At 52.1% G+C, this 105,952-nt stretch overlaps 3 protein-coding genes across 4 annotated transcripts; all 3 read left to right on the top strand.

The window, feature by feature from the left end:
* Positions 1-24,749: 24,749 nt before the first annotated feature.
* Atp2a3 (ATPase sarcoplasmic/endoplasmic reticulum Ca2+ transporting 3) lies at positions 24,750-56,607 on the top strand. 2 transcript variants are annotated; one of them, XM_075991738.1, is made up of 22 exons: positions 24,750-25,038; positions 32,991-33,008; positions 33,263-33,345; positions 34,622-34,726; positions 34,882-35,020; positions 35,299-35,379; positions 35,471-35,556; positions 38,219-38,683; positions 40,163-40,251; positions 40,407-40,509; positions 41,088-41,219; positions 41,589-41,714; positions 43,228-43,446; positions 43,543-43,878; positions 44,876-45,096; positions 45,796-45,998; positions 46,573-46,658; positions 50,658-50,791; positions 51,544-51,661; positions 52,033-52,153; positions 52,526-52,595; positions 55,243-55,457. In XM_075991738.1, exons 1-22 carry the CDS (start codon positions 24,921-24,923, stop codon positions 55,304-55,306), a joined length of 3,117 nt encoding a protein of 1,038 aa, XP_075847853.1. In that variant the 5' UTR covers positions 24,750-24,920; the 3' UTR covers positions 55,307-55,457. The 2 variants fall into 2 exon arrangements, with proteins under 2 accessions (XP_075847853.1, XP_075847852.1); XM_075991737.1 differs by lacking the exon at positions 52,526-52,595 and having other exon boundaries at positions 52,033-52,150; positions 55,243-56,607.
* Positions 56,608-62,873: 6,266 nt separating this feature from the next.
* On the top strand, positions 62,874-77,161 carry P2rx1 (purinergic receptor P2X 1). The gene is made up of 12 exons (XM_075991736.1): positions 62,874-63,243; positions 71,318-71,465; positions 71,721-71,792; positions 72,189-72,258; positions 72,443-72,539; positions 72,824-72,904; positions 73,140-73,281; positions 75,095-75,222; positions 75,536-75,626; positions 75,990-76,055; positions 76,431-76,532; positions 76,679-77,161. Exons 1-12 carry the CDS (start codon positions 63,107-63,109, stop codon positions 76,742-76,744), a joined length of 1,200 nt encoding a protein of 399 aa, XP_075847851.1. The 5' UTR covers positions 62,874-63,106; the 3' UTR covers positions 76,745-77,161.
* A 4,343-nt stretch (positions 77,162-81,504) lies between these two features.
* Positions 81,505-105,204, top strand: Camkk1 (calcium/calmodulin dependent protein kinase kinase 1). Its single transcript, XM_075991735.1, has 16 exons — positions 81,505-81,637; positions 88,227-88,627; positions 89,371-89,418; positions 90,018-90,071; positions 90,430-90,481; positions 90,686-90,819; positions 91,225-91,261; positions 92,168-92,189; positions 93,771-93,859; positions 96,299-96,498; positions 98,687-98,740; positions 99,291-99,364; positions 99,636-99,723; positions 99,904-100,032; positions 100,462-100,565; positions 102,168-105,204. The coding sequence occupies exons 2-16, from the start codon at positions 88,268-88,270 to the stop codon at positions 102,238-102,240; spliced, it is 1,518 nt and encodes a 505-aa protein (XP_075847850.1). The 5' UTR covers positions 81,505-81,637; positions 88,227-88,267; the 3' UTR covers positions 102,241-105,204.
* The last annotated feature ends 748 nt before the right edge of the window (positions 105,205-105,952 follow it).

Genomic DNA, 105,952 nt, shown 5'->3' with positions numbered 1-105,952 from the left:
ATTCTACATGCCTACACAAACCAGTCATACAGATGACATCAAGTTCTGCCGCCAACTTGAACAATAATGAGGCCCCTCTAGACGTGAATGCTGTGGCCTCTGCGGGCCTGAAACTAGTGCTCCTGTCCAAACGAAGTTCTTCATATAATTTTACTTCTTCACACCTTTGAGCTGCTGAAATGGGTGATGTCTGCCTAACTCTTGAGGTATCCTCAGGGAACTGTGGTCCAGGGTGCAAAGTACTTGTTTTCTTTTTAATCTCTTAAACCATCTCTTCCTTGGGGGCAACTTTAACCATATGGCTTTTCTGACAACACTGCAAGGTTTTCAGGTTTCTCCACTCTGCTTTTTCTGTTCTTGATTCTTACTGTAAACCTGGCGAAAAGCAACCAGCAACAGCCTTAAGTACCAAGCTGTCATAAAATTTTCCCCATTTTGGTTGGGTGTGGTAGCACACAACTAATTCCAGTACTTGGGAGGCAGAAGCAGGTAGAGCTCTGTGAGTTTGAGGCCAGCCTGCTCTACATAGCAAATTCCAGGACAGCTAGGGCTAGAGAGAGAGACAGACAGACAGACAGACCCTGTCTTGGTCCAATTTTAGTCTACCACCTTTGAATTTAACTTCCTACAAAATCTGGGCAAAATGTAAGCAAGTTTTTGCCACAATGCAGCATTAACTTAGTTACTGTACTATTTCTGAGAAGGGAAACCACGACCAAAGCAACTCTTAAAAAGAGAGCATTCTTAAGCTTTATTTATTTATTTATTTATTTATGGTTTTTCAAGACAGGGTTTCTCTTTTAGTTCTGACTATCCTGGAGCTAAGTAGACCAGACTATCCTTGAACTCAGAGATCTACCTGCCTCTGCCTCTGCGTGCTGGTATTAAAAATGTGTGCCACCACACCCAGCTAAAAGAAAGCATTTATTGGGGCTTGCTTTCAGTTTTAGAGGGTTAGTCCATGATCATCATGGAGGAAACAAGACAGGCATGGCATTGTAGCTGAGAACTGTAGAGCTTGATCTACAGGTAAGAGAGAGGGAGAGAGAGAGAGGTTGGGGCTGGTGAAGGTTTTTGAAACCTCAAAGCCCCACCCCTACTTCTCCACCCCTGTGACATACTTCCTCCAACAAGGCCACACCTCCTAATCCTTCCCGAATAGTTCAACTGGAGAGCAAGCATTCAAACATTGAGCCTATGGGGGTCATTTTCATTCACTACAAACATGAATGGCCCCTAATGCCACGTGAGTCATGTTCTGGTCTGAAGCCTCCTGAACACTCTTTATTGTTCACGATTCTATCAGCATTCTGGACTTCTGAGCTCCCAATGGGATTGCCCACTAAACTTTGCTTGAGGCATCCTGGGCCTTAGCACCACATCTCCAAATTTTTCCAGATTCCCTCCACAAGTCCGGTCCAGTGGTTTCTAAAACCACGTGATGAGACAATCCTGGCAACTCCACCGCCTCGCAGGTAGTGATCAGACCTCTCATCACACGACAGGTACTTCAGAGAAAGAGCTCACAAGAGGAAAGGCTGGCCTGGGCTCGGTGTCAGTTTCCTACCTCTGGTTGGCTGGCTTCTGATTCGGAGCCTCATGGCAGTGGTTGAGTGGTGAAGCAGCTCACCTCACAGTGACCAGGAAGAAGAAAGAGACAGGACGGGGCCAGGGTGAGGTATAACATTCAAAGGCATGTGCCCAGTGAACTATTGTGATGGTTTGAATAAGATGTCCCCATAAATCTCATGCATTTGAATATTGGTTGCCAGGTGGTGGCTTTGGAAAGAATTAGGGGAGTGTAGCCTTGTTAGAGGCCGTGTGTCCTTGGGGCAGACTTCAAAGGGTTTCACAAGCCTCCCACTACCCCCACTGTGCACTTTGCCTCCTGCTTTTGGATCAAGATGTAAGCGCTCAGCTGTTGCTGCCTCCATACCCTTGGTCTCCCATCATGGGCACTAATCCTCTGAAACCATAAGCCCACTTAATTCTTTCTTTTGAAAGTTGCCTTGACCATGATGCAATAGAAAAGTAACTATGACACCTATGTCATGCAGGAAGGCTTCATAGTGCCACCAACTAAGCACCAGGCCTTTGGTACATGAGCTGTTGGGGGACATTTCATAGTGAAACCATAATGTTCCTCAACCATAATAGAATGAATTTGGAAGCCCACTGTCACTGTAACTCTGATGACATTTTAAAAATATTGTATTAATTATTTGATGATACCATGCAGTGTATTTTGATCATACTCCCCCTTCAGTCCTCTCCCCAATTCCTCCTAGGTCCACCCCACATCCTACCCTACACTTTAACTTTGTGTTCTCTCTCTTGTAATAACCCATCCAGTCCAATTTGTGCTTCCCATATATTCCTGGATATGGGGCCACTCACTAGAGTGTGGTCAACTTACCAGGGACCAAACCCTTAAAGAAAACTGACTCTCCATCACTGAGACACCGTTAACTGTCCATACTCTTCAGTGAGGGGTGAGGTCTCATGAACCCTTTCCCCCTCCGTACTTGAGCGATGACAGGCTTGGCCTTGTGCAGGCACCCACAGTTGCTACGAGTTTCTGAATGTAGTGTCACTCTGGCTCTTAAAATCTCTCTGCGTCTTCTACAGTGGCCCCTAAGCCTCGGCTGGGATATGAGACAGATGTCCCACATGCTAGTGAAATTTAAGAAATTCAAATACATAGATGTAAAACACTTCTTAAGAAAAATAGAAAATGGGAGAAGGAGAAGGTACTGTGGCTGGATATGGTGGCACCTACCTGTGTAGCCCCAGGAAGACAGCTCATGCTCAGGGGTTTGGAGAGAGTCTGAACAAGACAGACTCCATTCCTTTAAAAAACAAGCATTTTTATAGAATATTTTCAAATAACCAGAGGATAAGGAAAGAAGTTAAGAAGTGTCTTGAGGTGGATGAAAACAAGACACAGAATACCCAAACCTATGGAACATGCCTAGAGATTGTGCTTAGGAGGAAATCTAAAGTTTCATGTATGTATATTCAAAGACTCCTACCTTAAGACCATGATAAAAGGGAAGCAGAATACAAAGTAGCATGTAAATTCAAGAACAGAAAGCTGGGCACTGTGGATCAGTGCTTAGGGGCCGAGGTAGTTGGCTCATGAGTTTCAGACCAACATGGGCTACATAGATCCTGAGAGGGAGTGGGTAGAATGGTGATGAAGAAAGAACAGATAAAGAGGAAAAGGGGAGGGGGGGTTAAGGAAGGAGAAAAAGAAAAAGGAAAGAAGAAAATACAAAGAAACATCAAAGAAACTAAATGTTGGTTCTTTGATTCACTTTTCACTTTGTAACGTGGTCTTGTGTAGCCCAAGATAGCCTCCAACTTACTATGTACCTAGGGATGACCTTGGGCTCCTCGATTCCTGTCTGAATTCTAGGATTACAGATGTGTCACTATACCTGAGGTAGTGACCATCAAACTCATGGCTTCAGAGGGGGCACTTCTCACTTACTCTTCTGAGGCCAATGTTAGATTGATACCAACCAGAAGACCCCAGGGAAAACACTGCAGCCTACACCTCCATGCATGTGGTTACTAAAATCCTAGCAAACCAGGTCTCGATCGCTGAACTCTTCTACACTGAGACTAAGGTCTGAAATTTGCTGCAAGAATTCAAGGTAGGTTCAATATCCACATATCAGACGTCACCTCAACCAACCCTGATCTAACATATGCTATCAACATCATAAGAACAAAAACTTCAGCCCTTAGTCCTAGCACTCCGGAGGCAGAGGCAGGCGGATCTCAGTGTGTTTGAGGCTAGCCTGATCTACAGAGCGAGTACCAGGACAGACTCTAAAGCTATACAGAGAAACCCTGTCTCAAAACAAAACAAAAAAACCTTCCTGTTCCCCTCAAAAAAATGCAGACCAAGCTTTTGGTGAGACGCCACACTCGTGCTGAAGACAGTGACGAGTACCAGAGGGCAGATCTCCAACATGATACAGGGATCTAGGAAAACCCATGAACTCCTTGCTTACTGGTAGAAAATGGGTGTTTCCTTCCTAGGTCATCAGCAGCCACAGCAGATCTATACCCTACCACTTCTCCCAGCATTACACAGGAGAATGCAGCCAGGAGAACTGGGCAAACAATGTAGCCTGTGGCTCCCATTTTGGAAAAGAAAGGATCCATTTACAAACCAGGATCTTACATAGGGCAGATGCTAAAGAATCAATAACAACAAAAAACCTAGCAAACCACAAATGAGTTCATCCAAGTTGCAGTCTACACAGTTTCTATAAAAATCTCTCAGAAGTAAGTGTGTGGCACACCTTCGCTGGGAGGGGCAGCGGCGGGATTGAGAGGCCCGATGGCCTACTTACTGTAACTCCATCTCAAGACAGTAGCAACTCCCCCAAAACACTCAGGAGGAAATTACCAAAAAAAGCGTGTTGTGGAATATTTGTGCAACCAGGCAAAGATGTGTTGCATTTGTTGATGCTGCATTTGTTCAACTGTGTAAAGATCTGTTGCATTTGTTTCACCTTGCCTGCCTAGTCTAATAAAAAGCTGGATGGCCAGTAACTAGGCAGTAGAGGGATAGGCAGGGCTGGCGAGCAGAGAGAATAAGGAGGAATTTATGTTCTGGAGAGATTGGGGGTGGGGGTGGAGCGGAGAGAGAAAGAGAGGCAGACACCCACCAGACACAGAGGAAGCAGGGAAATAGGACATACAGAATAAAAAAAAAAAAAGGTAAAAGGCAAAACGTAGATGAAGAGAAACAGGCTAAATTAAGTTATAAGAGCTAGTGGACAAGCGTAAGATAAGGCCGAATTTCATAGCTAATAAGTCTCCATGTCATTATCTGGGAGCCGGTTGGCAGCCCAGAAAGAAAGCCTGCTACAGACGTGCAAACCTCAGAGTGTGAAAGCCAGACAAGACACCCAAAGAGACGGAAGATGGGAGAAGCGGATGGCGGGCGGCATGCAATGCCGGGGACTTCATCAGAATGTTCCGACTGTGCACTCGGATCTACTGGGGGGGGGGGGGAATGTGCTCACCCAAGGGCTTCTTGATCCCCTGAATTCACTGTTTACTATCTCAGTTCCTGTGCGGCAGGAATGCCCACGGCTTAGCTGCTTCCTGCAGCTCAAGGTCTCACATGGGCTACAGGCATCTCCAGATCTGACCAGAGCAAAAGGAGCCACTGGCTGCCATGCAGTCGGCCACAGTTTGTTTCCTCCTTGGCTGCTGAACTGAGGCCCTCAGGTCCTTCCTGTGCCAGCCAGACGTCTCCCCAAATCCGTTCACAGCCCAGGAGCTTGCCTGGCCCAGCGGGGCCATTCAAGAGAAAGAGTCATGGACTTGGTGGTTGTTTTGTTTTGAGACAGGGTCTCACTCAGTATGCAGGGCCTGGCTATCCTGGAACTCACTGTGAAGACCAGGCTAGCCTCAAACTCACTCATGCCCTGCCTCTGCCTCCCGAGTGCTGGGACTAAAGGTGCCTGCCAACACCACTCAGGCAAATACAAGCTTTGTTTTGTTTTGCTGTGCTGCAGTCTCTGTGACCCAGTTTCAGAAGGTCATCTCATCACCTGTGATTCGTTATTGTCTAAACAAGTCAGGCATCCCTTCCCCATCCCTCCCCCACTCAACGGGGAAGGGATTGCATTCAGCTTGAATTCTGGGAGAGAAGGATCATGGGCCACCCTGGAGGCTGCCCTTGATGACACACCTGCTACTCCCCTCCTCACAGACAGGGTGACAAGATGTACTGATGCGGGCATATGGCTTCATTTGCTCGCTCCACATACACACAGGTATCGGGCCACTCAACCAAATAATAGTTGAATATATAAATATATCTACATTAATGTTGTTATACTTTAATTTTAATTTATTGTTTATTTATTGATCTCCACGTGACATGGCACACATGGGGAGATCAGAGGACAACTTCTAGGAGCTGGTTCTTTCCTTCTACTTTAGTGTTCTCAGGAATTGAACCTGGGTCACCCAGTCTTGGCAGCAAGCACCTTTACCCACTGACCCATCTCACTCACTGGTCCTGCAATTATTTTTAAAATTAAATTACATATTTTACAGTGACAGGGAGTATACCCAGGGCCTCACACATACTGGGCAGCACTCTCCCACTGAGCTACACCCCATCCCTACAAATGCTGATTTCTGAGCACACAGTGAAAACCCCTGGTAGGTAAGAAAGTGCGGAGCGCTTTGTGACATGATGTTTGTTTTGAGATCTAATATCATGGGAATACGAACCCACTCCCACAGAATCACTGTAATCTTTCCATGAGGACGGATCCCTCACCAGCCTCTGGCACTATGACACTGAGGACCATGAGCAGCTCCTCGTGAGCACCCCCTTCCCGGGAGGGGAGTCACATTCAAACCACACCAGGCACGCAGCATCATGTCAGACACTGGCAGAACACGACACAGTTCATGAAGCGTTTAATGTGGCTCTTTTCTGAGTTCTCTGCGTCTCAGCACCATGGACAATTATTCCACGGATAAGTTCACACCAGCGGAAAGGTGGTGAAGGGTTGGCCCTCCCCTTAAGGCTCTGATCACCTGGCCGGTGCCATTCCAAAGAGGGGACAGGACACCCTGGCTCATTCCTGCTGCCCAGCTAGTGCCTGGCAAGTCCCATCTACTGTGCTTGACTCTGTCCTGTTTTCCACCCTTGCCAGTTTGGTAGGTGACTTTTTTTTTAATCTTCTTAGTTTTGTATTGTTTCTCAGCGTGTTTCTTTGATTATTTATGCAAATGAACATTTTTACCTGCTTATGGTTTGGGGTTTTTGGCAGGGAGGAGCATCAGCTTCTGGCTCTCTCCCATTGGCGGGTTGATTTTAATCTTCTTGATCTGTAAGGGCTCCCTACAGACTATGAAGAACAAGCTATTGTGTGTGTTACAAATCCTTTTCCACGCTGCCCTCTGTCTTCTATTCATGATTTTTTAAACCATTTGTTTCCATAGGAATTTCAGTTATAAAAATAACATTTGCTTGTGGTGAGGGATTCACAGAGCACAGAGAGATAAGAGAACACAACGGCCTTTCTTCTTACTGCCTTCATATTCTTTCCTCAAAATAGCTGCCTCAAGCCAGGCAAGATGGTACACACCTAGAATCCTAGACGGAAGCAGGAGGGTGGAGAGCTTGGGACCCATCTAGGCAAGCCACTGACTTTAGCGAGCACATTAGAAATCACAAGACAAGGAGGCTGTATCAAGCAAGCCTGACTCCCATGCTTCTTTCCTATCTGCCCCTCTGTGCAACCAATAGTTGAAGCAGCAAGAGCCCTTCACTTACCATCGCAGACTGTGATGGTGGAACTGTGAGCCAATCTGAACCTCTCTTCTTTATAACTTACCAGCCTTAGGTATTGTATTATAGCAATAGGAAGTGGACTAAGGCAATGTGCACCAAACACTTTGAAGTGAAAATCGATAAATTAATATCCACATTCTGACCTTGTGTAAGAATAAAAACAGGCAGGCGGGCGGTGGTGGCGCACGCCTTTAATCCCAGCACCCAGGAGGCAGAGGCAGGCGGATCTCTGTGAGTTCGAGACCAGCCTGGTCTACAGAGTGAGTTCCAGGACAGGCTCCAAAGCCAAAGCTACATAGAGAAACCCTGACTTGGAAAACAAAAACAAAACAAAACAAAACAAGAATAAAATAGACTTGTGAGTATAGAGAAAAATCTGAGGAATCAGGTAGTAAAATTTATCATCGGTTGTTCCTAGAAGTGAGCGAGATTTGAACATTTTACCCTTTTCGCTTATCTGTACTTAGAGCTTTTCTACAGTAAATGTGCGGTACTTGTAGCAATAAAAGGGTTTGTTTTTAATGTTCTATTGTGAGAGTTGCCTTTTGCAAGTTTTGTTTTTACATTTATCACAGGGTTTGGCTTTCTGCACGGCAGGCTGGAATCCGTGGCCGTTTCCTGCTGGTTGTTTTTTTCCAGGTTGCCTGAGAGGCTGAGGGTTTGGAACAAACAGGAGCTGCCCACTTCTCACAGGGCAGCCCCCTAGGTCTGAGTCACACACAGCCCTGGACTCCCAGCCTCACACGCCAGCCCTGCGCCCATGAACCTTTGGGCCTGTGCAGGTGAGAGGCCATTTCTGAGATCCTCAGGCCCGCAAGGGCCGAAGGCCACAGTGTCCCCGCATTCTGTCTTCTCAACAGTCAGCCTGTCTGATGTGGCGCGAGTTAAGATGCCCCATTTCTGCTCGTCAGGTGTTAGAACATCTCATTGGGTCTCTCATTTACCACCAAACAAGACCTAACTGAGAAGTGGAGCCAGGTCCCCTGGGAGGCCCACAGGTCTCCAGTAACCGTAGTCTGCTCTTCCTGTGAAGTCACAGCTCCCAGCTTCCTCCTACTGTAGTCCCTACCCAGGCCACCCAGTAAGCCAGCCCTGCCGATCCTTCCCTCTTCAAAGTCCCCCATGCAAGTCTGTCTCTGAGAAAAAAGCAAGCAGTAGAATTTACGTTTCCTGGAAGGGTTTAGCTTCTGCTTCCAGTGTTTCCCCTTACGGCGTAGGATGCACATAACTTCTGCCTTTTGTACCAGTGTGCTTCAATATCTAAAGAATGCTTTCTCAAGCCCTGTGTCATGGCACACACCTGTAATCCTAGCACTAGGGATGCTGAGGAAGGAGGCGCCAAGGTCCAAGGCCAGCCTGGCCTACCTAGCAAGAAATTGGAAATAATAATAATAAGATTTTTTAAAGCCTTTTCAGGGCTGGAGAGATGGCTCAGCGGTTAAGAGCATTGCCTGCTCTTCCAAAGGTCCTGAGTTCAATTCCCAGCAACCACATGGTGGCTCACAACCATCTATAATGAGGTCTGGTGCCCTCTTCTGGCCTGCAGGCATACACACAGACAGAATATTGTATACATAATAAGTAAATAAATAAATATTTTTTAAAAATTTAAAAAAAAAGCCTTTTCAAAGAATTAGAAACCAGACTCCTATCAAATAAATACATTGTAGATATTTTCTCCCATTCTGAGACTGTCCTTTACTCTCTTGATATTGTCTTTTTTTTTTTTTTAACCAACAATGACTTTGAACTTCAGCTCCTTCTGCCTCTATCTCCAGAACACTGGGATTAAAAGGCCCATGCCACCACGCTTGGTTTAAGTAGTGCTGGGTATCAAAATCAAGGCTACATGTACTCTGCCAACTGAGCTACATCCCCAACCCTCAATAAGGCCTTTTGAAAGACGGATTTTTTTCTTATCTTTAGAGAAATCCAGTTTATCTAGTCTTTCATTTATGGCGTGTGACTTCAGTGTCCTAAGAAACTATTGTCAAAGTCAAGGTCATAGAGGTGTACTTCCTTAGCTCTGGGAATGGAGAATATCCTGAGACTGAAGACACCAAAGCCAGAGGGGAAATAACTGTGGAGTGGCCAGGGGACTGAGCAGCAAGGGACCATCGTAGGCAAGCTGCCTTAGAGGTGTGCCCACTACTGTCAGATCCCCCAAGAACCCAGAGCCTGGGGTGAGGTAGAGACAAGAAGACCCTAGAGCCTAGGACCCCTCACATGCCCCTGAATGACCCCCAGGGTGACAGTGACTGGTTGACTGGTCCCAAATCACCCATCTGCGCCTCTGAGCTCCTGACAAATTGTCAGAAGAAAGGAACACCAGGATGCCCGTCGCACAGACTATATGCCGTGTTCTCACTACCATCTAGGCCAGGGAAATCTAGGGGCAGGCTCTGCAATGCTTGACAACTGTATCTGACTGTTAGGACATTGAGATTTCTTACTTCTGAGATTCGTGCATTTGTGAGAAACTGGTGTAGCTCTAGATTCACAGGGTGCTTTAAACCCCGACTTCGTTCCCACTGCAGGAGCGGAACTAAGGGCAAAGGCCACACTATTGCTTTGACCTGCGCATGGCCGTGCTGTGCTTGGCGTACAGCCGGTTGGGGCAGGAAACACTTGTTGCTGGGAGGCCCAGACCCTTTGTGTCTGGGCTGCCAGGGCAAGGGCTTCCAAGGGTACCTCTTTGGAAAGAATCAAGTCCATGAGGAAGATTTTTGGACCAACGTATAGGTCTCACTCATTCTACAGCCCCTGGATATCTTAGAAGGAAAGCCCATTTTCATGCATTTTTTTCAACTTGGAACCTCAGCGGCCCTTGCTCTCTGCTTCACCCCTTAGCAGCTCAAGTCCCAGGAGCTGTGAGAGCCCAAAGTGTGTTGCTAGCTTCTGACCCGAGCTAGAGAATCCCATCCACTGGTTGGCTGGGATATGGGCTTTGTACCTCCTTGAGGAAAGCTGGAACTGTGTTCTCAACAGCCACTTGTAGAAAAATCACACACAGAGAGCAAAGTAAACAGGGCCCCGGGGACACGGCTGTCAACAGCGGTAAGGCTGTCGAGGCCAATGTTGGGAAGCCAGCGCTGAGCTCGGTTTAACCTTTGAGAAAGAATCTGCCAACACTGAGCTAGAGGGCTGTGGGATAGCCCAAGGTCAGAAGTCCACCACATTCCCCAAGGTTATCCAGCAAAGTAGAGCCAGAGCCAAGGGCAGCACCCAGGCCTCCCAGCTCTCGGTCCTTTCGTGTCTCAGAAGCATTCTTTCTCTAAAAAAAAGTTTATTTTTATTTTATATGTGTATTTTGCCTGTGCATATGTCTGTGCACCACATGCATGCATTGGCCTTTGAAGGCCATAAGATGGTGTTGGATCACCTGGAATTATGTGCTTCTATGTGGGTGCTAGGAATTGAATCTGGGTCCTCTGAAAGAGCAGCCAGTGTTCTACCCACTGAGCTATCTCTCCAGGCCCCCTCCCCAGTATTTCTTTTTGAATTGTCCTTTTGAGGACAGTCATTACCCTTCCTCTTCTAGACTCTGGCCTTGGCTGATGCCCTGAGAAAGAAGCAAGCATCAGTGTCCAGATGAAACTGTGGTTGTTCTAGGAACTGCTTTGTGCTATTGAGTTTAAAGCCCCCAGAGACGCCAGGAAGATGTTTGAACCTAGAGAACACTGGCACATCATGAATGATGTGGGAATGAGAGCAAGAGAGGCATGAGCACACGGGAGGACTGAGCACATGGGAGGACTGAGCACATGGGAGGACTGAGCACACGGGAGGGATGAGTACACGGGAGGACTGAGCACACGGGAGGACTGAGCACACGGGAGGACTGAGCACACGGGAGGGATGAGCACACGGGAGGACTGAGCACCCTGGAGGGATGAGCACACGGGAGGGATGAGCACACGGGAGGACTGAGCACACGGGAGGACTGAGCACACGGGAGGACTGAGCACACGGGAGGACTGAGCACCCTGGAGGGATGAGCACACGGGAGGGATGATCACACGGGAGGCATGAGCACACGGGAGGGATGATCACACGGGAGGCATGAGCACACGGGAGGACTGAGCACACGGGAGGCATGAGCACATGGGAGGACTGAGCACACGGGAGGACTGAACACACGGGAGCACTGAGCACACGGAGGACTGAGCACACGGGAGGACTGAGCACACGGGAGGACTGAGCACACGGAGGACTGAGCACACGGGAGGACTGAGCACACAGAGGACTGAGCACACGGGAGGACTGAGCACACGGGAGGGATGATCACACGGGAGGGATGATCACACGGGAGGACTGAGCACACGGGAAGACTGAGCACACGGGAGGACTGAGCACACGGGAGGACTGAGCACACGGGAAGACTGAGCACACGGGAGGACTGAGCACCCGGGAGGACAGAGCACCCGGGAGGACTGAGCACACGGGAAGACTGAGCACACGGGAGGGATGCGCCCACAGGAAGGATCAGAACCAGGACGATTCAGTGAATGAGGCTTATGACATTACCAGTACGGTAGTCAAGGACAGCCTTGTATGAATGGATGGTGGCTCACACGGAGGATAAAAGCGTAGTGAGAATAGACAGGGGGACCCGGGAGGCTCGCTGCAGACTGATGATGCCTCTTTGCATGAGGTGTTAGCCATACTCCTTTGGAAGTGGCAGGAACCCGAGCCACCCGGGGGCTTGTGGATGACATCGGCTGGCTTTCAGGAAGCTCCTGCTTCCTGCTTCTAAGAATAAGGGTAAACAGCGTTGCTTAAAGGATCTGCAGGCTGCCCGGGACATAAGTACTCAGGCCCTGCACAGCCCCGCTGCTGTGACACTAAGTTGGGTCTCCTGGCTGTTAAAGCCACTTGTAGTTGTTGATGCTCCTTGGGGCCTTGGCTGGGCACTCAGGTACCTCCTCACCTCCTCTCTGGGCTGTCACAGCTGCCCAGAAAGAGCTTAACCCTTTTCTTGACCTGACATCCCCAGCCAGCAGTGGCAGCCACTTATGTTCCTGCAGGTCTACTACTCCTTAAACTTTGGCTGTCTATTGGGGCGCCCTGCCCGTGGTTTCAGAGAACAGCGCCCCCCTCCCCCCCCCCCCCGTACCAGCTGGAGCAGGAAAGGGCACAGTCCCATACCTGGACCAAATGCAACTTGGAGAGAGAGGAAAGGTTTATTTCCCTTACTCTCCCATGTGACAGCTTATCATCAAAGCCAGTGAGGGCAGGAACTCAGGGCAGAAACCTGGAGGCAGGAGCTGATGCAGAGGCCATGGAGGAGCGCTGCTTACTGGCTCCCTCCATGTTTCTCGCTCAGCCTGCTTTCTTAGATCACCAAGGACCACCAGTCCAGGAGTGTGCCCACTCATACTAGGCTGGGCTCTTTCCCACCAATCACTAATTAAGAAAATGCCCTACAGGCTTGCCTAAAGCCCCATCTAATGAGGCTCCCTCTTCTCAGATGACTCTAGCTTGTGTCAAGTTGACATAAAACCAGCCTGTATACCCTGCCTCAAACAAAGCAAAATGAAGCAACAACAAAGAATTAACACTCTAGTAAACACCTCACAGTGCTGTGGCCATGACTGGGCTGTCCAGGAAGGACCCACAGTGTCCACACTTAGTCTATGGCTAGCATAATACCGTGAATCCCTAGGGCTGATGTTTGAGGCAACATCACATGGATTTCACACACGCACACGCGCATGCACACACACACACATGCACACGCGTGCACACACACACTTTCACACCATCTTGCTTTATCTGGGCTGGGATGTAGTTCAGCAGTAGGATTTCACACACATACACACGCACACACACACATGCACGCACACACACACACCATCTTGCTTCATCTGGGCCGGGATGTGGTTCAGCAGTAGAGTATTTACATAGCGTCTGTGAGGCTCTGGATTAACCCTCAGCACTATAAAAAAAACAAATAAGAGAGAGAGAGAGAAGCGGGGAGGGCAAGCAGGCAAACACAGAATGCAGAACCAACCGAGGGAGATGCACAGACAGGTGTGCAGGGAGGGGCGAGGGTCCCATGGCGACTGCTCATGGGCTTGGTCCTCCAGGCTCAGCTCTAGGCTCTCCTCTCTCCAGTGATGCTCAGTATAAAGCCGGGCAGGCCCTGGCCCCTCAGGCTCTCTGGGCCTGTGAACTGCTATACTTTATCACCGGAAGTCACATGTCTGCTCTCACACAGAGGCCATGTGACGCACCCAGGTTCTAAAATGGCTCCTCCTCGGTCTTCTCCTTGCAGGGCCACCCTCTAGTGGACACCTCAGTGGGGCCACTCCTGCCTGTGGCTCCCCTCCAGCTGGGGTTATGTGCCCCTCTAAAATTCCAACTTACACACAAGACCACTGTGCTCCTTCCAGGGCTCCAGAGTTGGGGCATTAGGCAACAATCAGGATGGAAGCCCAGTGTTTGGGGGGCTGGAGCAGGAAGAGTGTGAATCTGAGGGCAGCGGGACTGGATGGTGAAATCTTGTGTTAAGAAATCAAATGAGGGCTGGAGAGATGGCTCAGAGGTTAAGAACATTGGCTACTCTTCCAGAGGTCCTGAGTTCAATTCCTAACATTCACATATGGCTCACAAGCATCTACAATGAGATCTGGTGCCCTCTTCTGACCTGTAGGCAGACATTTGGGCAGAACACTGTATACATAATAAATAAATAAATCTTTAAAAAAAAAGGTAGATGAAGAATTTTAAAAAAAGAAACCAAATGAAATGACAATAAAATCACAGTGGGCAAAATTATCCTTGAGACCATCTGAGAACCATGGTGATAGGTGCCACCCCTGTCATCTGGGCCAGCCTCTCGCCGTTCCTGCCATATCAGGTGTCCAGGTATCCCCAATGGCTCCTGTAGTGATGCCCCAACTCTCTCCCCTGAGGTCCTGAGAGACACTTGGTCCACAGCCCTATGACACTCAACGGCAGGGAAACCATGACCTTCACGCTTGTGTGTCCCGTCTGCCTCCTCGTCCTGGAGAGCACAGAGAGGAGTGTGGCGTCACAGCTGACAGTATCCGGCGTAGACTGTGGGCCAAGCATACAGTGCCGAGGAATAGACCCTGCGGATCCTGGTGACTCTGAGAACCAGCAGGCAGAATAAGAAGCCTGGAGGTCAGCCATTTCAGGAGGTCCCCACCTCATCGCCTCCTTCCTCAACCAATGTCAGTCTAAGTTTTACAGCCTCACACTGGATGCCTCATGGACACAAAACAGCTGCCGCCGCCCGCAAACATCATAGCTTGTCACAGGCAGGAAGCATCAAAATCAAAGTCTCTCATTCTCAGTATTTTATTAAAAAAAAATACAAAAAGCAACAAAACATCCCAGCAAATTTCCTATTATACTTCACTGGCTAGAGTTTGGTGACATGGTCAACCTGGGCTGCTGGGAACCTGGGAAAACCAGTGTTTGGCACAGAGGAAGGACACTTGGCTCAGACCATTCATGATTCATGCACTCCGTCTGGGTAGTTTTGCTACTGTTAGCAAAAGGTGTGCTTGTTATCAGCAGTGGGGAGATCCCTGCTGGGTGGCCAGCTAGCAATGCCCCTCGCTTCCTCAATTAAACACTCCACTGAGGTGGTGCCTGTTAATACCCCCATTTTACAGATGATAAAACTGAGATTCCGAGATGTCTAGGACCTTTCCTGAGGTAACACAGGCACACGGGTTCACCCCAGGTCTGTCTCCCATCAAGCATGTTCCTAACTCTCATTGGGGGGCATGCTGTCCAGGGATCCCCTCACGACTGTGACCCTTGTTTTCGTATTTGTATGTTGCCAGTGTCTTGCAATTGATAGAGATCTACCGAGCTGATTGAAGCAACCATTCGGTTTTGATACTTGCTGCCTTGCAATGTATTTTAGAGCGCGCAAACCTGCCGCCACCTTCAGTAACCCACCCTCCAGCTCCGTATTGTTTTCCCGCTGGTTCCTGCAGGTTCCTGAAGTCCTGGGCACAATTCCAACATAAATATCAGCAATGATGGAAATGTGGGGGAAGGAGAGGAGGGTGAACGGCCAGTCGAGGCCCAAGAGTGTCAGTTCCTCATTAGCTCTGGAGCCATGGAAAGTTCTTTGTTCCTGCTTGCTGGCTCCTTGCCTCCAGGATCTGGGTGGGTATTACCCTGCGCCAGCTTCCTGCTCAGATCACAGACAGTCTGGCGAACAGAGGCCAGAGCCAAGCTGGGTGCTTGAGAATAGACTTGGGGCCAGGTGGGTTCACAGCTCAGGAGCAACAGCCTGGTCCCCTCTGTGGGCATCCCCTCGGTCGGGGTGACAATGACAAGGAATTTCTGCCCTTCTCACTTCACATGGAGAAAACTGGGGTTGGGGGACACAAAGTGTCTGTTCAAGGCCACACTGTAGAGCTTCTGCGATGGCCTTTGCAGGTGGAGCACCTCCCTCTAGTCAAGGGTGACCGGTAGGATTCATGGCGACCTCAGAGAGAGTGCCAAGGACATTGCTGGGAGCCCAGTCTCAGTACTGTCCCAGGCTGTAACTCAGGGCTTTAGAGAAGGGTGTTTGGGGAAGATTGGGTTTACAGCCCAGCGCCACAGGGGCCAAGGCTCTGGTGAACATAGCCAGCCATTTCTCCATCCACAGCACTGCAGCCACGGGAGGCTTGTGAGCTCCCTGCTCTACTGTTCAGCAGGGTGTGGCCTTGCCTCCTCTGGCATAGGGAAGTTGTCCTTTGAAGGATGCAGTGAAGCACTTGGAATGACGGCACAGGCATGTGGTCGCAGCTCTTCTGAGGCAGGAGAATGGCAGGTTTCAGGCCAGCCTGGCTAAGGAGACCCCACCTCACAATAAGGAGTCGTTCTTTCCCGTCGAGAGCCCTCTTAGAGGCATCCCCACCCCACCTCCTGCAGCCACGATTGTGAATGATCAACCAGGAGAGCCTGTGCGAATTTGAATATGCAAATGAGGGATGTGGCTTCAGGAAATGTGAAGCAAATAGAACTCAACTTGCAAATTCTAGTATTTTCATGGAGTGCATTGTTAGAAGCCAGGGAACACAGCCCCACAGAAATTCCCTTCCACCCCCAGGGTCCAAGTGACACCCACGGTGGCTAACCACTCTGGGAGTCGCCTCTCAGTGGTAACAGATTCCCCTAGTCTCCAGAGCCAGGGCTAGGTTAGCCGTAAGTTGCAAGTTGTGGCATCAGGGAAAGTCCCCCAAAGAGGTAAAGGACATTCTGAGGTCACTCACTGAGCCATCTCTGGGTCAGGTCAGAGAGTCCTCCATGTACCTACTCTGAGGTGGCCAGAACCCAGGCATCAAGTGTCTTAGACACAGAGCTTGGCCCTGCCACCCTGAGGACCTGGCTGCCTTTGTCAACTTTGCCCACATCTCTGAGCTCCCAGGCTCTACCTGGGGACCTGGAAAGGACCCAGGGTACTGGGGGTAACCTGGCAGAAACAGAGCCTAGGCACTGGGCCACAATGACAGGATATCCCCAGGGAGCTGGGCTGGCTGCCCACACAGGGAACGCCGGGGCGGAGACCTGGCATAGCTGGACTAGAAGGCCCCAAAGGGCACAGGGGGGAAAGTCAGGACAGCTGGTCCCTCCAGGCAGTGAATGGCCCAGCATTGTCATGGAAAGAGTGACCACAGCTGTAAGAGTGAGGTGGAGGAAGTTGGGTGCCCACAAACAGAGATGTGAGTTTTTTCCACTGCTCCATTCTGAAAGCCAAAGGCGCCACTTTTTCCTGGGGGGCCACATGACTACAGTCCACTAGCATTCTTAGAATTAGACATGGGTCTATCCCACCTACGATCTGGCTATAGGTCTAGAGTGGAGGGGGCTTCCCCAGACTCTATAGCCAGGGCAATCCACACTGGCCTGGGGACTTGACCACCTGAACTCAGTTCTAGCCTGGAAGAACCCAAAGTAAGGACCACCCTAAGCCCCGACCCAGCCATGCATATAGGACCTGGCTTTTAAACTCCCCACAGTGGCCTCTTCTCTGTTCCGTGGGGATAAATCCCACTTTTAAAGCCATGGCTCAAGGACCACAAGCTTGGCTGGTCAACAATTTCCAAGGCAAATCAGTGTTCTTTGTTGACTCGGCCTCCTGCCTAGGCTGTGCAGGAGGCTGGCCCAATGTGCCCCCTTCCTCCCAGTCAGCCCACTCCTCTCATTGTCAGGGTGCTGGTTGTTGAAGCACACAACTGGCCAAGGGACTGACTTTGTGACAGACACTGTGGTAGGTAAAAGAGGGAAGCCCGAGAGCTGTGTGGACCTGGACCAATTCCAGCTCCGCTCTGGGCCTTAAACCCCTGACTACGTGGTATGGTTGTGACATAAGCTATATCCCCACAATAGGAACAGTGACAGACACGACACTCATTCATTCTTTCTCCCGTATTGATAGCTCATCGGCTTTTTCCGCCCCAAGAACTGGATTTAGCCAATATCACTGAGAGTCTAACAGAAGGTGGTTCGGAGCTGAGTAATGAGATGCCCTCTTTGCCCTTCAAATTTCTAACAGCATCATCGCCAACCCCTGGGTTCCATTTTAACCAGTGCCCAGTGCTTCTGTGTTTGCTGTGTTCCCACTGGCAGCCTCCAGTTGGTGTGTCCCTCCATGATGAGTCTGAACCATCTGAGGCGGTGGAAGTGCAGGGGCACAAGATAAGCCTGGCCAGTTGGCCTTCAACAGGGAGTTGATCTTACCGGAGAAGACCACAGGGGGTCATGGAAGGCTCTAAGCAAGGGAGAGGCTACACAACTGCTTTGGAAGAGGACTCTAGGCCAGCAGCAGACACAGGAAGAGGCGGGCCTTAGAAGTAGACCCTCCCTCTCATGACGTGCTACTCTTCCTGAGGTCCAGGGGTGCCTCTGGAGGGAGAGGACGACTTCCTGTCCTTGGTCTGGCTGGGGAGATAAGGGGGTGAGGACAGGAAGTTGTCTTAAGGAGTTAGCGCGGCCTGATGTCCCACTGCAGGGCCGGCCTAGATGCGAGGGGAAGAGGCACAAAATGCCAACAAGTCCATTTGGCACAAAATGCACAGGTGCCCTGGGCTGGCCTGGGGACCCTGAGTGCTTCTCTCTGTCCCCTGATGACAAGCCCCATTTCTGTGGCCCAGTAGGTGACATGTGCTCCTTCCAGAACAGGCATCATGAATGTCCACAGCGGACAGCCATTCTGTGCCTGCCTTCTGGAGACCTCCTGGCACCCTCTACGGGACAGCTCTGGTGGCCACTCTCAAGAGTGGCCACAGGTAGAGGATCTGGGGACAAACAACAGTCAGGGTGCTGGCAGGGGTCATGTGGGGCTGTGGGGGCCCCAGTGGCCCCAGGAACTCCCAGAAATGAGACAGCTGGAAGGGGAGCAGTGTATCTAGCAGAGGGACAGAATGAGCAAGAATCCAGAGGCCAGCCTCCTCCTGGGAGGAGAGAACCAGGCATGAATTCAGGGGCTCCCCCATGGAGGCAGGCAGTGGGCAGCTAGAAGAGGGGATAGGTGATGTGGGAGACTCCTTGGAAATCCATCTCAGAGACAGAAAAAGAGGGTATGAAGGTGGCTCCAGACCAAGGGGCCCATCCCAGGAGGACTGATGGGACATGCCAGGGGCTGGTACAGGGTCCCTAAGCCTGAACATTCAAACAATACACCCAGGATAGGGTAGAGTACCAGATGACTTAGGGATCTCCCACTCTGAAAGGCTGGAAGCAAAGGGCTTCCCACTGGTCCCCCAAAGGTGGCGATCCAAGCAGAGAACTGGGAGCCCAAGACAATAGACTCAGCTGGATGGTGGTGGTGCACACCTTTAATCCCAGCACTAGAGAAACAGAGGCAAGTGGATCTGTGAGTTTGAGGCTAGCCTGATCTACAGAGAGAGTTCCAGGATAGCCAGGGTGGTACAGAAAAACTCTGTCTCAAAAAAAAAAAAAGGCAATAGACTCAGAGACTCAGAACAGCACTTAGTAGGGGACTAAGGATCCCTGAGGTGTCTGCAGCCAGACATTTCTGAGCCCCCAAAAGAAGGTAAGGTTCTGAAGCCTACAAATCTGAGGGTATTTTGGTTTGGCTTGGTTTTATAAGACATAGCAGGAGGCTGGTCTTGAACCTAAGAACCTCCTGCCCCAGCTTCCTGAGTGAAGGGATTGAAGGAGTGTGTTACCCCACTTGGGTGGGAGGGGGCAGATCTAAGATCCTGGCTCATGGTACAAGTCCTCCTCAGTTGTTCTGATAACAGACATAGCCCTGTCTGCTATGGAAGCTCATCCCATCCCGGGCCATGGATCTGGGGCTATGGGGGGAAAGCAAGGCTAATGAATTCCTCTAAGGGAAATCTAGGGGGTTGGAGTGTGGTTCTAGTACCAGCCATAGGGCTTGTGTGGAAGCCCTTCCTTTCTCTCTGGGAAGCAGGGTTTCCATCTCTCTCCATGGGAGCTGTGCGCTAATGGCCACCACAGGTCCCTCTGCAATTCCCATCATAATTTGGGTTAATGAACCACAGTAGGTCTCTACTAAACACCCCCAGGTTCCCAATTCAACAGTTAGCCCTAATGCTACCTAAGGCCCAGCTTTCTACTTCCAAATAACAGAAACCCTGAGAGACCTGCTCCCCAGCTGGGATTTTATCGATTCCTTATCTCTGGCAGATGAAGGTGCTCTTAGAGCTCCATCGGAGACCCACCTCTTAGTAAATCAACTCTCTGCAGCACTGGGGATCAAAGCCAGGCCTGACATCTGCCGGACAAGTGCTCTACCGCTGAAGTACAGCTCAGCCTAGAAATACGCCATCTCCTCGCTGCCCTGGCCCCTCTTCTGCCTCCTCTTCTCCTGCCTTCCCTTCACCCTACTTTGCACGACTTAGCTGATCTCAAACTCGCAACCCTCTTGCCTCAGGTGTCCGGAGTGCTGGGTTTATGAGTCTGTCTGCACTGCCGTCCCCCACTGATGGTGACAAGATGGCTGCCGGCCATCAATAGCCTCTGTAGTAAAAATATTTTCCCCAGTATTTTTTTTAAAGATTTATTTATTATGTATACAATGTTCTACCTTCCTGTGTCCCTGCAGGCCAGAAGTTGGCACCAGATTTTAATACAGGTGGTTTTGAGCCACCATGTGGTTGCTGGGAACCGAACTCAGGACCTCTGGAAGAACAATCAGTGCTCTTAACCACTGAGCCATCTCTCCAGCCCCTACCCAGTATTTTAACAAAAAATCCAAGTCAATATATTTGGTTGGCTGGGTTCTAATCGGTGCTACTTCTGAGTCAATCCTGTGGCCAGGGAACTACAGGCTGTCTCATTTTCTAGGACATTCATACACTAGCCTCTGGATCTCAGAAACGGAATCATTTCTGGGGCAGAGAGTAGAATAGGAAAGGGAAGAATCCTAGAATGAAAACTGAGGAAGACAGAACGCTTATTATGGTCCATTTCCTGGACCATGGGAGTGGGTGATTACGTCCATGCTTGGGTAAGAACACTGTCTCTTTTCCTCCTCCCTCCTCCTTCTTTCTAAGCATGGACTACATTTCCCAGCTCCCCTTGCAGACAGGTGTCAAGGGCTATGTGACAAACTGCAGCCTACAGACTATGAGAGGAAATGACATTGGCACCAGGATTGGCTCATGAAAGCCTCCCATGACTGGAGCCATGTTCTTCCTCCCTCCCTGGCTCCTAGAAGCTAGTGTGCTGACCTTGCACCACAGTGAAAAAAGCAGAACCACAAACAGGAAAGACTTTGGGTCTCGGTGTCACCGCCCGGCCACGTGTTCAATAGGCCGCACAATCTACACAGTTAGAAGTAAACTTTTGTAGACAGCTGTAGCACGATTAATAAAAACTCAGAGACAGATATTGGGGTTCAACCTGAAGGTCAGAAAAGCAAAACAGCCAGCCACTGGCTCTTACCTCTCCCTCAGTCTGAAATGGCGATCCTGCCTCCAGGAGTCTCAGAATGAGACTGTGTCCGAGAGCTGTCTCCTCCCGTCTTAAAGGCGTGCCACCACAACCACCTGGTTTCTATGGCAAACTAGTGTGGCTACTGGGATTAAAGGTGTGTGTTATCATAACCTGGTCTGTAAGGCTGACCAGTGGGGCTGTTTTACTCTCTGACCTTCATGCAAGCTTTATTTATTAAAATACAAATGAAACACCACTACACACTAGCCTTGATGTAGTTACTTTGGGCTGACTTTTGTGGCAGTTGGTTTACCCATGAGCAAAGAGAGGCTCAGACGTGTGAAGCACCTTGCCTAAGGCCACACAGCCTAGAAAAAGCAGAGCTCAGAATTGAAGTTGAACTTATATCTAGTCACAAATAGCTCCTTGACTCAAAAAGCAAACCAGGGGCTGGAGAGATGGCTCAGAGGTTAAGAACACTGCCTGCTCCTCCAGAGGTTCTGAGTTTAATTCCTAGCAACCACATGGTGGCTCACAACCATCTATAATGAGATCTGGTGCCCTCTTCTGGCCTGCAGGCATACATGCAAGCAGAACACTATATACATAATACATAAATAAATCTTTAAAACAAACAAACAAACAAAAACAAACTAGAAAAGGACTATAAATCTCCAGAAATTTGTTCAAAAATAGGCATGTCTGGTCTGAACACTGGTCCCCTTCTGGTCTGGTCCCCTCCCAGTAGGACCTCTGGCCTGTTCACCCCGTTTGTACTGTTGGGCCTGGGCTTCTCTTCTTCTTGGTGTGTGTGTCTGTCTGTGTGTGTGTGTGTATGGGCATACAGGTGGCTTGAGTGTGTGTGGAGTATAAGGGTGGCTTAGGGGGTATACAGGTGGCTTGTGGGGGGTATACAGGTGGCTTGTGTGTGTGGACGGGGTGGTATACAGGTGGCTTGTGTGTGTGGACGGGGTGGTATACAGGTGGCTTGGGGGTATACAAGTGGCTTGTGTGTGTGGACAGGGTGGTATACAGGTGGCTTGTGTGTGTGGACAGGGTGGTATACAGGTGGCTGAAGATGCTTCCCAGGATCTCTCTTCAGTCCCGAATAGAGACATGTTCTTCGACACCTCCCCTGGTCTCCTCAGCCCTCTAACACCTACTTCAGTGACTCCTCTCTGTACCTCCTAGGCCTGACCTGACCCCTACCCAGCAAGCTGAAGCAGAAACTCGGGCTCATGTGACTCCACTTTCCCTTGCTCCATCTGTCAGTTCCCCACATTAGCTCCATGGAAGACTTTTCTAGAAGGCAAATCTGATCCTATCTCTCATTGCTTAAAGCCTTCAGGATCTATCCTCCAGATATCCATCTTCTGCTCCCATAATGCAGCTGTGCTGGAACTGGATCTCAACCCGCGACACACGGCTGATGTTTCTCACGTTTAATTCCAACAGCTTGTGACTGCTTGCAACACCCTCTTCATTTGTCCAAACCCTCCCCGGGAACACCTGCCTCCGCCTGACTGTCCTGGCCTCTCACGTGAGGCAGCCAGCCTGCTGGCAAATTGCCACTAGCTGCCCTGTGGGAGAGTTAGAAAACTCTGGGGCTAGCTAGGCCTGGAGCTGTGAGGCCATGACAGCTGCCCGGAAGTGGGGAGAACAGGACTGCCCTTTGGACAGCCTGCTAGTGACCATGTATGTCACTCTAGATTAGAAACACAGAAGCAGCAGACAGAGAGCTGGACTATGTAATGGCTCAGTGGGACTTAAGGGAACTTTGGAGACGTGCTCAGAAGTCCTGATGAGGACAGCTGAGCAGGTGGAGCACCCTGACAGGTGTATTCACCTGGGAGGTAGGAACCACAGTTTTGCTCAGCCCATGTGGTTAGAAGACAGGGTGGAGTGGCCTGGAGCAAGGGGTAGGGCTGCCAGAGCAAACAACCAGGCCTCCAGGCCCTGCCTTCTAGCAAACATCAACTCACAGCTGTGGATGGGGGCAGTGGGAGGGACTTGGGGTTAATGTCCATGAGGCTGGCGGAGGAGGTGTGTGCTTGGGAGGAATTAGGGACGTCTGCTGCTCGAACGCCTACAAGCTCCGTGTCTCAGAGGCAAGGTTTCTAGTGGGGAACTATCCCTGGCTGGCTCTGTCTGCAGCAAAGTCTGAACAAGTTTCCTAGCAACTTACAAATGGAGAGACTGTCTGTGTACTGTTCTGGTCAGAGGAGAAGGGATGGAGGAAGATACCTAGGGATGCTGGAGCTGAAACGTAAAATGTCAGAATAGTAGCTCAGGCTCCTATTACAAGTAGCACATACTTGTAATCCTAGCATTCTGGAAGCTGAGGCAGGAGGATTGCCAAGAATTTGAAGACAGCCTGTACTACATCGCAGACCCTGTCTCAAAAAAATCCAAAGTAAACAAATAAAATGTCAGCTGGAAGGAGATACAGCCATAAAAACAGCATTCCTTCATCTCTATGCCAGCTGAGACCCAGCTGATGTCACAAGGTCTGGACAACCCTTCAAAAGCCACTAAAAGGCTCAACCTGTCCCTGTCCTCACCATTCAATATCCTGAAGGCATAGAGGGTTGGAAGTAGAAGATGAGAAATCCTGGCTCTGGGTGCCCAGTTCAGGCAGGTCAGAGGCTTCAGGCTGCATGGGTGCCTTAGGGCTTAGGTGCCAAGTAGCACCATCCTGGCAGCCTTGGTGATCCAGAGACAGCGCTGAGTGCAAGAGCAGAAGGGCGGTGATGAGGTCACCCTGTTCTCTTGGCTCCCTGTCTTGGAAGGTGAGTGGTCTCTGCCTTCCCCACCTCCCTGGGCCTGCACCCGGTTGGCACTCCCTGGCAGTGCTGACAGGGAGATTTCCTCTGTCTCTGTCCCTCCCTCAGCCAAGGTCACTCCTGCTGGGCATCCTAAGCAGGGAACCCCTCTGCCTCGCTCCTGCTCCCGGGAGAATCTCTCTGGATCCCCCATTCACCGACGAGGGAATGCTTGAGTGGTAGGTAACATCCTGGTGCTCTTTACCTTTCTTCTCCACTGGACCACTCTTAGGGTCTTAGAGATGCGGGTGCATGAGCAATGAGCGCTCATCGCAGGACCTTTGGGAAAGAATAAAGCGCACACATTCAGCACCCGAGGAAAGCATCAGGTGGCTTCCTCTGCAGGAGACCCACGAGTGCACAGCGTCTGCTTCCCGCCAGACCCAGGGTTGCTGCGCTGAGGTGGAGCTTGGAAGGGAGGCCACCCTGCAGACAGCTGCAGTTTGCACAGCCCCGCTCCGCCCCTAGGGCATAGAGAGGCGGCGACGTGGCAGCTGCACGCACCCCAACTCTGCAGACCGGGTTCGAGGCTCCCGCAGTCCCAGTGCCGGGTTCGGTAGGACTGGCGGGGATTCCGTCCCCGCAGCCCGGAGGGGTGGGGCGGGGCGGCGGCGGCGGGGGCAGCCGGAAGGGGTGTGGGTGCGGGGGCGGGTCCCGCGCCGCCCCGCCCAGGGGACGGAGCCTGGGGCGCAGCATCCTGGCGCGGGCCGGGCCGCCTCAGTCACTGCCGTCGGGGAAGGTCCCAGCGCGGTCATGGCCTCGCGAAGTGCCCGCCCCGGCTCAAGCCCTCAGCACCCCGCTCAGTAGCCCCGAGGAAAGGTGGCCTGGACGTCGCGGACGGCTGGGCGGGCAGCATGGAGGAGGCGCACCTGCTCCCGGCTGCCGACGTGCTGCGCCGCTTCTCGGTGTCAGCCGAGGGTGGCTTGAGCCCGGAGCAGGTGACCGACGCGCGGGAGCGCTACGGCCCCAACGGTGAGCGCGAGTCTCTTCCCCCCGCGGTGGGGAGCGGTTGCCCCCCCCGCCCCATCCTTGCTCTCGGCAGGAAGCTGGGGCTCCGTAAACCTCCGCAGATGCTAGTGGGGCACCTGGCGGGGCCTCACGGCCTCCTTCGTGAGGAGCAGAGGATCCGGCTCCCCATTCCCCGTCATTATGCACCCCTGCAAGCCTTAGCCTATCCTATCTGAAGGCCTCGTTGAAAGCCCGCGCCCGCGCTGCTGTGCGATCCTTTGGCACTCTGCAGGTGCAGACTCTAAGACACTCTAGCCTGGGTCTCCAAGGCCCAGCCTTTCAGCTGGCTCCCATGTCTCCCCGGAAGGTTCAGTAAGACGCCCGAGAAGGTGCATCTTGTCAGCTGTCAGCTCTGGTGCTCTTACTCCCAGCCCCAGGTCTTCCTCTTTCTGCAACCCCAAGCGGATGTGGCTGGTGGGGGTTGATGTGGGTTTGAACTGCGGGGGCAAAGACCTGCCTTCCTGGAGGGACAAGTGGAGGTCTGGAGGAGCTCCCAGAGGAGTCTTTTCCCCAGCTGGTGGTCTGGAGTGGTAAATGCCCATCTCTGGGCATGGAGGGAGCCTATGCACCCTTGCAGTTTACTGTGAGAGGTATGGCTTCCTCACCTCACTCAAGGGAGCATGAGGTTCTCCTTCCTGCCAAAAGTCTTGCCAGTGCCAGTAGACTGCATCCAGATGTTGCCTACACATTGCTAGGAGCCTCTGGGGGTGGACATATAGTGGTTCCCTGCAGGACCTGTTACTCCTGGCTTAGATACACACCACCTATGGGGGGCGGGGAGGGGGAGAGAGAGAGAGAGAGAGAGAGAGAGAGAGAGAGAGAGAGAGAGAGAGAGAGAGAAACACTTGAGGGAACCATGGCCTGGCCTGGGTGTCCCTCTGCTCAGGGAAGGCTGGGAAATTAGGAAGAGCTGTCAGAAAGGGTGCTTTGGGGTTTGTATTGGTTTATGAAAACCACCTCTTATGTAAATATTATCTTTCTGGAGCAGAAATCCTTTTTCAAAAAAATTAGTTGCTATATTTAGTTGAGCTGTGGGAGGAACTAGGAGATAAATATTATTTAATATCCCCCATTAATGACTTGGCATTGAGGGTGTCCTTTGCTGAAGGAAGGCAGGGAAGCAGGGTCTTCCCCTGACGTGAAGGAGTGGAAGGAAACTCTGGGGTCTACAGTCTGTTTGATGCGACTGTGGTCCCCAGCTTAGGAATTTTGGTCTCATATGAAGTTGGAGACTCAGCCTTTAGTTCTGTCCCAGGTCACACAGACTTTGTCCCTTGAGGGCTCTGGCCTAGTTCGCTGTCTTTTCTGGCTCACGCCTTCGTCGGTCCAGCAGAGGAGATAGCTGGGAGTGAGGATGCCCCAGCCCCCTTCCACCAGGCAGTTTTGTCCTGCGATGGAGTCTCAGGGTGTCTGAGTCTGATGGTGGGAGAGGATGTTGGCTTGACATGGTACATAGGGCATGGTAGGAAAGGTTGGCGCGGGTGTTTCAGATGTCTGTTTTGATGGTGTTAATAGAAGCTCTATTTCATTGAGCAACTGCTTCATGCCAGGCCCCGTGCTCAGCTCTTTTCCTCAATTAACTCATTTCTACTCCTAAACGATGCTGAACTAAGAACCTGGTCGCCCCGTTTCACTGAGGAGGTGAATGAGACACTAGAAGCTCAAGTGACTCGCCAAGGTCACAGTCAGTGGTGGAGTTGGTCGTGGGGCCTCTCCAGGCCTCAGCTTTTCCTGACTCTATCAGACAGACCCACGTTCTGTCGCCTGGTGCTGGTGCCTCTGCTAGGTGTTGGGGTTGTCTGGGCAGCAGCCATTCCTGCTTCATTCCTCCGTCCTCCGGGTTCCTCCCATCACTGGCTTGCTCCTCAGGAAGCTGTCCAGGGCTCTGGAAGTTGTCAGGTGAGCAGAGGGGAACCAGCTGCCTCTCCCTGCCTCCTGCTCTCTGCCTGTGGGGGGAAGCTTGGGTGTTATCCAGTCTCTGCTTGGCCTGTGCATCCGAGTTCTGTTCTGTCCTAAGCAGGCCACTTGGATACTCTGCCCCTGCTTCTGCATTATGAGGGCACAGTAGGACCCAGGTCAGGGTTGCTTGTGCATGCTCAGTGAGGTCACTTACATAGAGTCATCCTGCCCTGTAACCAGGAGGTGGGGCTGGGTGATAGGACGGGCAGGGTTTTCAGGCAAAGGGGACACCCCAGGGACTAGTGTTCCCCTTACCCTAGTCAGCTATGCACCTGCAAAGTCGTTAGCAAGCGCTGGAAACCACAAGGAAGTCATTTGCTTAACTCCTCAAAGTTTGCAAATTCTGCCTGGGGTGGAGACATGGTGGGGCGCTGGAGAATCTCACCCTCCCTACTCCCCCCTCCCTTCCCTGATAGAAAACCTCAGGGCTGGGTAGAAACCTCACACAGCTACTGAACAGATCAGCCAGGAGGTCCAACAGACATGAAAACACCACCAGCCCCGGTAGCCCTGGAACTTGTGGTCTTTCTGCTGCAGCCTCCTGCGGGCTGGGATTATAGGCCTGTGCCGCCATGTTGAACTTGAGCGATGCTTTGTTTTTGTTTTAATTGTGCTCAGGATTGACCCAAGGCCTTCCACAGGCCAAGCTAGCTTTCTAACCACTGAGCTCCACCCCTGATTCTAAATCTATTTTTTAAATAAAAAGTTATACAATGTATCTTCAAAGAGTACAAAAAGTATACAGTAAAGTCTCCCCACTCCATTCCCAGTCTCCTTCCTGGATACACACCGGGTGTGTATGGAGGCCTAGGGCCCAGGGCTGTCTTTACAGGAGAAATAGCCTGAATGTGGCGGTCCTCTTGGCTAGAGCTCTTGGATACATCTCCTGAGCAGCCTCCTGGCCTCACAGGGTTTCATCATGACAGGCTGCAGTTTCCTCACCCCACTTCCCGTGGCTGCGTGGTTCGTGGCCCTCAGCATCCCACACAGCCTTACTAGGAGCCCCCCATCCCCACATTACGTCACCACCGTGAGTGGCGTTTCAGAACAAGCTCCTAGTGGAACTGGTGAGCAAAACAGGAGTGTTTGCATGTGTAGGGGCTATGCTTGAGCCCTTTTCCGTGGGGCTGACGCAGCCAACCTGCCCACTTCACTGCCGAGCCAGTGTTGTCAAAGCCCACATCTGACCAGGGCTCGTCTGATGGGAAGGTTCCTCTTATAGCTTTCCTTGCATTTTTTTCTGTTTTCAAGTTAGGCTCGGCACCTTTGGTTACTCAGAAGCCATCTGACATCTGTAGATCCCTAAACAGCATAGACCAAGCCCAGAGGCTAGACTGTGTTAGGCTCATCTGGACACAAACATCAATCCTGGAGAACCGTGGAAAGCCAAGGATGCTGGGTCAGGCAAAATCCCAGGAGGACTCAACAGTGCCTGGGCTGTGACCTTGTTTCCTGCCTTCAGCCCAGGCCCCAGTTGGCACTAAACACGGAAACCCCATATGCATGAGCCCCAGAAACCACGAGGACAGGGCAGGTATGGCCTCTGGCACACTCGCCCCTTTTGGCTTCCCGTGTCTTCAGCATGGTAGGAACAGGATCCCCACCCCATTTCCTAAGTGCCCCTCGGGATCTGAAACTGCCTCGGCTGAGTGCCGGGTTACCTGTTGCCATTAGGGGCTTTGCCTCGGTTGTAACATTTCCTGGTCCTTACTGAGGTCTGCCCAGCAACAGTGTCAGTCCTTCCCCAACTGGATCTCAGTGTACCCTGTGGCAAGACACACAGGTGTTGACAAGCCTTTCCCCATCCCGGGTAGGCTGGTGCGTCCCTCTGCAGCATGGAAGCCACTTCTCCCTGGTCCCCTGAGTGGTCCCCCTCGGAGCCCGGCCAGGCTAGCCACTCTAGGTGGACCCTGGAGACAGGGCAGAGCCAGGTGGGCTGGGCGGGCCCTGCCTAGCCAGAGCCTCTCCCTGACTCTCCAAGTGACAATTTAATTGCTCTGTAAATTTGCCTTGGAGGAAGACCTTGGTGAGTGCCCGCCTCTCCCAGCTGGAGCTGACATTTAGAAGCCGAAATTCCAGTTTTCAATGTTGAGAGAAGGAAGGAGTTGGAGGGGGAAATTAGAGGAGCAGGTGGTGCATGGAGCCCAAGGTGGGGGTGGGGCAGCCCAGCGGTGTGCTTGGCTCTGTACCCTCCACTCCATAGCTTCAGGGTATGGCCAACTGCATAAACAGTGACCCTAGGGGTGGGGGACTTATGCACAGTGTGATTCCAGGGATGGCTGCCCTCCTTTGATGCTCCCGTCTGGTGAGGTGAGGCCCGGGACTAATTCCTGGTCAAAGCGTGGTGAAGTGACAAGATTGGGATGAGAGGCCCCCTGGCTTCTTGGAGTCTTGATGAGGTGATGAGGAGGGAATATGGGGGAACATAGAAGGTGACGGCCTTCATGCTTGACTGTAGAGATGCCTGCACGTAAGATAGGGGGTAACTCTGGAAGGGCAGGCTGGGAAGATCAGGGAAAGCCTCAGAGGCTGACTTTTTCTGGGCTTTGCCGCTCTTGGGCAGAGGTGGGGCTCCACGCCCTGGGCCAGGCGCTGTTCCGGGTGCTGGAGATGCTGCATTGACCAAGTCCTGTTGTGGAGCTAATGGTCCATCTCTGTCGTGGTGCTGATGCCTGGAGACTGTGCTGTCCCTCTCAGAAGCTTTCTGCCAATCACTAGGCCTTCAGTCAGCACCAAGGGGCATCTCTATCACCACAGCAGATGGGGAAAACAGACCCGGCCCCAGGGACCCCCAGTGGCCCTGGCATAGCAAGAATTAGAGCAGGATGTAAACTCAGACCCTCAGGACCAGATTTATGTTCTGAGTCTCTGAGACTCAGGGGGTGCCATGCCTGGGCCAGGCCAGTGGGGATAGGATCCTACCAGGTTGTGCCTTTGCCCTGTGTAGCTGTCAACACTGTAGTGGACAGGAGCCAGGCACTTAGCAAATGGGATGTCTGTATCAAGATAGGCCTGGCACCAACCCAGTCCTTAGAATCATCTGGGGACAGGTAGGACAGTCCGCGTCTTATCTTTCCCCTCACTAGGGGCTCTTCCAGACCTGGCCTTCCTCTGTGACCCTGTGAGTTGCTCAGGTAAAAGAGAGAATCAGGTCCTTCAGGATTTTAGTAGAATCAGCATTTGAAGCAGACCAGACTTGAATGGGCAGGATGTAGTGGTCCCCAAAGCCCCACCTGTGAGCACAGCAGATCCTCTGGGACTGGTAATCTGGGCAGGTGGATCTGGGCTCACTACAAAGGAATGGGCATACAGGTAAATGTGCAGGACCCCAAGATCTTTCAGGTGGCCTTGACTGGGAAGTTAAGGGGCCAGGGGAAGGAAGGCAGAGCTATCTAGGGATTAGCACAGGAGGCCCAGAGCAGAAGTCGAGGGTCAGAGGGAATGGGTGCAGACCCTGGTTCTTCCCGGTTGTGTGGTCATGATGTTGTAACTCAGCGTATCTGGCTCAGGTGCTGTGAAATGGGAATACTGATTGTGTCTCCTCAAACGGAGCGAGAATCCCGGAGAACAGCATGCACACAAGGGTAGCAGAGCAGCTCTGTGTATGCATGGGTTAGCAGCGCTATAGTGGAGGGTCTCTTTCCCTGCCCTTGCCGTCCATGGTGGCAAACAGCTAGATGCCGCATGTGGCTGCTTATGCTTAAGTGAACGAGGTCAATAGAATTACAAATGTCATCCTCAGGCACACGAGCCACTTTCCCAGGGCTCAGTGTCCACATCTTGCTAGTGACTGCTATACCAGATGGGACAGGAACTCCGTCCATCGTCACAGAGCAGTCTGTGGGACAGTGACCTTCCAGGGAGCCTTGCACCAAAAACCTAGCCTGCCAACTGGGAGCTAACACACATCCTTTATTTGGAAACTCTCATGGGCTGAGAAATGCACCGTTACAGTGTGGCCTCAAGCTGGGAGAAGCAGCAGTATCTGGGGAAATGTGTTGGCGTTTAAGGAGTGGGTTACTGTGGGTCAGGGAGCCGGAGGGGGAGATCCAGGTAGATGAGTAGAAAAGGGGAACTAGAAAGACACCCTAGGGCAGGCAAGGCTGCAGCCTGAAGGCTAGAACTGGTATGTGTGCCTGTGACGTGTATGCTAGCCCAGGCCTAATCCTGTATCACCAAGGGCCATGGAGCCTGGGGTGCGGGTGGGGATGCTTGCCTCAGAGCCAAGAGCAGAGAAACAGCATGAGGGAGTCAGGTGAGTCTGACAGCCCTTCTCTTGGCCATGAGCAAGGTGAGAGACTCCTGGGTAGAGCACTTATATGGGCTGTGGGCTGGGCACCGCTTTGTTTGAGGCAGGGGCATAGCTAATATGACCTCTAAGGGACTCTGCTCCATTGGAGAACTGGCCCAGAAACGGGGCCCGGACCTCCCCCCACCTTTCCTGTTCGCTTCAGTTAAATAGATCAGAAGGGAAAGTCTGTTTGATTTTAATCTCAATGCAGGACACTGGAGATTACATTTTCCGTGGAAAATGTCAGCCATTGCCTAAAATAGGACTTTAGAGAAAATGCTAGAAATGTATTTTTAGGTTTATGTTTCCCTCTTGGAGCCCTGAGGGCCAGCGACTGCTTACTGCTGTCCGTGGTGCAGCTGACAGGTGCAGACCCTAAACCTTCCCAGCATACGGTCTGGGGAAAGAGTTCCCACAGGAAAAAAATAGCTGTGGACTAAGAACAGGTGGACAGATGTGAGGAACTGGGCCATGGTCAGGGATGGAAGTGGAGGGGGAGAGGTTCCGAATCTGTACTGTGAATGGGTTCTGGGTGCGAGGCTGCTGGCTTTTGAGCTACCTTTGAGGACAGAAGGAGGCGGAGTTCAGAAAGACTGGCCACATGGGGCCTTCATTCATCTTCTGCAGAGGAAGGGCTGTGCCAAAGAGGGGAGCCTACCAGAGCCCCAGCTCTGGGGTTCAGCTTCTCACAGACACTGATCAGTTGTGGAACTTTGTGGCAGCTGCTTCTTCACCGATCCACAGTCCTTACGGATGTGGAACTGGCCGGGCATGCCACATGCTTCTCTCAGAGGCTGCTGGGAAACTGAAAGATCCTGGCTACACAGGGCAGCCAGCCAGTAATTTTACAGCTGGTGTGAAATTAATTCAAGAATTGAAGGTGGTAAAGAAGTTTGGCAGGAGGGCTGGAAAGATGGTTCTGCAGGTAAAAGCACTGTCTGCTCTTGCAGAGGAGCCGGGTTCAGTTCCCAGCACACAACTGTCTGTAACTCTAGTTCCAAGGGATCTGATGCCCTCTTCTGGCCTCCCTGGGCACCAGGTATGGATGTGGTACACATACATAAGTGTAGGCAAAACATTCTTACACATAAAAAAATGAAAATAAAATAAAAATGAACTTTTTAAAGAAGTTTGGCAGGTAAACTGAGGCAGGTGCTACTGGTGGATAGAGAAAGTGTTCTTCACAGTGTTGTATGGGACTGGACACATGAGGGCCATCTTCCTTGTATGTGTCTGGAGTGAGGATCCAAGAGGGACCCCAAGAAGAACCTGAACATATGTTAATGTCTAGAAATGCTTGGGGTATCCAAGGAGGCTGGTGGGGTGGGACTCCCAGCTGGCCTTTTCCTGGGGAGGCTCCGGCCAGGGCTGGCAGCGGCCTCAATTTCACTTCTGTGAAAAAGGGGGCGGGTATGGAAGCTCCCCTTCCCCTCCGGTCTCATTAAGGTGAACCAGGTCACACTAGATTCCTTAACAGCGTGGGGTGGGGTAAAGAGTAGCTGTTGAGCTTGAAGATTGAGTCTGTGACCTCAGCGCTGGGAGGTCACCTGGGACACCATGGTGGACCCAGTGCACACTACAGGGGGCTTCCAGACTCCAGAAGGACCTACTAGTAACCAGTTTTCTCCTGTCTCTTCCTGTTCCCGTGGCTGCCTACAACCTGCAGAGCTCCCTACTGAGGAAGGTAAGCCATCCTGGGTTGGGGGAGGCTGCAGGCTGTAATATCCCCTGTGCCAGACACCTTCAGGCTGCCATACCCCATCCCAGACAGATACCTGGTTGAACGCTCAGATGAACCCTTTGGGACTTCGGGCTTTCCCTCTGATCAATAGGGAGAGGGTTCCTAAAAGTCCCTAGTTCTGAGTGGAGGGGGTAACGGTGGTGGGGTGGAGGAGGGGGTGACCAGGGACCTGGGCCTCACACGCTCTCCTGTTCCAGGAAAGTCCCTGTGGGAACTGGTGCTGGAGCAGTTTGAGGACCTGTTGGTGCGCATCCTGCTGCTGGCAGCCTTGGTCTCCTTTGTAAGTAAGCCCTCCCCGCCACCCTGTGAGCCAGGTCTTGCCAGTGCTCAGAGTCCTTGGCTGCTCTCCTCCCAGTCAGGGCCATCCCTCAGTCTTCAGCTGTCGCACACTGAACCTGAATTCCTCTAACCCATTTATGCCCTGGTTCAGGGGGCTTTCCAAACCCCTAACCTGCCTGGCCTCTCCCTGCCCTAGCCGGGATCAGCACTCTTGACATGTGAACCAGATGGTTCTGGATGGGGCGGGGTGTGATGTGTTGAACATTCTTGGCTTCCCTGTCAGGTGCCAGCAGCATCTCCCAGTAACAATCGAATGTGTCTTCAGACATTGCTAGGTGTCTGTTTAGGGGCCAAATTCCCTTCAGTTGAAGCCATTGATCCCTCCTTTGGGGCCTCAAACAGACTTTAGCTTCTGTCTTGCCTTTGCTTTCTTTGTACCTTCCTCCTTCTTGTTGTATGGACCCCTTCTGGACCACAGGTCCTGGGCTCAGGGCGGGAAGTGGGAGGGAGGCAATGACTGTCTTCCATGTCTGAGGAGCAGACACAAAGCTAATACAAGGCAGGCAGGTATGATTTCTGTTCCTGGGGAGGAGACTTATCTTGGTGACTCAGCGTGTAGAAAACCCCATGGTACTGGCTGGGACTGGCTTTTCCTGTCCAGTGGTGGTTGGCTTTCCTGGTCACTGTCCTTGTAAAAACTTGAAGTCTTACAAAAGAAAAGAAAACAAACAAACGAAAAGACCCATCCGTGCAGATGTCTAAAATGGCAAAGCCGAAGGGATACCTTGACCCTTCAAATAATGGATGGGAGAACTAAGGATTTAGGAGGGAGCTGGCGAGTCCTCAGTTGGGACAAGAGGTAGACAAAGGACTTGACCTGAGTCCCATTAAGGCTTGGTTAGACTCTGCAGTGGGAATGTGTCCCCTGACTGGCGGACCCTCAACATGGGCACTCACCATAACGAGGAAGGCTTGTTAGCTGTTTCTGCTCAGGATGTCTGGGCTGGCCGTAGAACTTCTGTTCCTCCTGAAGGACCACAGTGCAAAGCAGGGAAGGCAGAGAGAGGTCTCCAGCTGCCTCTGTCTCCTTGGAGGCTGGTTTAGGTGCGATGAGAGCTTTGGCCACACATCTGTAAGGTGGGCATCCTTCCTCCACCAAGGCCCTCTCTGTAAGCCCAGGATTCCCCAGGGGAGCAGACAGTATTCAGGGTATAAAAGGCAAGGAGCTCATCTCGGGGGTCCCAGCACAGCCAGGCTGATCAGTTCTGTCCCTGCAGGTCCTGGCTTGGTTCGAGGAGGGTGAAGAGACCACGACGGCCTTTGTGGAACCCCTAGTCATCATGCTGATCCTCGTGGCCAATGCGATCGTGGGCGTGTGGCAGGTGGGAGGTGTTGGAAGTGGGCTGGTCCCCGGGGTCTCCCACCCGCTAGGTGTGCTTTCTGCTGTCAGGTCCCTCCTAGGCCCAAAGGTTTTACTCTCAAGGGGAGGCCTCCTGGGGCAGCAGAGGGAGACCCCCTGCCCACGTATGTTCTGCAGGAACGCAATGCAGAGAGTGCCATTGAGGCCTTGAAGGAGTATGAGCCTGAGATGGGGAAGGTGATCCGCTCTGACCGCAAGGGTGTGCAGAGGATCCGAGCCCGGGACATCGTCCCTGGGGACATCGTGGAAGTGGCAGGTGGGTATGTCCAGGTCCTTCTCCTGTCACTATGTGACAGCAGGGAGCCTTGTTTCTTTCTTTGCTTCTGTCTTGCACTATGGAGGAGTGACTGTTAGAACCTCCCTAAACCCTGTTGGACATATCGAGAGATGGTGGCCAGAGTGGCTGGAATCTGCCTGAAGGATAATGGCTCGGGTCCCTGCCTCTGGTCTTAGCTGTGCCTCTGGGAGTCTTTCTGGCTTTGCTGGGGTGAGGACCCCAGACCCACTCTCACCCAGGCCAATCTCCCTGTGTAGTGGGAGACAAGGTGCCTGCTGACCTCCGCCTCATTGAGATCAAGTCCACCACACTTCGCGTGGACCAGTCCATCCTGACAGGTGAGGCCCAAGGGCTTGGAGAGAGTGGGGGTGGGTCGAGGTGATGGGCGTGTCTCCAGGTGCGGCTTCTCATGTCTCATCCCATAACCAGGGGAATCCGTGTCTGTGACCAAGCACACAGATGTCATCCCAGACCCCAGAGCCGTGAACCAGGACAAGAAGAACATGCTGTTTTCTGTAAGTTCTTGGGATACTCGGGGCTCAGCCTGGATAGGATACTAGTCCCATAGGAGCATAGGTGGGATGGTTCTGCTGATAAAGGTACTTCCCACCAAGTCTGAAGACCTGAGTTTGATCCCTAGTGCTCGCAGGCTGATAGGATAGAACTAATTCCCATAGGCCGTCCTCCAACCTCCGCATTCACATGGTGGCACACGTATGCTCACCACCACCACCACCACCACCACCACCATCACAACCTCCACCACCACCACCTCCACCACCACCACCTCCACCACCACCACCACCTCCACCACCTCCACCACCTCCACCACTTCCACCACCTCCACCACCTCCACCACCACCTCCACCACCACCACCACCACCTCCACCACCTCCACCACTTCCACCACCTCCACCACCACCTCCACCACCACCACCACCACCTCCACCACCTCCACCACCACCTCCACCATCACCACCATCACCACCATCACAACCTCCACCATCACCACCACCACCATCACCATCACCACCATCACCACCATCACAACCTCCACCATCACCTCCACCACCATCACCACCACCACCTCCACCACCATCACCACCACCACCTCCACCACCTCCACCTCCACCACCATCACTTCCACCACCATCACCACCACCTCCACCACCACCATCACCACCACCACCTCCACCACCTCCACCTCCACCACCATCACCACCTCCACCACCTCCACCACTTCCACCACCTCCACCACCACCTCCACCACCACCATCACCTCCACCATCACAAAAATGTAATAAAAATTTTTTTTGTCTGTCTTTTTGTTTTGTTTTGTTTTTTGAGACAGGATTTCCCTTTGTAACAGTTCTGGCTGTCCTGGAACTTGCTCTGTAGACTGGGTTGGCCTCAAACTTATGAGATCCATCTGCCTCTGCCTCCCAAGTGCTGGGATTAAAGGTGTGCGCCACCACTGCCTGACTGTCTGCCATTTTTTAAAAAATATTTATTATGTATACAATATTCTGTCTGCGTATATGTCTACAGGCCAGAAGAGAGCATCAGGCATCATTACAGATAATAGTGAGCCACCATGTGGTTGCTGGGAATTGAACTCAGGACATTTGGAAGAGCAGGCAAACCACTGAGCCATCTCTCCAGCCCCTGTTTGCCATTTTTTTTTTTTTTTGGTTTTTTCGAGACAGGGTTTCTCTGTGGATTTTGGAGCCTGTCCTGGAACTAGCTCTTGTAGACCAGGCTGGTCTCAAACTCACAGAGATCCGCCTGCCTCTGCCTCCCAAGTGCTGGGATTAAAGGTGTGCGTCACCACCGCCCGGCTGCCATTTTTTAAAATTTATTTTTATTTAGTTACTTGAGACAGGATCTTGCTATGTAGCTCTGGTTCGCCTGGAATTTCCTGTGTAGACTAACTCCAGAGAGTCACCTGCCTCTGCCTCCTGAGTGCTGGGATAAAAGGCATGGGCTACAACTCCTGGAACTTTTTTTTTCTTTTTCAAAGTCTTTTAGGGTGGATCTCTTGGTTACCAATAATACATGCAAATTTTTAGTAATCATAATAGTTTGTGTTTACTTTGGCCTGCTTGCTTAGCATTGGCCTAAGCCCTTTAAAAAATTTTTAGCCCACACAAAAAGCCATTGAAGTAAGGCTGTCTATGTCTTACTATCCATGTTAGGAAACAGGCTAGGAGAGGTTAAGTCAATTGCCCAAGGTCACAGTGAAGGAGTGGCAGAGTTGAGGTGTGAGTTCAGACGGCTGAGGATTTCTCTTTCCTGCTAGGGTGCTGTGCTTCCAGCTAGAGACAGGGCTTGCCTTAAGTCACTCAATGGAAGGAAAGGGTGACAAGTGCTGAGGTGAGCAGCAACTGAGCTAGACCGTGCCCCAGCAACCCAGTCAGAGGTGGCTGAAGAGCTTCCCTGGAAATGCACAGGAGTGGAGAAGACCGTGGGTCTCGGAGCTCCTGCAGAGAGCCCTGCCTGAGTGAGGGAGACATGGGGGGAGGATGGCTTGCTGTGGTCTCCGCCTTAGTTTACATGGGGGTGCAGCTAGTGGGGCAAAGCCACATTGCTCTGGGTGAAGGAGAGGCGGAGTTGCCACCAGCTCCTGTGTTCTTGCCATCTCCCCTCTACATCCATCTGAAGGGGCACCAGGCAATCAGCCTCTAACGTGACTGCATCTTGGGCCTCTGTGGGGACATGTTGCAGAACAGGACACTGGGGTACGAGTCCACCTGTCCTCTACATTGAAGTTGGGTCTTTTGCCCAGGGCCTTGGGAATGGGAGTGTCAAGTCTAAGGTTTGTGGATTCTTCGGTAAATATTTACAAACTACTTGCCTGGGGTCATTGTCAGCCACGCTCCTTCCTGTGTGGCCACAGTGGCTGTTTATGAGTCCTGTTTTGATGGGGTTTATGGGTTGGCCTTGAAACATGCAGCTGACATCAGGCCTGAAGCCTCTTCTGTGCCAGACACTACAATAAGCACAGGACATGTAGCCATCCTCCAAATCCGTGCCTTCATAGAACAACAATACAATAAATACCAAACTATGTAAGTCTGGAAACACTGGCCACACAGAAGAGCCTATTCTGGCTTGGACTCAGGGATTCCCGCCGCTGGCCGGAGGCTGAGCAGCACTTCCTTGTCCTTCTCTGACCAGGGCACCAATATTGCATCAGGCAAAGCCCTGGGTGTGGCTGTGGCCACAGGCCTGAACACAGAGCTGGGCAAGATTCGGAGCCAAATGGCAGCTGTGGAGCCTGAGAGGACACCGCTGCAGCGCAAGCTGGACGAATTTGGGAGGCAGCTGTCGCATGCCATCTCTGTGATCTGCGTGGCTGTGTGGGTCATCAACATCGGCCACTTTGCTGACCCAGCCCATGGTGGATCCTGGCTCCGTGGCGCAGTCTACTACTTCAAGATCGCCGTGGCCCTGGCTGTGGCCGCTATCCCCGAGGGCCTCCCAGCAGTCATCACTACATGCCTGGCACTGGGCACAAGGCGTATGGCACGTAAGAATGCCATCGTGCGCAGTCTGCCCTCTGTGGAGACCCTGGGCTGCACCTCGGTCATCTGCTCTGACAAGACAGGGACACTCACCACTAATCAGATGTCTGTCTGTAGGGTGAGTGGTAGCTGGGTTGGGCCCCACTGGTGTCAGGTGGCTGGGCAGCGGGGTTGGCTCCCTGACCTCCTTTTTGGTAAGGGATGGAGAGCCTGCGTGCTGTCTCCCAGTGTGCGGTGGGGAGCAGCAGACTGAGGGCTGCATCCGTGCTTGTCGAGACACATCCCTGGGGCCCAGTGTCACTGCAGTGCCCTGGGCAGGTCATTGCCAGTCTGTGGACCTTAGTGTCCTCATCTGAAATCTAGGCATGAGCCCTGCCAGGTAACTGCCTTGAGGGATCCAAGAGAGGGTCAAGTGCAGGCACCATGTCATTGGACCCAGTTCTGTCCTGCTCTTTCTTGGCTGTTCACCTGACGCCTGTCACCAGATATGCTGGCTCCAGTGACCTGGGAAGGACTAGGGCAGCAATTATTCATCCCGGGGCACCTGATCCCACATCCTGGGTCCACTGTCCACATGTTCCAGGGATTCTGGCTGGGATTCCAAGGGACAGAGACCCCTTCTGGCTCAGCAGAGAAGTCGCTGGGGAAATGGCGACAGCTGTGGGTTTCACACCTTCTCAGGCACCTGTCGTGCCCCTTCTGCCTCTGCTCCCACAGTGGTCTGCCTCGTAGGCCCTAGGAGCTGGCTTAGGACTCGCAAGACCCTTACAGCCCCGTGGAAGCACATCAAAGCCTGGTGCAGGCAACAGGCCTGGGCAAGCTCTGCATCCTGCATCTTCTGACTTGGTGGAATCCCTAGCGGGATTTTATCTGTCCAGTGTTCCTTGACTAAACTAAGGATTCGAGAAGCATGGTGTGGGGAAGTGGCAGTAGCTGAGCATGCTGGGTAATGGACTATGCTTGTGGGAAGCCCCAGAGCAGAGAGGACAAGAAGGAAGGGGTATTCGGAGTACCGTTGGGATGCTAGGCTGGCCCCTGGCTTGAGAATGGGCTGTAAGAAGTCTCTCTCGGCTGGCTGATGGGCTAGGAAATGGGCTGCCCTGGAGGAGGAGAGTTCAGGAAAGGGCTGGATGACCCAGCAGGCCCCAAGAGGCTCATTCTCTAGGGTCACCTATGGGTTGGAGGAAACTGCCTCAGAGCAAGGTATGGGTTTCTTCCTTGAAGTTAGAGAATTCGTCCCTTGCAGTTGGACCTTGGACCCACTTTCTCCCAAAGTTGCCATAAGAAACTGAGGTTTAGATGCTTGAAAGAAGTCAAAGGCCCAGATGTCCTGTCCTGTCATGTTCACAGTCATCTCAGGAACTGAAAAATTGGCCACAAAACCCCCAGGCATCCTGAGCAATGGCCAGTGAGAGCCAGATGCCACGGGGCAGAGCAGAGTCTTAGGGTGCCTAGCCTGGGCCTAGCCTGGGCTCACATCTTTGCTCTGTGGGGAAGGAAGGCCCTTCAATGACTCTTGTGGAGGGTGTCTCAAACAGCTGATGGCGGAGAGAAAGGAAGCCCTCCAAGCGTTCTGAGCCCACCCTTGTGTTTACAGATGTTTGTGGTAGCTGAAGCAGAGGCAGGCTCCTGTCGTTTGCATGAATTCACCATCTCGGGTACCACGTATACCCCAGAGGGCGAAGTGTGAGTGTGCGAGCGAGGGTGTGGTGGGGTCAAGTGGGTGGAGCTCCGTGGGACCCCAGAGGGGTCCATGGGATTGGTTTCCTGGGGAAGGGGTCAATGCGAGATACCTCTCAGGGGCACAGCCAGGCCCTGTGCTGACAACTTTCTCTCTGCAGGCGACAAGGGGAGCAGCCTGTGCGCTGTGGGCAGTTTGATGGACTTGTGGAGCTAGCAACCATCTGTGCCCTTTGCAATGATTCAGCACTGGACTACAATGAGGTGGGACTCCACTCCTGTCCATGACCCCACTAGGTTCTGTTTCTCGGGACAGATGCTTTTCCTTTGCCCAGAGTCTCACTGTTTGGGGTTGGTGTTCCTCAGTGCTTCTGAGGGTCACACTCCACGAGCATGGTCACATGAATGCCATTTGTGTGGCTGGAGCAGAGGAACTGAACACACAGAACGATACTCCAGCCTTCCAGGAACCCTTAGCCAGGCCAAGTCAGTTCCCATGCCAAGCCAAGGGCAATCAAGGAGCCACTGAAGGGTTCTGAGCAGGGAATTTGGGTGTGGCCACATTGCTTCTCCAAAAGATGCTGTCTGTGCACACCAGCACAGACAGATAATAACACAGGAGCCAGGGAGCCCTGTGTGGTGAAGAAGCAGGCTTGAGGCTCAGCAAGAAGAGCCTGGAAGCCCTGTGTGCTGAAGTACTCCATAAAATTCCAGCACTTAGGAGGCTGAGGCAGGAGGGTCAGTTGTGAATTGAGGCCCTCCTGAGCTCAGGGCAAGACCCTATCTCCAAATGAATAAAGACAGCAGAAGACCTTCACTCCCTGTGTGCTCTGACCCTCCAGGCCAAAGGTGTGTACGAGAAGGTAGGGGAGGCCACAGAGACAGCCCTGACTTGCCTCGTAGAGAAGATGAACGTGTTTGACACGGACCTGACAGCACTGTCTCGGGTGGAGCGTGCTGGAGCCTGCAACTCGGTGAGTAGAACGGTGCTTGGCCTTGGCCGCAGAGCCAGGAGTCCTAGAGTATCTGTGGATGTGACAATGTGACAGACAAAAGCATAGGCATGGGGTGGGGGCGGGGCTTTGAGGAATAATGGAGGACCTCAAAAACCTTCCAAAACAAGTCTGTGGAGCAGAGAAGGGGAAAGGCTAAATGTAGGTCCAGGCTTCCAGTTGGGAAATGAGCACATTTTGGGAGAAGAAGGTGGGAACCTTGAATGCCGGAGTCAGAGGAGTGTAGCTAGTCAGCCACAGGAACAAGAATCTTCTCCTGAGTGGCTAGTGAGAAGCAGGCAAGAGTTGCCAACTCTCTCCTTCATGCCCTGACCTGCCTGGACCCTGCAGGTCATCAAGCAACTCATGCGGAAGGAGTTCACCCTCGAGTTCTCCCGGGACCGGAAGTCCATGTCTGTGTACTGCACACCTACCCGTCCTGACTCCAAGGCCCAGGGCAGCAAAATGTTTGTGAAGGTGGGGCCCTGCCTGTGTGGCCTGGGGGAGGGAGAGCAAGGGGTAGGGGGCAGAGAATCTGGTCTCCAGTCTCTAAAACACCAGAGGGAGTATAGCTCAGGTGGTAGAGTGTTTGCCTAGTGTGCAAGAGGCAGTAAATTTGTTCTCTAGAATGACATAAACCAGGTATGGTTGCATATGCGTATAATCTCAGCACTTGAGAAGTAGAGATAGGAGGGTCTGCTGCATAAGTCTGAGTTCATGAGTCTGGACTATGTGAGACCCTATCTAAAAACAGAAAGAAAAACAAGGAAAGAGGGAGGGGGAGGAAGATAGAGAGGGAGGGAGGAACGGAGGGAGGGAGAGAAAGAAAGAGAGAGAGAGAGAGAGAGAGAGAGAGAGAGAGAGAGAGAGAGAGTGAGAGAGAGAGAAGAAAGAAAGGGAAGAGAAAAAACCAGATGAACAAAACCACAAATAAAAGCCCCACAGACTGCAGCTGTGGGGGGGCCCAGGGAACTGTGAGACCCATAGTCAAAGTGATGGCTCTGAGGTGGGGTTGGTCAACATGCAATAGGGAACTGAGAGCAGCATCCAGTGACTAAGGGACCAGGGCCCCTAGTTCTGGCCTGAGGGTTACTGTCTTGCCTCAGGACTCCGAGGTCATTAGTGCTCCTCCATGGTCGCAGGACTCCGGGGTCATCAGTGCTCCTCCATGGTCTCAGGCACCCATAGGAATGACAGAGTTGGGCTAGAAGCTCTCAGAAGCTCTTTTGCTTCTGATCACTGGGACGATTTGGTGGATGCTCCTATTTTTTTGGAAGCTGACACCCGGGAAGGGAAAGGAGCAGCTCCCATCTCAGTTCTACAGGTTGCTTTCAAACCAACAGAAGGATCCCATTCCTGGCTTCATCCTACAGTGCAGGTCCTAGTGCCTGTGAAATGACAGGGCTTCCATCCTGGGAACCCTGGCCACTTAGAGAAGGTAGCCCCTGGGTTTTAGGCTAAGGGAGAGGATGATGCCAGTCCTAGGCCCAGGGGAGACCCTGATGAATCTGAGGAGTCAGTTACCCTTCGCCCTGGACCAAAGCTACACTGCCAGGGTCACACTTGCCATACTCCGTGCCTGTCTTTCTACGCCCTGGTGGGACTCGGCATGCCTATTTGCTGCTATGGAGCGCTCGTAAAATGGGAATCCCAGTGATACCTGGCAGACGGGTAGGGGCACAGGTTCTCACGGGAGATGCAGACCCTAACCAGACCTTCAAATGTTGCAGCAAGCCTTCTCAGTTGTCGCCTGGTAGAGGCAGAGGCAGAGGCCACTCAGTGGGTGGCTGTGATCTCACCCGCCCATCCCTTTAAGTTTTCTCATAGTGAGGCCCAACAGGTTCCCCCTCTTACAGAGAATGGCTCTCCCCCTCTGTATGAGCCCTTGGTTGGCCTTTCTCCATAGTGGCTTGCCGTTTTCTCTGCTGAACAGCAAGGAGGGCCAGGGTCCTGGCTGATAGAGTTGACTCTTCTTCCCTTCCCTCTGCAGGGAGCTCCTGAGAGTGTAATTGAGCGCTGTACCTCAGTCCGAGTGGGGAGCCGAACAGCACCCCTGAACGCCACCTCCAGAGAACATATTCTGGCCAAGATCCGGGATTGGGGCTCAGGCTCTGACACATTGCGCTGCTTAGCCTTGGCTACGAGGGACACGCCCCCGAGGAAGGAGGACATGCAGTTGGGTGACTGCAGCCAGTTTGTACAGTACGAGGTGGGTGCTGAGAGCCAGGTTCTTCCTGTGGTGGCTGGGTACCAACCATGTCACGGATAGACTCAGGCTGTGCTTGCCTCTGCCCCCTCCCCACAGACAGACCTGACCTTCGTCGGCTGCGTGGGTATGTTAGACCCACCGAGACCAGAGGTGGCTGCCTGTATCACACGCTGCTCCCGGGCAGGCATTCGAGTCGTCATGATCACAGGAGACAACAAGGGCACAGCTGTGGCCATCTGCCGCCAACTTGGCATCTTTGAGGACACAGAGGATGTGTTGGGCAAGGCCTACACGGGTCGCGAATTTGATGACCTCAGCCCAGAAGAGCAGCGCCACGCTTGCCGCACCGCCCGCTGCTTTGCCCGAGTGGAGCCCGCACATAAGTCCCGCATCGTGGAGAACCTGCAGTCCTTTAATGAGATCACTGCCATGGTGAGGCTATGGGGTTGGGGGGCAGGGGGTCGGGCCTGGGAGCTTCTCAGATTGGTTACAGCTGTCCCCTAGCTCTTACCCTCACCTTTGGCTTTTCCGCTGACCTTGATCTCCAGCTTGTTTGGTTAATCACTTGCTTTACCATCAAGGTTTACCCTAGCCCCTTGTTTACATTAAGCTTAATCCTGACACGGATTTAAGACTTGACCTGGTTGGTACACAACTGATCAAAGACATTGATTGCTTGACACTGTTCAATGTTCAACTTTTTGCTGATTTCAATTTTAACCTGGTCTCTCATCCTGACCTTGCAACTCTAAACTTGACTATGATGTCACTGATCATGAGAACAAATAACCTTGAGTCTGACCTCTAGACAGCCTGAGTCCTGTCTAGATTCTGTTCTTCACCTTGACTCTAGTATGTATCTGACCCTTGACCTGGTCCACAACCATGACTTCATCTCTGAATTGATTTCAGCTCCTTTCCCCTAATCTCAGTTTGATGGTCTACTCTGTATCCAACTTGAATTTCATGCCTGTCTTCTGTGTTGGTCCACCTCATCCCTATCCCTGCCTCCTCCTCTTCTCTGGACTTAGGCTTGGTCTCGTCCAATTTCACCCTCGCCCGCATCCCATGTCTTCTCTAACCTCATCTTCTAACTAATTGGTAAGGTCATGCTTGGTTTCCTCTTCCTTCCTTGCTTTATTACACACACATGCTCACACACACACACATGTGCGCACACACACATGCATGCAAGTGCACACGCTCAAATGAAGATGGGGGGGCTGCTACAGGGGATAGAAACCAGAGCCCTCACTTTCTCTCTGAGTCACCTCCCCTGCCCGTTGCGATCTCCCTACTTCTGTCTTATGAGTGACTCGGACTACAGGCTGGTTCTTGACTCCACCATTTCTTCTGTCCATCTGTCTGAGTCCGTGGGGACATCCCCTAACAAGTTTATCATGTGTGTCCTACCTGGCCTGGCCCACAGACTGGCGACGGGGTAAATGACGCACCAGCCCTGAAGAAGGCAGAGATTGGCATCGCCATGGGCTCAGGCACTGCTGTGGCCAAGTCAGCAGCAGAGATGGTACTATCCGATGACAACTTTGCCTCCATCGTGGCCGCAGTGGAGGAGGGCCGCGCCATCTACAACAACATGAAGCAGTTCATCCGCTATCTCATCTCCTCTAATGTTGGCGAGGTGGTCTGGTGAGGCTCCATGCTCCCTCCTCCCAAACCCCTGTACGAAACAGCTCTATGTCCCCAAGAAGGCTACCCCCCCAACTGTGGTACACTCCAACATCCTCTACCATCCCTCCAGCCATGCGCTTCCTTCATCACTTCTCAACCTTGAGACCCATAAGAATGGAGAAGCAGCTTCGCCACAGGGCAACAGGGTGTTCACACGTATGCATGCCTTGATCTGTGTGTGTATGTATAGTGTGTTCAGGTGAGAGGTCTGTGCTTAGGAATGCACTGTGCTCTTAAGCGTCATTGGGTATAAACACAAACAGAATGTATACCAGAGTGTGCTCATGTTCACATTTCTGTTTGCATGGGAGAGATGCCTGTTGGATTCTAGGAGCTTGTGTGTACTCAATGCATGTGTATTCCGCACCTTTGTACTTTGGGGCTAGCACATGGGTGATTGCTTGTGTTTCCATGTTTATGTGATTGTGTGGCAGGTGGCAGGTGTTTATGCACGTCTGATGCTTGGCATGTGGTATGTGTGCACACACCAAATGTCCTTTGTTAGACACAGAGGGCAAATGTACCCAGTATGCTCTCGCCCTTGTGCTGCACAGGAAGATGTGGAGGGCCCCTCCTTCAGCCTGGGGTGAGAGGTAGAGCCAGCCCTTCTGGTGGTAGCTGGTCTGCTCGGGCTAGAGCCCGTGACTCTGGTTTTAGCATCTTTCTCACAGCAATTCTGGGCCTGCCTGAAGCCCTGATCCCTGTGCAACTGCTCTGGGTGAACCTGGTGACAGATGGCCTCCCAGCCACAGCACTTGGCTTCAACCCACCAGATCTGGACATCATGGAGAAGTTGCCTCGGAACCCCCGTGAGGCTCTCATCAGTGGCTGGCTTTTTTTCCGGTATTTGGCTATTGGAGGTGAGCTGGGTCCCAGACCGCAGGAGCATCCTAGGTTTGCAGACTGCAAATAGTGCAACTCAACCAGCTTCTGCTAACAGATTCTGTGGGCTTGTGTAACCGAGAAGACTAGGCACAGGGCATGGCTACTCTGTCACTCTGCCTGATTCAGATAGGACCTCTGACTAACCTGGAGCTTGCTTTTGGTGGGACGTGGGCTGGGTAGACTGACTGGACAGCAAGCTCCAGTGATCCTCCCAACTGTATCTTACAAACCCAATGTGCTGGGATTACAGGCACACACAGCCACATCCAGCCTTTACATGGGAGATAGGCATCCAAATTCAGATCTTCATGATTCTGTCCACTGAGTCATCTCCCCAGCCGAGGGAGATTTGGGGTTTATTTTTTATAAAAGTCCCAGGCCTGTTTATTAGTGCAAATTAGATCAGTGTGGCAGATGAGAGTGTTACTCCGGGCCACCGTTGGCACAGGGCAGATGGCTTATGGAGGAAGAGGAAAATTCAAGGAGTGGTTGGGAAGCGGGCATGGACGCAAAGAATGTCACTTGCTGATTGCAATGTCTCCTCCACAGTGTATGTAGGCCTGGCTACGGTGGCTGCCGCCACCTGGTGGTTCCTGTACGATGCTGAGGGACCGCAAGTCACCTTCTATCAGCTGGTGAGCCAGTAGAGACTAGGCGGGTGGGTTTATAGATTACGTGGTTGAGGGAGTTCTGGAGAGAGACTCAGCCTCCGTGACCAGCCTGCAGCTGTCCTTTCCCATCCTTGGGTGTGGATACTATCCTTCAGGGAAGTAGCTTGGTTGGACCTGGAAGCCCACAGGGTCAATACAGCCCCCAGCTTAAGGAAACCCCACACAGCACAGTGTGGAACAGCCTTAGCGTAGTTCAACTCTAGAAACAAGCCAGACACCCTTTCAGCTGCTGTCTGACCTTCTGGTCCTTTGCTTGAAGCAGACATCACAGAACAGTGGACAAGGGTAGTTGAAGAAGGTGAGGTCCTTCCTTGATGGATGCCACCTGCATTATTGCAGAGGAGGTAGCCCTAGGACCATGTTCTGGTACCCAGCAGCCCTCAAACTCAGAGACCATCTCTTCCCCTTCCCCACAATACAGAGCATAACCCATCCTCCTTCAAAGGCTAATATCTGTCCCCTCCTGTCCTCAGCCAGGGATCAGCTCCTGGCTGATCACCTCAGCACCTCTGGCTACCATGGTAGCTGTGGACTAGAGCGTGGAACCGTGCCTCCACCCAATCACTGCCTGCTTGCACCCTGTAGACCAGTGGTTCTCAACCTTCTTAATGCTGCAGCCCATTAATACCGTTCCTCAAGTTATGGTGACCCCTCCAGGCATAAAGTTGTTTTCGTTGCTACTTCATAACTGTAATTTTGCTACTGTTATGAGTCGTAATGTAAATCTCTGATACGTAGAAACTTTGAAAGAGTTGTTTGACCCAGGGATCACAACCCACAGGTTGAGAACCAACTGCTTTGAACCCAGGATTCCCAGATCTCCAGGGATTTCCTTCCTCTCTTCTGAGATTCCACCCCATGCATGCTGTGTACCTCTACAGTTTTCATAGGCCCCGTGCAAGCCGTAAGGCCCACACCAAGGCTGTCTCCTTCCACACTGGCCTCATCTCAGATACAGCGCCTGCCTGGTCGCTCAAGCTGACACCTAGGAGTCACATTAGACATCTTAAGCCTAGCACCTATCAGTCCCCAGTCAGCCTGATGTGATGTGTTCTTCTCAACTGTCCTTAGGTCATTCCTTTTCTCACTCAGCCACTTGGTCAGAAAATACCCACAAACATTCACTGTGGCCTGGGCACAAATTACTGAGGCTATAGGAATGCTGGTCAGGGGGTCTCTACAAAGAGCTGGCAGTCTGGGGGAGGGGCCGTGGGAATGGGGAATCCTATTCAGGGTGGGAAGTGCTTCCGTGGGAGGTTTAGGCGGGACTTTAGGCTAGAGATGCTGGCGTCTCTCTCCTTCTCTGTATCTCTGTCTCTGGTATTTCTGTGTTTGTGTGGGCACATATGCATGTGTGTGGAGAGGCCACGCTGGCGTCTCTCTCCCTCTCTGGGTCTCTGTCTGGTATTTCTGTGTTTGTGTGGGCACACTGCACATGTGTGCAGAGGCCAGAAGTTGACATTGGGTGTCTTCCTTGATTACTCTCAACCTCATTTTTTTGAGACAAGGTCTCTCACTGAACCTGGAGCTCATAGATCCATAGATTCTACTAAGCTAGCTGGCCCCTGAACTCCAGGGGTCTGCCTGCCTCTGTTATCTTTCCAGCCTCAAGTTGTCAGATTTTAGGGGAGGGATCCTTGAGGAAGCTTCCAAAAGAGAACACTCTGATTCAAGACTTTTTAAAAAGTTTTTGTTGGTTTTTAATTTTTTGGGGGGTGGGAAAGGCTTGGTTTGTCAAGACAGGGTTTCTCTATGTAGCCCTGGCTGTCCTAAAACTTGCTCTATAGACCAGGTCAGCCTCGAACTCCCAGAGATCAGCCTGCCTCTGCCTCCCAAATGCTGGGATTAAAGACAAGTGCCACTATCGCCCTGCACTGGTTGTTTCTTGTTTTATATCTAGGTGTGTTCTGCTTGCTTGTATGTCTGTATTCCACATGTGTCCCTGGTGCCTGCAAAGGCCAGAAGAGGGAGTCAGATTCCTGGAATTGTAGTTACAGTTGTAACCTATCATGTGGATGCTCAGAGTTGAACCTGGGGTCTCTGAAGAGCAAGTGCTCTTAGCCACCAAGATAGCTCCAGCCTCCAGTTTCATGACTTCTCAAACTTTTTCTATTTGTAACTCCCTCTCGTGAAAGAAATTTTTATGACCCCAAGTATATAGATATTAAAATACATGCACAAGTCAATTATTTATTAATAGTAAATCATGAGGAAATACATCTTAAAGTAATTCTGCTAGCTGGGACCTTAATCCCAGCACCCAAGAGGCAGAGGCAGGTGGATTCCTGGGAGTTCAGGATGAGTCCGGTCTACAAAACAAGCTGCAGGCCAGCCAGAGATACATAGTGAGACCCTGTCTCAAACAACAACAGAAACAGACTGGAGAGATGGCATAGACATTAAAAACACTGACTGCTCTCGTAGAGGCCTGAGTCAGAGTCTCAGCAAACGTGTGACAGCTAACAACTATCTGTAACTCTAGTTCCAGGGGATCTGATGGCCTCTGAGGGATCAAGCACACACGGTACACAGACATGCATGCAGGCAAAACACCCGAACACATAAAATTATACACATATATTATATATTTAAAGATCAGAACCAACAACAACACCTGTTTCTTTGGTATACATATCATTTCGCCATTAAAGAGGACCGTGAAGTGATGAGTTAATGAGCTGGACCCACCCACTCACTCTCTCTGCTTTTGTATGGTCTAGGACCCAGATCCAGGGAATACTGTTGCCTGGTTTCAGGCTGGGGCTCCCACATTGATTAACATAATCGAGACAGTACCCCACAGACATCTACAGGTCAACCCAGTCTACAAGCTCCCTCCAGGCGATTCTAAGTTTCATCAAATTGGTAGTAAAAATTACCCACCACACCCATACTCAGTCATGTGACCCCATAAAGGGTCTGACTCAGTTTCTGAAGCTGGGATTGGCCTGAGGATGTAGCTCAATTGGTAGAGTGTGGCATAGCATGTGTGATACTCTGGGTTTGGTTCTCAGAGCTCTGTAAACTGGGTGTGTGGGTGGGGCACATGCCTGTAATCTCAGCTCTTAGGAGAGATCTAGCCAAGCCACAGTTGTCAATAGTTTTTCTCCTGTGTGACAGCGGAAGCTCATGCACAGAGCCAACAATGCTGTATTTGCTGCTAGGTCAGAACATCTGTCCCTGGACAGACCTCTCTTGTGTAGAGACAGCACAATGCCTAGTACTAAGCCCTGGCCTTAAAGATCTTCGGGCTCAGAGGAGACTTATAAGAATGGAATTATGTGTGGGAGACCCAGGCAGACTAACGGTTATGAATTGTTGGTTGCTGTCATCCCAATGGTGTGGGAAAGACCAAGTCGGTTCTCCCAGACATCCTCAGTTTGGCATCTTCCTGCAGGAGACACTGAGCAAGGCCAGTGAACAGAAAGAAAGCTCCCTTGGAGGGAGTAGAGCAGGGAGGCTTCCTTATGACACTAACAGCTCACTAATCACAGAGGAAGTGTGTGTTAAGGCTGAGCCCTGATAGAAAGCAGGGAGCAGGAAGTGAGGTAGGAATGGAACCTTGCATGATGACATTGAAGAGGGCACATGTGGGTTTTGTCTTCTTCTGAGGTCAGTTCTATTTAAGCAGAATTGTGTTGATCAATCTTGATGTGTTTTTGTATATTTATGGGGTCTCTTTGGATTACCCCACTCAAATTCTTGCACTTCAGAGACCCAGGAATCCCAGCCTAAACCCTCCCCTAACCCGAAGGGCTCCCAGTGTCTCCCCCAGCCTAATGTCAGCTACACCCATGACCCACAAACAACCACCCCAGGACAGTCCCTCTCTGACCCATCCCTTGCAGAGCTGTACTCACTGGTCATCCTCAGGTGTGTCCAAAGTTGGTGCAAGGATCCCCTCTCCTCCATCCAGCACCTCAGTAACAGTCATTCTCCTGGGCCCTCTCACCTTGTCCTCAGAGGAACTTCCTGAAGTGCTCTGAAGACAACCCACTCTTTGCTGGCATCGACTGTGAGGTCTTTGAGTCCCGCTTCCCCACAACCATGGCCTTATCTGTGCTTGTGACCATTGAAATGTGCAATGCCCTCAACAGGTGAGCTGGGCAGAGGGATCCTGGGCTGGGATTAAGGGTCAGAGGAATCCAAGACAGACTGGGGTCTACGGTCAAAGGGATTGGGGTTCAAGGAAATTAAAGACTGAGATCTGCTGAGCTCGCAAGAGCTCATGGCCACTGGGCCAACAGTTAGAGAGTCTGCATGGGACCGACCTAGGCCCTCTGCATGTGTGTGACAGTTGTGTAGCTTAATCTCTTAGTGAGGCTTCTCACAGTGGGAGCAGGACCTCTCCCTGGCGCTGAGCAGGCTTTCGGTAGCCAGTTCCCCATGCTGGGTTAGGGGAGGAGCTCAGTCCTGCTGTATGGAGGTGGAGGAGAAGATGGGGAGGGGGTAAAAATGGGAAAGGGAATGAGATGGGAGGAGAGGAGGAACAGGAAACCAGTTGGTATATAAAATAAATGAAAAAAGTTATTTAAATAAAAAATTTAAAAAGGAAAAGATTGCCGTCTATGGATCATAGAGGCCCATGATGGGTTCTGAGAGTCAGTAGGACCAGAATTGGGATTCAGGAGAGAAAGTTCTGGATTACGATGAAATGGAGGTCTAGGATTGAACTTGAGGGACAGAGAAAATGGGCCCAAGCCCTGAGAGGGGCCTCTAGGGTGAATGGGGTGTGCAGAGAATACCCATCCTGGCTCTACAACCTAGGTAGTGAGGTGGTTGCTGAAGTGGGCGGGCCCACCGTGGCCTGATATCCTGTCCTGAGTGAGTCCCTGTGTGCCTTTGGCAGCGTCTCCGAGAACCAGTCACTGCTGCGTATGCCGCCCTGGCTGAACCCTTGGCTACTGGGAGCTGTGGTCATGTCCATGGCCCTGCACTTCCTCATCCTTCTGGTGCCTCCTCTGCCTGTGAGTTGCCCCCACGCCTTCTCCTTTTTTGGACACTGGGGGTCTCCTCCTTCCTAGGCCTGTCTATAATGGAAGCCCTCTGAAGGACAGGAGAGACAGCAGGGAGAAATGTGGCAAGCCATCATCCCCCTGATAGGTCCCCACCTTCAGGAGACAGAAAAGGTGGAGCCCTCTCACTGAGGGAACTGCCTGGCCTGAGTAGAAGGCAGGGCCAGGGAAGGACTGGGCGAGTAAGGGATAGCACATCCTTGGCGAAACCTCGTAGGTGAAGATGTGACAGAAGGACATGCCCACAGAGCCCACTGGAGTCTGGGTGGGTGACACAGATTCACAACTGGCAGCCTGTAACCGGGTCTCCCTGCCCCCACCAGCTCATTTTCCAGGTGACCCCACTGAGTGGTCGGCAGTGGGGGGTGGTGCTCCAGATGTCTCTGCCCGTCATCCTGCTCGATGAGGCCCTCAAATATCTGTCCAGGAATCACATGGACGGTAAGTGGGAGGCACGGCCCTTTCCATCCCCTCACCAGCTTCCTCCAACCTGCCTCCCCCCACCATGCTGCGGTGGATGCAAGGTACATGGTAGGAGAGCTATTTTTGGATTGTAACATGAAGAACATAGAGGATCCTGGTGGCTGTGACCCAAGATGCTGCTGAGAGGTGTCTTGCACTGTAGGAACCTTGCCTGGGCCTATTGGGAACACTGCTCAGGGCCACACCACTGCTGCCTCACTTGCCAGAACCCCCCCACACACACACACACACTTCACCTCCACCCCTGCCACCTTACACACAGAGGTGGATAAGACGCAGTGGTAGTCCTGGCCTTGGCCTCTGACCTCCCTGTACTGGCCTGTCTTTATCCGGGTATTCTGACAATTGTGCGGGTCTGGAGTAGGCAACCACTGACCACTTCCAGGAGCCCATGCCATACTGGGTTGGCTTCTTGGTGTCCCCTTACGGGTGGGAACAAGGGAGGGTCTGTCGTCATCCAGGAGCGGTGGGCAGTAGCAGGGCTGGGTGCGGAGAGGAATCTGCACTGCTGTGGAGAGGTTGGGCCCAGCAACCAGCTAAGACTTTCTTTGGGCAACGGGGACTTTGGGGGCCACTTCTTGCTGGAATGTGACCCCTGATCCAGGAAATAGTGGAGGCTATAAATAAATTCCATGCCTGACATTCCATAAAGGCCCCCACACCCCCATGCTAACCAAATCTACTGGGTACTGAAAACAATTGTCTTTTTAAAAGGACCTCGATGAGCCTTTCCTTCTCTGGAGATGCTGGCCTCCCAGGTCTGTACAAGGAATGGCTAGACTCAAAGAGCCCATGAGTGGAGCCGAGGGCAGCCGGATCAGGCCTTTCTGCCCCTCCATATATGGTTCATTTGGGCTCGTCCTGGGTGGACCTGGGAAAGGCCTTGAAGAAATGGGTATGAATGGTGGCGCACGCCTTTAATCCCAGCACTCGGGAGGCAGAGGCAGGCGGATCTCTGTGAGTTCGAGGCCAGCCTGGTCTACAGGAGCTAGAAAAGAAATGGATACAATGGGTATGACACTAGAATGTCATAACCAGCTCTCGCTGGGCAGTGGTGGCACACTCCTTCAATCCCAGAACTCCCCAAACCATATGTGCCAGCTAGAACACATCAGCTAGACGTGGCACCAGCTGTACTCAGGTGTACCCAGACTGAACCAGAGCATCACTTGAACAGGAGTTCAAGACCCACTTGGGCAGTGTAATGAAAGCTTGTCTCTGTCCTACAATATTTACACAATGTTTTATCTTGGTTTTCTCTGAAAGATTCTAAAGGGAGACAGAGCTGTGGGTTCGAGACCAACCTTGTCTGCAGAGGGAGTTCTAGGACAGCCAGGACTACACAGAGAAACCTGTCTCGAGAAGCCAAAAATAAAGTGGGGGGTGGAAGGGAGAGAAAGAATTCCAGCTCTGGCAGACAGCACAGGAGGGTCCCCCAGGAAACCCCTCCCTCCATACTCAGCTCAACCTCCTCACCTCACTGTGAAGCCTGCCCCCTAGAAACATGAGCATCTGGAGGCTGTTTTGTCTTCTTTGGGAGACATCGCTCATCCCTGGTGACCACAGCAGCCAAGGAGTTCAGCATGTTTTCTTGTGGAAATTTAAAAATGAAAAATGTCTCCCTATGGCTAAAATTTCTCATTCCCTTGGGGGAACCCTGTGTCTGGGATACAATTCCACACTGGATTCCTGGGCCCGATGGGAGGGCGGAGGCTAGATGGGGAGATTAGAGTGCCGCCCAGTTGGAGCTAAGGGTAATTGCTGGAAGATTCTAGATTAGAGTAGATTAGATAGACAAAGTAGAATCTGGCAGGGTAGGGGCTAAGGTGTGTATACGGGAGCTGGTACCTGAAGTATAAAGGGGAAGCCCAGAGAACACGGAAAAGCTGGCGTGCCAAGATAAGGCCCTGGTTATTCTCAAGAAGTGGGGACCATAAAAGGTGTGTGGGCATGGGGCAGGGGGCTATGACAACTAGCAATATTCTGAGGCGATACTAGAATAGAATATCAGCAAAAGAGATGCGAAGCCGGCCTGAGGAAGAAATCTTGGCCCAGGACGAACTGACCCAAGCCATACCTTTACTGACCTTTTTGACCTGAAATGGTGACCACCATGGTCTCGAGGAAGTTTTATTTGAGTGACCACGAGTCTTCAGGAGGGACCTGGGCTGGGCACCTGTGGCTGCCCCTGGGGAGTGATGTGCTTGCTGAAGTCCAGCCGGCTCTGCCTTGAGCCGGCAGGCGGCCACAATCCCTTGGGCCTCCTAACGCTGGGCAGGGCGGGGGTGAGAGAGGGGACCCTTTACGTTCCCAAGCCAGCTGAGTGGCCTTTTAGGGAAGTTTTACTGAGGCCTGACGCTTGTGGTTTCTCTGTGATTTACGAGGATGTGTCCTGAGGAGAATTGTGGATCTAGGGTCAGCCTTGGGACTGGGGGGGTCCTCTCTCTCCACCCTTGGCGCTACTCAGGTGTGACTGAGTGACTGTCAGGAAGCTGCAGGCTGGGATGGAGAAGCTGAGAGGGGATGGGTCTGGGAGAGTCCAAGGTACAAGGTGGACCCAGAATTCATCTAAGGACAGTGGAGCTACACGAAGGATGACGGGGCCAGATTGGGGGTTTTGTGTGATGCCAGCAGTAGATGGGAGGTATTCAGGCAAGGCGGACTGGAGTTGGCCCCTTAGTCCTTGTATGGGCTGCAAAGGTAAAAGGCAGCTTGAGCATGTTCAGTTGAAATCAGATCGTGTGGGATGGGGAGGAGGCAAGGAAGATCCCCTGCTTATGGACGGGACAGTGATGGGAACATTTTCCAAACAAAGAAATATGAGTGTTTTCTCTGAGAGTATTGTGGGACACACAGAGAGCACCTGGATTCCTGGGGATGGGGCTCAGTGAGGCTGGGGATAGACCAGGTATGGAAGGTTCCAGGCCATGGCAAGTGGGGGCTGGCCCTGGAGAAATGGAGGGCGAGAGGCTGAAGGGGGGGCTGAAAGGGCACCCTACATATCTCACTCCTCATCTTAATATGATTTCTCATATTATTTTTTCCTCCAGAAAAAAAGGACCCGAAGTAAGTCCTGGGATCAGAGAGGAGTCTTCAGTATGGCCATCGGACTGATATCGTCCAGGCGTTCATCCCAGTTCCCACCCCTGCCACCACACTCAGCCACCTGTCTACTGGACCCTGCTGGACATGACAGGCCTGAAAGAATGACCACCTCTAGGCCCAGTCCCAGGTTCCTGCCTCCATTTCCATCCCTCCCTCCAGCTCTGGCCCAGAAATTGAGCCCAGAAGGGGCGGCTAAGAAGCCAGAGCTGGCTGCAGGGCCATCACACACTCCTCCACAGCTCTGCAACCTTTCCCCTGCTTGGAGGCTGGGCCTTTGCTCACTTAGTTCGCTTGGTCACTAGTGCCTCTGCCCTGATGGAGGGCTCATGGGGGCCTTCTTACAGACTCTGACCCCTTGCTTAGTTTGGGTCTGGAGCCTGATCAGCTGTGGGAAGGAGAAGTCAGAGGGGACCATCTGGGCCCAGCTGTGCTCAGAAGAAGGGGCAGCCCCTTCCACTTGGCTCTGCCTCCACCAAGTCCACTCCTGAGAGCGGGAGCCTGTGTCTGTTTATATATGTGCCGGCTCCAGGGAGTTGAAGCATCACAGACAGATAGGAATACGAGAAGCAGGAGGAGGGGCTGGACCAGCCTGGGCTGACTGACTGGGCTCAACCCTATTCCCACCTCTCACTGTCCATGTCCCTGGTGCCTGAGACTCCAGACATCCCTGGGTCTATGTCAGCTTGTCCTGCCACACAGCCTGGTGTGGGGCCATGCCGCTCGCTGCAGGGCTGGGTGATTCTGAGTCTTTTGGACCCCTGGCATTACTCTTTGTCCCTCTCTTCCCACTGTACGTATTTGAGTCAAAGAGTCGTCACTAGGATGGATGCTCCAAGAGGGACTGCCTAGCCCTACCTCCCCACCGAAAGAAAGCATCTCACGGGGATCTATCAGATGAACTGATTTTGGTGTTACTCGGTTTTTGTTGTTGCTGTCGTTGTTGTTCCTCTCAACTCTGCTGTTGCTCCTTTGACAAAAACTAGCTAGGTGTCACAGAAAACAGAGTAAGTGCCTGTCTGCGTGAGTTAGCTCTTCCTTGAGTGTGAACAATGTGATTATTTTATATGTCAATCAAGATTCACATCACTGTCCTGACTTCCAGTACCAAAAGCCCCCTCAGCCTGCCTTGCCGACAGATGAACTCCGTGTTTGGTAGCCTACTCTCTTGCACGTCCTCCCTCCCCTCTGGCAGGTTTCTGGAGGGGCCTCAGAGAGAAACAGAGTTGGAGGGATGGCTTGACCTGAACGGAGCCCTGTGCCCACCTGCCGACATGCTTCCTGGTAGAGAAATAAAACGTGTGTCTGGGGGATTGGAGCTGTCGGCATCTTGTCTGAACGGTGGGCTCCTATCTCTGTGGCGACCAGGGACCCATCCACCCAGAACCCAGCAAAGTCCATGTCTGGGATCCCCACATTGCCAGGGTTCATCTCTTACTCGAAGATGGGGCTTTGAGAAACACTAAGTTAGAATCACAAGACCAGAGCCACACCCCAATGGCAGAAATGGGGTGAGCCTGAGCCTGCTTCTTGCTCTGCTGGTTGGCAGTGCTCAATAGTTTAATCATGTATTTTATGATTAATATGTCACCTCCAGGGAAGAGGAGCTGGGGTAGGATGAGACAGAGCTGGGCCTGGAGCCTGCATTTCAGGAGCCCATGCACCTCAGAATCCCTGGCAAATGCCTGCCCTGTTACTTTCCCTGGGCTTTCTTGCCTGCTATGTTTTTATCCCCTCAGGCCTCCAGCAATCTATCTCACCTCAACGGTTTCTACCACTTTCCTCAGCTCCCACCACCCCGGGGTGTCTCTGTAATGGTGCCTAATATGAACCAGCTTCTGCAGGTGATCCTGGGAGGCAGCTGTAGGAAGGGACTAGCCATGTCTCTAGAGAAGGCTCACCATGAAGGATTAGCATTTATCCTCTATCTGGCTGTCCTGGGATGGAGACCCAGATACCTGGGCCCTGTTGTAAGGGAATGACAGTTATAGGCAGGACTGACTGCATCATTTACAGAACCCATTGCAAAGTGAAAACCTGGGACCCCCAAATTACTCACTGAACTGGGCTGGGCTCCAGCCAGCAAGAATAAAACAAATTTTAAAAGCCGAAGGTACACCAAAAAAAGAAAAAAGAGAAAGAAAGAAAGAAAGAAAGAAAGAAAGAAAGAAAGAAAGAAAAGAAAAGGACTTAAGGCTGGGAAGTGGTGGTACACACCTTTAATCCCAGCACTCAGGAGGCAGAGGCAGGCAGATCTCTGTCAGTTTGAGGCCAGCCTGGTCTACAAGAGCTAGTTCCAGGACAGGCTCCAAAACTACAGAGAAACCCTGTCTCAAAAAACAAAAACAAAAACCAAGCAAAAACAAACAAACTAAAGCCCAAGGAGGTAGAGGAGTCTGAGACCCTAGTGTTGGGGAAGGAAGAAACCCGGAATTTCAGTGCCTAGTTCAGGGATTCTCTACATGTGGGCCCAGTGCTGATCCAAGTCACATCCGTGAAGCTAGTTGTGACAGAGGAGACAGCTCACAGCTCACACCCTGAGGAACTCACAAGGGTTTAACTTTCCAGCAGAATAGTTAGAAGTATTCTTGACCACACAGACATCTGTAAGGCCTCTCAAATATAAAACCCAGCGCTCCTCTCCTAGGGTCTTAAACAAGCCCCATGCCATGGAGAGGCTGAGGGCAGAGGCTCCAGCTATCAGATGAGGAACCCGTTGGAGGCGCTGTCTTTCTGGGTGTGGGAATGAGATAGCCTAAACCCCAAGGGAACTCACAGAGGAGGTGTGTGACTCCAGCGTCTCCCACAATCCCTAGGGCATGGTGGCCTCTACCCCCACCAGGGCTTACCCAAATCCATCTCTGTCCAGCACACAGCATGGAGTCTACAATCCAAGGCTGGGCAGCCAAGCTAAACAGAAAGGTTTCCTCACCTCACCCAGGAGGGAATTCCCAGGCAATCCCAGCATACTCCTCTCTGGCTCCAAGGTGGCAGCTGCCAAGATGCCCCTGGGTCCCCTTGCTTCTCTGAGAACCAGGACTTTGTGCTCTCCAGGCCCCTTCTACGAGGGGGAGGGAGCAGGATGGAGCTATGTTATGTGACGTGGAAGAGGAAAATGAAAGACAGTAGGGAAGGGAATGTGGACATCAGAGACCGGAGCCCAAAAGGCTGCGTGCTGCAGACTACGGAGTCCTTCTATAGATGGACGGACCATCTGTGATATGTCTGCACAACAGGACATCTTCAGCAGCAAAGGCATACATGACCACACACATATAGAACCACATAGGTAGCTTAAAACCATTGTGATAAGTCAGCCATGGTGGCGCCCTTCTAAAAATCTCAGCACTAGAGAGTCTGGGGCAGGAGCATCGCAGCAAGGTCTGGGCCAGCCTGGACTACAAAGTGAAATCCTGTCTCAAATAAATAAAGAAATTATCTTTGTGTTGGATGAAAGAGACAAGGCACTAAAAGCTCAGCCTATGTGCTTGCACCTCCATGGACTTCCACAGAAGGCAGGACAAATCTAAACAACCACAGATCAGTGATTGCTGGATATAGGTGCTGGGGAAAGAGAGGCTGCAAAGGGCAAGGAGGAGCCCGTGGTGCACACTGTTAGTCCCAGCACTGAGGAGGCAGAAGCAGGAAGATCTCTGAGTTTGAGGCCAGCCTGTTCTGCAGGGTGACTTCCAGGACAGCCAGGACAACACAGAGAAACACTGTCTCAAAAAACCTAAGTGGGAGGAATCAGGAGGCACCCTTCTAGAATGATGGGTCAGAAAGTAACTACATGTATTTGTCAGGACTCATCAAACTGTCAAAAGTGGAAACAAAAAAAAAGTGAATTTCACCTCAACTTGGTTTTATTTAAAAAGAAAGAAAGGTAGGAAGGAAGGAAGGGAGGAAGGGAGGAAGGGAGGAAGGAAGGAAGACAGAAATGAAAGAAAGAAAGAAAGAAAGAAAGAAAGAAAGAAAGAAAGAAAGAAAGAAAGAAAAGAAGCCAGAGGTGTAGCGTGGCTGGTAGAATGCTTGTCTGGCATGCACAACACCCTGGGTTTGTGATCTCCATCTCCACATAAACTGGCCTTGGTGGTATTTGTCCAGAATCCCAGCACTTCAGAAGTGGAGGCAGGAGGATCCAAAGTTCAAAGTCATTCCCATTGCATGGCAAATTCGAGGTCAGTCTGAGATGTAAAAAAACTATATCTTAAATAAATAAGAATAAGAAGATATAATAAATGTTTATTTATATTTTAGAATAATAGGTAATAAGAAGAGGTAAGTGGACCCGTGCTACCTATGGCTGCCTCTGTCACAGCCTTGAGAAGTGTCAAAAAAACAAGCCTCTTGAATGAATGCTTAGTGTTGAAGAGAGGGACCTACATCAGCCAGAAGCCCCTTACCACCAGACAGAAGAGGTCTGAGGGGAAAGACCCAAAAAGAATGGCAGTGGACTAGCAGATCGTGATGCCTTGGACACTGAAGGACAGAAGTCAGCCTGGTCATGGCCCACAGTGGGAGGGAAGAGGTCTGGAAAATTTAGACAGTGAGGAAAAGCCAGCCCTTGGGGCCATGGCTGATACCCAACCTTCGCCATAGACCTCCCCTTGACTGCTAGGTCAAGAGCTCTGTTCCAATAGCATTGGAGGGGCTGTTGGATGTTGGGGTGACTCTCTGAGGACATCAGGGCAGACCCATACAGTGTGAGAGTCAGATTGCCAGGAATAAGACTTTGGTACCCTGAGTGTGTAAAGATACAAGTTGGAATCGATGCCACCCACCCTGTTGAGGACTCAGGCTGCCCTCCGGGCTTGGGCAGTGACTCCAGGATGGGCACTGGCCCCCTCCATACCCACAGAGTGCTAAATTTAGCCAAGCAGGGGAGGTTGTCCTGGGGCCGAGTCCTTGGCAGCAGGGCCATGTCTCCCTAGAAGGCCCGGCCCAGAACCAGAGCTGGCCACACATCCTTTTGGCTTATAAGGCAGGACTGGCAGATCTTAAGTGCTGGAGTCTTTGGGTGGGACCTGGGCCAAGGCTTTAGACTTTGGGGAGCCTCTCTTCCAGCCACAAGCAAACTCAAGAACTACTTGTTCCATGACCTTTGACCAGGTGTTCAACTTCCAGAGCCTTGGATTCTGCATCTGTATAATGGGCCTTCTGCTATCTGCTTTACAGGGCCATGGTGAAGAAAAGGCTGGTAAACTCCATTAGGTGGCATTCTGACATCTGTTCTACCTACCTGTGCCTACAAAGGCTAGGGCCACAGGTGTCTGTTCCCTAAGAGTGAGCCAGTGCAAGAGACATTTGCCGTGTGTGCATGTGCGTGTGTGCAGATGTGTGTGTGTGCATGTGGAGACCGCAAGTCAACATCAAATGTCTTCCTCAGTGGCTCGCCATCTTATTTTTTGAAACAGGTTTTTTTCATTGAACCTAGAGCACACGGATTGAGCTTTGATGGCTGGCCAATGAGCTCTAGGGCTAGGGGTCTGCCTATCTCCACCTGCCCAGCCCTGGTATTACAGATGCAGCTGCTGAGCCCCCACAAGTGGTGGGATTCGAACTCACGTCTTCATGCATGCACTCCTGAGCCCACCCTATAGTCTCATGTGGTTAGTTCACTTTTGCAGGGTTATTATCAAGAAAAGAAGGTTATGCTGGGCCGTGATGGCTTACAACTTTAATCCCAGCACCCAGGAGGCAGAGGCAGGCAGTTGTTTGTGAGTTTGAGGCCAGCCTGGTCTACAGTGCAAGTTCCAGGACAGCCAAAGCCATTGCATAGAGAAACTCTATCCAAAAACATTTTTTAAAAAGAAAAGTAAAGAAGGAAAAATTAAGTTGTGTCCTTGACCCCATCTTGGGTCTTCTAGTACCTTCAAATGGTCCTCTCTGTCATATTTCCAGAGAGCCAGGGCTCATGCCCAGGCTGTAGCAGATGCAGCCCCAACAGTCTGTCCAGCAAGCTATAATGGGCATGGGGTGAGAAGGGAGAGGAAGAAAAGGAAGTGGAAGAAGAAGAGGAAGAGAAAGGAGAATGGGGAGAAAGAGGAGAAGGAGAGAGAGAAGGGAGGAAGAAGTGAGGTGAGGAAGATGAGGAGGGAGAAGGTGGCGGTGGCATGAAGCAGCCAATGACTGCAGGACAATGACTTCCTTTCTCTTCCTGTCTTCTGTCCATCCTTTCTCTTCTCCCTCATTTGGTGTGGGTGCCACGGAGGAGGGTACAGGTATGGCTCAGTTTCAGACCCACCCACTTCTATCACAGTGGTCCCTCTCCTAGGGCTCCTCTTCCAACAGCTGGACGTGAAGTCAGAAAATCAGCTGGGAGAGGGACAGGCCCTTTTGTTTGGGGTCAAGACAAGGTCAAGGAGCCCGCTGCGCTCTGGCTCCTTAGAGGAAAAAAAAAAAAATCAATGAAGGATGTGGTTCTCACCACCCTGACAGTGGCGTCAGACAGTTGTAAGAGTTCCTACTGGAATGTCAATGGTGTGTGTGTGTGTGTGTGTGTGTGTGTGTGTGTGTGTGTGTGTGTTCTATTCAAGAGTGAGGGATTGATCCTGGGTGCTGGGACAGGGCGCCCAGAAAGCAGCCCTGCTTGCACAGGGGCTTGGAGCCCTGCTCAGGGCTGTTTGCTTCCTCCAAGTAGCTTATGAGGAAGAAGATTGTTAATCAGTACTTAGGGTGGACTTGGCCTGGGGTGTAGTCCAGTGAAGGTTACCAAGGAGGTCTGTGTTTCAAAAGGTTCTTTTGTAGGCCCAGAGTGAGATGAGCTAGCCTCAGGCCTGGGTCTTGGGACCCCTATGCTCAGTGTCTGGGTTACTATTGAGGAAGGCGAGGGTTGCACTGGATGGACCTGCACCCCGAACTCAACAGTGGTTTCAAATTCTGTCTCTGGGGTTGCTGGGACCCATCCCCTAAGGACTTCACTCTGTAAGGAAAGACTTACATTGTCCCCAAGCTCTCAACAAGTAGCAAAGCTGCAAATATTAGGCTTTCCCAGCTGCCTTAATACTCCGTAGAGATGTGTGACCCTAGTCTTATCTAGATATCAACCTCCATGCCCTTTCTGGTGGCAGGGACGGGGTGGGAGTGGTATCAGGAGGTACAGTCAAGCAGGCTGGATAGAGGGAGAGAAAGGCTGAAGGTGGAGAAGCCAGGCTGATGCTGGAGTTAATGGTTGTAAGCCAGGCTTGGATTTGAAGGGACTGGTGGACATCGGCGTCCAAGGGCGGTTCTAGGCTACAGGACCTGATATCGACTTCTGCCCATCTCTACAGGTCCCTAGGACTGAGCTGCCTACTCTGACTATAGCTGTGAGGATGGAGGTGGGGTTCTGAGGAATTTCACCCCAGGTCCTGGCCAGACCCCCCAGTTCTGTCCTGTCAAGTTCTCAAAGTGGGGGTAGCCTGTGGCTTTATCTCTCCCCTGTGACTGGTAGCCGTGGTGGTTTCCGGCCAGTAGCTCCTGTTTCCGGAGGCTCAGAGGGGGCCCAGGCGGAGCCTAGAGGGGCAGTGGGGCTGGGCCTGAGTGGCCCCACTGGCTCCGCCTCTGTCTATCTTTGGGAATTTATTTCACGGGCACCACTGGCCAGTACTCCACTGCCTGCCAGCAACCAAAAGCTGTTCTGATCACCCAGGGTTTTCCCTCCCAACCCAGACCCACCAACTAACCCCTGCCTCCCGGCCTCCGGCCCCACCTGCCCTGTGCTCTGTTCTTAAGGGACTGAGAAGTCTCCAGTCACTCCACTGCTATAGCTGTGGAGACAAATGCTGGCCTGCCGTTGACCACAGAGGCCGTGTGGGCCCCTCCTGGCCCACCATGGCACGGCGGCTGCAGGACGAGCTGTCAGCCTTCTTCTTTGAGTATGACACTCCCCGGATGGTGCTGGTGCGAAACAAGAAGGTGGGGGTCATTTTCCGTCTGATCCAGTTGGTGGTTCTGGTCTACGTCATTGGGTGAGTCTAAGTGTCCTCCTCACCCCCTTTGGGCACCAGTCCTCTACATGTGCCAATCCTCTGAGCTCGGGGGTACTGACTAGTCCCTTGTCTCTCCTGGAGAGCCCTCCTGATGAGCCTCCATGCTATCAGTAAAGAATAGGCCCTTTATCCTACTGTCAAGACGGAGACACTGAGGCGGGTGGGACACACTGCTCTGGGTGCATGGTGAACAACAGGCAATGCCGTTGTGGGTTCTGAGGAAGAGACATTGGGAAGGGTCCTTTCCAGTCAGTGAGCGAGTGGTGCGTACTGCAAGAGCCCCTTTCACCTCCAGCTTCCCACACGCAGCCAGTGAGACAAGGCAACACCCTTTTTACTAGCCAGAAGATAGGCTCTGCTCCCGTCTCTCCAGTCTGAATGAGGGACAAGCTGGGGTATCCAGGAATCTGGGACCTGAAAGACCCGTGGATTCTGAACACTCAGCAACTAGATGGATGCTTGAAGCAGGAGGTAGCCTCCGTTCTCAAGTGTGGCATCTCCTTCCTGGGCACAGGGTCAGCCAACTGGTTAGCCTGGGAACCATGCAAAGGCCACATTTTAAAATTCAGTCTGGTTGTCTTGGAAGCTAACAGACCTGGCAGATCTTGCCTGTACATGTGCGTTGTGTGGGCTAATGTCACGGTGTCATGTGGATGCACCTGTATCCTACCCATGTCCTATATGTCTAAGCATGTACCAATGACTTTTTGCACCTGTTGCTGGATGTGCATGCATATGGCTGTGTCCCTGTCTGCCCTGGGTGTGAGGTAGCTAGGTGCCTGAAGCATCACATGTATAGGGCATCGTGTTTACTCACAGTCATGCTAAAAAGAGCCCCTAGAGGCCCTGGGGTCACTAAAAGGGTTGGACTCTGATGAGAGCCTGCCAACACCCAGCACCCCGCCCTGGCTATGCTGTGTGGTCTCTGTACATTCCCATTTGGGAGATTGAGACTAAGGGCCCGAAGAGTTACCCATGTAATGTTGGCCCCTTGGGGGTGTCTAGCACCCAGAACAGCTTTTATTCTGCCATTGGTCCCCTAAGATTCAAAGCGGGCCAGATGTAGCCAAGGCCAGGACCCTTCTGTTGCTTTTCGGGCTCTGTCCCCTTCTTGCTCACAAATCAATTTGGTCAAGCTTGAGAGGAAAACTAAAGCCCGGAGAGGAGCCCTGGAGCTTCCAGGTCACAGGGCAAATCAGCCTTAGCCCTGGGGCTTTGCTCTGCTCTCTCCCTTCCCACCCCAACAAAGTTTCTAAGGCGCTTCCTAATGGGCACCACTGGCCCCGTGTTGAGCACAAAAGGAGCCTTAAAGTCCACCGTTAACTTATTTCTACTTCCTCCAGGAAAGAGAAGTCGCTACTCAGGCTCAGCCTCACCTAGGGAGACCAAAAAGGTTTATCCCTTCTCAGGGCCCAAGGATTCTCTACTGTGTTTTCAGAGCCGTAGCTGTGAACAGTTCCTAGCTGTCAGAATAGAAGGGGCAGTCAACCTACCCCAGCCCTGCTGTAAGATGAGTCCCAACTGCCCCCCAGCTATGATAAGTACCTCCAGTGACAGGAACCTCACCCCTCCTTCTTTCCTTTCTTCTGGCCCAAGATGATCCATCATTTTCAAGTGGATGTATCCCTTGTTGGTGTGAGGGGTGAGGGTAACAGAGATGACGGTTGTAACTAGTCTCACTAAAATGCCCGATTCATACAGCAGAGCCCAAGGCAAGGTCTCCAGGTCCCCAAACCCAGGCTTCCCTGCCCACTGGAGCTCTTACTAGCTCTGGCTGTAGCTCATCTGTCTCTGTCGCCCTCGTCTGGCTCCTGCCTGATGCTACACTGACCCCCGACAGATAAGACTCCCAGTTTCCCAATTGTTAACATAGGACAGCAGTTGGAGGGGACCAGGCTCTTCTTTGTGAAGGGAAGGGTTTTGCTCTAAGGATCCTCCTCTTTCCTAGATGTTTGTCTGATTGTCTGGTCTGGTGGGTGCGGCAGGGAAGATGGGAGGCTGGGGGTGGGCGGAGAGAGGCGATCAAGAGATTCAGTCTCTGGGCACCAGACAGGGAAGCCCACGATGGTAATGGGCAGCATGTAGGTGGAGAGGGACAGGTGACGAAAGCACAGACAGACAGGCTGAGATGCCAAGACCTGGAATGGGCTTAGAGAAGGGAAGCTTGGGCCGTGGTCTCTATTGGTCATGTTCTTCCTATAAATCTGAGGCAAGGGGGAAGTAAGAAATTCCAGAAGGCAGAGCCTCTGATGACCCGGATTGAGGTGAAGTCACAGATGAAATGCTCCAATTGGAGGGGTCGATCTATGAGACAGACTAGTCTAAACCTCTTACTGGAAAGCAGAGGGGACAAAGGAAACGAACTCTGTTGTGTGATTTCAAGTGGGCCAGAGAGAGACAGGAGACCCAGTTGAAAAAAAAAAAGAATTGGTCAAGTTGAATTTTTTATTTGCTTGTTTTCTGAGACAAGGTCTCTCTACATATCCCTGGCTCTTCTGGAACTCATTATGTAGACCAAGCTGGCCTCAAACTCACAGACATCCACCTGCATCTGCCTCCCAAGTGCTTGGATTAAAAGTGTATACTACCATGCCTGGCTTCGGTTTAATTTTTTCACTGGTGACTGGAACTTACATGAGGCTGACTTCAAATACCTTAATATCTACTCTTTTCATTAACTTGTCTTTTATTTATTTGATGCTAGAGATTAGACCCAAGGCCTTGAGCACTCTCTACCATTGAGCTACACACACACAGACACACACACAATTCTGACTGGATCAGGCACGCTAGGTGGATTATATACCTATAATCCCAGAACTCAGTAGTCTGGGGCAATCATCTCATGAATTCCAGGTTAACTTGGGCAACATGGTGAGTTCCAAGCCAGTCTGGAGTACAAGATGATACTGTCTCAAAACAAACAAAACCTCACAAGTTTGTGGTCATTATTATTCACAAGGTTGCATAATTATTATCACTTCTGATTACATTTCCATCACTCTAAAAAGAAACATTGTATCCCTTAGCAATCAGCCCACTTTCTCCTCCTTACAACTTGCCTTGCCTGTTCTGAGTATTTCCTATAAATAGAACCATACACCATGAGCCTTTTTTGTATCTGGCTTTTTTTTCCTTTTTATGGTTTTTCAGGACAAGGTTTCTCTGTGTAACAGTCCTCGCTGTCCTGGAACTAGCTCTCATAGACCAGGCTGGTCTTGAACTCACAGAGATCCACTGCCTCTGCCTCCTAAGTGCTGCGATTAAAGGCGAGCACCATCACCTTCCAGCACACATCTGGCTTCTTTTACTTGCCATGTTTGTTGTAATGTGTAACCCAATGCTTTTATGACTAAATAATAATCCATGTGTTGATTCATCACGTTTTATTAGAGTATCTGTGGTTGGACATTTTAGGCTGTTTCTACTTTTTGGCTCCTAGAAGCATGGCTTCCCTGAGTGTTTGTGTACCAGTACTTTGGTGGACACATTTTTTTTTTTCTCCAAGGCTTATATCTAGTAGTGGGATCAGGTCAAGGGAAATCCCATGTTCAAAGTTTTGCGGAACTACAGTTTTATAGAATCGGAGATACCTTCAAGATGTCTGGTGTGGAAGGCAGATGTGGGTCCCCAAATATATGTGGTCACCTCTCTTGTAGCTGTGACAAAGCAGATAAAGGTAGAAGAGATTATTTTGGCTCGTGGTTTGAGGACACATCTGTCATGATGGTGATGGCCTGGTGGTGGGAGCAGCTCTGGTGTTGGCAACAGAAGTGTGGGGTAGCCGTTCCCCTGGCTCCACGGTCAGGAAGCAGAGAATACGAGATTCCACTTGCTTTCTCCTTGGTATTCAGTTTGCGGCCTGGTGCTGCCCACATTCAGGGTGGATGTCCCCTGCTGGGTAAAACATCCCTTGAACTGTCCACTGCCAGGGCTGGGGATGTGGTTCATTTGCATGCACAACGCCCTGCCTTGGGTCCCCAGACACAAACATTAGGAGGTGCATCCTAGAACTCAGCAGGTGGAGGCAGAAGCTCAAGGTTGTCCTCGACAACATAGTGAGTTTGAGGCCAAGCTGGGATGTACAAAAGCTTGTCTTAAACCGCCCAAACAACAAACCCAACTTCCTCTCCAAACAATTCGCTTTATTACTTTTGAATTCCGCCTCATTCAAGTTCTCAGGACAGAGGCAGAATGAGGCCAGATTCTTTGCCAGTATATAACGTGAATGACTCGGATGGCCCAGTTCCTGAAAGAGCTTTTGTTCCAGTGAGACCTCCTGATCTAGGCCCCCCCACCGTCTGCATTTTTCTTAGCTTTCTTGTCTCCTAAATTCCCATCAGAATGGCCTATTAAGCTCTGGTTACAGCATTCAAGGGCTTCTCTAGCCCACAGCTCTAAACTTTCCACAAAGACCCAAGGTTTACATGATCGGGCTTATCAAAGCAATGGCCCCATTCCTCAGTACCCAGATTTGTACTAGAAAAGGTCCTCTACAGGAACAGCACTGACAGAAAGTATGTGTAGCATAGAAGGAGAGTCCCTAAGCAGGTCAGTGGTGGTGCAAGTCTTTAATCCTAGGACTCGGTAGACATAAGCAGGTGAATCTCTGAGTTTGAGGCCAGCCTGGTCTACAGAGTGAGTTCCAGGACATCCGGGACCATTACATAGAGAAACCCTGTCTCAAAAAACAACAAAAAAAGGTGGGGGAGTCACTACACACTAGATACAGGTCAGGTAGTGTAACCATGGCCATCTACATGCTGAAGAGAATGTGAATCTGATAGCTGACCAGTCCATGAAACTAAATACCTCAAGGGTTCCAGTGTGGTACTGGGGTACTGGAAGATTCCTGGAGGGTCACTAGTCCTTGGCTCACATTAGAAAACCAAAGAAGCTGGGGTCTGATAAAGCCTTCATCAGGGTGGCAGCAGCTGCGGAAGTAGACACAGACTCCAGGAGGAAGTGAAGGCAGGCAGACCACACAGCTTTTCCTCTGACCTCCTTATCTCTGGCCTGTTGAAAGGCACTTCTCATTCTGAGTTAACTTCCCCTCTTGGTTAACTCTCTGTGGGCATGTCCTGAGGTGAGTCTCCCAGGTGACTCCAGATGCAAACAAGGTGACAGTATCAACCAGCACACCAAGCAACCAGAGATGCCAGCAGTCTGTTCAGACTTCTTGAGGACAGGCTCCTAGGGTTTGCTCACTTCTGTCGTTTTAGTGTTGAGAACAATGACCGACTCCAAAGATGGGCTTGATGCACACGTGTTGATTGAGTGGCTAACTGAATGTATAGGGCTGGGTTGTAGAGGCAGACCACTGATGTGGAGGGGGATCTTGACACAAGTGTACCTGTGACAGCTCACCCAGAGCTCTGCCCTCCCAGGGGAACAGGGAGGATTTGATGAGAGATTTTCATGTTTATGTGTCTTGAGTACACAACCTTGTTAAGGATTTGTTGAGTGGGGAATCCTCTGTTTAACCGAGAAAGTTGGGGCTCAGAGTTCAGTCTCTAGTCTGAAGTCATACATGTGGCGAAAGGCGAGTCTAGTACTTAAACATGGCCACTTCACTGTGTGTCCCTTTCCCAGGGACCACTGGAGAGGGAGTCCCAGGGGAGGTGAAGAGACTGGTAAGGGTCATCCCTAGAAGAGGAGGGGCCTCAGAAGATGCTGGTGTCTTTGACCTCAGACCTCTTTGATGGCCTTCCCAGAGTAGGAACCATAAGACCAGGTTAAGACATGGCTTTGGGGAAGATGCTCAGTAGTTAAGAGTGTGTACTAAGTTCAGTTCCCAGCAGCTAAGTCAGGCAGGCAGCTCATACTCGCCTATAATTCTGACTCCGCTAGATTCAATGTCTTCTCTTGGTCTTCATGGCTATCTATAGTCAAGTGCTCAACTCCACCACCCCACAACACATACATACACAGTTAAAAATAAAATCTTTTTTTAAAAAAGACATGGCTTTGGAATGACAGGCCTGCTGCTGGCATGCCAAAGCTATTATTACCAGGGCAGAGGTCAAAAATACCAGATTTGACATTTCCTATTGACCTGCCAAGACCAGAAGCCCCAAGGGCAGACACAGCCCAGAAATTGTATCGATCCCAACCCACAGCTGAGGCAGGAGAGGAACTCTGGGGAGACACACCCAGCACTGTACAACCCTGGGTCTGCAGGGAGGCCTCCAGCCCTGGATCGCCCCTGTTTGACTTCTGACCTTTAGGAGGGGAGTGTGCGCGGACTTTAGTTTCTCTACCTATTGTGTGACCTGTTGCTATTGGGCAAAGAGAAACTGAGGTTCTGAGGATGGAGGTGTGAAGAGGAAACCCGTGGCTTGTGGGGGAGGGGGCTCAGAGTGTGCAACAAGCCCCTCCTCCATAGTAACAAATCCCTCCTCCATAGCAACAAGTCCCTCTTCCATAGTAGCCCCTTTAAGCTGGGGTACATGACAGAGGCGTGACTGCAGAAAAGGACCGTGGGGATGGAGAACTCCCTGAGGGGTTCCCAGCGGGCAGCGTCAGAACTTAGACCTTTGTTGTGCTGGCCTGTTGCTGTTTGTGGGCTGCAGGGGGCAGCAGTGACCACACTTTGGCTTGGAAGAGGGACAGGTTCCAAAGCAGGCTTTCGGAGGGGAGAGGCTTAAAGTTGCAACAGGGCTCCTTCCCTGTGACCCAGGACAGGGGAGTGACAGTGACTCTGGGACTAAGGCTTGGAGAACCTTGTCCCCAGAGGAGGTGGCTTGGTGATCGTTGTCTAGGTAAGGCAGAGGACGGAGGGAGCAGAGCATATTCACCTACGGTCTTCTCCCTGGGGAGGGCTGCGGTTCACGTGCCAGTGGGCAACACACCTTGAATCTACTCCAACAGTTTCTTCTAAAGGAAGAGGCTACCGCTGGAGAGATGTGAGACACAAAACTGCCAGTGTAAGCAACAGACATGAAACCTAAGCTCGTTTTCACAATGGAAGGGACTTCATTGGCTCATGTTCTAGTAAAGCCCAGAATTTTGTTTTTCCTCCCCCAAAGGGCTGCAGCAACATGGTTAGGAATCTGGTACTCTCCGTCTCCTGGCTCCATCCTCAGGCTGGTCCTTAGAGATGGCAAAAATGCCTCACGACAGTGTTGACCTCACAGCCTCCTTGCTTAGCCACCCAGCACAGTGGAAGTTTCTTTCCTAGTAAATCCCAGGAATAAAAGAATCTGGCTTTGCTATCGACACTCTTCTACTGGCAATTAGACTCATTATTTCTGCTAGAAAGGCAGGATATTGATTGACATGCCTTGGCCATATGCCCATCCCTGGGAATGAGGTCAGTCCCTCTGAACTTCCTGGATTAAACCTGAGCCACGAACACAGCAGCCTGAGGGAGGGGGCTGGAGGCTGCAGGAGGGAAGGTTATGACCTTTAGCCCCAAATCCTGGCTTCTCTCTCATCCCCACTGTTCTCCTTCCCGCTTTCTACCCAGTAATGACAGACAAATTCTACGCAGCTTTTGCTAGGTGCCAGCCCACAGCCTAAGCAACTTCTCTGCATGAACTCGCTTAGCATAAACAAGTGCTAATGTTGTTCCCGTTTTATAGATAAGGAAGAGGAAGGACCCACTCCAAACCTCAGCACTGAGGAGCAGGGCTTGCTGGGAGCCAAAGCCAGACTCCCGGGCAGTCTTCACACTTTGCTGGAAGTTGTGTGGGAAGAAATGGGGTGTTGGGAAGGAGCACTGGGGTCAAGAACTGGCCCGTTGGCCCTGACATACAGCTCTGGGGGGCGGGAGGATTAGGAGGGACAGTCAGTCAGTAGCTGCATGGACTGGCCTCCATGGCGGAGTTACAGTGGTGGTAATTTAGACACAGGCCAGCAGGGGGCGACAGGCAAGGCTGTCCCGCCTCCCGGAAACTACTTGGGAACCAAAGCTCGGAAACATATCAGAGAACAAGAGGTGGTCCAGAGGATGCCAGAAAGGACAGAGACTCTCACAACCACTTGTATCCTTGGATGCCCTGCCCAACACTGTACAGAATCCTAACTCCCCTGTCCTCCCTGGACCCGACAGGTGGGTGTTCGTCTATGAAAAGGGATACCAGACTTCAGGAGGCCTCATCAGCAGTGTGTCTGTAAAGCTCAAGGGCCTGGCTGTGACCCAGCTCCAGGGCCTGGGACCCCAGGTCTGGGACGTGGCTGACTATGTCTTCCCAGCCCAGGTGAGTGGCTCAGGCCTGCACCATCCTCCCTCCTATAAGCCGTGGCTCAAGGCTCCCTGAAGGGCCAGGCCAGCTTCTTGCTCTCTGGGCCTCAGTCTCCCTTACTGAGACTAGTTCTTTCCCTTCACAGTGATGCCATGGGATATGGTGTCTGCTGGGCGTCAGGTGGGCTCCAGAGCCCAGTTGGGGCAGTGTTTAGGTGCTTGGGACTGTTCTACCAACTCTGCCTGTCATCTTCCTGCCCTTCACTTCCAGGGTGACAGCTCCTTTGTAGTTATGACCAACTTCATCATGACCCCTCAGCAGGCTCAAGGCTACTGTGCAGAGGTGAGGACTCCGCCCCTCTCCTGGACCCACAGGGGAGATAACGTGATGGAATCCCTTGGGCCTTGGTGGTGATGTGGGACGGGCTTTCTGAAGAGGTTATGATGCAATGTTAGACAGAGAGTCACACAAAATAACCGTCAGCCACTGTTAGTGCCATTGCTGGGCATTGTGCCTCTCTGTCCCAACCTCCAGTCCCCTGCCAGCAGACACCAGCACTCCGCAACTGGACAGAAACCTAGGATAAGTGTGGGAGAAGGAGGCTGGGAGCAGGGGTCTGTCACAGAATCTGAGATTTTGCTCCATGTCTACACTGTGGCCCTGGGGGTGGGGGCAGGGGAGGGTCCTCCCTAGGACCACATCACAGGGCCTGGGGCCAGCACTTCTCCCATCCCCCAGAACCCAGAAGGTGGCATATGCCGGGAGGACAATGGGTGCACTCCGGGAAAAGCAGAAAGGAAGGCCCAAGGTAAGACCAGCCCCTTCCTGTCACCTCCACAACCACATTGCCTGTGTCTGCCTCTCTGTGCTCCACATCTCTCCAAACTGTTCCCCACCAAGAGCGTCTATCCTGCTCTCATCCTGGCTCTCGGCTCCCATGCTGCAGAAGTCCACCATGCGGTGGGACTCCAGAGGCTGCTCTCTTGCTACAGGCATTCGCACAGGCAAATGCGTGCCCTTCAATAGCACGGTGAAGACCTGTGAGATCTTTGGCTGGTGTCCTGTGGAGGTGGATGACAAGATCCCAAGGTAACTGATGTTCTGTCCTTCCAGGGAGCTAGAGATAGGGTCCTGACCCACGGACATCTGTATCTGGCAAGAATGGGTTCTTTATATTTCTGATCCCATCCCTCACCCTATCCACGTGGCCCAGGCCAAAGAGTCTCCCTGTAAGATGCGGCCATCTGGAGTGTGGCCACCCCACATCAATGCATGCTACAGGGGAGCTCCTGTGTTCCCTGCAATATGCCAAGCCCTTTCAGCCATGCAAACACTCTTGTGGAGGGGCACTGAGCGAGTGCTGTTTCCCCCAGACCTGCTCTTCTCCGTGAGGCTGAGAACTTCACCCTCTTCATCAAGAACAGCATCAGCTTTCCACGCTTCAAGGTCAACAGGTTCGTGGGAAAGGAAGGCAGAGGTGCAGGTGGCTTGAAGCAGCTGCAGCCGCTCTCAGTACAGCCTCCCTCCATCCCAGCTGCTTGCCCTCGGGAGGCAGCAGCCTTGGCAGACCTCCTGAAGGCTGACGGTTTGGGAGGGGGGATATTCTAGAATTCTTGAGGGTCCCTGGAGCTGAGTGGAGTGAGCACCCTCCCAGCTGGCACAAGGCTGCTACCCATGCCTTCCACACAGGCGCAACCTGGTGGAGGAGGTGAATAACACCTACATGAAGAAATGCCTCTACCACAAGACCCTGCATCCACTGTGCCCAGTCTTCAGCCTTGGATATGTGGTGCAAGAGTCAGGCCAGGACTTCCGCAGCCTGGCTGTGAATGTAAGGACGGGATGGGGTTGTGCCAGAAAGGAGAGTACAGCTCAGGGTCATAATACATGCCTGCCAGCCCCATCCTGCCTCCCAAACCTCCCTGGCACAGGCCGTGTGTGTACCAGAGCCCCTGGGGGTCCTCTGCAGGGCCCGGTCTGATTCTGCCATGGAGGAGGTGTTAAAAATAAAGAGATGTGGGCAGACAGCATTATCTGGATGCTTAGTAGTCCTTCCCTCCCTCCTTCCTTCCCCTCCACCTTCCTTCCTACCGCCCTCCTTTCCTTCTTCTCCCCTCTCTTCCTTTTTGTTGTTTGGAGTCAGGGTCTCCCTCTGTAGCCTAGATTAGCCCCAAACTCCTAATCCCCCTGCATCTGCCTACATAATGAAGAGCACAGGAGTGTGTCACCATGCCCAGTTTATTTTTTAATTAGTTTTTCTGCTGAGGATGGGCCTCATGCCCGTTCAGTAGTATCCCCTAGCCCCGAGCTGTACCATAGCCTAAAATTCACCTAGCTACTTCGTGTTTTCCTGTGGTGGGGATGGAACTCAGGGCTTTACGTGTCCCTGGATTCCAAGACCGCAGTCCCTTTGCAAGACTCTGGATCCAAATCCTGCTCTGCCTCCCAGCCAGAGTGTGTCCTCAGATGGGTTCCTTAGTTCAGCGGGTCTCAGAACTCCACTGATAGCGCCATTCCCGTGACGGTGCTGTGAGGCTCAAGCGAGCACCCACCTGCAAGTTAGCGCTTCAGCTCTGCCTGGCACGGGGCACTCTACATCCTGTGCTTGCCGGGTCCTTCTTGTGCTTGCTCCTGCAGCTGCCTATGCGGGCATGGCAACCCGCTTCTTTTCTGTGAGGTCACCAACAAGCCCTATTCACGACACACTTGTGTATGGCAGAAGTCTGCAGGTGTTTGCTTTGCAGAGCTACATGGAGGTGGAAGCAGCCAGACAGTGGTTAAATGTGGGTGTTCACGCCTCCATCTGACCCTATAGGGTCATCAGGATTTACAATGCACCCTGTTTCTAGAACCCACACCTGCCCTTACCCACTGAGTGTGGGGATCTCTGTTCCTGCCTCCACGCTGAGCCGCTCAGCTCCCTGCCCACTTCTCTGATCACCTCTCCTCTCTTGGCCTGAGTCTCCCACCTGTCCTGTTCCCTGCCTCACTTCACTTTCTGAAGTGTTTTCTTCCCAGATGGCACAGGTCACTCTAGTTCAAAGGCTGCTTGCTTGTCTCCCACACCACTGTGACTTGAGCCAGGAACTGAGAAACGGTGACGAGAGCCACATGGCTCTGTCCCCTTGGACCTGACAGTCCGTCTCAGAGGAGAGAGGTCAATAAGTAAGCACGCAGAATACACATGTGACAAGCCAGGTGTGCTAGCACACACCTGCGATCCCAGCACACAGGAGGCAGACGCAGGAGGATAAGGAGTTCAAGGCCAGCCTAGGCTACACAGTAATGCCCAATCTCAAGAAACTAAGGAACTGGAGAGATGGCTCAGCAGTTAAAAGCACTTGATAGCCTAATGATTTGAGTTTACTCCCTGGTCCTACAGAAGGAGAAAGTCTACCCTTGCAAGGTGTCCTCTGCCCTCCAAAGTCATACTGTACACAAGGATGAATATATCGACACACAAAATTAATAAATAATGTCAAACAATTTTTCAAAGAGAGTGCAGGCACCAACTGTGAGACAGTTTTGTTGTTGTTGTTGTTGTTTGCTTGTTTGCTCTTTTAAACTCATGAAGCCATCTTGCCCATTTAGACAGGAGTTTTATAATCCTGAGCCCAGACCTTGTGTGCTTGTGTCCTTGGCAGGGTGGGGTGGTTGGCATCACCATCGACTGGGAGTGTGACCTGGATTGGCACGTGCGGCACTGCAAACCCATCTACCAGTTCCATGGGCTGTATGGGGAGAAAAATCTGTCTCCAGGCTTCAACTTCAGGTACCCGACAGTCTCCTGCCTATTTCTGGAATGCCAGAGGTCGACAAATGTTCCCAGAGGGGACCAGAGGACCCTAGATGGCATCCATCCTGTGTGAGTTGTCAAATAGGAAGCCATCAGGAAACAAGACCTTAAAGGCTTGAGTTCCCCAGCCCTAGGTCTTGACTCCTTGGAGGTCTGCCTGGTGGGAGTCAGGAAAGGGCTGAGTGGAAGGAGACTTAGTCATTCTCCTTGGGCAATGCTGGAGGACCTCTTCCTAACACTCTGGCACTCAAGATGGCTTTACCACCGTCTCCTACCACCCCTTGCCCAGGTTTGCCAGGCATTTTGTACAGAATGGGACAAACCGTCGTCATCTCTTCAAGGTGTTTGGGATTCGTTTTGACATCCTTGTGAATGGTAAGGTAGGTGTTCCATAGGAAGGGACGGCCGCCAAGGCACCTTCCTGCTTTGGATGTCTGTTGTTACAGACACAAAGTGGAACGAGATGGTTGTGTCCAGAGATCTGCTTCAAATGACCATGGACATGGGGGGTGGCTCTGTCCCGGCTTTGAGCCACTAACGTGGCTCCCCTACCATCTCCTTGGGTCCGGGGAAGCAAAGCCAGGGACAAAGCCCAGGTTTACTGACCAGCAGCTGGCTCTTGGGAGAGCCAGAGCCCTGGACCACAGACAATGGGGAGACTTTAGAGTTGAGGGGGCAGGGCTTGACCTTTTCTAGCTGGGTCCCTTCTGTTGACCTGGTTCTCCCCTGGGCCCTGCCACCAGGCCGGGAAGTTTGACATCATCCCTACTATGACTACTATCGGCTCTGGGATTGGCATCTTCGGAGTGGTAAGTGCTGGGCGCACATGTTTGCTGTGCTGGGTTTTAGCCTCTCTTCTTCTACATTCAGTAGCAGAACCCCAAAATAAGACCATAGGTACCTATCATTATTGAGGCAGCAGCTGCTTTCCCCACCACCCTAGACCTACCGTGTACCTGGGGAAACTGAGGCTCAGAGGTAAGAGAGAGGTGGGGTGGGGCTGACTTGGTCCCAGGAGGGGTTTGGAGCACCTTATCCTGTCTTCAGGAAACTGGGGTCTGGAGTGGCAGGATTCAGCCAGGACCACAGTCAGCAGGGACCACTGTGGGATATGGAAAGTCGATATGGAGGGTCGATATCTGCCCTAGATTCCCATTCTCCACCCCTGCTCTCCCTGTCCTTAGGCCACAGTTCTTTGTGACCTCTTGTTGCTCCACATCCTGCCCAAGAGGCACTACTACAAGCAGAAGAAGTTCAAGTACGCCGAGGACATGGGGCCTGGGGAGGTAAGAGAACTTCTGAACTTCTTGAGCAGGACTCTTCAAAGACCTCAAGCTTGTGCGTCTGCATTGGCAGGCTCTGTCCTGCAGGACTTGGCGCTGCAGGCCGGGACTTCTGGGGCCTGACTTGCATTCCCACATTGCATACACAGGGTGAACGTGACCCAGCGGCCACCAGCTCCACTCTGGGCCTGCAGGAGAACATGAGGACCTCCTGACCTCAGCCTTGGGTTCTGGACTTGACTCAGTGTGTGGCTTCCGGCTAGGGCCGGAGGCTTCGAGCCAGGGCAGAGACCATTCCCAGGGGCTTTCCTACCAGACAGACACCAAGTTGCCCCTTCCTCCCTCCTCCCCCCCCCCCAGTTCAGAGTGGAGATGGGCAAGACACTGTAATTCAGAGCTCTGGGCCCAATTCCACACTTCCCCTCCTGAGGGATGCCCCCTCCAGTTTCAGCCACTCTGGGTCCATATGGTTGGGCTCCGCACACACCTATACCCTAGCTTTGTGACGACGTCTCGGGCTCTCCCTGTCCATCTCAGGGCCTCACCTGCCTAGATTTGTGCTCTTCCATGTGGAAGCCATTAGCCAGATGTGACCATTTGAACTTAAATTAATTAAAATATGATAAAAATAATGCCTCAGGTGACCTAAGTGGACACATGTGGCCCACGGCTACCAAACTGGACAGTAGAGGATGCTTTCCATTGAAAGACGTTCCAAAGGAATTCCCCGGGAGGCTCAGCAACCGTGCAGGTGCCTGGCACACATCCCACCTAAAAACAGAGACACGGGCCACTTTGTGCCTGAGGCTTAAGAATGGCTCTCCTGGAGCTTTCTGGCTCTTACGCTCCCAATCAGCCTTGGGTCAGCACCAACCGGCAGGTGTAGGCACTGAGCAGGGGCTCAAACACCCCCAGCAAAGCGTGTAGTGTGCCACACAGGAATTCACAAGTCCCCAGGTGCACACGCCCCCTGCACATACAACTCTCCGCCCCCGCTGTGGGTTGGAACAGCTTGGGTACTGCAAGTGCAGCCATCGGAACACACCTACACCCCCAGGCAGAGACACATGGTCTCCATACAGTGTCACCCCCATGGGACAATGCTCCTTACTGGGGGAGTCAGGCCAGGACAGCCCTGCCAGTCACAGAACCTTACTCAGCTACCTCGGGTGGAGGTGTAAGCCCGATGAATCCTGGCTCCTTGCCTGTGGCCCAGCCCAGCTTCCACGGCTTGCCCGGCTTGGTTAGAACATGAAGGCTGAGGAGGCAAGGGGTGGGGCACAATAAAAAAAGAAATGAGGACAAATTTCTGTCTTCTTTGCTTTCCTTTCAAACCCTTTTGAAGATCAGAGTGCTCACCTGTGAGACACACAGTTGAGCTGAGCTTCTGAGATCCCTGTGGGCAGGCTGGTGAGGGGTGCCTGAGCCCAGCTGGGTCAGGGGGCTCACAGCAGTCCCTGAGCCCCGTCTCCACACAGGACAGGGCACCAGCACTCTTCCAAATCCCGAGGAAGCTCTTCTCCTGGCTGCAGAGCAGTTGAGCACCCCAGAAGCAAATAAGGCTGAGAGAGGAGCTTGTTGTCCAGGGGTGAGATTTGGGGGCATTTCCACAAAGGAAGGGAGGCTTGTGGCTGGAGAGGGGGGAAGGACCCATGTGTACATGCCTTCTAGCCTGGGCTCACAGCCAGCCAGGGGCTCTGAGTACCCCTGCCTTGCTCTGTCTAGACCAGGTTGAATGGCACAATTTCTGAACGGCAGTTTCTTATACTGATGGATCTGTACTGTTCAGTGTGGTGGCCACTTGCTGAGGGAGCCAATAAACACTTGGAGTCATTTCACTTTTTAATGTTTTTTGTTGTTTTGCTTTGTTTTTTGAGATAGGGTTTCTCTGTAGCTTTGGAACCTGTCCTGGCACTAGCTCTTATAGACCAGGCTGACCTCGAACTCACAGAGATCTACCTGCCTCTGCCTCCCGAGTGCTGAGGTTAAAGGCATGCACCACCACCACCCAGCCTTTTTAATGTTTTTTAAACAGTGCCTTGTTATGTGGCTCAAGCGGATCTGAAATTCACAATCCTCTTGTTTTAGCTTCTCAAATGCTAGAATTATAGGGATTCGGCTCCATATCTAGTTCTTACTTTTAATTCACCAAAATAGCTGTATGAAGCCAGTGGCTAGCAGAGGGACAACATGGGCCAGTTGTTCTCTCAGACCTTGGCTTTCTGCCACCTTCCCCAGACAAGAACCTTCCACCCTCCTCTTTCCCAGCCCCCAAAGCCTGTGGCTCCTGTCTCTTTCCTCCTGAGTGGCAGAAAAAAAGGATCCAACCAGCCCAAATACCTCCAGCCAGGGTGGCGTCCTCTCTCTCACCCTGTGGCCTGCGTGTTTTCGTCTCTTGCCTCCCTCTGGCTCAGGTTCTGCTGCAGACCAGCCTACTCCCTCTTCACTGCCACCCTTCCAGAAAGACCAGTTCATCCTTGTCTGCAACTAGCCTCCACCCCCATCACTTGCAGATGCCCTTGCTAAGGTCACTAGCAGAGTCCTTGATGTGAACTCCACAGGGACCCTTGGGCTTGTGTTGAACATTTTTCAAAGATTCCTTATAGTGGTGCCCGGTGCAGCCTTTCCTGACTTCCTGGCAGGCCTGGAGTGTTGTGGAAGAAGGCGTCTTGCAGCGCTCACATAGCTCACCCATTGTCCTTGGCAAGTGGCCTTTCTCCAAGAGTCTCCTGTGCCTTAGGAATACTGCAACCTCTGCTAGGGTTGGGGTAAGAGAGATGTAAGTGAAGTGCCCAGGACAGTGCCCGGTACACACGAGCACTCGTTGTCTCTGGATACACATGCACATATACATACATAGTCTTGGTGGTACAACACTTGCTCCATGGTTGGGCACGTGGCTGCCTATAATGGAGGTTGCATTCCCATGTTCTACCTCTTGCAATTGGGTCTGGTCATGTGACAAAATCTGAACAAGAGCTGTTCTTGCAGAAGACCCAGGTTCAGTTCCCAGCACACAGGCACACACAGGCGCACATACATACATACATACATGCAGGCAAAGCATTTATCCACATAGAATAAATAATTTTAAAAATAGTTAGTGCTGATCCTTTGTTGTTCTTCTCCATCCAAAACCTTGTTGTTTGTCTCCATTCGAAAACCTGGGATGTGTATGTGATAACTGGAGCTCTAACCCCCATTCGGAACCACGAGGGCAAAGGCCATCTCCAGAGCTAGCTGGTGCAGGGGGTGGAAGGAGCCTCATCTGAGTAGAGCCATCATATCCACCCAGAACTGTTTCTCAAGGCTTCTGTGTGAGATTTTTGTTGCGCAGGTCAGAATTTTGATCCTCCTTGGGACAAGTGTTTTGCTCTTGGCCTTGTTTTAGTTGATCTGCTTCATCCTTCCCGTGGCTCTGCTTATGACTGTGACCCTTGAAGACCCTCAAAACTGCCTCCTCGGGGGGCTGGAGAGATGGCTCAGTGATTAAGAGCACTGACTGCTCTTCCAGAGGACCCGGGTTCAATTCCCAGCACCCACATGGCAGCTCACAACTGTCTGAAGATCCAGTTAAATAAAGTTAATAAACCATAAAAAATATTTTTAAAAACCTGCCTCCTTGATATTGAGGTGTAGCTCAGCAGTAGCACACTTGCTTAGTATGCAGGGAGCCCTGGATTCAATCTCCAACACTGAGAAAAAGTAAATGTTTTTGACTCAGCCCTTTCCTGAATTCCTGCCCTATAGATCCAATCCTCCAATAGTTGGTCCTGGGGCTTCCCAGTTTCAGCACTTCTTCACCTGAATCTTTCCATAGGAATTCTTGAGATCAAAGAAGGGCTACTGACCATTCTGAGTATCCAGGGGGACATGGAAAGGTTTCCTCGTGGCAGAAGCATTGAGCCCCAAAAGACAAGTGGGGATTAGGCAGGCTGGTGGTGAGAAGCGCGCTATGGAGGGCTTGAGGGGACCTATAGGCAAGGTAGTGGGAGGGACCTGTGGAAGATTCTAGGAGGCAGCTGTTTGACGTTTCTGAAAACCTGTCCCGGTTGGCCCAGAAAGGCCAGTGGGAAGTGAGACCGGACAGGGTAAGAGGCCAGGGGAAAGACTGCTGCATGTACTAGACATGACCAGTGGTCGAGCTCGGGGAGGGACAGGAGGTGGAGAGAGGTAAATAGACTTTAGGGATCTTTAAGAGGCGGTATGGTAGAGCCTTGTGCTAGGCTGGTTGGGTCAGAAAACCTGCTACACAGGTAGGTTTCAGGAAACTCCCGGTTTCGGACTCCAGCTGGAGACAGGGACACAGGGAGACCAAGCTGGAGACAATATGGGCCTGGGTTTGAGGCAAACAGTGATGTGGGGGTTCTCCAAGAGACTAACAGCAAGATAGAACCAAGAGTCTGAGGGACAGAGTCACAACCACTGCCAAGGCCTCTTGGTCCTGCGGGGGTTCTTTCCCATTCCGTCAAGCCCAGTTAGGGGTTTGTCTCCTGCTCTTCTCCAAACCTGAGTGCCACCCTACTCCAGCACTCTGCCGGACTTCCCTCCTCCTGGTCCTCCCTACCCCAGACCACTCAACTCCAGGCCCTTCTTGCTCAGCCTCCGCCTATCCTCTCCCTGGCACGCACCGGCGGGCCTCATCCCCCAAGGGAGGGATGCTCTTGCCTCTACAGGCCAGGACACAGGATTGAAGACTCGAGGAAAAGCACCGCACGCTTCAGACCAGGCTGAGGGGCCCACGACGTGGCCCGAGGGATTTCGGGTTCCCTTAGCCGGCTTGTCTGCGGGCGCCGGGGGCGTGACGCGTCGGGGCCCAGCCGCAGGGCCCCTCCCGAGCCACCGCCTCCCGAGCCCGTCAAAACCCCGCCCCCTCCACCCTCTGGCGGGAGGACCGGGCTCTGATTGGACAGGGCTGCAGGGCCCTGCACAGCGCAGCCTATGATAGCGGGCCGGCGCGGCGGCGGGCGGGGGAGCCAGCGCTGCCTGGAGCCGCGGCGCCGGCGGGTTGAGCGGGGCGATCCCAGCCCGGCGAGGAGGGCAGGGCGGGGCGCGCGCCGCGGGAGCGAGCCTGGCGCCCACCGTGAAGACTGTCGCGAGGTGCCGAGGTAGGGATCGGCGGCAGAGACTTGGAATGGGGAACTGGGGTGCGAGCGGCTGAGCCTCTCTGTGCAGCGAGCGTGTTGTAGAGGGGTGGTCTGCGAGGCCGCGTCTACGTGGGCAGCCTGGACCTAGCGTGCAGCGATCCCCACTGTGTCTCCAGGGCCAAGTCCGCGGGGTGACTCTCTGAGCCTGCATCTGTCTAAGCCAGCTATGCAGGCGCTCGGCCACCTACGTCCCTTCAGCAGATGCTGTCTGCGGGACTGCATAGGAGCCCCGCTCACGGTGCCCCGAGCCCCGGCTCTGGGTGGAGGCCGTGTCTATGCGGAGTGGGCCTGGACGGGTGCACCCACGTGTGGATCTCGGCGGAGCGCTCCTCCCACGGACCTCCCGTGAGTCTTCCGTGGAGAGCTGGGGGCGGGGTAATGAATGGGACGGATGCGGCGAGCGACTTCAGCTGCTGCGTAGTTGTTCCCTGGTTGAGGGTGGCGGAGGCGGGCGCTGCGGCTTCTGATTCTGGTGGGCACAGGATTGGTGCTCCGAAGGTGCACACGTGCACAGGGAGCTGTGTGTGGTGTTTGGAGGCGGTTGTGCGTGTGTCACGTGGACACAAGAGTGTGCCTGTGGAGGTGGGGGGGGGTGCATTTCAGGATGGAGTGGTGTATGAGCACAGGTCACGAGGACATGGGTTTACATGTGTCAGGGAAGGGGTGTGTGCTTGTGTTGAGGGTGTTGCAGAATGAGCAGAGCTAGCTCTCTGTCACATGCCCTGGGTTCCAGGACTGTGTTCAGTGAGTGCCTCTTTGCCTTGGCCAGGTTCAGGATGTGAGAGAAACACACAGCTTGTGTCCTTGAAAATCCCGGGGAAAAAGGAAGAGGCCAGGCCTTCTGCACATCCTTGCCTCCACCACCCAACACACTCTGTGCACAGGTCAGACTGTTCTAGGCCCACACACTTCTGGGACCCCACTACTTGCTCTTTGGTCTCCCCATGCTCAATCCTCCCAGCAGGAGTGGGGCTCATCTTAAACCTCATCCAACTTAATAGCTTCGCTGCTTAAGACTCCTCTGGTGTTGTAAGCCTTTTGGTTTCTGTCTACAAAGTCCTGCCCAGCCCCACACCAAGCCCTGAGTCCCACTTTGGGAAGGGATCTCTCTTAGGCATAGGGTGAGTGCTCCCAATCCTGCTCATCGGTCAAAAAAAACTTCAGCATCACCCCCTCCAAGAAATCCCCTCCAGGCCAGTGCAAGTGGACCTCTCCATCAGGGACCTCTCATACAGAGCACCTTCCCACCTCATGGTGCTTGCTTGTATGGGCCAGTCCCTCTGACTCTTCCCCAGATGTCCACACTGTTTACTGCCTTGCTCCTTCATAGCTGCTTAGATCTTGCATCTGAAAACATGTCCTTCCTGCACTCAATCAATAATGTTCCCCATTGTCTTATTCCTGCTGTCTTGTTGCAATAGCTGTCTTCCCAGGGTGTTCCACGTACTCTATCATGCATTCTTTACTAGTATTCTTATTTGTTGCTTCCTGACTCTGCCAGAAAGCAAACAGTGAGAGCAGGGACTTTGTCTTTGGGGTTCACTGGTTTATCTCCTAGTACCTCTATAGCAGATAGCCAATGAATAGTTGTGGCAGGAATGTATGAGTCTGGATTTGCATGTCAGGAGTCGGTGTTCCTGTCTGTTCCCCAGATTCCGAGGCCCCTGAAAAACTACGGGCAAACTCCGAACACATTTGCATGCTAGAAATCCTCCCAATAGCAGCTGGTGTGGAAGGGAGAGTGGGATACGATCCAGGGGTAGAGGGACCCCAGAGAGTAGTGAAAGGGCAGTGGAAGTCAGAGTCTGTGTTATCTCCAAATCTGTGCTGTTTAAGGGGTCCACCTTAGTGAGCTCATCTAGCCAGCAGTGGGGAGATCAAAGAGGCGTCTCAAAGGAGGTGATGTCTGATCTGGTCTTCAGGCCCGTGTAGCCAAGGGAGGTGTGTTCCTGGCAGAAGGCACAGCTTGTGCAAAGGCCTGGTGACACAGAGCCTTCAACTCAGGAAGCTTGAAGTGATGGGATGCAACCAGAGTGGAGAGTGGGTGCTGCAGGAGGTGGGGGGCTGGGAGGGGGAGAAGGAGGAAGTAATCCCTCAGAGACTCTTGCCGTTATGGCTCAGGCTCTATGAGAGTTCAAAGAATGGTGTCCCCACTTCTGTGATGGGGGAGAGGAGGCTAAACAGTAGAGGGATGATGCTGAGTTGGATGGGTCCCTGATGTAGCTGAGTCAGGGAGGGGAGGAACTCTCTGGAAAGAGGGTGGAGGCTCAGAGCTGGCATAGAAGAGGAGACCCACAGATGTCAGTTTCCACAGGTGGGTCGAGGGATGCCCTTGAGGACAGCTGCAGAGGGGGAGGCACGAGCCCACCTGGGTGTTCGGGGATCCCCGGAGGTAGTGGGAGGGCCATCTTCACAGCAGGCATCCTTGAGCATGACTTGGCACCAGACTCTTGGGTCTCCCTCAAGGGGACTGAGTCATCCTAGGCAGGGGCGGGAGCTGCAGAGGGCACCATTGCCAGCTCCTTCAGACCCTTGCTGGAAGCATAAACAGGCTACAGTGAGCCGTTGCTGAGATGTCAGGGCCACTTTGGTGCATAGCCCACATGGCTACTACCTTCTTGCTTTCCCCTCCCCTGACACTAGTCCTTTGCTGATCAGGGCCGCTCATCTTCTGCCTGGATGGTAATTGGTCCCTGGTTCAGCCTGGCTCTGGAACATTCTAACAGAACTCAGAATGAGAGCTGAAGTCACTGGTCTCTGAAGTTACCGTAGATAGGGCTGCTTGAACCAGTGTGAGGGACAGCAGGGTTTCCTTGCTCTTTCCTCTTCTGACCTCTGTTGAAGGACCTAGCTGGATGGGGCATGTCCTCAGAAGGAGGTCAGACGAAGAGGGCTTTTGAAGTCAAAGGCTTGTGTCCATGGGAGTGGCAGACACATGGAGGGTGGGGTGCAGCTTGGAGGAGAAACCGGGGCCAGGCCAGTCTGGAGCCAGGCACCTAAAAGTGGGTTGTGTTTGGTAAAGTAGGGCTCATTCTGAGTTGCTTCCAGACACACACACACACAGTCTAGCCACATAATTACTCGGGCACAAACTGCTTCTGTGTCCACAGCTGCATCCTCTCCCTCCTAGGGTTCCCTGAGAAGGCAGGACAGTAACTGTCTTATTCACCTGTGAGAAAACTGATGCTTCAAGCATAGTGTCCTACCCCAGCGTGGTTACAGTCCTTTCATCCCAGCACTCGGGAGGCAGAGGCAGGCGGATCTCTGGATTTAAGGCCATTCCAGTCTACTGAGTGAGTTCTAGGACAGTCAGGCCTATGTGGATAAAGCCTGTTTCAAAAAACCAAAATAAAAATAAAAACAAAAGGTCAGTGTTCTAACCCAGGCCACACAGCTTCCATCTGGGAGAACAAGATTTGAACTTTGCGTAATGAGGGAGGACCTGGGACTAGGACTGTTCTCTAGGCCAGTAGAGAGACCCCCTCCCCTGCCAACAAGGGTCTGTGCCCTGGGACTGGGCCTCGGTCTCAGCTTGTCTGTCCATACTTCTGCTTATCCACTTGACCCCTGTTTACCTGCTGAGTCGACTTCTGCAAAGAGTTCTCAAGGCTTTAGTTTGTGGGGGGCAGGGCTTGAGAAGACCCATTGGGTTAGTCCCAAGGAGGAGTGGACCCTCAGGCCAGTCTTACAAACCATCACCGGTCCCAGGCTGGTGGGACAGGTGATCTTGTGGGGAAATCCAGACTTGACCTCGGGAGTCCAGCTCCCCCGGCCCTGGCTTCATGTATCTGTGCAGGTCTACAGGGACAGAGTGTACATGATCAACTAGTAAAAGGAGCGCTGAGAGAGAGAGGGAGAGAGAGAGAGAGAGAGAGAGAGAGAGAGAGAGAGCGCTTCTTGTCTGCACAGATGTACTCCTAGGTGCAGATCTGCAGTACAAGTATGAACAGCCCCAGCCTCTTCCCGTATGTTCTCTCTGGGTCAGGCGCAGGCCCTCACACACACAGCTACAGGCCAGGCACAAGGCCCTGTCTCCTGGACACTCAGCAGGAACTTCGGGCCTCCCCTGCCGCTTCCCTCCAGCCAAGCCCCACTTAGTCACCTGAATTTGATCCAGGCAAGAGGGAGGCATGGATGGAGAGTCTGACGTCACCTCTCACAACCTCCTCCCACTGCCACCCTCGCATCCATCTGGGCCCCAGCTCATCCCCTGCAATCACAGCTCACTTCTCTGGAGCTTGTGAGTGGCAAGAGCTGTGCTGTGTCCCGACAGGCACCAGCTTCTACACCTCACAACCACATGGGTGTGAGACTTGCCTTGCCGCCCATTCACCAGTGAGGAATACCCCAAGTCATCTGCCCTCTCCACCTCTAAGAGCCAGGAAGTGGGCAGCCGGGCATCCCCGCCTGGGTGTCCAGCCAGGTAATAGTCCTTAGACTAGCCCAGGAAGGCTTCCGCATCCACTTGCTGTGTGACCCTAGAGTCAGTTTTACCCCGTCTGATGAAAGGGGGAAAGGGAGCTGAAGGAAGGTGACCTTTGAGGAGTTGTCACCTGAGGGAAATTACATGCAAATGTTATGGTTCAGGGCAGCCTGTGGTTACTATCTGCTGGGGGCTCCCCTGAGAGCCGAGGGCAGGAACCTCTGACTGTCTTCCATCCCCTGGTGTGTCTGCTGCCTGAGGCTGATTGGGGTTCCCTCACTGAGGCTGCTTTCCCATCTATGTAATGGGAGCAGGGCTGTAGAGATCACTATGACGACCACTTGTGTTCAACAAATATTTATCAAGCTCTTCTGTGCCAGGCCCTGCTGAAGACACAAGTGATCTTATGGAGACAAAGCAGGCTGAAGAACTAATCCCAGCACTTAGAACCTGGCGGCGAGGCCCGCCCTCTGGGAAATGGAAGAGTGGGTGCAGGAGGAGGCTCTTCTCAGCCTTGAAGCCCCCCTCACCCTCTTTACCTGTTCCAGGGAGGCCTCTCAGAGTTCCAGCCTCACAAGTTCCCCCACCCTCTTCCTTTGTTCGTGCCAGCAGCAGCTCTGCTGCCGCTGGTGCTTCCTGGCTCCCCGTCACTCAGCACATTTGGTCCCAAGCAAAGGCCCTGACCCTTGCCCTGTTACAGTCTACCTTCAAGTCTGGTGGTAGTCAGGGCAGCTAGGGAGGCATAGCATCCACAGTACAGAAGAGGAAGCCTGGCTTGTGGCTCCAGACCTGTGGCACGTTGGCAGCAGAGGTGCTTCCCTACCAGTGGCTAGGGCATTCCAGCCAGCCCTAGCACTTTGACAATATTCACAGTCAAGGATGGGGAGCCAAAGGCACCCATGGGACCTGTGTTCTCTGAGTTACAGGCAGGATAGAGGAAGTCACCAACAGACCGGAAGGGCAGGGGTTTAGGAGTCCACTTACTTCCTTTTCTGTGAAGATGCAGAGAGGCCCAGGAGGGAGCAATGGGTGGAGGTGGAGCCACAATGTGGGCTGTGGCAGACGTGGTTGTCCTGGTCTGAGAGTAAGTCAGTTCAGTCAGGGCCAGTTTGTAGCTAAAGGTCATGGCTGAGGTGAGGGGTGGGCCTGAGCCTGGGGGTTGACTTGAGGCTCAAGCCAGGGCTACTGTTATAAGTTTTAGCTGGTTGGGGACATAGACTGAAGTAGATACAAGGTTATGTGTGAAGCCAGACCCAGGAGGCTGAAGTAGATACAAGGTTATATGTGAAGCCAGACCTGGGAGGCTGAAAAAGATACAAGGTTATGTGTAAAGCCAGACCCAAGAGACTGAAGAAGATACAAGGTTATGTGTGAAGCCAGACCCGGGAGCACCTTGGCCCCTGCAGAGCAACCATAAGGGACATTTTGTCACATGGGCAGGCTGGAAGGAAAAAACAGGAGGGATACAGAAATTGCACTAGTGTCTTATGTGGCAGACCCATCCCTACTGTACCCTCCACTGTGCTGGAAGTTCTACTGGGGCAAGGACTCAGATTTGCCTTGGGGTCTTGAAGATAATGAGAGGAGGTGACAGAGACCCGAGACAGCAGGAAATGCTCTTAAAAACAGTGAGAGGACTAGAGTGAGGGTCTGGGACATCCAGGAGGCCTTCCTGGAGGAGGTGTCTCTGGCCACAGCTCCGATGCCCAGCCTCCCTCTAGGGGCTGTGCTGTAATGCTTTGTCAGCAAGTGTGGCAACTGGCAAGCCACTGGGCTGCCTGTATGGCTGGGGCTGAACTGACCTGGGACTCTGTGCCTTGGTGTGGCTACGCCTCCAGGTCTGCCACAGCTACCTGTCTTGACTGCAGAGTCAGTTCCTTTGCACTTCCCCATGAAGCCATCAGGGCAGAAGTGTCTGTACCTGTGTCACAGGCAGGGGCACCGGGGGCTAGAGGGCTGGCATGCATCAGAGCCAGGTGAGCTACCAGAAATGCCTGGATTTATGGGCTAGCAAGTCAGGACAAGGGAGCAGCCAGGAGGGAGGTCGATAGCTCGGTGGCTTTTGTAGAAAAAGGATCTCAGCCCAATCCACTTGCCGGCTAGGAGTGACACTCTCTCCTCTCTCAGGTTCCCAGCGAGGTTATTCAGAAGATCCACTGACCAAAGTGATGGAGAGTGGCCCAGCTGTCTGCTGCCAGGACCCTCGGGCAGAGCTGGTCGATCGGGTGGCAGCCATCAATGTGGCCCACTTAGAAGAGGCAGATAAGGGCCCAGAGCCTTCCAGGAATGGTGTGGATCCTCCGGCCCGGGCCAGAGCTGCCTCTGTGATCCCTGGCAATGCTTCAAGACCCACCCCAGTGCGGCCCAGCCTCTCAGCTAGGAAGTTCTCCCTGCAGGAACGGCCAGCTGGAAGCTGTCTGGAGGCCCAGGTCGGGCCTTACTCTACAGGACCTGCCACTCACATCTCTCCTCGGGCCTGGCGGAGACCCACCGTCGAGTCTCACCGCGTGGCCATCTCAGACACGGAGGTTGGTGAAATGGAGTTAGGTAGGAGCTGCTCATGGGGTTTTCTTGCCCACCATCTGGCCCATATACCTAGCTTTCTTTGGTTTGCATACTTTGAGAAGCTCACTGCCTAGCAGCAGGCTTCTTCCTAGGCTACCTCCTGCCTTCTTCCTGCTCTCAGCCCAGGCATAGGCCCCTCTCCTGTTCCTAAGAAGCCTTCTTAGAGCTTTGGAAATAGGTCATGTATGTCCTTACATCATCCCAAGCTCGAGCCATAAGACTTAAAAACTACAATGGCTTCCAGTTTCTGATCTTTCTTTTTTTTTTTTTTTTTTTTTTTTTTGGTTTTTTCGAGACAAGGTTTCTCTGTGGCTTTGGAGCCTGTCCTGGACCTAGCTCTGTAGACCAGGCTGGCCTCGAACTCACAGAGATCCGCCTGCCTCTGCCTCCCGAGTACTGGGATTAAAGGCGTGCGCCACCACTGCCCGGCTTAGTTTCTGATCTTTCATGAGCTTGGATCTGAATGTGAACTTGGGTAGTTGGTGGGAGCACAGCCCAGCTAGGGCTTCACCCTTCATATTTTCACATAGTGCCCCAGGCTTCTTATCTCTCGGGGTGGGGATGCTTCCCTCCAATCTTCCCTGATCTAAACTTGAAAGGCTGGTGAGAGCTGCCGGGGTGGGGAGGTCTGGGAAGTAGGTCTGGGCCCTGAACAGTCAGCCTCCCAAGATGGACAAGCTGTCCTCGATGCTCCCCTCTCCCCTAGGACTGTGTGCAGCTGAACCAGTACAAGCTGCAGAGCGAGATTGGCAAGGTAAGACCGGGGCAGGACTTGGGGGGTGGGCTGCAGAATGCTTTCTTTCTTTCTTCCTTTTTTTTAAAAGATTTATGTATTTATTAAGCATACAATGTACTGCTGGTAAGGAAGACACCAGGTCTCATTACAGATGGTTGTGAGCCACCATGTGGTTGCTGGGAATTGAACCCGGGTCCTCTGGAAGAGCAGTCAGTGCTCTTACCCTCTGAGCCATCTCTCCAGCCCATGCAGAATGCTTTCCGAGCATCCTTCTTCTCCCTCTGATAGGACTGGGGAGCAGAGCCAAGAATACCCCAGCCTGATTGGAAGATTACCAGAGGAGGGTGGAGGTGATTTCTGACTCCTGACTCCCAGGGTTCTTGATGGAGATTAGGGGAAGAAGAGGCTACATGGGGTGGTGAGGCAGGGAGTGGTTCTCAGAGCATAGGGGTTCCTTCCTCATCTCTCAGAAATGTGAACCCAGGAACCAGGTGGTAGGCGATAGGATGGGGTTGGAGTGCAAAGACTGGGACCCGAACTGTCAGGCCTGCCATTTCCTGAGCTAGACCCAGAGAGAAGGTGGCTGTGTTGTGGGACTGACCAGTGACTGTCTGCAGGGTGCCTACGGTGTGGTGAGGCTGGCCTACAACGAGAGTGAAGACAGACACTATGTGAGTCTGGGGCTGGGAACGGGTGTGGCCCCGTAGACCCCAGACGCCTGAGTAGTAGGGAGAAGTGCTGGGGAAAGAGGCTAGAGCTACCTCTTACTGGGGAGCTTCCTATTCCTGGGGTGTGCTAATAAGCTTCCTGTCCCTTGTGGGTACACAAGCAGAGGCTGACTTCCTCTGAAGGGAGAACAGGGGGATGGCCCAGACTCAACTATGGCATAGCAGCCACATACCTATAACCACATGCTCAGTGCCAATGGCAGCTGCCAGTGTGCCCGTCTGTTCTACAGACCCCATGGAACCAGCTCCTTCTAGCCCATGGCGGCTGCACACATGTGGATCTCTGTTCCTTTCTTCATAGGCAATGAAAGTTCTTTCCAAAAAGAAGTTACTGAAGCAGTATGGCTTTCCTCGTATGTATGCCTTGTGTTTGGGAGCTGGTAGGCTGGGGGCAGAGGAGGAGGGAACGCTCCCTAACTGCTTTTGGCTAGGAGTGGGGGTGGAGGGTAGGAAACAGGAGGAATGGCCTGGGAAAAGACTGGACTTGGTGAGCTGGATCTCAACCCTGTGAGGGTCTTTCTCCTAGACCAGCATCTTAACTTGCTTTTTGGTCACAGGCCGTCCTCCCCCCAGAGGGTCTCAAGCTGCCCAAGGAGGACCAGCCAAGCAACTGCTGCCCCTGGAGCGTGTGTACCAGGAGATTGCCATCCTAAAGAAACTGGACCATGTGAATGTAGTCAAATTGATCGAGGTAGGAGGGATGGCAAGGATACTGGAGCCTGGTGGGTGGGTGGGGCAGGTGCTCAGCCTACCAGGACCTAGGAGTGGGTGAGGCACTGGGGACAGACCAGCCTTGGACAGACCTGTGAGATCCCAGGGGCAGTTCAGGCTGGTGGTCTGGGGTGTTCTTGCTGGGGATGAGGAGCAGTTCCTGAATCCCTTCTCCATCATGGGGGAAGAAGGATCCAGTGTTATATGGAAGGCTGGCGGGGATTGGTCAGTGATACTGAGTCCCATCTGTTGGTACCTGTATAGTTCTTGCTCTGTGTTCAGCATAGCTGCAGGGCACAGTAGGGTCAGGAAAGAACAGGAGGCCTGGGTTTTCCAACCCCGTTCCTCCTCAAGCCCTGTGCCCATGTTTGCTTCTTCTGCCCAGGTCCTGGATGACCCTGCTGAGGACAATCTCTATTTGGGTGAGTGACCCCACTCATTCTTACAGTGCCTCAGCAAGCGCTGGCCCCAGGGAGGGCTCCCCAGGGACACACAGAATGGTCAGGTGGCCATGTCCATGCACAGACCTGTCTCAAGCCCTGGATTCCTTGCACAACACTGCAGCATGAGACTTAGATTAATCAGATTCAGTGACCATTTCTGGGCCCCTCTCCCTGCTCTGAACCAGTCCCAGTTAGCATGGTTCTTCACTTAGTAGGTATGAGAAGCTGGCTGAGTCAGTGAGCTTGGGGACCCTGCCTCAGTTTTCTCACCTATAAAATGGGACGATAGGGTTGGGAGTGTAACTCAGTGGTAGAACACTTGCCTAGCATGCTTTAGGAACTGGGCTCAGTATCCAGGTCTTCAAAATATGCTAGTTATAATAATAAAATGAGATAACGGTGATATGTATCTCATAGGGTTGATGTCAAGAAACGTGCACATTTGTAATTATCTTTATTAACATGAATGTTATTATTTAAGTTCCTTATGCTGATTGTGACTTAGGCTTTTTCTGGAGGAGGTTTGGAGAAATGGGATAGGAGGGCTGGAGGTGAAACTCTAGACGTTGCCCAGCATGAGCAAGACCCTGTGTTTCAGGCCGGCACAGAAAGGGGGTGGGGCCAGAGAGCTGGCTTAGGCATCAAGAGGCCAAGCTTTAGTCAGGAGTGCTAAGGTGTCTGCCCCTTCCCAAGCCTCTGGTCCTCCCTGGGAAAGGGGTCCATGCTGACAGTTTCACCTAGCTCCGAGGATCAGGTCAGGCAGGCCCCACAGCGAGCCCTCCCCCGTCTGTCCTGTCCCCTCGCCTCTCTCTAGAACAGGGAGGGACCTTGGCACTGGCTGTCCTACAGCCTTACGACACCTTCCCTTCTCTTCTTTTCTTTCAGTGTTTGACCTCCTGAGAAAGGGGTGAGTTCCCCGTCCCAGTCAGGCAGGCCATCTCTAATCCAGGTCTCCCTACCCTCCCCTTTGTCTCCCTGCTCAGGGGCCAGCTAGTGTAAGAGAAAGCCGAGCTGTGCACCTGCCCTCGGGAACTCTTGCCTCAGGGGTAAATAAGAGACCTGGGACGTTCTATGAAGGCTGGTGGGGGTTGTGGAGGCTGGGGGAGTCAGGCTGGGAGAGGGGTGGGCTTAGAGCCAGACCTTGAAAAAACGAGGAAGGTGTTTGGATGGAAGCGGGGGAAGTGTAGATGTGGGCTATAATTCATGCTTGTAGTGAGGTCACCGAGGGTTCTCTGAGCTTTACTACCAACTCAGGATTACGGGAGGGAAATGCCAAGAATCAGAAAAGGACATACAACACGTTGTTGTGAAGCCTGGTGTTCTAACACTGTTTGCCCTGTTTGATCTATCAGAACATTTGCAGAGCAGCTGGTATAGACTAGTGGGCACAGGACCCGAACCCCTCACTGCCAGTCCTTGAATGAAGGCTGAGAACTATCCCTTTGCCAGTGCTTTCTTGAAAGACTATATATATATATATATATATATATATATATATATATATATATATATCCTGCATTCAAAACAAGAAGTAGGGACTGAGCCTGTAGTTGAGCTGACAGAGTGGCTAGCGTGCGCTAAGCCAGGGGTTCAGTCCCTAGCACTACATCAAATCAAGGGTGGCAGCTAACACCTGCAGTCAAGAGCTGGAGGCAGGACAATCAGAAATTCAAGGTCATTCTTAGCTACTGTAGTGAATTGCAGGCCAGCCTGGGCTACGCGAGACCCTGTTTCAAAACAAAAAGTATATGGTTATTTTTTGGGTTTTTTGGCGACAGGACGTCACTATTTAGACTTGATTGAACTTGAACTCATGGGTGCTCCTCCTGTATTGGTCTCTAAAGTGCTGGGATTACAGGCACTTGCTATAACACCAGGCTGTTTTTTGTTGTTGTTTTGTTTTGAGACAGGGTTTCACTATGTAGTTTTGGCTGCCTAGAACTAGCTGTGTGAAGTAGGCTGGCCTCCAAGTCATGGAGAGCCTCCTGCCTCTGCCTCCTGAATGCTGGGGTTAAAGGTGTGCACCACCACGCTAGGTTTAAAAAATAAAAGTTTGTATTGTTGTCCATATCTGTGACTGATAATTTGGAAAGGCATACAGATCTTTTTTTTACATGCTATGCATTCTGAAACATTCTATTTCAATAGAAAAAGAAAAGCAGACCCTCCTAATTGCTTTCATGACTCTTGGGTCTGAGTCCACTGTTTTCAAGCTATTGATTTAAATGGCACCTTTGTAATTATTTGGTTAAACTTAATTCTTGCAAGAACTACAAGCCAGTGGAAATAGGGCTAAAGCTACCTTGAAATTATGATTGAAAGGGGCTAGATAGGTCACAACATTTTAGCATATGGGATAAGCTGGTATCTTGAGGTCTCCAAGCCCTTGGGCACCAGGCTGCTCCCTGTAGGGCCCCTGTTCCTCAGTCCCTGTAGCCATCTCTACTCCTGATTCTGCTGAACAGCCCCCCTCCTTTCTTCCCCACAGGCCGGTCATGGAAGTGCCCTGTGACAAGCCTTTCCCGGAGGAGCAAGCTCGCCTCTACCTACGGGACATCATCCTGGGCCTCGAGTACTGTGAGTGAGATTGTCTGCCCACTGGGACTGGAGCTAGAGGACATAGGAGCGGGCTGTGCCCACGCTAAACAACCATTGAGACCTTTCTGTCAGTCAGCGCTGGTCTACCAATCAGCTTTAGTGGAGACGGGGGCGGGGAGGCGTGGGTGGAGCCACAGCAGTCTTCACTGGGCATGCGCTAGGTCCTTCGCCGAGCCTTGCATTCACCGCTGTTTGTCTCTGGGTGTTCTTCTGTCTTGGCCTGTTCTGTTGGATTCTATCCAAACTTCCCCCTCTCAGCAGGGCGTCAGGGATGGAAGAGATTTGTGTCCCGCTGCCTAGGGAAGAGCGTGTCCTGGGGTGGTGCCTGTGGCGATGGTCGGGTGGGGAAGTCCTAAGGCAAGAGCTCAGGGGTGCATAGCTTCTGTGCGAAAAGTAATTCACTCATTCGCTTATTTCATTCATTCACTTCACTCACTTACGTGCACCTACTTGGGCCACACAGATGATGGTCTAGGTCCCGGGGAGCTCTGCCCAGGAGCGGCAGGTGGGAGGCGCAGGTGCTGTGGAGGCTTTCTGAAAGAGGCCACATGAGATCAGGTCCTGAAGGAAGAAGAGTGGGATTTCACCAGTCAGCTTGGAGGGTTGATGGTGGGAGAGCCAGTCAGGCAGAGGCGGGAGAGGAATGAGGCTGTACTGTTTGAAGATTGGTGTTCAGTCTGGACGGTGCCCCCAGGAGGCGGGGCCTGGTGGCTAGAGAACAGTGGTGCTGGAATTCTGTTCAGGCCTCACGTTGAGGACTGGAAATGTCTCCGAGGAAGACTTTCTGACTAAATCCTGCCCGTATTGTGAGGTCCTGAGGGCTCTGAGCAGGGCAAGGCCTGACAGGATTTGCTTCTTAGAAAGCTCTGTCTGGCAGCTGTGTGGTGGCTGGATAGGGTGTGAGAGGCAGCCAGCTGGCCAGGGGCAGGCTATTTCCACAGCTCAAGTGACAGATGGTGAGGCCAGGATTAGGCCAGTAGCGATGGGATGTGAAGGAGGTGGGGTGGCCAGTGTGGGGTGACTGATTGGTCTAGGAAAAGGCGGGCCCTCAGAAACCTAGGGTTCTGACCTGAGTTGGGAAATGGGGGTGCCGCCCATCCCTCTCACACCTTAGCTGGACTTGTTGTGAGCAAATTCTCCCTCCCTAAGTGAGGTGTGACCCATAGTAACATGGGCATCTTTCTACCTCTGAGCCTTTCCAGTGTCAGATTAATGCTCTTTTTTTTATATATAGGGAAACTGAGGCACACAGAGGCACGTGTTTAATACAGACTCCAGCAAGGGTCTATAGTATAGGAGGGATGGGCACATTTTATCTTTGGTCTGTTGGTCTAGTCAGCTGCAGGAACAGCTCTTCCGGAGCTTGGCTCCACCCCCTTCCTTTTCTGGGTCCTTCTCCTCTGCTGAGGGCCTGTCTGCCATCTCCTAACTCCACTTCAGAAGCATGCTAATCTAGGGTTCTAGGTTACAGCCTCCTCAGGGCCCAGCTGATCCTAATGAGGGGAATCTCCGGGGTAAGTGTTAGCACTAGGGGCTGGACAGGTGGAAGAAGAGCCTCAAAGACTTGTGATTCTGGTCTTGTGGAGGGACAGTTGGAGCTGGTGAGAAAGACCCAAATGATGGAGGCAGGTACATTAACATAGACACTGAGATGCAATGCACGCATGCGCACATGCACACACTCGAGCACATTTTTCTTTCTTTTTAATTTAGGGATCACTATGCAGCCCAGGTTGGCCTCCATCTCCTTATCTACTGCAATCTCCTAAGTACCTCAGATTATGGTGGATGACAGTGTGTATCATTATACCCAGCTTGGATTACTTCCACCTTGGGCTCCCATGACTACTTGCTCTGAGGCCCAGAGAAGGAGTTGATGTGATCTTTGGAATCTGGAAACAATAGGGGAAGAACATGGAGTTTCTTTTTTCCTTTCCTTTTCTTTTTTGAGACAGGGTCTTGCTGTGTAACCTAAGCTGGTTTAGAATTTGCAATCTTTCTGTCTCAGGTGAGATTACAGGCATGTATCACTACCTGGCTGGAACAGGAGTTTTCTGTTTTGCTGGTGATAAGGTTGTAGACAGGTGTCAGCTTCTAATATTGAGATGTATATTTGTTGGACATCCACACACATCCAGAGCCTGAGTTTCCTCTGACTTCCTCAAGAGCAGGAAGTATATTGTTTGTTGTGGAAAGCATACTGATTTTGGAGTAAAAAAAAAACTCCCCAAATTCCCCTCCATGTCTTCACTTGCATAATGGAGCAGGTGGGCCTGCTGTCATCTCCTGAGATTCTCCCCTGACAAGAGTGGGTGTGGGCTGGGATGCAACAGCTTGCTTCCTAGGCTGGGTGAAGGCAAGAGAGGGACCCTGGGCAGCAACCCCCAAGGCTTGCATATCACCCATTTCTCTTTGCAGTGCACTGCCAGAAGATCGTCCACAGGGACATCAAGCCATCCAATATACTCCTTGGGGATGATGGGCATGTGAAGATTGCGGACTTTGGGGTCAGCAACCAGTTCGAGGGGAATGATGCTCAGCTATCTAGCACAGCCGGGACCCCAGCATTCATGGCCCCTGAGGCCATTTCTGATTCTGGCCAGAGCTTCAGCGGGAAGGTGATTCTCAGGGCCTGGGCTAGGTTGGGGTTCAGGTAGAGGGGCAGAGCAGCTTGCAGTGGGGTGCCACTTTGCAAGCTGAGGGTTCTAGGCTTCTTGCATTTGGAGAGTGGCATATTTGCCTTCCCTGGAGCCCAACACACACTCCAGCTATGGCTCCTTTCATTTCCTAGCAAATGGTTACAACCTCACTTGAATCTGTTGCTGCTGCTTGTCTATGTGAGGCTCTGTGCTGGACTGTGGGACAGGCAGAACCAGAATAGCCCCCTTCATATCCTTCTGCATGGTGATGAGGGCTGAGAGTCATGGTCCAAGGAAGGTGGAGGCTTCCTCGGGTCCTGGACATAGCAGGGTCTAGACTGGGCCATGAAAAAAAGAGAATTTAAGGTAGAGGCAGAAGATTGAGAGGCATAGGGTTAGGTGGGGTTTAGACTCTTATGTGGCCAAAGGTAGTTATGAATGCAGCCTAACACCAAAATGTAAGCTTATTTATAATAAAGGAGAGAGAGAGAAGGAGAGAAAGTGTGAGAGTTTGTAACTTGGTCGCATGGTTTTCTAGACGTGCTGCAGCGTCAGCATGCCTGTGCCTGGTGTATAGGTGTTGCATGGTTTTCTAGACGTGCTGCAGCGTCAGCATGCCTGTGCCTGGTGTATAGGTGTTGCATGGTTTTCTAAATGTGCTGCAGCGTCAGCATGCCTGTGCCTGGTTTATAGGTGTTGAACCTCTTATTTGGGCTGGGCACATAGCTCAGTTGTAGAACATTTGCTGTGTGTGTGCACATTGGGGTTCATTTCCCAACCCTAAAACAAAAAAAACTATAAGGATTTTTAATTTTGTAATTCTAAATTCACTGAAAAGTTTTATGAATAGCATAAAGGAATACCACGTAACTTCTAAGATCAGTATTTTATGTTGTGTTTGACTTGCATGCACGCCAGTGTGTGTCTGGTGCCAGCAGAGGCCAGAAAGGGCATTTAATCCCCTGGAATGGAGGGACAGAGAACTGTGGGCCACCACGCAAGTGCTGGGAATCGAACCCACATCCTTTGGAAGAGTGACCAATGCGCTTAACCTCTGAGCCATCTCTCCATTCCCTTATGTAACGTTTTAATCCAGATTCATCAGCTTTGTCACATAAGCTTTTTCATTCTTTATGTTTCTGCATATTCCTGTTACATTTTTTCTGAGCCATTCACTGTTCACTTTGAGACAGTGTATCTGTTTAGTGGCTTTCCTAGGAGGGAGGACATTCCCTTATATAATTTGGTTCAGTGACCAAGGTCAGGAGTCTGTTTTTGGTGGGAGGAGCTCCATCAGGCTCACTTGTCACATCTCCTTAGAGTCCTCTGATCTGAAGGAGTTCACCCCCTCCTTTTCTGGGGTGAGGGGTGGGGGCGAGGCTCACATATCCCATGCTGCCCCAGAACTTGCTGCACAGCTAAGAATGACCTTGAATTAGTGAGTCTCCAGCAGCTGCCTCCCAAGTGTTGGTTTGCAGACACTGCTCTCCTGTGTTCTCCCCACCCTCCCGCTTCTTGGCCTCTCTCTCTGTCATTCTGACCTTGATGTTTTGAAAAGCAGCCTGATGTCCTGTAGTTTGCACTAGTGTTCCCTGGTTGGATTCTAATGATGATGCTGATGGTGATGATGATGAGGGGGCTGCACATGTGAGGAACCTATGAGGAGCCCCACCTGGGCCTGAGAGGAGTTGTAGGTGGGCGTGGGGGTAGGGTGGGCAGGTGGGCAGGGGTTGCTTTCCTCTGGCACTGGAAGTAGTTGCACAGTAGCTGAAGTGGGAACCTCTTGAAACCAGAGCAAGTGACTGAGCGTAAGTTCAATATATCCTGCTATTTTGGGAGTACATCTGTGTCACGGAGGCGGCAGATGACCCCATGGATGAAATATGGCTTGGAACCCACTGAGTTAGAAGCAGTGTCTCTTTTGGCTTGTCCCTAGAAAGTCCACAGCCCCAGGAGTTTTGAGTTCTGTTCTAGTCATCTTTTGGATCCTCTGATGATCAGCACAGGACCCAGCATACAGCAAGCCCTAGGGAGTGTTGGCAACTGCCTGCCTGGGGAAGGAGGGTCCCTGCAGGGCTCTTCCACAGCCTGGTAAAGCTGGGTGGGGGTGGGGATGAGGTGGTGGAGGTGCTGGCCCTGTTTACTACGCGAATTTGTTTCTTTCTAGGCGTTGGATGTATGGGCCACTGGGGTCACCTTGTATTGCTTTGTCTATGGGAAGGTGAGTCCTGAGGCGCCTGCAGAACTGACTCTGACTGATTTTAGGAGCCAGGAGTGGATGACACTTGCAGGACCTTCTTTTGTGTCCCTAGATAAAATAACTTGAAAAAGCCCACCAGGGCCAGGAAGGTTGAGGGAGGAAAGGGGTTTTGTTTCTCTTTCTCCCCTCTGGGAAGGATTGAGTAGAATCCTGGGATAACACACATCCAAGAGGAGGTCATATCAAGATTCCTGCCCATAGGTTCTTTGGCTCTGGTGACCACACTTAAGGAGGCAGGGGGATCTCAGTGAACAGGTTCTCAAACCCCAGACCCTAGGGGAGTGCTGCAGGCAGCTTCACTTAAAGCTGGTGACATGCAGCCAACCTCATTCTCCAGTAACTCAGCTGCTCAGTTCAGTTTACTGAGTGAGCCCTTGCTGTGTGCCCTGAACAAGTTAGATGGGGCCCTTCCCATCTGCTGGGTCGGGGGTGGGGCATAGGCTGCCTCCCACCGCTGACCCCCTGCAGTGTGGATCAAGGCTGACCTCCTGTCTGTCTCTTCTCCCTGCAGTGCCCATTCATTGATGAGTACATCCTGGCCCTTCACAAGAAGATCAAGAATGAGGCCGTGGTGTTCCCTGAGGAGTGAGTTGACCTTGCTGGGGACCATAGAAGCTCCCGCCCACTCCTGGGGAGGGTATCTGAACTTCAGCAGAGCGCTTGCCCTGTGAGGGTTCCATTTTAGCCTTCAGAGTTAGCATGGGGGTATTGATCCCTGGGAGGAGCCTGAGCAGATGGAGGGGCTCCTGTCTTTCCATTTGAGGAATGTGGTTGGGGTTATTCCCGGTCTCAAGGAGGGGAGAAAGGGGCCCTTGTCAATGGTAGCATCCTCATCCCTTGCCTTCCCTCTGCCTAGGCCAGAGGTCAGCGAGGAACTAAAGGACCTGATCCTGAAGATGTTAGACAAGAACCCTGAAACGAGAATTGGGGTGTCAGATATCAAGGTGGGTCAGGGCCAAGGTCTCAGTGTCCCTTTCCAGAGGGACCTACACTGGGACGTGTATGTTGGGTTAGGGGTTTGAGGGTCAAGGAGTCCTTCAAGGTCAATGCTAGGGATGCTTGGGCACCCTTGCTGGTTGGTATGACTATGACCCGGATCCCTTCCCATCTCCTGGGCTCTACAGTTGCACCCTTGGGTGACTAAGCATGGAGAGGAGCCCCTCCCTTCAGAGGAGGAGCACTGCAGTGTGGTGGAGGTGACTGAGGAGGAGGTGAAGAACTCAGTGAAACTCATCCCCAGCTGGACCACTGTGGTAAGAGGGGGAGGGGAGGATTCTCTTATCTTAGCAGTGTGTGACTCCTGCCCGGGACTTGCTCTGCTCTTGGTCTTTGAGGGAACAGTGGGGCATCTGGTCCGTCAGCTGAGGGGCTGTGGAAGCCTTGCTCTATTGGAGTCTAATGGAGAAAGGTCACCTTGTTCAGTTGTGGCAGAGACCTGAGGCTTGGTGAGGGCTATGGCAAGAAACAGCAGCCACTTCCATGCATGCTTTGGGTGAACTGCTGCTCTTCCCTAGGTACCATGTTGGTGCCTAGGCATGACAGTGAAAGACTTGGAGATATGGTTTAAGGCCCCCCCACCTGTCAGTTAGACCACGCCCTACCCCCAGAAGCCACCTGCTTGCCTAGACTAGGACTGGGTGTCCAGGCCTGTTCTCCATACTGACTTGTGCTCCGCTCCCCAGATCCTGGTCAAGTCCATGCTGAGAAAGCGTTCTTTTGGGAACCCATTTGAGCCCCAGGCACGCAGGGAAGAAAGATCCATGTCTGCACCAGGAAACTTACTGATGTGAGTACAGTGTGCTAAGACATGTGGGCTGCTCCCTGGGCAGACATGTGGCACCGAGACACATCCCTGACTAGTGTGAGACTGTCCTAGAGCCTGGGGATATATCCACATTTCAAAGCAGCACCCCGTTTGCAGCCTATCCAGGCCCAGTGTCCTTCACGCACACACTTCCTCAGCCCTTCCTAGTTAAAAGTCTGCAGACAGATCAGGTCTGCTCCCTACCGAAGGCTGGTGTCCGCGGAGAAATGACCACTTTCCCTGGCCCCAGGCTGGCGGTTTGATGCCCCCGTGAATGGCCCATGTCATCCACAGCCAGCACTTTGTGAGTGTTTGTCCAGCGAGTCCATGGGGACAGACTAACTGACAAGGCCAGGAGAGAAGAACCCCTGTTCGGTTAGGAGTCCCTACTTTGGACCATATGTATGGGTTCGCCACTTTGTGGGAGAGGCCAGAAAAGCAGTTCTCTGAACACTGAGTGTGGCTTCCAGGTTTTCTGCTGTAGTCAAAGTCACTTGCCAGTTAGAGGTTGTTCACAGATCTTCAGAGAAGAACTGTGAGGCGTTGTATCCCAGGGCATCATGGTCCGAGGACAGTTGGGTACCTCTCCGGGCTGTGAAGGGAGCTCCAGGGAGAACTGTACTTTTGGCTTGCCCTGTGCTAAGGGCATTTTCCCATGGAGGTGAGCGTGGACCTTGTGTGGGTGCCCGTGGGCCTACCCTTCCAAGGAGTGTGAGGTGGGCCTGGGAGAGCAAATAACGACACATTTCCTGACTCTGTTTGAAGTAGTTGATATCGGGGGCCCTGATGCTGGAGTTACGCCTGACGGACAAGCTGGGACAGATCTGAGCGTGAAAGGGAGTCCATTCATGATTATGTAGGGACAACCATCTGAATCAGTGCAGTAAACCGAACTTAGGGCCACTCCAGCTCAGTGCTTGTATCTTGGCGCCCCCTGGTGGTAGAATGAAGCAGGTACTGCTTACATACAGGTCTTGCTTCCAGTTTGTTCCCTGGAACTGCACAACAAAAACGAGGATAAAGTACACTTTAACATCAACGATGACCTTAGGGTCCTTGGTAGACTCAACTCTTTTTTTTGCATTTTGTGGTATTTTTAGTTCAGTTCTATGAGATTTATCCTTTGATCGGATATTTTTAATGATTGGGAGTTGGGGATGCATGATAAGATTCAGGAATCTGTTGAATAATGGAATTCCAAGACTGATGATAACTCCACCCTGTGAACAAGGCAAAGAAAGGCAGGATGGAAGGTCTTCTGCCCACTGGGGCCCAGTCAAGGTCAATGTGGAAGACCTTTGACCTGGCCTGTACTCCTGGGATAACAGGAAGTCATCTGAGTCAGATAGAGAGGCTCCTGAGAGGTTTAGATTTCATCCCAGAGCAGTGGGGAGCCACACAAGGGTTATGGGTTGAGGCTGGCTGAGGTCAGGGGGATGGAAGAGCTCCTAGGGAAGCCTAGTGTGGAGTGGGGATGTGAAGGGCTGTAGGATAGCCATTCTTACGCCACGTATGTGAGAATCCCCCGCAGTGCGTACACATTCTGACTCCTGAGATCCTTCTGCCTCTGGTGTTTCCTAACAGAAAAGAAGGATGTGGAGAAGGGGGCAAGAGCCCGGAGCTTCCCGGAGTCCAAGAAGATGAGGCTGCATCCTGAGTCCCTGCATGTGCCCAGGGCCATCGTCAGCATGCTCATTCCGCGCCTCCAGAGGCCCACCGCCCTCATGCAATAGTTGCCCCTGCAGGCAGGGTCTGGGGACTGCAGCCCCTCTCCCGGCTCCCCTCCTCCATTGTGCTGCATGACCTGCGCACAGGCACATTCATGGACAGAATTGGAATGTGTATCGTTTGGGGCTTGGGGTTCCCGGTTCTGTCTGTTCTGATCCATCTTGTGGGGAAGCCTGGAGCCCACAGAATATTAGAAACCCTACCTGACTGGCTGGTGAGGCCCGGGGCAGAAGGCAAGAGACCAAAACAGCAGATGAAGGCCTGGTGGGCTGCATCTCAGAGAACTCCTATAGGGCTAGTTGGGCCTGCCTAGCTGCCGCACCACAAGGAAGGGCGATTGCCTCACCTCTGTGTGGAAGGTGCCGAGTACTCGTCTACTCAGATCTCTAGCACAGATGCTGCAAATAGTGACGTGTTCCTGGGAGAGGACTGGGATTGGAGAATTCTGATTCCTCTTTTGTTGTCTTTTACCTGAAGGCTAGGGTGGGAGCAGCTGTTGTGGGGAACATCTTCTTCCAGCTTTGGGTAGTTCCTGGCAGTCACGTGGACCTGACACTCATGGACTGTATTTTATACTCGGCACTAGCCGGAAAAAGGGCTGAACTGAATACAGCTCAGAGCATAGGCCTGAGCCAGGAGCAGCGCACCTTCCCTGCCTACCTCCCTTTGTCCCTACGGATCTTCAGAGCCAAGGTTGCAGAAGAGACATCAAGAGTGACACTGAGGGCCACGGACTCTCAGAACTGTGGCCCTGCAGATGTGGAAGTAACTGGGATCTAGGCTCTGACCCTACAGTGGCTTACCCATCACATGCCTATGATGGAGGATGAACTGCCCAGATGGGAGACCCAGCCAGATGAGGGACCCTACAGGATGCACACCCTATCAGGCATGTGGCCCTTCTGCCAGTTGCTTCAGCAAAGAACATCAGTCAGCCCATGCAGGGCGGAGATGCACACTTGGGACAAACATATGTGGACAGTGCCCTTCCGAAGCCAGTGTCAGCTCTCTGGATCCTGGCGTCGTCTGGCTATTCTAATGTTTACTGACAATGCTCATAGAGATGGGTCTCCAAAGGGAGATGAGCAGGACTCAGGTACCCCCGCCCCTGAAAGCATCCCACGAGGAAATCCCAACTGCCCACATGGGTTTCAGAAGGCAAGAGGGCTAGACCAGAAAAGAGGGAGCCTTGGGAGGGAGCACTGAGTTCCAGTGCATCTCCGTGCCAATGGGTGTACATTGCGCCTTCATGTGCACATGTGTGTGTGTGCCTGTCTGCTGTACACAGCACACTTGCATGTCTCGTACTGGCACATGCACCTGTAATATACTTTCTACATCTACTTAAGCCTGGGGGCAGAGGGGAGCCCATTGTCAATGGGCTCCCGTTTCAACCCAGCTCCTCTGCACTAAGGCAGCCAGTATAACCCAGGGCTTAAAAACAAATCATCTAAACATATCTCTAAGAATACTTTTATAGAGTGAATGAGAGGCAGTCATTAAATAAATAGCAAGGAGTCAGGGAGCTTTGTGAAAGCGACTGACCCACTTGGGGAAAAGCTTGGAACTGGGCAACTGACCTCACTGTCCCCAACAGGAAGGCATGTTCGCTGTCACCTGTTGCCGAGAGCTTTGGTGGGCATTGGTTTTGAATGTGGCACCAAGTGAATAGACTCCATAAGAGTGTTTTAAAAACCAACTTCTTAGGAAGTGAATTAAAGACAATAAAAAGCCCTTTGTTAAGTTTAAAAAAAAGAAAGGCATTGTATGTCTTCTGTCTCCAGCTTCTTGTTACAGCTGACTTGGCTTGATCTTCTAGAAGACTCTGAGGCACTGGAGGCCCTTGAGCAGCTTGGCAGGGTAGTAAGAGGTCGGGAGGTGGAAGAAAGGAGGGTTCATGGGGCTAAGGAGCTCCTGTCCTCTATCCAGCTTAAGTCCCAGAGCCACTACTTAGGAAGAATCGGGTGCTTGAGACCAGTGGGGTGACCATAGGATATGCGACTTCTTGTCTCGTAGGGGTTCAGGAAAGCTAAGCTGGGGAGCAGGCCTGTCCAGTGTCTTCCCCATGCCTTCTTAGCCCAGGACTCTAGTCATAGGGTCCTGCAGGGTAGTAATGTCAAGTGTCATTCTTGAGGTCAGACAGCCCTGAGCTTGAACACAAATTTGGCTACCTACCTGTCTTTCTTAGGGTTTCTATTACTGTGAGGAGACACCATGACCACAGCAACTCATAAAGGAAAACATTTAATTGAGGTGGTGGCTTAGAGTTTCAGAGGTTTAATCCTTTATCATCATGGTGGGGAGCGTGGCAGCTGTCTGTGTAGCCAGGGTGCTGTAGGAGGAACTGCTACATTGTTAGTATGCAGATAAGAGTAGACTAAGTATCACTGAGCCAAGCTTGTGCAAAAGAGACCTCACAGATCACACCCACAGTGACACAGTTCCTCCAACAAGGCCACACCTACTCACACCCACAGTGACACAGTTCCTCCAACAAGGCCACACTTACTTCAACAAGGCCGGGCCTCCTAATAGTGCCACTCCCCTTGGGGGGTCATTTTCATTCCAGGTCCTTGAAGGAGCTTTTGTTTGTATTGGTGTAGTGAAGATAGTATCAGCACCTTGATGGAGTTTTTGTGACAGTAAATTGAGTCCTTGTTTCAAAAGCCTAGTTTGTAATAAATATTCACTAAATGAGCCCCTTGTGGGGAGACCTGGGGGTTATTGCCCAGCAGGCCCCACATGGCTGCTGTCTGCTCAGCTATCAACTTGCAGCTGGTGAGGTCAGAGACTGATGATTGCTGAAGGCAAGAAGATGACCAGGCCAGAGGCTGCCTCAAGTTGGTGATCAGTTTTTCCACCTGGGAAAATATTAATATTTTCTTTAATATTCCTGACTGCTTCCTAGTCATTTTGTGCTCCTGTGAGGGACAGTAAGTACAAGGCCTTCTCCAGAGGAGTGATGCTGGCCAGACAAGAGTTTGTCATATACCACACAAGTAAGTGGGTTCTGTTCCCATTCCCTCCCTGTCCTTTCAACCCTTACCTCTCACCTCACTGGTCTCCAGCCCTTATCCTTGCTAGCTGCCTAGTAAGAGTCCCACTCCGGTATCCAAGGCCTGTTGTTGGCTCTCTGGGTGCTCTGCTGACTCACAGGTTCTACCCCTCACCCCACACACCCTTTATTCTCTTCCTTCCCCCCTGTGTCTCTGTCTCTCCTATCCCGCCAGGGTACTGCCTTTCCCATACCCTCACCTCTGCCTGTCAAAGTCTACTGGGTCCTGGGAGCTTCAGAAAGAATCGCAGGTGCTTGATGTGATTTTCCCATGAGTCTGATCCTTTCAGCATGCACGCTGGTGGGACAACTGAGGCCCAGAGAAAAGTGATTTAGGAAAGTGCCAGGTTAGAGCCTGCATCTCTTGCTCACTAACCCCCCTCCTCCCCCCAAGGCCTTTCCACACAAGCTCCCAGGAGAACTGTAAACCCTACACATGCAAAGACATCTGGGAAACCCAGATTTAGAAACTACTCCACCACATAGGGGAACTGAGCCCCAGCAGCAGTGGGTCTGGTTAAAGGTTTGGGAGGCAGTTAAGTGTGCCTTGGGAGCCCTGATGCCGACCAGGGAATGTGAATATCTG

The sequence above is a fragment of the Microtus pennsylvanicus genome, chromosome 11 (genome assembly GCF_037038515.1).
Source record: "Microtus pennsylvanicus isolate mMicPen1 chromosome 11, mMicPen1.hap1, whole genome shotgun sequence".
Classification (NCBI taxonomy): domain Eukaryota; kingdom Metazoa; phylum Chordata; class Mammalia; order Rodentia; family Cricetidae; genus Microtus; species Microtus pennsylvanicus.
Note: the sequence above shows the minus strand (reverse complement) of the source record. Positions and strands in the feature narration are given on the sequence as shown.

Excerpts from the sequence above, each read along its gene's own strand:
- Camkk1 (XM_075991735.1), top strand. The coding sequence starts at position 88,268 with ATGGAGAGTGGCCCAGCTGTCTGCTGCCAGGACCCTCGGGCAGAGCTG. Across the intron at positions 88,628-89,370 it reads TGGCCATCTCAGACACGGAG|GACTGTGTGCAGCTGAACCA; the intron begins GTTGGTGAAATG and ends CCTCTCCCCTAG. Across the intron at positions 100,033-100,461 it reads TCCCCAGCTGGACCACTGTG|ATCCTGGTCAAGTCCATGCT; the intron begins GTAAGAGGGGGA and ends TCCGCTCCCCAG.
- P2rx1 (XM_075991736.1), top strand. The coding sequence starts at position 63,107 with ATGGCACGGCGGCTGCAGGACGAGCTGTCAGCCTTCTTCTTTGAGTAT. Across the intron at positions 71,793-72,188 it reads CTCAAGGCTACTGTGCAGAG|AACCCAGAAGGTGGCATATG; the intron begins GTGAGGACTCCG and ends CCCATCCCCCAG. Across the intron at positions 72,259-72,442 it reads AGCAGAAAGGAAGGCCCAAG|GCATTCGCACAGGCAAATGC; the intron begins GTAAGACCAGCC and ends CTCTTGCTACAG.
- Atp2a3 (XM_075991738.1), top strand. The coding sequence starts at position 24,921 with ATGGAGGAGGCGCACCTGCTCCCGGCTGCCGACGTGCTGCGCCGCTTC. Across the intron at positions 34,727-34,881 it reads CGATCGTGGGCGTGTGGCAG|GAACGCAATGCAGAGAGTGC; the intron begins GTGGGAGGTGTT and ends TATGTTCTGCAG. Across the intron at positions 35,557-38,218 it reads AGAAGAACATGCTGTTTTCT|GGCACCAATATTGCATCAGG; the intron begins GTAAGTTCTTGG and ends TTCTCTGACCAG.